Source organism: Ranitomeya imitator, chromosome 2, assembly GCF_032444005.1.
Source record: "Ranitomeya imitator isolate aRanImi1 chromosome 2, aRanImi1.pri, whole genome shotgun sequence".
NCBI classification, from domain to species: Eukaryota; Metazoa; Chordata; class Amphibia; order Anura; family Dendrobatidae; genus Ranitomeya; species Ranitomeya imitator.
This window is the reverse complement of record NC_091283.1, coordinates 330,989,582-331,107,781: the sequence shown is the minus strand read 5'-3', so window position 1 is coordinate 331,107,781 and position 118,200 is coordinate 330,989,582. Positions and strand designations below refer to the sequence as shown.

The 118,200-nt window shown below is 50.3% G+C and overlaps 1 protein-coding gene across 1 annotated transcript; it reads left to right on the top strand.

The window, feature by feature from the left end:
* The first annotated feature begins 1,079 nt into the window (after positions 1-1,079).
* LOC138663580 (oocyte zinc finger protein XlCOF22-like) lies at positions 1,080-114,129 on the top strand. The gene is made up of 8 exons (XM_069749829.1): positions 1,080-1,197; positions 10,555-10,642; positions 99,550-99,696; positions 99,826-100,005; positions 100,088-100,211; positions 100,291-100,388; positions 100,572-100,662; positions 112,154-114,129. Exons 3-8 carry the CDS (start codon positions 99,619-99,621, stop codon positions 113,341-113,343), a joined length of 1,761 nt encoding a protein of 586 aa, XP_069605930.1. The 5' UTR covers positions 1,080-1,197; positions 10,555-10,642; positions 99,550-99,618; the 3' UTR covers positions 113,344-114,129.
* Positions 114,130-118,200: the final 4,071 nt, after the last annotated feature.

The window sequence follows — 118,200 nt, the reverse complement described above, 5'->3', positions numbered from 1 at the left end:
AAATACTGACCAAATACTGCTAGTGTGACGGCAGCCTTACAGATGCGCCTTTTCTGGGGTGGCTGGGGGCAGATATTTTTAGTCGGGGGGGGCAGATGTTTTTAGTCGGGAGGGGGCAGATGTTTTTAGCCGGGGTGGGGGGGGCAATAACCATGGTCCCTCTCTAGGTTATTAATATCTGCCCTCAGTCACTGGCTTTCACACTCTGGCAGAGAAAATTGCGCGGGAGCCCACGCCAGTTTGTTCTGTGATCTAACCCTTTATTTTAACAGCTAGAGCCCCCAAATTTTGCACACACACTCTACTAACATTATTTGTGAGGAATATTCAAAGAAATGGATATGAAATGGTTTACTGTATGTAACCCATGTCTCATATCCTGTCAGGTTTGATAAGGAGATAGCAAAAGCCGGCAAGTGAATTACCGGCTTTTCCGCTTCCGCTATCTAGCTCTGTATTAAATATATATATATATATATATATATATATATATATATATATATATATATATATATATATGTCTCACTGACATATATATATATATATATATAGACAGTATATATGTTCTCATGAATATTTGAGCCCACGGATCCATTCTATATCCATTTTGCAAGTCGGCGAGAAAATCTCGCCATACGGATGCCATGCAGATGACGAACAGATAATTTTTTGAGAAAAAATTGCATCCTCGTGTTGAATACGGATCACTGTTCAGGAACTTTTCTGCATATTACGCCTGTAAAAAACGGACTGTACTTCCCTACGCTAAGTGTGACGCCAGCCCTACACAGATCCGCACAGTACACCAATGACACACACGGCTCCACTCTGCACACCTCATACACACGTGGCTCCGCTCCATACACATGCAGCTCTGCTCCGTACACCTTGTACACACGGCTCTGCTCCATACACCTCGTACACACATGGCTCTGCTACATCCACACTGTAAACCCCTCTGGACCCCACACATAAACTTCCCCTCATCCAGCACCATGACAACCAGCACAGCAGAGTCCTGCATACACTGAGGCGCCTGATCATGTGACCCCTGACTCCTCCCCTCCTGTGACCTCATCACAGGTCCTGTGCGCACAGAGCAGCGAGAGCGCCATATGTGGACAGCGGCTCTGCTGGTGGAGGTCGGTGCTGGAGGCTCCATTATTCTCTATGTGGAGTGCGGCTCTGCGGGTGGAGGTAAGTGCTGGAGGCTCCATTATTCTCTATGTGGAGTGTGGGTGGAGGTCGGTGCTGGAAGCTCCATTATTCTCTATGTGGAGTGCGGCTCTGCGGGTGGAGGTCGGTGCTGGAGGCTCCATTATTCTCTATGTGGAGTGCGGCTCTGCGGGTGGAGGTTGGTGCTGAAGGCTCCATTATTCTCTATGTGGAGTGCGGCTCTGCGGGTGGAGGTCGGTGCTGGAGGCCCCATTATTCTCTATGTGGAGTGCCGCTCTGCGGGTGGAGGTCGGTGCTGGAGGCTCCATTATTCTCTATGTGGAGTGCGGCTCTGCGGGTGGAGGTCGGTGCTGGAGGCTCCATTATTCTCTATGTGGAGTGCGGCTCTGCGGGTGGAGGTCGGTGCTGGAGGCTCCATTATTCTCTATGTGGAGTGCGGCTCTGCGGGTGGAGGTCGGTGCTGGAGGCTCCATTATTCTCTATGTGGAGTGCGGCTCTGCGGGTGGAGGTCGGTGCTGGAGGCTCCATTATTCTCTATGTGGAGTGCGGCTCTGCGGGTGGAGGTCGGTGCTGGAGGCTCCATTATTCTCTATGTGGAGTGCGGCTCTGTGGGTGGAGGTAGGTGCTGGAGGCTCCATTATTCTCTATGTGGAGTGCGGCTCTGCGGGTGGAGGTCGGTGCTGGAGGCTCCATTATTCTCTATGTGGAGTGCGGCTCTGCGGGTGGAGGTCGGTGCTGGAGGCTCCATTATTCTCTATGTGGAGTGCGGCTCTGCGGGTGGAGGTTGGTGCTGAAGGCTCCATTATTCTCTATGTGGAGTGCGGCTCTGCGGGTGGAGGTCGGTGCTGGAGGCCCCATTATTCTCTATGTGGAGTGCCGCTCTGCGGGTGGAGGTCGGTGCTGGAGGCCCCATTATTCTCTATGTGGAGTGCGGCTCTGCGGGTGGAGGTCGGTGCTGGAGGCCCCATTATTCCCTATGTGGAGTGCGGCTCTGTGGGTGGAGGTCAGTGCTGGAGGCTCCATTATTCTCTATGTGGAGTGCGGCTCTGCGGGTGGAGGTCGGTGCTGGAGGCTCCATTATTCTCTATGTGGAGTGTGGCTCTGCGGGTGGAGGTCGGTGCTGGAGGCCCCATTATTCCCTATGTGGAGTGCGGCTCTGCGGGTGGAGGTCAGTGCTGGAGGCTCCATTATTCTCTATGTGGAGTGCGGCTCTGCGGGTGGAGGTCGGTGCTGGAGGCTCCATTATTCTCTATGTGGAGTGCGGCTCTGTGGGTAGAGGTCGGTGCTGGAGGCTCCATTATTCTCTATGTGGAGTGCGGCTCTGCGGGTGGAGGTCGGTGCTGGAGGCTCCATTATTCTCTATGTGGAGTGCGGCTCTGCGGGTGGAGGTCGGTGCTGGAGGCTCCATTATTCTCTATGTGGAGTACGGCTCTGTGGGTGGAGGTCGGTGCTGGAGGCTCCATTATTCTCTATGTTGAGTGCAGCCAATAAACATGCAGGGATTGCCCGCCATACACGGTGATGCTGTAGCCATGTTGGGTGCTGGTATTACTGTGACTGTCCGGCCGCGTCACGTTATCGGGTTTATAGAAGACCCAGTGACACGACGCTCGGCACACCGTCCTCAGGAAGCAGCTCAGGGAGAGTTGTTATAGGAGGGAGCGCTTAGATTATTGTCAGCCCCCTAAGGATTATAAAGTTGTATCCTTTAGTGTCTTTCATGTGGCGCTATAGGGTGTATGTAACCTCTTCATCCCGAATATTGTTTTCACATTCCTGACCAGGCCAATTTTCACAATTCTGACCACAGTCACTTTGAGGTAATAACTCTGGACACTTCAGTTGATCCCACTGATTTTGTTTTCCTGATTTGTTTTGTTTTTTTGTGACATGTTGCACTTCATGATAGTGGTAACATTTCTTTGATATGACTTGTTTACTTGTGAAAAAAAATTGGAAGTTAGGAGAAAATTTTTAAATTTTCAAACTTTTAATTTTTATGCCCTTAAATCAGTCATGTCACCCAAAATACTTAATAAATAGCATTTCCCACATGTCTACTTTACATCAGCACAATTTTTGAAACAAATTTTTCCAGGACGTCGCTCCTGACAGCACTACCAGGAGGTGTCCTTTGTATCCTTGATACACACACTTAGATAGGAGAAAAAAGGATCATCCCCGCGCTGCGGTAAGAAAAACTTCAAAAATTGTAGAGGTTTCAACGTGATTTATTCTACGCGTTTCAGGGTTCAGGTGACCCCTTCATCAGGACATAAATAAATAAATAATCTTTATTTTTATATAGCGCTAACATATTCCGCAGCGCTTTACAGTTTGCACACATTATCATCACTGTCCCCGATTGGGCTCACAATCTAGAATTCCTATCAGTATGTCTTTGGAATGTGGGAGGAAACCGGAGTGCCCGGAGGAAACCCACGCAAACACGGAGAGAACATACAAACTCTTTGCAGATGTTGTCCTGGGTGGGATTAGAACCCAGGACCCCAGCGCTGCAAGGCTGTAGTGCTAACCACTGCGCCACCGTGCTGCCCGACATACCACAATATTTGTGGTCTAGGACAAAATGTTTGGCGGGCTTAGAGCTCGCAAGAACAGAGTGTTTCCAGTAAATCACCATATAGCAGAAATGATTCTGGAAGAATGGGAGGACGTCTGAAAGAAGCTCATAGTCCCAAGGGATTTTAAACACCGACTCCCAATTGATCCAGATGAAACCAAAGTTTGGGAATCTGTGCCAAAAGTAGATATACCAGTGGCTAAGGTCTCAAAGAAGACCGCTATACCGTTTGAAGATTCGTCTGGTCTCAAAGACCCTATGGACAAAAAATCGGAAGATCTCCTCAAAAAGGCCTGGGAGGCATCATCAGCTATCATGAAGCCTAATATTGCTGCTACCTCAGTGGCCAGATCAGTGTCTCTATGGGTAGAAAAACTAGAAGACCAGATTAAGAATAAAACTTATAAAGAAGGAATCCTAAAATCATTACCATTGTTGAAGATGGCGACAGATTTTACGGCTGACACTTCGGCAGAATCAGTCTGTTTCACGGCAAGAAACAATGCCTTATCCAACGCAGCAAGACGGGCTCTGTGGCAGCCCTTTCATAGGACTCGTTGCCATCCCAGACAGGACTATAGAGGGAAAGGTGGAGCTACCCGAAAGGTGGTAGAGGTACCTTCCAGGATCAGAAACCAGGATCCAACAGACAATGATGCCAAAACAGTGGGAGGAAGACTCCAGTACTTTTTACAGGGCTGGCGAGAAATCACTCAGAATTCATGGATCTTAAGTACGATAGAACAGGGGTACAGAATAGAATTCAGCCAGTTAACGCCAAGAGATTTTTTCTGACTCAGACCCAGTCTCCGACAGTTCACCAGAGACTTCTAAAGGATATACAGGACATTCTCCAGTTAAGAGCCATTATCCCGGTACCCCACTCTCAAACATTCAGGGGACACTATTCAAGCCTGTTCTCTATAAAGAAACCAAGTGGGGAATACCGTAAAATCATAAACCACTAAATCATTGGGTAACATACAAACAGTTCAAGAGTCACTCAAATCTGTAATACCTCTAATCTAAAAAGGCTCAGTAATGAGCACACTAGACCTAAAAAGTGCTTACTACCAGGTCCTCATCTACGCCTCCCATCAGCAATATATCAGATTTGCTATAAGAAACCGAGATCACATACAACATTTCCAGTTCAGGTGCTTGCCATTTGGCCTCTCGTCTGCTCTGAGAATCTTCACCAAACTTATGGCAGAAGTGATGGCCTTCCTGAGAAAAAGAAATCCTGATCGTTCCTTATCTGGATGACATCCTGCTTATAGCAGACTCCCCTCATCAATTGGAGGAATATTTAACGACAACCAGGTCGATTCTAGAGAAACTAGGATGGCTAATAAATCTAAAAAAATCAAATTTCAAACCAGAAACAAAAAAGCTGTTTCTCGGAGTGATCCTAGACTCAACTCAGGAACATTTGTACCTCCCACAACACAAACAAGAATCAATAAAAAAAAGATTCAGATATTACCGAGGCAAAAGCACACCTCCATAAGGAAAGCCATGAGGGTGCTGGGTTTGATGACATGCATAACCAGCGTTCAATGGAGTCAGTATCATTCAAGACCCTTGCAGCAAGAAGTCCTTTCACTATGGGACGGCAGAGAAACCTCTCTGGACAACAGGGTGCACTTATCCAAAGAGGCAAAAATATCACTGTCATGGTGGACCATGGAAGCAAACCTTGGGAGAGGAAAACCCTGGAGAACATTTCCATGTGTGAGCATCACTACGGATGCAAGCCTCAAGAGGCTGAGGAGCCCATATGGAGGGAAGCTACTCCCAAGGAACTTGGTCGGCATCAATAAGCAACAGATCTTCAAATTACAGGGAGCTCAGAGCAGTCTGGGAAGCCCTAAAGAAATATCAGGAAGACCTAAAAGACCAACACGTCCGTATCTTCTCAGACAATTCAACAACGGTAGCCTTCCTACTTCATCAGGGAGGTCCAAGACATCGTCACTTGCAGGACCTGTCAGACACCATTTTCCCCTGGGCAGAGCTCACAGTGAAGTCAATAACAGCCGTTCACCTGAAAGGTACTGAAAATCAGGTAGCCAACTTTCTGAGCAGACAAAAGTTATGTCCCACAGAATGGTCCTTAAACCACGAGATCTTTGTTCAGTTAACCCAACGCTGGGGTATCCCGGAACTAGATCTATTTGATTCAAGACAAAATACAAAAAACAGAAACGTTCTTCTCTCTAAATCCAGGAGACAGGCCGTCAGGGATAGACGCCCTGGCCCAGAATTGGGATAGACGCCCTGGCCCAGAATTGGGACATGAATCTGGCTTATGCTTTTCCACCATTGGCTCTAATACCGAGAGTCTTGAGGAAGATCCAGGAGAGCCAAGCGGCAGTAATCTTAATTGTACCATGCTGGCCCAAAAGGAACTGGTTCCCCCTACTGAAATGGATGTCCCTAGAAGAGCCAGTCCATCTACCAGCAAGATCGGACCTTTTATTTCGGGGCCCTCTAGTTCATCAAAACCCGGGTCTGCTACAATTAGCAGCTTGGACCCTGAAAAAGAGATCCTGAGGTCAAAGGGTCTTTCAGAACCAGTCATTTCTACCATCCAAAACAGCAGAAAGCTGGTGACTTCCGCAATATACAGGAAGATACGGAAGAAGTTCTGTTTGCAAAGCACAACTCCTTTATCAGTTTCTGAGGGCCCAGATATTCCTAGAATCCTAGACTTTCTTCAGTCAGGCTTTGATAAAGGGTTAAAACCTAGTACGTTAAAAGTGCAAATTTCAGCTCTGTTCTTTTTATGACTTCCAGTTAGCCAGTCATCCCTGGGTAATGAGATTTATTAAAGCCACCCAACGGCTTAGGCCAACAATACGCAGTTCAGTACCTCCCTGGGATCTCAGCCTAGTTTTGAATGAACTTCGTAAAGAACCATACGAAACACTAAATCAAGCCGACTTAAGAGCAGTAACCCTTAAAGACCTTCTTAGTGGCAATCACATCAGCAAGACGTATCGGTGAGATTCAATCCTTCTCCATAAAAGACCCATATCTGAAGATTCAAGATGACTGCATCATCCTAAGACTGGATCCCACCTTTCTTCCTAAAGTAGTTTCTGACTTCCATAGAAGTCAAGAGATTGTTCTACCTACCTTTTGCCAAAACTACAGTAATGAGAAGTAGGGTTCTCTTCACACATTGGATGTTAAAAGAACAATACTCCACTACCTAGAAATCACAAATAGTTGGAGAATATAGAGTAACCTCTTCATCCAGATGGCCAGTAGAAACAGAGGGAAGAAGGCGTCCAAAGCTCCACTAGCTAAATGGATTAAGTCAACTATTAGTGCAGCCTATATTTCAGCGGAGAGAACCCCACTAGAAAGCCTCAAAGCGCACTCGCTGATAGCAGTCTCGGCTTCATGGGCAGAACGTGCTGGGGCTTCTATGGACCAGATCTGCAGAGCTGCAACTTGGGCTATATCCAATACCTTTTGTAGGCATTATAAGTTGGACGTTATAGCAAACCAACAAACTACGTTCTGGAGGAAAGTCTTCCAAGCTGTTATCCCACCCTAAAATAGGAGCTATTTGGTTTTTCTCCTGGTGGTGCTGTCAGGAGGGACGCCCTGGAAAGTAGGAATTGGTCCTACCGGTAATAGTGTTTCCAGGAGTCCATCATGACAGCACCCCCTTATATACCCTCCCTTGAGTTTCTTGCCTGATATGTGATGTAAACATGTGTAGAGAGGAAGTTCAATTAAATAGTGTTACATCCATCCTGGTGTGGTACTTGGGAAAATCACCTGAAGGGTGGAGGTGGGGAGGGGCTATTTAACCTCTTCTGTGTTCCTGTCCCTATCAAGGATATGAAGGACAACCTCCTGGTGGTGCTGTCATGATGGACTCCTGGAAACACTATTAGGCTAGGTTCACATTGCGTTAATGGTGTCTGTTAGACGGACTACGTTACACCACGGCATAACGCAGTGGTAGTGTAGTCCCTAACGCCGCCATTAACTCCTATGGCCGTCATTGAGTAACGGACCCAGAGACGCGGGCTGTAGCGTTTCCGGGTCCATTACCGCTAGCGCTGATAGAGCATCTGCTAGCTCTATCTGTGCTAGCATGGTGCCAATACCTGCACTTGCGTTAATAGCAGCCTGTTCACGCATGTGTTGAACGGGCTGCTATTAACGCAATGTGAACCCAGCCTTACCGGTAGAACTAATTCCTACTTTTTTTTTTCATTTAGGAAGCTATAAGGGTTAAAATTTGTCCAGCTGTTTCTCATTTTAACAAAATTTGCAAAACCATTTTTTTAGGGACCACCTCACATTTGAGGTCACTCTGAAGGGCCAATATGATATAAAGTGCCCAAAAGTTGTTGTGCAATTTTTCCTCAGTATGCCGATACCCCATATGTGGGGAAAACCACTATTTAGGCACACGGCAGGTCTTGAAAAGGAAGGAGCGCCGTTTTACTTTTTGAACGCAAAACTGTCTGGAATTGAGGACGCCATGTTGCATTTGACGAGCCCCTGATGTGCCTATACAGTGGAAACCCCCCACAAGTAACCACATTTTGGGAACTAAATCCCTCAAGGAACTTATCTAGATGTGTGGTGAGCACTTTGAACCTCCCAAGTGCTTCACAGAAGTTTATAACGTAGAGTCGTGAAAACAAAAAATCTAATTTTTTCCACAAATTATCTTTTAGCCCTGATTTTTGTTTTTACAAGGGTATCAGGAGAAAACGTACTGCAATAGTTGTGAAATTTCTCCTGAGTATGTCAATTCCCCATATGTAGAGGAAAACCTCCAGGCGCACTTCAGGGCTCAGAAGGAAACTAGTGATGTTGTGAAATTCAGACTTTGATGGAATGGTCTGCAGGTGTCATGTTGTGTTTGCAGAGCTACTGATGTGCTTAAACAGTGGAACCCCCCCCCACAAGTGACCCCATTTTGGAAACTAGACCCGTCAAGGAATTTATTTAGACATGTGGTGTGCATCATGAACTTCCAAGTGCCTCACAGAAAATTATAACGTTGAATCGTGAAAATAAAAAAACAAATTTTTTTTTCCCACAAAGATCATCTTTTAGCCCCAATTTTTTATTTTCACAAGTGTAACAGGAGAAAATGAAACTCAAAAGTTGTGCAATTTCTACAGAGTACGCTGATACATGTGGAGCTCGGAAGGGAAGGTGTAATGTCTTGGAATTCAGACTTTAACCCCTTAATGACAACATGTCTTTTAACTGACTTGAAATATAAGAGAATAGCATCCGCATACAGGTAACAATCCAGCAGCTGTCAGTTGTGCACTATAGCTGACAACTTATTGTATCAGCCACGATCAGTGTTTGCACCGTCCAAATCTGTTTAACCCCTTAGATGCTGCTCTCAATGGTGCCTACATCATATAAATGGTTAACAGAATGTGGGGGCTTCCTCTTTATCCCAATTGGTGCACTCAGATCATGATTGTGTGGTGCTGATGTTTGCCATGGCAATTCATGACCAAATAGCGGCCTTACAGTCTGACGGCTGTTGTAACCTGTTCAGAAGTTAGCAAAGTTTAGGTGATAAAAGTACACATTTTCATTTGTCATGTCACTTGCATTAATTTCTGAAAATCACTTGAAGGGTTAATAAACTACTTGACTGCCATTTTCAGTATGTCAGGGGGTGCTGTTCTTAAAATGGTGTAACTTTTGGGGGTTTCCCAATATATGGGATCCCTAAAGTCACTTCAAACATGGATAGGTCCCAAAAAAAAAAAAAAATTCCTTGAAAAATGAAAAATTACTGCTACACTTTTAAACCTCCTAAAATGCTAAAAAAATAACATTTTACAAATTATGCTGATGGAAAGAAGACATGAGGGAAATGTTGTTTATTAAGGTTTTGCTGTGGTATGGCTATCTGGATTAAAGGGATAATCATTTTAAAGTTTAAAAATTGCAAATTTTGTAACATTTTTATCAAATTTCTGTTATTTTTTTTTTTTATAACAAAACACAAAACATATAACTCTAAATTTACCATTATCCTAAAGTATGTGTCACGAAAAAACTGTCTCAAAATCACTGGGATTTGTTGAAGTGTTCCAGAGTTATTACAGCATAAAAGTGACACTGGTCAGATTAAAAAAAAATAAATAATAAAAAATTGGCTGTTACTTAGGGGTTAATGGAATGGTCTGAGGGCGTCATTTCGTGTTGGCAGAGCCCCTAATGTTACTAAACAGTGGAAATCTCCTAAAAGCAAACTCAATTTTGAATCTTCACCCCTCAAGGAATTTATCTAGAGTCAGTTTTATAGTAATGACTATAATGCTTTTGGTTTTCCAAGTGTATGAACTTATGTGGTGTTATGTGTAATGTGTGTGGAGTACATCAGATTATAAAAGTGTGTTGTGTCAACAGGGAAAAAACTAATTTTATTAATTTGTGGACATGCAGTATGCTTGAAGCAATCCTTAATTCATAGGCCAGGTTTCTCAGGGCAGGTTTCACAAAGGTAAATGGTGTCCTTTCGCACAGGGCTGTGGAGACGGAGCCCATTTTGGTGGAGTCGGTATAAAATGGACCGACTCAGACTCCTAAAATATATAATAAATTGTGTACAGTAGTTCAATGCACTTTGTGGGGAATATATTTTTTTTCATAAGAATTTTGGATAGGATGAAATGTCCTATAAATGTCTGTCCCATTCCTGATCTAAGGTCTAGACTTTTAGCTGAGTTGAATTTGTGCTGCAGTTTATGTTCATGATAAATAGTGACGCTCCTCTTCTACAGATAAGGGGGAAAAAATAAACACACAGGAAGGAATGCCTGCATTCATCTCAGAACTTCTGGAGTGAATAGGAAAGCAAGATTAAAGAAGGTAAGTACTTCCTAAAGCATATCTAAACATTCAATAAACGGTGCATAAATCAATAGTCCAGTGTCACGGATCCCTCTCCGTCCTGCCACTAAGGCTACGTTCACATTAGCGTCGCCTCGCTGTTGCGTCGGCGACGCAGCGGCGACGCGCCCCTATGTTTAACATAGGGGACGCGTGCGTCTTTTTGCACGCGTTTTCCGACACGTGCGTCGTTTTAGACGCTAGCGTCGGACGCAAGAAAACGCTACAAGTTGCATTTTTCTTGCGTCCGATTTCGGCAAAAAACGACGCACGCGTCGCAAAACGCGCGCGTTTTTCCGTGCGTCGCCGCTGCGTCGCCGACGCAACAGCGACGCGACGCTAATGTGAACGTAGCCTAATTCGTCACGTGTCCGCTCTCAAGCTCATGACTTGGGGGTTGTTCCTGAAAGGGTTAATCTATCTCCCCACTCTCAGTCCAGCATTCATCCTATGTCCTATACTGTAATGGGAGCATAAATCTCACACTGACCCAGACCACACACCCACTCATACACGCTGCCACCACTCACCGAATACACGGGTGAGGAGTCCCTGAAATATTATTAATACTGTCTACCACTCATAAAGCTCACACACCTTAAGCTATGGATCCTTTAGAACATATAAGGTTCAACTGTTAAAGTTTTATGCTTTAATACAAAATAGATTCAATTGCTTACAAAACAGTATAAAATAAACAGGAGAAAACTTGCAGAATTAGCTAATTTGTAGTTTGCTTCTGCTCCCTGAGGGGTGAATGGACTGGAACACATCAGCTTCCCAGGCTGCCCTCACATGTGAACACGATTCTATGTATACAGGCCTAATTTATAGATTTACTCTGAAGGTCAGATTTCTAGACCAGCCCCTCAGGTTAACATCATAATTGCTTGTTTTTGATTGGACCGTGGCCGCACCTGCAATGAATATATTATTTGCTCTGAGATTCCCTGTGTAAAAGTTTCCCACAGATAGATAGTATCAGGCTGTAACTGACATCTCTCTTCAAATAGCTAGGAGGTGTCAAATGTTCCCTTTCTTCTTGGTTCCCAGCACGACCCCCTGGTGAGATTGGAGACAGAAGTCTGCTGTCTCAGGAAAATACATATTAACACCTGGTTGAGACCTGCAGCCTTCAGGACAGATGTTACATTATTACTAGTCACACAATAAACTTATACATAGTTCACTGCACACATATATATTTATACATATTTCACTATACCTCCCTCCTTATGAATGTGCATGAGGTTGACTTACAGGTCAGCTCCTGAGCACGTAGCTGGGTCCGCCTCACCTTGGCGAGATAGGCCTTCAGTACTGCCATTATCGATACTTTTCTTATGCTGAATTGTGAAATCATATTGCTGTAATATCAGACTCCATCTAAGCAATTTCCCGTTATCCCCAACTACTCTGAGCCAACTTAATAGGTTATGATCTGTGATCACGGTAAAGTCGCGCACATATGGTTGCAGCTTCTGCAGAGCCCACACAATTGCCAAACATTCCCTTTCAATGGTGGCATAAGCCACTTCCCCTGCCAATATCCCCTACTTAGGTCCATGATGGTGAGGTTTGATGCTTTAGGTAGCTGCTCTAACAGCTCGTCTATCCTCGGCATGGGGTAGCCCTCACATGTAGTCAGTACATTTAATTTCCTGTAGTCTACACAGAACCGGGTAGTACGGTCCTTTTTTGGGACAAGAACCACAGGCTAGGCCCAGGCACTCTGATTCTTGTTTCACCTTGAGGTTCAGCATCTCCTCTACCTGTTCCCTCATGTGTGCCTTCACCTCTGCTGACATCCGGTATGCAGACTGCCATACTGGGGGATTAGTACCAGTGTCCACATGGTGAGCTGCTAAGTGTGTCCTCCCAGGCTCCCCTGTTAATACTTTGGTGAACTTGCTGAGCGCCCCCATCAGCTGAGACCTCTGACTGTGGGATAGCTCAGGGTTAAACTCTGCTGACTCCAGGGACTCCATGTACTGAGTCCCAGTCTCCACATCTAGTAACAGATCAGCCTCCCCCTCTTCAGGCAGGCTACAGACAGGTAAGACACAGGTCTCCCTGTCATGATGAGCCTTCAGCTTATTCACATGAAATGCTCTCTCTCTGTCTCTCTCTGTCTCTCTCTCCCCTGTAGTTTTGGGGTCGTCCTCCCAACAGTCCTTAATCAAATCAAGTGGCCCCCTGACCCTCCTCCCATAAACCAGTTCAAAGCGAGAGAATCTTGTAGACGCCTGGGGTACCTCTCTGTAGGCAGATGGGGGAGGTATCACTCCCAGACTCTCCCTTCAGTCTCCACCAGCATTTTGAGCATTTGCTTTAATGTTCCGTTAAAACGCTCGCAGAGTCTGTTGGTTTGGGGATAATAGGCCCTGGCCAGAATATGCTGTACTTGTATTTTCTCGCAGAGGCTTTCCATCAGATTGGACATGAACTGAGTTCCCTGATCAGTTAACATTTCCCTGGGGAAACCCACACGAGAGAGAACAGTCAGTAAAGCATCCGCCACTTTGTCTGCTCGGATGGAGGACAGTGCCACAGCTTCTGGGTATCGTGTAGCATAGTCCACCACTATGAGGATATACTTTTTGCCAGAGCTGCTAGGGATTGCAAGTGGCCCTATGATATCCACAGCCACTCGCTGGAAAGGCTCATCGATCACAGGCAGTGTTATCAATGGAGCTTTCTGTATATTCCCGGACTTTCCAACTCTCTGACAAACTACATATGATCGACAGTAATTGGCAATGTCCCCATCTTGGGCCAATAGAAGTTGTCAGGCGAGCTTTAGTCTTTTGCATTCCAAGGTGTCCGTCCAGAGGAATTTCATGTGCAATTCTCAATAATTGTTCCCTAAATGGATAAGGGACAATCAGCCGCCTTTCAAAGTCCAAAGGTTCTGTAGTATCCGTGGGGAGTGTCTCTTTATACAGTTTGCCCTGGTCCCAGTATACTCTTTTTGTCAGAGGTAGCAGGGGGTTGGTCTGCAAGACATCTGAGCTTCTCCAAACTGACATCTGTCCACAGGGCCTCCTGGAAGCTCTGACTGTCAGTCTGCAGGCCCTGGTCTAGTGGGACTGCCAGGCCCTGGTCTGAAGCTGAGTCTTCAGTCTATTATCAGGGACCTTGGTGGGTCTGCCATGTGAGGAGGCTTCGGGGCCACAGTATAGGCCTCCTGTTCTGGCAGTTCTGTCTGAGACTCATCCTCTAATCTCTGGGGCTGAGTCTGAGCTGAAGCCTGACTCCGGGTCACAGCTGCCACATACGTACAGTCCTGTGCATTGGGACATTTTCCCTATTCGCACGGGATCTCAAGTGGGTCACTTACTTCCATCTTCTCTGTATCATTTACTTGCATTGGAGAAATATAATGGGACACCATCCTCCCCCGGTCAGTACCTAGCAACACATTGGTGGGAATAGCCTCTGATACTCCCACTTCCCTCAGTCCCTTCCCTGCTCCCCAGTCCAGGTACACAGGCCATGGGCTCGGCAGGGCTGACCCCTCCAATCCCGGTTATAGACAGTCTTTCCTGGTATGATATCGGCAGGGGTTATCATGGCTGGATGCACCAGGGTTACCTCTGCCCCAGTGTCTGAGTCCAATGGTGACTTTATTGCCAACAGTGACAGATTGACAGTTCTCATTAGCCTTCGCAACAGAGCCGGCCACAAAGAGGACAAATGGTGGGGACACAGACTGCTTTGTGGTTGTAGTTGGGCGTTTCTCCCTATCAGGGCAGACAGCGCTAACATGTCCCACTTTGTTCCAGGAGAAAAACCGGCGTGCATCACCTAGAAATGTCTATTCCCTGGGATCCCATAGGAGGTGGGCTTGGACAGCACTGGTGATCGACCGACAGAGGGAGAAGGGTCCCCGTTTGGCTTACCTCCCTTCCAGCTGAATCCCGATGGCTTCCGCACCTCAGGCATCCTGTTAGTCACATAGCAGTTCCGCAATCTTTGCAGCCTTATCCGCAGTTTGTGGCTCCCGATCACACACAAATTGTCCGCAGTTTGTGGATCCATATTCATGTAAAAAATAAAGAATAAAAAGAAAAAATATGGATATACTCACCCTCTGACGACCCCTGGCTCTCAGCGTTGCAAGTGGCAGCCTCCGTTCCTAAGAATGCATTGAGCGTAGGACCTGCGATGACGTTGCGGTCTTAGGAACGGAGGCCGCCGCTTGCAACGCTGAGAGCCAGGGGCCGTCAGAGGGTGAGTATATCCATATTTTTTCTTTTTATTTTTTACATGAATATGGATCCCAGGGCCTGAAGGAGAGTCTCCTCTCCTCCTGACCCTGGGAACCATACGCACTGCACACGCCGTATAAGATGACTGGGCGTATAAGATGACCCCCATCTTATATGGTGGGTATATCCCAAATTCCATATTTTATATGGAAAAGTTGGGGGTCGTCTTATACGCCCAGTCGTCTTATACACCAGAAAATACGGTACCTCCCTACCTATACAGCTACTTTGTACATTTTTTTTTTTTTTTCTCTAAAACAAAAATCGAACGTTAGCAAACACTGATGTCTAACCTATAAAACTACTCTGTACGTTTTTTTTTTTTTTTTTTGTCTCGCAGACAAAATAAGATGTCACCAAACACTGTGTGATGCCCGCTACACTAACATGCTACCTGTAAAACTGCTCAGTACATATTTTTTTTTTTTTTTTTTTTTAATTCTCTGAAACAAGATCGGATGACAGGTGTCATGATGCAGAGCGATGACCGGAAATAGCGGTGCCGTATATATATTTTGCTTTGCGGGAATGCAGCTCCCGCAGAGCAGTATATATACAGCGCATTTTGGGAAGGCATTAACATTTTTTTTTTTACACCTATTAAATAATTAAATAAAACTGACATGGGGTACGCGCTATTTTTGATAACCAGCCAAGTTTAAACACAGCCGGGGCTGATATTATCAGGCCGGGAAGGTCGATGGATATTGGCCCCTTCCCAGCCTTAAATTACCAGCCCGTAGCAGCCTCAAAATTGACTCATCACGTTAGATGCACCAATCCTTGCATTTTGCCTGACTTTCTTGGTACATGGGCAATCGGTGTAATATTTTTGATGGTTGATGTCGGCTGTGTAGTGTAGTTATCAAAAATGTAAAACACTTCATACTAGAATCCATGTAATTTTTTTCAATTTATTTATTTTAGTACCCAGGAGTGACCTTGGAGTCTGATGTGTGTCCAGGCGTCTTCACCATGCTTTTCCCATTCCATATGAGCACTGATTCCATCCATTTCTGTGATTTTGTTTTTTTTTTTTGTTTGTTTGTTTTTCCTGCCCACCAGCCCTCCTGCTGGGGTCTTCTGGTATAATTCTTTACCATTGACTTCCATTATACTTGGAACTCGAGTCTGAGCGTCCGACCTGCTTGATTGAAATAACGAGCGTTTTGGTGCTCGCTCATCACTAGTGGATACATTTGATAACTGTGGGGAATTTTCAGGAATATGTGGCGAATAGTTGATGGATCTTCTGCTTTCTGTACTTTCTGAATGGGCCCCTAACCAGGTAATCGTGACTACAGCTTGACTACAGCTACCTGGTGCACCCTAATTGTGAGTATAGGGGAACATCAGCAGATGACTGCGCTGTGATTGAAACTAAATCTACTGTATATAAAAAAAAAAATAAAAAAAAAATACTGATATTACTATATGAGGACCATATATTGGTAGATACAAGTCCTTCAGACAATATAAGAGATAACAGCACAGTTAACAGGTGGTGCTATAGAGTTTAAGTCCTTTTTCTCAGAAGAGGCAATTTGCATATTTAATTTCCCAGAGGAGCATTGCACGGCGAATAAGGCTCCTTACCTTGACAAGCCAGAGCTGGTATGTCACTCTCCATAAGGAGAAACGTTACCCCTTAGACCCCAGTCCAGAGCCTCTCACCTAGCCAAATTAGTTCTCATGCTTCGCACTGACGAGGGCCAACAGCCCGAAACACCGTGTCTGCGAATTGAGATACTGATTTGGCTTTTATCCTAAGTCATATTGCACGACTCGTTAATGGGTTGATTGTGACTTGTAGGATCGCTACTTCCAACAGGTGGCGCAATAGAGTTTAACCCCTTAATGACAGCCAATACGTCTTTTAACTGACCTGAGATATAAGAGAATAGCCTCCCCATACAGATGACAATCCAGCAGCTGTCGGCTGTCCACTATAGCTGACAACTTGCTGCATTAGCCACGATCAGTGTTTGCACTGTCCAACTCTGTTTAACCCCTTAGATGCTGCTGTCAATAGTGACTACATCATTATAAATGGTTAACAGAGTGTGGGGGCTTCCTATTTAACCAAATTGGTGCCCTCAGATCTTGATTTTGTGGTCCTGATGTTTGCCATGGCAATTCATGACCAAATAGCGGCCTCAGAGTTTGACGGCTGTAGTAATCTGTTCAGAAGTTAGAGGCATTTAGGTGGTAAAATACACATTTTCATTCCTATCATGCCACTTTGCATTAATTCCTGTAAAGCACCTGAAGAGTTAATAAACTACCTAACGGCAGTTTTCAATGTCAGGGGGTGCTGTTTTTAAAATGGTATCACATTTGGGGGTTTCCCAATATGAGACCCCTAAAGTCACTTCAAACATGGATAAGTCCCTAAAAAAATAAAGTTTGTAAATTTCCTTGAAAAAATGAAAAATTGCTGCTACAATTTTAATCCTCCTAAAATGCTAACAAAACAAAATAACATTTTACAAATGATGCTGATGTAAAGCCGACATGTGGGAAATGTTATTTATTAATGGTTTGCTGTGGTATGGCTATCTGGATTAAAGGGGTAATCATTCAAAGTTTGAAAATTGCTAATTTTTTAACATTTTTCTCAAATTTTTGATATTTTTTTATAAATAAACACAAAACATATTGACCTAAATTTACCATTATCATAAAGTATAATGTGTCACGAAAAAAGAATCTCAAAATCACTGGGATTTGTTAAAACGTTGCAGAGGTCTTACCACATAAAGTGACACTGGTTAGATTTCAAAAATTTGGCTCCGTCACTAAGGGGTTAAGTCCTCTTTTTCTCAGAAGAGACAATTTGCATACAGTTATAGATAGTAACTTACAGCTGACGTTCCTTCTTATGTAGTCATTCACTTTTCCCATCTTTTCCATCTGGCCCAGACCGACATGACAACTTCTTCCAGCCACGACTCGTCTGCAGAGATTACAACAACAATACGGATACACCTAAATAAAATAGGAATGGTTGGTGATATCAACTTCCTGTTTGTGGCACATGAGTATATGGGAGGGGGAAAACTTTTCAAGATGGGTGGTGACCATGGCGGCCATTTTGAAGTCAGCTATTTTGGATCCAACTTTATTTTTTCCAGTGGGAAGAGGGTCATGTGACACATCAAACTTATTGAGAATTTCAAAAGAGAAAAAACAATGGTGTGCTTGCTTTTAACGTAACTTTATTCTTTCAAGAGTTATTTACGAGTTTCTCTTTGTTTACAGCCATTGACAAGTCGCAGAGGTTAACACGTGAGGAGTGCATAGAAATTGTTGATGTCTGGTGAAAGCAGTACAGGGTCATTGCAGCAGATTTCAATGCAAGACACCCTATGCAATAAAACTGTCACCATTCCCATTTTATTTAGGTGTTTCCATATAATGGCCCATCCAAAAAAGTTTGCTTCATCACTGAACATAATGTTCTGTGTAAACTGAGGGTCCTGTTCCAATTTTTGTTTTGCCCATTCTGCAAATTCAACTGCCGATCTGGGTCATCCTCGTTGAGATGCTGCAGCAGCTGGATTTTGTAAGGGTGCCATTTGTGAATAGCTAATATCCACCAAAGGGATGTTCGACTGATGCCAGATCGGCACGTACAGTAACAATGGCCCCAGTATCACAGACTTGAGCAGACGTTCATGTGACGACTCTTTAGGCTTTTCTCAATTCTCTTCTATTGTGAGAAACCAAACCTTTCTAGTCGACACATACAAATGGCAAACATGGGGTCCATAACCACCTGATACCTCCAGTGATATTGGGATCATGCAGAAGGCACTCCCTGTCATATATAATGTCTCCCTGTCAGGATATAATGGAACTAGAGAGAGTACAAAGGAGGGCAACAAAATTAATAAAGGGGATGGGAGAACTACAATACCCAGATAGATTAGCGAAATTAGGATTATTTAGTCTAGAAAAAAGACGACTGAGGGGCGATCTAATAACCATGTATAAGTATATAAGGGGACAATACAAATATCTCGCTGAGGATCTGTTTATACCAAGGAAGGTGACGGGCATAAGGGGGCATTCTTTGCGTCTGGAGGAGAGAAGGTTTTTCCACCAACATAGAAGAGGATTCTTTACTGTTAGGGCAGTGAGAATCTGGAATTGCTTGCCTGAGGAGGTGGTGATGGCGAACTCAGTTGAGGGGTTCAAGAGAGGCCTGGATGTCTTCCTGGAGCAGAACAATATTGTATCATACAATTAGGTTCTGTAGAAGGACGTAGATCTGGGGATTTATTATGATGGAATATAGGCTGAACTGGATGGACAAATGTCTTTTTTCGGCCTTACTAACTATGTTACTATGTTACTATGATTTGTCAGTCTGGAGTCACATAAAGTGACTGACTGCAGACATTTATTCCAAGCCATTATTAACTTTATAATAAATTGCTTATTATTAAAGCAGCACTCCAGCAGGGTTGTTTTCTCTAGCAGCCTTCCACGACAGCCATAGGAGGTTGTCTCCATACCCTAATGGGGGACAGGAAGCACAAGAGGTTAAAAACCCCTCCCACCTCCCATTAACCAGTGTCTTTCCTGTCCCCCATGGGGCATGGAGAGGTTTCTGGTGCGCTGCGCGGCCGGCTTTGCAGTTGTACCTGTGTTTTTTATTTTCTGCCGGGCATTGGTGGTCGGGCCCTCGGGGCTTCCTCCTCCGTTTCTTGCTCCCGTCTTTTCGGATTCGGGACCTCGTTCCCGGTCCTCCTGCGTCCTCTTGGGGGATAAAGTGGACCGGTGAGCCCATCCCGGAGGCCTCCCTGAGCTCTCCGGCATCTCCCCCTCCTGTGCGCGCTGTTCGGCGACCCGGAAGTCACATGGTGCCTTCTACTTCCGGGTCGGCGCTCCTGCATAGGAGCGATACTGTCCAGCGAAATGGACTACTGAACGGCGTGTGAGGCACGCTGCACCCTCGCACGCCTGCCTAGGACCACGGAGGGGGAGGGGTGGCTAATTGCCACGCGCTGGTGCAGCCTTATTTTCTATATAAGCTGCGAAGATGTCTCAGGTAAGCCTGCTGTAAGCATGGATTCGTCTTGCCCTGCAGCTGCAGAGCCCAGCGCTCCTCAAGCCCCTGTAAGTGTGGCCGAGATGGGTCCCATTCAACGGTAGTTTTATGTATACCTTCTTACGCCGCTTCCTCTCTCATTGCAGGGAGTCAAGCCTGGCCCTAGAACTACTACTAAACGCAAATGCGCTACCTGTAGTGTGAAAATGCCCTTAAATTGGGAGAAAAAGCTGTGCCAACCTTGTACGGATAAAATAGTCCGGGCGGAACACCCTTCATTAATTGAAGAAATTCGCTCCCTGGTTAGACAAGAGGTTCAAACCTCTTTGGCCACGCTCGCCCCCCCTTCACCACCACCACCACCATCCTCACCTGGTCCATCACTTCCCAAAAAGAGGAAAATCCAGGAATATTCCGGGTCAGAGTCTGAAGAGTCTTATACATCATCATCAGTCAAATGGGAAGATATGTTACCCCATAAATCTGCGGAAGTCAGGAAATATCTGTTTTCCTCTGAATACATTGAGGAATTGGTGTCTGCAGTGAGGAATACTATGGGGCTAAAGGAGGAACCAGTTCCTCAGTCTATACAAGACGAGTTATTCGGTATACATTCCGAAAAGCAACCAGGTTTCCCCGTACATAGAAGTATCATAGACATGATTAACAATGAGTGGGAACTACCTGAGAAACTGCTATCCACTCCTTCGGACTTTAAAAAACGGTTTCCTCTAGATGAGGATTCAATCAAATGGAACATCCCCAAAATAGATGTTCAGGTGGCTAAGAAGACGGCTCTGCCGTTCGAAGATTCTTCCCAATTAAAGGACCCCTTGGATAGGAAGATTGAGAGCCTTCTCAAAAAGTCCTGGGAAACGTCTACCTCGGCCCTCAGATTCAATATTGCATCCACTTGCGTGACCCGCTCTCTCTTCCGTTGGATAGAAGAGCTAGAAAACCACATCTCTCATCCTTGCAGACGCCTCACTAGAGTCTATCCGTGTGGCCGCCAGATCTCTAGTCCAAACAAATTCAGCCAGAAGGGCTCTCTGGCTAAAAATGTGGAGTGGAGATGTCACCTCAAAAATAAAACTATGTTCTATCCCCTTTAAGGGTGATTGTGTTTTGGCCCTCACTGGATGACATCCTAGAGAAAGCCACGGACCGAAAGAAAACCCTTCCTGAACAAAGACCTCCCAGGAAGCGTTTTTTTCGACCCTCCCAGCCCCAGCCCTCCCAGGGTAAAGGGAAAGGGAAAACCGGGAGGTGGCGTTATGCTAAGGGGAAACCAAAGAATATCCTTACTCCCCAACAAACTCAGCAGGAAAAACAATGACTCCGATCCTGTGGGGGGGAGGCTTTCGAACTTTGTTCTCAGTTGGCAGAATATCTCCAACAGTCCTTGGGTAGTAAGTGTGATCCAGCAGGGTCTTCTCATAGAGTTCGATGCGCCTCCTCCCAGGATCTTAAGAGTCACCTCCCCGTCATCTCGGGAGACTCAAAAACTGATGATGGCAGGAATACAGGACTTACTAGACTCGAGAGCTATTTCCGTGGTCCCGGTAAACGAGCAGGGGGAAGGTCACTATTCCCGTATCTTCATGGTAAAAAAGCCTTCCGGGCAGGCTCGGATTATAATAAATCTAAAAGCTCTCAACAAATACATAACTTACCGCAAATTCAAAATGGAGTCAGTAAAAACAGCCATCCCTCTGATAGCTCCTCATTCCTATATGGCGACAATAGATCTCAAAGATGCCTATTTCCATATTCCAATGCATCCTCGCCACAGGAAATACCTAAGATTTGCGGTCCAAATCAATCAAAAGGTCCTACACTTCCAATACAATGTTCTTCCCTTCGGGATCTCCTCGGCCCCAAGGGTTTTCTCCAGAGTCATGGCAGAAGCTGTAGCTCACATCAGGAACCAAGACGTCGCTATAGTGCCATACTTGGACGACCTTTTAGTAATTGGTCCTTCAGCCGAAATTCTCAGAGGATCTCCAAAACTTTGGATATCTTACAGCTTTTGGGTTGGATACCCAATCTAAGCAAGTCCCAACTATTACCATCAAAGGTGATAAAATTTCTGAGTCCTTTTTGGACTCGGAAAATCAAAAATCTTTCCTACCAGAGGAACCTGATATCCAAGGTCTTAGACTTCAAGAAACAACGGTCTCCGACTCTGCGGACTGCAATGTCTCTTCTGGGGTCGATGACGGCCTGTATACAATCAGTCCAGTGGGCTCAAAGCCACTCCAGAGTTCTGCAGACACACATCCTAGGAAATTGGAACGGAAACCCAAATTCCTTGAACAGAAGAGTGTACACTCCAGGGAAGGTAAAAGCCTCGTTAACCTGGTGGGCGATCCAAAAAAACCTGCTACGGGGAGTAGACTGGATACAAGATCCACTGGTGACAGTGACAACAGATGCCAGTCAAAGAGGTTGGGGAGCAGTTGTCTCGCAGATCCCATTCCAGGGTCTCTGGAATCAGAAGGAAAGCTCCAGGTCCTCCAACTTCAGAGAATTAATGGCAGTGGAGAGGGCCCTTCTGGCCTCCAGCAGTCTTATTTTAGGTCAACATGTCAGAGTTTACTCAGACAATATGACGACTGTGGCACATCTAAAGCACCAAGGGAGCTCTAAGTTCAATCATTTGAAGACAATATCAAACAGAATTTTTTGCTGGGCAGAAAAACATCTCCTCTCTCTATCAGCAATACACCTCAAGGGATCAATAAATACTCATGCAGATCTCCTGAGTCATCGCGACTTGCATCCAGGAGAATGGAGCCTGAAGGCGGATGTTTTCAGAATGTTGACGGACAGATGGGGACTTCCCGACATAATCTCCTAGCATCAGGTCAGAATGCACAGGTCGAGAACTACTTCTCTTTAGACCCCAGGGACAGGTCTCGGGGAGTAGACGCCTTCGCTCATTCATGGAGATTCCGTCTAGCGTACGTGTTTCCTCCAATACCGTTGCTTGCAAAGACCCTCCGGAAGATCCGAGACGATCAGGTCCAGACTATTCTAGTAGCTCCGGCATGGCCAAAGAGAAGTTGGTATCACCTCATCAGAGAACTGAAGGTGGATGGTCTGGTCTTTCTCCAAACATCAGAGGATCTACTCTGCCAGGGCCCCTTTTATCATCCGGAGCCGCAAAAGTTCAAGCTGGCAGCCTGGCTATTGAAGCCCAGGTACTAAGAGCTAAAGGTCTTTCGGAGTCAGTAATCTCTACTTTACAGAAATCTAGAAAACCTGTCACCAATGCTATATATAGCAAAATTTGGAAGAGATTCTCCTCGTGGTGTCATCCTCATAATCCTGACCCTTTCCATCCTAATATCTCACAAATATTAGACTTTCTACAAAAAGGATTGGAGTTGGGGCTGAAGCCAAGTACCTTTAAAGGTCCAAGTGTCAGCTTTGAGTTCTGTCTTCGACCAAGACCTTGCAGGACATCGTTGGATAAAAAGGTTTATGGTCGCAGCATCAAGGCATTGTCCAAGAAAACAAATCTTTGTGCCATCATGGGACTTAAACGTAGTTCTAAAGGGCCTTACGGCTCCTTCATTTGAGCCATTATGATCTTTTTCCTCACAGCTTCTGTCCTGCAAGACTGCCTGCTTAGTTGCAATTTCTACTGCAAGACGAGTGGGGGAAATACAAGACCTCTCAATTAGAGAACCTTATCTTACTATAAGAGACGATTCCATTGTGTTCCGACCAGATCCATGTTTCCTTCCGAAGGTAGTGTCAGAATTTCATCGATCACATGTTATAGTCCTTCCATCGTTCTGTCACAATTCTTCAAACCCGGAGGAACACAGATTTCATACATTGGATGTACGACGTATAGTGTTATACTACCTGGAACAAACCAAATCCTTCAGAATTGACAAAAATCTTTGTTCATCTATCTGGCCGAAACAAGGGCAAGAAGGTAGCGAAGAGTACCATTGTCAACTGGATAAAGAAGGCCATTACTGAAGCATACTTAGCTCAGAATATTGCAATTCCTGCGGGCCTAAAGGCTCAATCCACTAGATCTACTTCCGTCTTTTGGGCTGAAAGGGCTGGTGCTTCAACAGAGCAGATTTGCAGGGCTGCAACATGGTCTTCTCTACACACATTTACTAAGCATTATAGATTGGACTTCTGGTCCAATCGGGATCTTGCTTTTGGCCGAAAAGTTCTTCAGGCTGTGGTCCCTCCCTAAATTCAGAATTGGTTGGCATTCCTCCTGTGGCTTGTCGTGGAAGGCTGCTAGAGAAAATTGGATTATTCTTACCGTTAATTCGGTTTCTAGGAGCCTTCCACGACAGCATTAATTCCCTCCCGATGTTCTTGGATATTTAGTCTGAGAACCTAAAGGTAACCGGTGCTATGGGTTCAGTTTTAAGTCACTGGTTAATGGGACGTGGGAGGGGTTTTTAACCTCTTGTGCTTCCTGTCCCCCATTAGGGTATGGAGACAACCTCCTGTGGCTGTCGTGGAAGGCTCCTAGAAACCGAATTTACTGTAAGAATAATTCTATTTTTCTCACCGCTGGAGTGGTGCTTTAATAGCAAGTCTCCTTGCCCGGTCATGTACTCATCCTCCAGCATATTTATCATTTTTTTTGGCACCGCTCCAGTCCCGCGGCTCAACTTGTGAGTACAGCTTCTGACTGGCCAGAAGTTAGAAGCTACGTCACAAGCACTCAATGTAAGTCTATAAAGACAGAAAGATGCGATAACGAGGCCAGAAAGAGGCTCTCATAGGCTTACACTGATTAGAGACCTCTGCTCCGCTCCATGAAACACTGGGGCAGTGGATGGGTCACAAACTGCAGAAGATAGAGCGGAGTCGAAAACTGCTGAAAACAAGGGTGACATCAACTTCCCCCCCCCAACTATTACCCCACTTGCTACCACTACAGGGCAAGTGGGAAGTGCAAAGCTAAGTGTCGGAATTGGCGCATCTTAGAGATGCGCCTTTTCTGGGGCGGCTGAGTTGATAGTTTTAGCCAGGAATGACAGTATCTGTGGCCCCTTCCTAGGCTATTAATATTAGCCCGCAGCTGTCTGCATAGCCTTTGCAGGTTATTATAGGGGGACCCCACGTCATTTTTTTTGGGGGGGTCTCCCTTTTTAATAGCCAGTAAAGCCTAAGTATACAGCTGAGAGCTGATATTTAATAGCCTGGGAAGCTCCTTGGGTATTGCCCCCTTCCGAGGCTATAAACATCTGCCCCAGTCACTGGCTTTCTCTCTGCTGGATTTGAAAATTGTGTGGGAGCCCAAGCCATTGGAGACACACCACACACACACACACACACACACACACACACACACACACACACACACACACACACACACACACACACACACACACACTCTACTAATTGCATTATTGCTTATTTGATAATCAGAAAATTGGAACAGCACAATGCTCACCAGTGGGTGCTAGGCCTCCCAGGCAACTCTTGCCCAAAATCGGACAAAAAAGGAAAAATGAAGGCAGCATTCCATAGTTATCCAACGTGAAAAAAGTGGTGATGTTTATTCAGACCCACGTGCCTGGGCGACGTTTTGGCTCACACTGAGCCTTTCTAAAGCAGTGGGTGTTACAACTAAGTGTGTTTTTATAGACCTAATTAACAATCATTTAAATATTCATAAGCAAACATTAAAGTGTATTAACATAATATTTCCTCAAATATATAAAAGATCCAATGTAATTCACATAACACCATTTCATATACCAAATCATCAGAAAGTGCTTCCGTGCTAAAGTGCTGTTTAATTCAATTCTATATCAACTTCCCATAATTAATGTGATCATATATCTAAAACGGGGACTTAATCATATCATGGTCTCTAGTGCAGCTGTGTCTTAAAACAGATTGGTCTTACACCCGTGGGATCATGCTGTTCCACATGGAGGACGCCATTCACGCTGACTGCAGCGTTGTCCTAAGTTTGTGCATGTCCTAGCGCATCACTACCCTATCATAGGCTGCCGGCCAAGCCTAAAAAGGGTGTGCCAATTTCATCTCGCGCATGCGCACTTCCACAACACCGACATCTCAGCGCTACCTTAAGTGAGGCATATTAATATGAAACCAAACGTATATTGCAGAATAAACCATCAGAATCTCTAAGGGCAGCGCACATAAGCAGCCTCATCCCCAGTTCTAATGGCACAATTATAATTATCATTTTGCGTATACATATCTTAATTCCTCTGGTTAGCAATCACCGTTTTTTCTCAAAAGCAGAGGGCAATCATGCTCCTTCATTTATATTTCAAGCTGCTATTTACCAGTGATGTACTGTATAAAATAGGAATCCGAACGCTTTAAAGGTTCTTAAAGATATTTTAACCCACCCTGGTGTATTGGACTGTACCCTATCCAGGTTACCTCCAGTCACCACATAGCACCCTAGAGAGAAATGATCCTTCCAGACCATAGTGTCTCAACCACAGTATCTATTTGGGTAAGTATACCCACTCCCTAGTGTCCAGTTTTATTCCATAGGCTAATTTCATGTACGTGAGAGCTAAAAAAAAGTACAAACGTCCTTTGTGGTCAAATAAGTATTATTATTGGCCGACAGTCCTACCCATTGTAATGAGATGCAAAAAATAAATAAAATATACAACGAAATATACAGAAAAAAATTATAATGAAAAATCTTCCGTCCTCCATATGGCAATACTTCATCCCAGGTGAGTATACAGTGTCAAGTGACTTGTGACAATAAATATATTATCTAGAAGAATAAACAAAAAAATATATCTTAAAATTAGGACATATTAACAGATATTTCTAAAACCAATACATCTTAAAGCATTCCAGGGCCCATACAATGCTAATCATGAGAAAATAACAAGGACAACCGTATTCAAATAATGGAATGAATCTTAAAATCCACATTAAGCCCCTTCGGTTTAAGGGTGTCTAGCTCGTATATCCGTTGTATGGGCCGCTTTGGAGAGTAAACGGTATCCATCTGTAGTAAGAATTAGCGGGCTTAGGACTACCACACTATCCATACATGTATCTACATCCAGAAACTATTTCTCCTTTTTCGTGTTGAGAATCTCTGATGTGTTGGATTTTCTTTGGTGACTTTTTTTCCTCCTCCTCCTGTAGCGTTTTTTGAAACCGAGCTGTGGCTGGAATGGTCAGTTGCATTGTCATGGTCGGAATTATTATTACATACATATAGACATACAGTACATACAACATAGAGTACATACTCACCGATCACCTGTATTTAATATTATAATAACGCAATAGTATACTCCCTGATCTGCAGTAATCCAATTAATAGAAGTGTCCCACGATGGATTCCTGTGGAGAACTGCCACATCAGCTGCTGCGACCGCACTCCAGGGGCTCCGGGATACAATGACGGAAGGTATCCCTCCGCCACTGTGAGTATAGTTCATACTCTCACTTGCGGCACTGCTGCGTGGGAAAATTCCATTGTCTCCTGTCAGTGTTTCCTTGGAGGCCCTATAGAGCGATGACATCACCTCATGTCACTGTTCTATAGGGGAGATCGTCATGGGACACTCGTTATTAATTGGACTACGTCGGACAGGGAGTATACTGTTGGTTTATTTTTTTGCAGGCGATCGTGGGCGTTGCAGGATTTAGGCATTGTTGTAAGTATGGTGAAATTAAGAACATTAAAATACTTTATTCTTTTGTGTGTTTTTTTTTAACTCTTTCACTAGTATAGGATTAGTAATGGATAGGTGTCTTATCGACGCCTCACCATTACTAACTGGGCTTAATGTCCTTACAATGCAAAGGTGACATTAACCCCTTATTACCCAATATCCCACCACTACAGGGGAGTTGGAAGAGAGGGGCTAAGTGCCGGAATTGGCACATCTTACAGATGCGCCATTTCTGGGGTGACTGGGTGCTGGTATTTGCAGCCGGGGTGGACAATATCCATGGCCCCTCTCTAGGCTATGAATATCAGCCCGCAGCTTTCTCAGTAGCGTTTCTGGCTATAAAATATAGGGGGACCCCACGTCATTTAGCTAGTAAAGGCTATTCAGACAGCTGCGGGCTGATATTCATAGCCTGGGAAGGGGCCATGGGTATTACCCCATTCCCAGGCTACAAACATAAGGTCCCCGGCCGTTGGCTTTCCCCCCTGGTGCAGAAACTTTTTTTTTTTTTTCCTGTTTAATTTAAAAAACAAAACATACTGTTCATTAATAAACATCGGCCTTGCTATTATATATCTACAAATAGATGTAGATAGATATATGGATAGTTAGATAGTTATATGGATAGATATATCTCTCATTCCATCTATCTATCTATCCCATATCTATCTATCGTTCTCACCCACAAAGCTCTTCACAGTGTGGCACCCCCTTACATCTCCTCCCTCATTTCTGTCTATCGGCCTAACCGACCTCTGCACTCTGCAAAATGACTTTCGACTAACCTCTGCATTAATCCGTACCTCCCACTCCCGACTCCAAGCCTTCTCCCGCGCTGCGCCAATCCTCTGGAATGCTCTACCCCAAGATATTAGGACCATCCACAATTTGCATAGTTTTAGGCGCTCCCTCAAAACACATTTGTTCAGAGCGGCCTATCACGTTCCCTAATCAGTTATTTTGTTTGTGTAGCCCATTCACTATCTCCATCTATCCCCCACTCCCTGAAGATGGCTGGACCATCATTGTAAATACGTCATTGTAAATACACACCTGTATTTCGTATCTCCCCCACCTCATTGTAGATTGTAAGCTCTCACGAGCAGGGTCGTCTTCTTATTTTGCTTTAATTATTGTATTGTTAATGTTCTTACTTATGACTTTTGTGTTTGAAACTGTTAAACTGTAAAGCGCTGCAGAATATGTTGGCGCTATATAAATAAAGATTATTATTTATGATCTATCCCATGTCTGTCTGTCTGTCCATCTGTGTGTAATAGAGTGTGGGTTTGACAAATGTAAAAGAGGAGGTTGGACATGAAATTACCGTATATACTCGAGTATAAGCCGAGATTTTCAGCCCAAAATTTTGGGCTGAAAGTGCCCCTCTCGGCTTATACTCGAGTCGCGGTGGGGTCGGCGGGTGAGGGGAAGAGGGCACTGAGGCATACTTACCTAGTCCCAGCGATCCTGGCGCTCCCCCTGCCTGTCCCACAGTCTTCGGTGCTGCAGCTCTTCCTGTCAGCGGTCATGTGGGACCGCTCATTAGAGAAATGAATACGCAGCTCCACCTCCCACAGGGGTGGAGCCACATATTCATTTCTCTAATCAGCGGTGCCGGTGACCGCTGATAGAGGAAGAAGCTGCGGCACCGAAGACCGTGTGACAGAGGGAGCCGGGAGCAGGTAAGTATGTAATATTCACCTGTCCGCGTTCCACCCGCCGGGCGCCGCTCTGTCTTCGCGTCCTCTTGCTCTGACTGTGCAGGTCAGAGGGCGCGATGACGCATATAGTGTGCGCGGCGCCCTCTGCCTGATCAGTCAGTGCGGAGAGACGCCGGGACCGGACGCTGGGAGCTGCAAGCAGCGAGGTGAGTATGTCATTTTTTTTTTTTTTATTGCAGCAGCAATGGCACAGCTTTCTATGGCACAGCTATGGGGCAATACTGAACGGCGCAGAGCACTATATGGCAGCTATGGGGCAATACTGAACGGCGCAGAGCACTATATGGCAGCTATGGGGCAATACTGAACGGCGCAGAGCACTATATGGCAGCTATGGGGCAATACTGAACGGCGCAGAGCACTATATGGCAGCTATGGGGCAATAATGAACGGCGCAGAGCACTATATGGCAGCTATGGGGCAATAATGAACGGTGCAGAGCACTATATGGCAGCTATGGGGCAATAATGAACGGTGCAGAGCACTATATGGCACAGCTTTATATGGCACATCTATGGGGCAATAATGAACGGTATGGAGCATCTATTTTTATTTTTGAAATTCACCGGTAGCTGCTGCATTTCCTACCCTAGGCTTATACTCGAGTCAATAAGTTTTCCCAGTTTTTTTGTGGCAAAATTAGGGGGGTTGGCTTATACTCGGGTATAAAAACGAAGAAGAACCGAGACAAAAGTCCAAAATAAAGTGTAGATAACAATATTTATTAAAATATAATCTACACTTTATTTTGGACTTTTGTCTCGGTTCTTCTTCGTTTTTTTACATAATTTCCGGATCTGTCCATAATTTTTTCCATTGGTGCACATTGGTGGATTTATGTTTCCCCCTCTTATATATTTATTTGGTGCACCGTGCCTTGAGGTTTATTTAACGGCTTATACTCGAGTATATACGGTACATCACAAATCATTTTTTTTTTTTTTTTTTGTGTTCATTATTAGATCTTTATTTACCTTTCAAAACGCATCAAATCCGCACAAACAACGCATCAAACACACCTGCGTTTTCTGCTAAGAGATGCGGATTCAGTGTTGAAGAATCCGCAAGAAAATCTGCAACGTGTGCTCATAGCCTTAACTTGGTCATGTTTATAATCCATGCTGTCTCTTGCAAATTTCTTTTTTTATTGCCATGATATTATCTTCCATTTTGGCATTATTTTTTTAAAGCATTATTTAATGTCCCAAAATTGTGAGCAGTAGACAATTCAGAAATGGAAATGTTGAGATCATCCATTACTTTTTTTTTTTTTTTTTTTAAGATTTTCTCATCTAATTTCTTCCTCTTTGATAATTAGTCTCATAAGGGCTAAGGAACATTTGGATAAAATATTGTTCCATTCAGTAAGAAATTGTTCTGAGAAAATGTACGCATGTACATCCCTCTCGGGATTATTTGTTTTTCAACGTGGGTATTAAAGAGTATTTCTATCTCACCATGTGTGAAGTTCATGTTAACTGATTTTCTCCAGCTGTGCCGTTAATTCACTCAGTTCTAGAGGTGTAGTTGGATCGTGATTTGTATCACCAAACACCTCTGCAAGTTTAGATTGTCTTATTTCCATTTTGTAACTAATATAGTTAGATGTACAAAGAAATGACGTGTCACCTAAAAAAAAAATGATGGTATTTCCAAAATTTTAGATAATGTTGTTAATAGTTCATGATGTCCATGAGAAAAACTTATGAAATCTTTTATCCTTTGAGGCTAATTAACATGTTGATATAGTCCAAAAGTATGAAACAACAATTGAATAAATACTGTACACTGCTCAAAAAAGTAAAGGGAATACTAAAATCCCACATTCTAGAAATCACTGAATGAAATATTCCAGTTGTAAAAATTTATTCATTACATAGTGGAATGCGTTGAGAACAGTAAAACCTAAACATGATAAATGTAAATCACAACTAATATCCCATGGAGGTATGGAGTTGGAATGATGCTCAAAATGGAAAATGAAGTTACAGGTTGATCCAACTTCAGTGGAAATGCCTCAAGACAAGGAAATGATGCTCAGTAGTGTGTGTGTGGCCTCCACGTGCCTGTATGATCTTCCTACAATGCTTGGGCATGCTCCTGATGAGGTGGCAGATGGTCTCCTCCCTGACCTGGACTAAAGCATTAGCCAACTCCTGGACCGTCTGTAGTGCAACGTGACATTGGTGGATGGAGCAGGACATGATGTTCCAGATGTGTTCAATCGGATTCAGGTCTGGGGAACGGGCGGACAAGTCCATAGCGCTCAATACCTTCGTCTTGCAGGAACTGCTGACACACTCCAGCCACATGAGGTCTGGCAGTGTCCTGCATTAGGAGGAACCCAGGGCCAACTGCACCAGCATGTGGTCTCACAATGGGTCTGAGGATCTCCTCTCTGTACCTAATGGCAGTCAGGCTACCTCTGGTGAGCACATGGAGGGCTGTGCGGCCCTCCAAAGAAATGCCACCCCACACCATTACTGACCCACTGCCAAACCGGTCATGCTGAAGGATGTTGCAGGCAGCAGATCGCTCTCCACAGCGTCTCCAGACTCTGTCATGTCTGTCACGTGCTCAGTGTGAACCTGCTTTCATCTGTGAAGAGCACCGGGTGCGAGTGGTGAATTTGCCAATCCTGGTGTTCTGTGGCAAATGCCAAGCGTCCTGCACGGTGTTGGGCTGTGAGCACAACCCCTATCTGTGGACGTCGGGCACTCAGACCATCCTCATTGAGTTGGTTTCTAACCGTTTTTGCAGACACATGCACATTTGTGGCCTGCTGGAGGTAATTTTGCAGGGCTAGAAGAGAGAAAAAGGAGGTAGCGGGCACCGCACAAATCTATAAAACCAGGGATCAACCATATACATATAGAAAGATTCAAACAAAACAAGAAAAAAGATATGCATAACAATGGGATCAACAATAAATAATTTTTATTACATGTATCAATACATAAAGGCAAGAAGAAACACATAATTTAAAAACATTTAAAAGCCCACATGGCAAAAGAACATTGAGCTCAGTCCTCCCCAAGTATTAGGAATTCATTGACAATGATTCAAAAATTGCACATGCACTGGATTATGGGTACAGGTATAAGACATATTTAATATACCTGATCAGATGTTAAACAACACTCACAGACCCTAATAGTATGCAGTTCCAATATGCTGCCAGCTAGACCTGTGGATACCAAACAATAATAAATACTAGATGATGCAAGAAATGTACTACACACATTGACCACAGTATCTATTCAAAGTTAAAGCATGTCCGTGATGCCCCAACCATCCTAAAGGTCTATGCCTGCTACCCATTAAGAGGTCTCTGAGAAGAGAGGGGGATTAACCCAGAGGGTCCAGATGGTCATGGAGGAGTCAATGAACAAATGTTAAGTGCAGCCCATAGGGAGGCTGGATCCCCACACATATCGACACTATAAAGGTGTCTTCATTTTGCAGGGCTCGCAGCGCTCCTCCTGTTCCTCCTTGCACAAAGGTTGAGGTAGCGGTCCTGCTGATGGGTTGTTGCCCTCCTATGGCTCCCTCCACGTCTCCTGGTGTACTGGCCTGTCTCCTGGTAGCGCCTTCAGCCTCTGGACACTACGCTGACAGACACAGCAAACCTTGCCACAGCTCGCATTGATGTGCCATCCTGGATGAGCTGCACTACCTGAGCCCCTTGTGGTAGCATGAGACGAACTCTACAACCCACACGAGTGTGAAAGCGCAACCAACATTCAAAAGTGAACAAAACATCAGCCAGAAAGCATTGGTGCTGAGATGTGGTTTGATTGTCAAACAGTGTTGCTTCCTAAGTGGACAGTTTGATTTCACAGAAGTTTGATTTACTTGTGGTTAGTTATATTCTGTCGTTTAAGTGTTCCATTTATTTTTTTGAGCAGTGTATATTCACGGGATATTCCCAAGTCAAAACATTCAAATGAGAAAAAGCAAACAATAGAAAGGGAATGGTGCCTCACTGTGTATTATGTGGTAGATAGCCTCTGATACCGCAGTTAGGATCCAGATTCCGTTTGACCATCGGATAAGTTGGGGGAAAAAAAAAATTGGATCAGCAAACTGAATTTCAATAAAAAAAATTATTCTTTGTTTCATTCTTTTAAGAAAATTATTCCAGACAGATGATAAAATCATGTAGCGTTTTTACGCGTTTCTGGCCGTAGTCTTTAGTCGTAGAGTATAGCGGTATTACAACAACAGAAGTTATATAGAGAGAGGCACAGCCTCCTAAGACATCTTGATAGAATTACTGTAACATAAACACCATACACCTGTTTTCATCTATCAGAATAACCTTGAAGCTATACAATAGCTCAAAATGTAATATTCATATCAAACTAAGCTCCAGAGTGCAACTTCATGAATATATATATATATATATATATATATATATATATATATATACATACATTATACTGTTGATAATCGGCAGTTCGATGAATTGTCCATAATGACTCCAAACCACCTGTGTAATGATACTGCCATAATGAAATCTTATTTCTAGAAATGGATAATCTTCTGAAAACCAAACAATAAATAAATACTTGGTTATAGGTTCACAAAAATATTTCGCATTAATGATGTATATCACATAGTAAGATTATAGAGCTAGATGAACAAATACCCCAATGTGAAGAAATACATACGAAATGAAGCGCATTCACACCACAGAACGCAAAGTGGACAAATCGCCTCAGGTGCGAACAGATACCTATAGAACAAAGCACATTCGCAATACAAAATTAGAAGTGAACACCGCAACCTACAATCCGAATGAATATATACAAAATGGAGCATGTTCACACCAAAGAGCACAGGATGGATAAATTGCTTGTGGTGTAATTGGATACCTACAGAAATAAAGCAGAATTTTATTACAGAACTAGATGGGTATTTCCTGAAGGAACTACAGAAAGTGCTTTGGAATGGTGCCCGGGCTGCCCCTGCGAGACTTTCACACTTGGGTGCCCCTCAGGTGCTGATTTGGTGGGCGGGGCCACTCTGGGTCCGATTTGGTGGGCGGGGCCACTCTGGGTCCGATTTGGTGGGCGGGGCCCCTCAGGGTCCGATTTGGTGGGCGGGGTCACTCTGGGTCCGATTTGGTAGGCGGGGTCACTCTGGGTCCGATTTGGTGAGCGGGGTCACTCTGGGTCACATTTGGTGGGCGGGGTCACTCTGGGTCACATTTGGTGGGCGGGGTCACTTTGGGTCACATTTGGTGGGCGGGGTCACTCTGGGTCACATTTGGTGGGCGGGGTCACTCTGGGTCACATTTGGTGGGCGGGGTCACTCTGGGTCCCATTTGGTGGGCGGGGTCACTCTGGGTCCCATTTGGTGGGCGGGGTCACTCTGGGTCCCATTTGGTGGGCGGGGTCACTCTGGGTCCCATTTGGTGGGCGGGGTCACTCTGGGTCCCATTTGGTGGGCGGGGTCACTCTGGGTCCCATTTGGTGGGCGGGGTCACTCTGGGTCCCATTTGGTGGGCGGGGTCACTCTGGGTCCCATTTGGTGGGCGGGGTCACTCTGGGTCCCATTTGGTGGGCGGGGTCACTCTGGGTCCCATTTGGTGGGCGGGGTCACTCTGGGTCCCATTTGGTGGGCGGGGTCACTCTGGGTCCCATTTGGTGGGCGGGGTCACTCTGGGTCCCATTTGGTGGGCGGGGCCACTCTGGGTCCCATTTGGTGGGCGGGGCCACTCTGGGTCCGATTTGGTGGGCGGGGCCACTCTGGGTCCGATTTGGTGGGCGGGGCACCTCTGGGTCCGATTTGGTGGGCGGGGCACCTCTGGGTCCGATTTGGTGGGCATGGCACCTCTGGGTCCGATTTGGTGGGCGGGGTCACTCTGGGTCCGATTTGGTGGGCGGAGTCACTGTGGGTCCGATTTGGTGGGCGGGGTCACTCTGGGTCACATTTGGTGGGCGGGGTCACTCTGGGTCACATTTGGTGGGCGGGGTCACTAGGGGTCACATTTGGTGGGCGCGGTCACTCTGGGTCACATTTGGTGGGCGAGGTCACTCTGGGTCACATTTGGTGGGCGGGGTCACTCTGGGTCACATTTGGTGGGCGAGGTCACTCTGGGTCACATTTGGTGGGCGGGGTCACTCTGGGTCACATTTGGTGGGCGGGGTCACTCTGGGTCACATTTGGTGGGCGGGGTCACTCTGGGTCACATTTGGTGGGCGGGGTCACTCTGGGTCACATTTGGTGGGCGGGGTCACTCGGTCACATTTGGTGGGCGGGGTCACTCTGGGTCACATTTGGTGGGCGGGGTCACTCTGGGTCACATTTGGTGGGCGGGGTCACTCTGGGTCACATTTGGTGGGCGGGGTCACTCTGGGTCACATTTGGTGGGCGGGGTCACTCTGGGTCCGATTTGGTGGGCGGGGTCACTCTGGGTCCGATTTGGTGGGCGGGGTCACTCTGGGTCCGATTTGGTGGGCGGGGTCACTCGGTCACATTTGGTGGGCGGGGTCACTCTGGGTCACATTTGGTGGGCGGGGTCACTCTGGGTCACATTTGGTGGGCGGGGCACCTCTCGGACCGATTTGGTGGGCGGGGCACCTCTGGGTCCGATTTGGTGGGCGGGGCACCACTGGGTCCGATTTGGTGGGCATGGCACCTCTGGGTCCGATTTGGTGGGCGAGGCCCCTCGGCCTCCGATTTGGAGGTCGGGGCCCCTCGGCTTCCGATTTGGAGGTCGGGGCCCCTCGGCTTCCGATTTGGAGGTCGGGGCCCCTCGGCTTCCGATTTGGAGGTCGGGGCCCCTCGGCCTCCGATTTGGAGGTCGGGGCCCCTCGGCCTCCGATTTGGAGGTCGGGGCCCCTCGGCCTCCGATTTGGAGGTCGGGGCCCCTCGGCCTCCGATTTGGAGGTCGGGGCCCCTCGGCCTCCGATTTGGAGGTCGGGGCCCCTCGGCCTCCGATTTGGAGGTCGGGGCCCCTCGGCCTCCGATTTGGAGGTCGGGGCCCCTCGGCCTCCGATTTGGAGGTCGGCGCCCCACGGCCTTTGATTTGGTGGGCGGGGCCCCTCGGCCTTTGATTTGGTGGGCGGGGCCACTCGGGGTCTGATTTGGTGGGCGGGGCCACTCGGCCTCCGATTTGGTGGGCTGGACACCTCAGGTAACAATTTGGTGTGCAGGTCACTTTAAGAGCTGATATTATCTGGCAAAACTGTGTCCTGGTGGGGTCATGTAGAGTTCGTAGGCGTTGGCATAGTAACTGGGTCTTACTTCGCATATCAATGAGCTGATCAGCCAGGTGGCAGTTGGGCTGATTTCTGAGGCAATTTCAAAATAACTGCCATTATAAGCTTGTGGCAAGATTTCCCCATTGAAATGCATTGAGACAAAATTTTCAAACGCCAATTGCGCCAAAACTACAAATCGGATCGACACGAAAAATACTTAGCACACCTCTTGGGGACGCTGGCTTCGAAATGACACCTCACTGGAGTCTGTGCGTGCAGCGGTTCGGGCCGCATTAATCGCGGACTGAATAATAATAAGAATAAGAACTAGATGGGTATTTCCTGAAGGAACTACAGATAGTGCTTTGGAATGGTGCCCGGGCTACCCCTGCAAGACTTTCACACTTGGGTGCCCTTCAGGTGCTGATTTGGTGGGCGGGGCCCCTCAGGGTCCAATTTGGTGGGCGGGACCCCTCAGGGTCCGATTTGGTGGACGGTGCCCCTCAGGGTCCGATTTGGTGGACGGGGTCCCTCAGGGTCCAATTTGGTGGACGGGGTCCCTCAGGGTCCGATTTGGTAGAAGGGGTCCCTCAGGGTCCGATTTGGTGGACGGGGCCCCACAGGGTCCGATTTGGTGGGCGGGGTCACTCTGGGTCCGATTTGGTGGGCGGGGTCACTCTGGGTCCGATTTGGTGGGCGGGGTCACTCTGGGTCCGATTTGGTGGGCGGGGTCACTCTGGGTCTGATTTGGTGGGCGGGGTCACTCTGGGTCTGATTTGGTGGGCGGGGTCACTCTGGGTCAGATTTGGTGGACGGGGGGTCCCTCAGGGTCCGATTTGGTGGACGGGGTCCCTCAGGGTCCGATTTGGTAGAAGGGGTCCCTCAGGGTCCGATTTGGTGGACGGGGCCCCACAGGGTCCGATTTGGTGGGCGGGGTCACTCTGGGTCCGATTTGGTGGGCGGGGTCACTCTGGGTCCGATTTGGTGGGCGGGGTCACTCTGGGTCCGATTTGGTGGGCGGGGTCACTCTGGGTCCGTTTTGGTGGGCGGGGTCACTCTGGGTCCGATTTGGTGGGCGGGGGCACACTTACTTTTTCACACACGGGACCTGGGTGCACTTACTTTTCACCCACGGGACCAGGGGTGCACTTACTTTTCACAAACGGGATCGGGGTGCACTTACTTTTCACACACATGGGACCGGGGTGCACTTACTTTTCACACAAGGGACCGGGGGTGCACTTACTTTTCACACCAGGAACGGGGGTGCACTTACTTTTCACACACGGGACCAGGGGTGCACTTACTTTTCACTCACGGGACCGGGGGTGCACTTACTTTTCACCCACGGGACCGGGGGTGCACTTACTTTTCAACCACGGGACCGGGGGTGCACTTACTTTTCACACCCGGGACCAGGGATGCACTTACTTTTCACCCACGGGACCGAGGGTGCACTTACTTTTCACTTACGGGACCTGGGGTGCGCTTACTTTTCACACTCAGGACCGGGGGTGCACTTACTTTTCACACACGGGACTGGGGTGCACTTAATTTTCACCCACGGGACTGGGGGTGCACTTACTTTTCACAAACGGGATCGGGGTGCACTTACTTTTCACACAAGGGACTGGGGGTGCACTTACTTTTCACACACATGGGACCGGGGTGCACTTACTTTTCACACCAGGAACGGGGGTGCACTTACTTTTCACACACGGGACCGGGGGTGCACTGGGCACCTCAGGGTCAGATTTGGTGTGCGGGTCACTTTAAGAGCTGATATTATCTGGCAAAACTGTGTCCTGGTGGGGTCATGTAGAGTTCGTAGGCGTTGTCATAGTAACTGCATCTGACTGCACATAGCAGTGAGCTAATCAGCCAGGTGGCAGTTGGCAGTTAGTTTGAAATTGCCTCAGAAATCAGCCCATTATAAGCTTATAGGAAAATTTACCCATAGAGAAATTGCATTCCAAACAGGGGAAAAACGCAAATTGCGCCAAAACTACAAATCCGATCGACACGAAAAATACTTAGCACACCTCTTGGGAACGCTGGCTTCGAAATGACACCTCACTGGAGTCTGTGCGTGCAGCGGTTCGGGCCGCATTAATCGCGGACTGAATAATAATAATAACTAGATGGGTATTTCCTGAAGGAACTACAGATAGTGCTTTGGAATGGTGCCCGGGCTGCCCCTGCAAGACTCACACTTGGGTGTCCCTCAGGCGCTGGTTTTGTGGGTGGAGCCCCTCAGGGTCCGGTTTTGTGGGCGGGGCCACTCTGGGTCCGATTTGGTGGGCGGGGCCACTCTGGGTCCGATTTGGTGGGCGGGGCCACTCTGGGTCCGATTTGGTGGGCGGGGCCACTCTGGGTCCGATTTGGTGGGCGGGGCCACTCTGGGTCCGATTTGGTGGGCGGGGCCACTCTGGGTCCGATTTGGTGGGCGGGGCCACTCTGGGTCCGATTTGGTGGGCGGGGCCACTCTGGGTCCGATTTGGTGGGCGGGGCCACTCTGGGTCCGATTTGGTGGGCGGGGCCACTCTGGGTCCGATTTGGTGGGCGGGGCCCCTCAGGGTCCGATTTGGTGGTCGGGGCCCCTCAGGGTCCGATTTGGGGGTCGGGGACCCTCAGGGTCCGATTTGGGGGTCGGGGACCCTCAGGGTCCGATTTGGGGGTCGGGGACCCTCAGGGTCCGATTTGGGGGTCGGGGCCCCTCAGGGTCCGATTTGGTGGTCGGGGCCCCTCAGGGTCCGATTTGGTGGTCGGGGCCCCTCAGGGTCCGATTTGGTGGACGGGGCCCCTCAGGGTCCGATTTGGTGGTCGGGGCCCCTCAGGGTCCGATTTGGTGGTCGGGGCCCCTCAGGGTCCGATTTGGTGGTCGGGGCCCCTCAGGGTCCGATTTGGTGGTCGGGGCCCCTCAGGGTCCGATTTGGTGATCGGGGCCCCTCAGGGTCCGATTTGGTGGTCGGGGCCCCTCAGGGTCCGATTTGGTGGTCGGGGCCCCTCAGGGTCCGATTTGGTGGTCGGGGCCCCTCAGGGTCCGATTTGGTGGTCGGGGCCCCTCAGGGTCCGATTTGGAGGTCGGGGCCCCTCAGGGTCCGATTTGGTGGTCGGGGCCCCTCAGGGTCCGATTTGGTGGTCGGGGCCCCTCAGGGTCCGATTTGGTGGTCGGGGCCCCTCAGGGTCCGATTTGGTGGTCGGGGCCCCTCAGGGTCCGATTTGGTGGTCGGGGCCCCTCAGGGTCCGATTTGGTGGTCGGGGCCCCTCAGGGTCCGATTTGGTGGTCGGGGCCCCTCAGGGTCCGTTTTGGAGGTCGGGGCCCCTCAGGGTCCGATTTGGTGGTCGGGGCCCCTCAGGGTCCGATTTGGTGGTCGGGGCCCCTCAGGGTCCGATTTGGTGGTCGGGGCCCCTCAGGGTCCGATTTGGTGGTCGGGGCCCCTCAGGGTCCGATTTGGTGGTCGGGGCCCCTCAGGGTCCGATTTGGTGGTCGGGGCCCCTCAGGGTCCGATTTGGTGGTCGGGGCCCATCAGGGTCCGATTTGGTGGTCGGGGCCCCTCAGGGTCCGATTTGGTGGTCGGGGCCCCTCAGGGTCCGATTTGGTGGTCGGGGCCCCTCAGGGTCCGATTTGGTGGTCGGGGCCCATCAGGGTCCGATTTGGTGGTCGGGGCCCCTCAGGGTCCGATTTGGTGGTCGGGGCCCCTCAGGGTCCGATTTGGTGGTCGGGGCCCCTCAGGGTCCGATTTGGTGGTCGGGGCCCCTCAGGGTCCGATTTGGTGGTCGGGGCCCCTCGGCCTCCGATTTGGTGGTCGGGGCCCCTCAGGGTCCGATTTGGTGGTCGGGGCCCCTCGGCCTCCGATTTGGTGGTCGGGGCCCCTCGGCCTCCGATTTGGTGGGCTGGACACCTCAGGTAACAATTTAACAATTTGGTGGGTTGGTCACTTTAAGAGCTGATATTATCTGGCAAAACTGTGTCCTGGTGGGGTCATGTAGAGTTCGTAGGCGTTGCCATAGTAACTGGGTGTGACTGCACACAGCACTGAGCTAATCAGCCAGGTGGCAGTTGGCAGTTAGTTTGAAATTGCCTCAGAAAACAGCCATTTTACCTTATGGGAAAATTTACCCATTGAGAAATTGCATTCCAATCAGGGGAAAAACGCAAATTGCGCCAAAGCTACAAATCCGATCGACACGAAAAATACTTAGCACACCTCTTGGGGACGCTGGCTTCGAAATGACACCTCACTGGAGTCTGTGCGTGCAGCGGTTCGGGCCGCATTAATCGCGGACTGAATAATAATAATAATAATAATAATAAGTTGTCTACGGGGGAATAACAATATAGTGCTTTTTACAAAAGCACTATAACTAGATAGGTATTTCCTGAAGGAACTACAGATAGTGCTTTGTAATGGTGCCCGGGCTGCCCCTGCAAGACTTTCACACTTGGGTGCCCCTCAGGCGCTGGTTTGGTGGGCGGGGCCCCTCAGGGGATGATTTGGTGGGCGGGGCCACTCTGTGTCTGATTTGGTGGACGGGACCACTCTGGGTCCGATTTGGTGGGCGGGGCCACTCTGGGTCAGATTTGGTGGGCAGGGCACCTCGGTCAGATTTGGTGGGTGGGGCACCTCTGGGTCAGATTTGGTGGGCGGGGCACCTCTGGGTCAGATTTAGTGGGCGGGGCACCTCTGGGTCAGATTTTATGGGCGGGGCACCTCTGGGTCAGATTTGGTGGGCGGGGCACCTCTGGGTCAGATTTGGTGGGCGGGGCACCTCTGGGTCAGATTTGGTGGGCGGGGCACCTCTGGGTCAGATTTGGTGGGCGGGGTCACTCTGGGTCAGATTTGGTGGGCGGGGTCACTCTGGGTCAGATTTGGTGGGCGCGGTCGCTCTGGGTCAGATTTGGTGGGCGGAGTCACTCTGGGTCAGATTTGGTGGGCGGGGTCACTCTGGGTCAGATTTGGTGGGCGGGGTCACTCTGGGTCAGATTTGGTGGGCGGGGTCACTCTGGGTCCAATTTGGTGGGCGGGGTCTCTCTAGGTCCAATTTGGTGGGTGGGGTCACTCGGGTCAGGTTTGGGGGCGGGGTCACTCGGGGTCCGATTTGGGGGGTGGGGTCACTCGGGATCCAATTTGGGGGGCGGGGTCACTCGGGTCCGATTTGGGGGACGGAGTCACTTGGGGTCCAATTTGGTGGGCAGGGCCACTCGGGATCCGATAAGGGGGCGGGGCCACTCGGTGCACTTTTCACACACGGGATTGGGGTGCACTTACTTTTCACACACGGGATAAGAGAGTGTCATAGTCACTTTATTCTGATGTTTGACTTTGATAAATTATCATGTCCTAAAATGGACACCGCACATTTGCATAGCTGCCATGTTTGGAATGTCAAGTTGTGGGTAATGGAAAGTTCGCCATTATTTCCTATGGGAATTTTTTTTTTTAAATGCAATTTTTTTAAAAAACTACAAATCGGATCAACACGAAAAATACTTAGCACACCTCTCGTGGACGCTGGCTTCGAAATGACGCCTCACTGGAGTGTGTGCGTGCAGCGGTTCGGGCCGCATTAATTGCGGAAAAAACTGAATAAGTTTACCACGTTCGGATTACAATAATAATACTAGATGGGTATTTCCTGAAGGAACTACAGATAGTGCTTTGGAATGGTGCCCGGGCTGCCCTGCAAGACTTTCACACTTGGGTGTCCTTCAGGTGCTGATTTGGTAAGTGGGGCCCCTCAGGGTCCGATTTGGTAAGTGGGGCCCCTCAGGGTCCGATTTGGTAAGTGGGGCCCCTCAGGGTCCGATTTGGTAAGTGGGGCCCCTCAGGGTCCGATTTGGTAAGTGGGGCCCCTCAGGGTCCGATTTGGTAAGTGGGGCCCCTCAGGGTCCGATTTGGTAAGTGGGGCCCCTCAGGGTCCGATTTGGTGGTCGGGGCCCCTCAGGGTCCGATTTGGTGGTCGGGGCCCCTCATGGTCCGATTTGGTGGTCGGGGCCCCTCAGGGTCCGATTTGGTGGTCGGGGCCCCTCAGGGTCCGATTTGGTGGTCGGGGCCCCTCAGGGTCCGATTTGGTGGTCGGGGTCCCTCAGGGTCCGATTTGGTGGTCGGGGCCCCTCAGGGTCCGATTTGGTGGTCGGGGCCCCTCAGGGTCCGATTTGGTGGTCGGGGCCCCTCAGGGTCCGATTTGGTGGTCGGGGCCCCTCAGGGTCCGATTTGGTGGTCGGGACCCCTCAGGGTCCGATTTTGTGGTCGGGGCCCCTCAGGGTCCGATTTTGTGGTCGGGGCCCCTCAGGGTCCGATTTTGTGGTCGGGGCCCCTCAGGGTCCGATTTTGTGGTCGGGGCCCCTCAGGGTCCGATTTTGTGGTCGGGGCCCCTCAGGGTCCGATTTGGTGGTCGGGGCCCCTCAGGGTCCGATTTGGTGGTCGGGGCCCCTCAGGGTCCGATTTGGAGGTCGGGGCCCCTCAGGGTCCGATTTGGTGGTCGGGGCCCCTCAGGGTCCGATTTGGTGGTCGGGGCCCCTCAGGGTCCGATTTGGGGGTCGGGGCCCCTCAGGGTCCGATTTGGGGGTCGGGGCCCCTCAGGGTCCGATTTGGGGGTCGGGGCCCCTCAGGGTCCGATTTGGGGGTCGGGGCCCTTCAGGGTCCGATTTGGGGGTCGGGGCCCCTCAGGGTCCGATTTGGGGTCGGGGCCCCTCAGGGTCCGATTTGGGGGTCGGGGCCCCTCAGGGTCCGATTTGGAGGTCGGGGCCCGTCGGGGCCCCTCAGGGTCCGATTTGGAGGTCGGGGCCCCTCAGGGTCCGATTTGGTGGTCGGGGCCCCTCAGGGTCCGATTTGGTGGTCGGGGCCCCTCAGGGTCCGATTTGGTGGTCGGGGCCCCTCAGGGTCCGATTTGGTGGTCGGGGCCCCTCAGGGTCCGATTTGGTGGTCGGGGCCCCTCAGGGTCCGATTTGGAGGTCGGGGCCCCTCAGGGCCCGATTTGGTGGTCGGGGCCCCTTAGGGCCCGATTTGGTGGTCGGGGCCCCTCAGGGTCCGATTTGGGGGTCGGGGCCCCTCAGGGTCCGATTTGGGGGTCGGGGCCCCTCAGGGTCCGATTTGGGGGTCGGGGCCCCTCAGGGTCCGATTTGGGGGTCGGGGCCCCTCAGGGTCCGATTTGGGGGTCGGGGCCCCTCAGGGTCCGATTTGGGGTCGGGGCCCCTCAGGGTCCGATTTGGGGGTCGGGGCCCCTCAGGGTCCGATTTGGTGGTCGGGGCCCCTCAGGGTCCGATTTGGTGGTCGGGGCCCCTCAGGGTCCGATTTGGAGGTCGGGGCCCCTCAGGGTCCGATTTGGTGGTCGGGGCCCCTCAGGGTCCGATTTGGAGGTCGGGGCCCCTCAGGGTCCGATTTGGTGGTCGGGGCCCCTCAGGGTCCGATTTGGTGGTCGGGGCCCCTCAGGGTCCGATTTGGTGGTCGGGGCCCCTCAGGGTCCGATTTGGTGGTCGGGGCCCCTCAGGGTCCGATTTGGTGGTCGGGGCCCCTCAGGGTCCGATTTGGTGGTCGGGGCCCCTCAGGATCCGATTTGGTGGTCGGGGCCCCTCAGGGTCCGATTTGGTGGTCGGGGCCCCTCAGGGTCCGATTTGGTGGTCGGGGCCCCTCAGGGTCCGATTTGGTGGTCGGGGCCCCTCAGGGTCCGATTTGGTGGGCTGGGCACCTCAGTCCAATTTGGTGTGCGGGTCACTTTAAGAGTTGATATTATCTGGCAAAACTGTGTCCTGGTGGGGTCATGTAGAGTTCGTAGGCGTTGGCATGGTAACTGGGTGTGACTGCACATAGCACTGAGCTAATCAGCCAGGTGGCAGTTGGCAGTTATTTTTAAATTGCCTCAGAAATCAGAAATACCTTATTGGAACAATTTACCCATTGAAATGCATTGAGACAAAATTTTCAAACGCCAATTGCGCCAAAACTACAAATCCGATCGACACGAAAAATACTTAGCACACCTGCCAGGAACGCTGGCTTCGAAATGACACCTCACTGGAGTCTGTGCGTGCAGCGGTTCGGGCCGCATTAATTGCGGACTGAATAATAATAAGAAGAAGAATAAGTTGACGACGGTGGAATAACAATACAGTGCTTTTTCAAAGCACTATAACTAGATGGGTATTTCCTGAAGGAACTACAGATAGTGCTTTGGAATGGTGCCCGGGCTGCCCCTGCAAGAGTTTTACACTTGGATGCACCTCAGGATCGATTTGGTGGTCGGGGAACCTCAGGTGCCAATTTGGTGGGCGGGGAACCTCAGATGCCAATTTGGTGGGCGGGGCCACTCTGGGTCTGATTTGGTGGGCGGGGCCAATCTGGGTCTGATTTGGTGGGCGGGGTCACTCTGGGTCACATTTGGTGGGCGGGGTCACTCTGGGTCACATTTGGTGGGCGGGGTCACTCTGGGTCACATTTGGTGGGCGGAGTCACTCTGGGTCCGATTTGGTGGGCGGGGTCACTCTGGGTCCGATTTGGTGGGCGGGGTCACTCTGGGTCACATTTGGTGGGCGGGGTCACTCTGGGTCACATTTGGTGGGCGGGGTCACTCTGGGTCACATTTGGTGGGCGGGGTCACTCTGGGTCACATTTGGTGGGCGGGGTCACTCTGGGTCACATTTGGTGGGCGGGGTCACTCTGGGTCACATTTGGTGGGCGGGGTCACTCTGGGTCACATTTGGTGGGCGGGGCACCTCTGGGTCCGATTTGGTGGGCGGGGCCACTCGCGGTCCGATTTGGTGGGCGGGGCCACTCGCGGTCCGATTTGGTGGGCGGGGCCACTTGGGGTCACATTTGGTGGGCGGGGTCACATTTGGTGGGCGGGGTCACTCTGGGTCACATATGGTGGGCGGGGTCACTCTGGGTCTGATTTGATGGGCGGGGTCAATCTGGGTCACATTTGGTGGGCGGGGTCACTCTGGGTCACATTTGGTGGGCGGGGTCACTCTGAGTCACATTTGGTGGGCGGGGTCACTCTGGGTCACATTTGGTGGGCGGGGTCACTCTGGGTCCGATTTGGTGGGCGGGGTCACTCTGGGTCCGATTTGGTGGGCGGGGTCACTCTGGGTCCGATTTGGTGGGCGGGGCACCTCTGGGTCCGATTTGGTGGGCGGGGCCACTCGCGGTCCGATTTGGTGGGCGGGGCCACTCGGGGTCACATTTGGTGGGCGGGGTCACATTTGGTGGGCGGGGTCACTCTGGGTCCGATTTGGTGGGCGGGGCACCTCTGGGTCCGATTTGGTGGGCGGGGCCACTCGCGGTCCGATTTGGTGGGCGGGGCCACTCGGGGTCACATTTGGTGGGCGGGGTCACATTTGGTGGGCGGGGTCACTCTGGGTCACATTTGGTGGGCGGGGTCACTCTGGGTCACATTTGGTGGGCGGGGTCATTTTGGGTCACATTTGGTGGGCGGGGTCACTCTGGGTCACATTTGGTGGGCGGGGTCACTCTGGGTCACATTTGGTGGGCGGGGTCACTCTGGGTCACATTTGGTGGGCGGGGTCACTCTGGGTCACATTTGGTGGGCGGGGTCACTCTGGGTCACATTTGGTGGGCGGGGTCACTCTGGGTCACATTTGGTGGGCGGGGCACCTCTGGGTCAGATTTGGTGGGCGGGGCACCTCTGGGTCAGATTAGGTGGGCGGGGCACCTCTGGGTCAGATTAGGTGGGCGGGGCACCTCTGGGTCAGATTAGGTGGGCGGGGCACCTCAGGGTCAGATTTGGTGGGCGGGGCACCTCAGGGTCCGATTTGGTGGGCGGGGCCACTCTGGGTCACATTTGGTGGGTGGGGTCACTCTGGGTCCGATTTGGTGGGCGGGGCCCCTCAGGGTCCGATTTGGTGGGCGGGGCCCCTCAGGGGCCAATTTGGTGGGCGGGGCCCCTCAGGGGCCGATTTGGTGGGCGGGGCCCCTCTGGGTCCGATTTGGGGGACGGAGTCACTCGGGGTCCGATTTGGGGGGCGGGGTCACTCGGGTCTGATTTGGGGGCGAGGTCACTCAGGTTCCGATTTGTGGGGCGGGGTCACTTGGGGTCCGTTTGGGGGCCGGGGGCGCACTTACTTTTCACACACGGGAGGGTGTCATAGTCACTTTATTCTGATGTTTGACTTTGATAAATGATCATGTCCTAAAATGGACACCGTACATTTGCATAGCTGCCATCTTTGGAAGGTCAAGTTGGGGGTAATGGAAAGTTCGCCATTATTTCCTATGGGAAATTTTTTTTTTTAAATGCGATTTTTAAAAAAAAACTACAAATCGGATAGACATGAAAAATACTTAGCACACCTCTCGTGGGCGCTGGCTTCGAAATGATGCCTCACTGGAGTCTGTGCGTGCAGCGGTTCGAGCCGCATTAATTGCGGAAAAAAACTGAATAAGTTTCCCACGATCGGATTACAATATTAATACTAGATGGGTATTTCCTGAAGGAACTACAGATAGTGCTTTGGAATGGTGCCCGGGCTGCCCCTGCAAGACTTTCACACATGGGTGCCCCTCAGGGTTGAGGATTTGGTGGGCTGGGCACCTCGGGGTCCAATTTGGTGGGCTGGGCACCTCAGGGTCCGATTTGGTGGTCGGGGCCCCTCAGGGTCCGATTTGGTGGTCGGGGCCCCTCAGGGTCCGATTTGGTGGTCGGGGCCCCTCAGGATCCGATTTGGTGGTCGGGGCCCCTCAGGGTCCGATTTGGAGGTCGGGGCCCCTCAGGGTCCGATTTGGAGGTCGGGGCCCCTCAGGGTCCGATTTGGTAAGTGGGGCCCCTCAGGGACCGATTTGGTGGTCGGGGCCCCTCAGGGTCCGATTTGGTGGTCGGGGCCCCTCAGGGTCCGATTTGGGGACCGATTTGGTGGTCGGGGCCCCTCAGGGTCCGATTTGGTGGTCGGGGCCCCTCAGGGTCCGATTTGGTGGTCGGGGCCCCTCAGGGTCCGATTTGGTGGTCGGGGCCCCTCAGGGTCCGATTTGGAGGTCGGGGCCCCTCAGGGTCCGATTTGGTGGTCGGGGCCCCTCAGGGTCCGATTTGGAGGTCGGGGCCCCTCAGGATCCGATTTGGTGGTCGGGGCCCCTCAGGGTCCGATTTGGTGGTCGGGGCCCCTCAGGGTCCGATTTGGTGGTCGGGGCCCATCAAGGTCCGATTTGGTGGTCGGGGCCCCTCAGGGTCCGATTTGGTGGTCGGGGCCCCTCAGGGTCCGATTTGGTGGTCGGGGCCCCTCAGGGTCCGATTTGGTGGTCGGGGCCCCTCAGGGTCCGATTTGGTGGTCGGGGCCCCTCAGGGTCCGATTTGGTGGTCGGGGCCCCTCAGGGTCCGATTTGGTGGTCGGGGCCCCTCAGGGTCCGATTTGGTGGTCGGGGCCCCTCAGGGTCCGATTTGGTGGTCGGGGCCCCTCAGGGTCCGATTTGGTGGTCGGGGCCCCTCAGGGTCCGATTTGGTGGTCGGGGCCCCTCAGGGTCCGATTTGGTGGTCGGGGCCCCTCAGGGTCCGATTTGGTAAGTGGGGCCCCTCAGGGTCCGATTTGGTAAGTGGGGCCCCTCAGGGTCCGATTTGGTGGTCGGGGCCCCTCAGGGTCCGATTTGGTAAGTGGGGCCCCTCAGGGTCCGATTTGGTGGTCGGGGCCCCTCAGGGTCCGATTTGGTGGTCGGGGCCCCTCAGGGTCCGATTTGGTGGTCGGGGCCCCTCAGGGTCCGATTTGGTGGTCGGGGCCCCTCAGGGTCCGATTTGGAGGTCGGGGCCCCTCAGGGTCCGAATTGGAGGTCGGGGCCCCTCAGGGTCCGATTTGGTGGTCGGGGCCCCTCAGGGTCCGATTTGGTGGTCGGGGCCCCTCAGGGTCCGATTTGGTGGTCGGGGCCCCTCAGGGTCCGATTTGGTGGTCGGGGCCCCTCAGGGTCCGATTTGGAGGTCGGGGCCCCTCAGGGTCCGATTTGGTGGTCGGGGCCCCTCAGGGTCCGATTTGGAGGTCGGGGCCCCTCAGGGTCCGATTTGGTGGTCGGGGCCCCTCAGGGTCCGATTTGGTGGTCGGGGCCCCTCAGGGTCCGATTTGGTGGTCGGGGCCCATCAGGGTCCGATTTGGTGGTCGGGGCCCCTCAGGGTCCGATTTGGTGGTCGGGGCCCCTCAGGGTCCGATTTGGTGGTCGGGGCCCCTCAGGGTCCGATTTGGTGGTCGGGGCCCCTCAGGGTCCGATTTGGTGGTCGGGGCCCCTCAGGGTCCGATTTGGTGGTCGGGGCCCCTCAGGGTCCGATTTGGTGGTCGGGGCCCCTCAGGGTCCGATTTGGTAAGTGGGGCCCCTCAGGGTCCGATTTGGTAAGTGGGGCCCCTCAGGGTCCGATTTGGTGGTCGGGGCCCCTCAGGGTCCGATTTGGAGGTCGGGGCCCCTCAGGGTCCGAATTGGAGGTCGGGGCCCCTCAGGGTCCGATTTGGTGGTCGGGGCCCCTCAGGGTCCGATTTGGTGGTCGGGGCCCCTCAGGGTCCGATTTGGTGGTCGGGGCCCCTCAGGGTCCGATTTGGTGGTCGGGGCCCCTCAGGGTCCGATTTGGTGGTCGGGGCCCCTCAGGGTCCGATTTGGTGGTCGGGGCCCCTCAGGGTCCGATTTGGAGGTCGGGGCCCCTCAGGGTCCGATTTGGTGGTCGGGGCCCCTCAGGGTCCGATTTGGTGGTCGGGGCCCCTCAGGGTCCGATTTGGTGGTCGGGGCCCCTCAGGGTCCGATTTGGTGGTCGGGGCCCCTCAGGGTCCGATTTGGTGGGCTGGCACCTCAGGGTCCGATTTGGTGTGCGGGTCACTTTAAGAGCTGATATTATCTGGCAAACCTGTGTCCTAGTGGGGTCATGTAGAGTTCGTAGGCGTTGTCATAGTAACTGGGTCTGACTGCACATAGCACTGAGCTAATCAGCCAGGTGGCAGTTGGGCTGATTTCTGAGGCAATTTCAAAATAACTGCCATTATAAGCTTATGGCAAGATTTCCCTATTGAAATGCATTGAGACCAAATTTTCAAACGCAAATTGCGCCAAAACTACAAATCCGATCGACACGAAAAATACTTAGCACACCTCCCAGGAACGCTGGCTTCGAAATGACACCTCACTGGAGTCTTTGAGTGCAGCGGTTCGGGCCGCATTAATTGCGGACTGAATAATAATAAGAAGAAGAATAAGTTGACTACGGTGGAATAACAATACAGTGCTTTTTCAAAGCACTATAACTAGATGGGTATTTCCTGAAGGAACTACAGATAGTGCTTTGGAATGGTGCCCGGGCTGCCCCTGCAAGACTTTCACACTTGGGTGTCCCTCAGGCGCTGATTTGGTGGGTAGGGCCCCTCAGGGTCCGATTTGGTGGGCGGGGCCCCTCAGGGTCCGATTTGGTGGGTGGGGTCCCTCAGGGTCCGATTTGGTGGGCGGGGTCCCTCAGGGTCCGATTTGGTGGGCGGGGCCCCTTAGGGTCCGATTTGGTGGGCGGGGTCACTCTGGGTCCGATTTGGTGGGCGGGGCCCCTCAGGATCCGATTTGGTGGGTGGGGCCCCTCAGGGTCTGATTTGGTGGGCGGGGCCACTCGGTCAGATTTGGTGCGCGGGGTCAATCTGGGTCAGATTTGGTGGGCGAAGTCACTTGGGGTCCGATTTGGGGGGCGGGGTCACTTGGGGTCCAATTTGGGGGACTGGGTCACTCGGGGTCCGATTTGGGGGGCGGGGTCACTCGGGGTCCAATTTGGGGGGCGGGGTCACTCGGGGTCCGATTTGGGGTACGGAGTCACTCAAGGTCCGATTTGGGGTCGGGGTCACTCGGGGTCTGATTTGTGGGGCGGGGTCACTCGGGGTCCGATTTGGTGGCCGGGGGCACACTTACTTTTCACACACGGGACCAGGGGTGCACTTACTTTTCATACACGGGACGAGAGGGTGTCATAGTCACTTTATTCTGATGTTTGACTTTGATAAATGATCATGTCCTAAAATGGACACTGTACATTTGCATAGCTGCCATCTTTGGAAAGTCAAGTTGGGGGTAAAGGAAAGTTCGCCATTATTTCCTATGGGAAATTTTTTTTTTTAAATGCGATTTTTAAAAAAAAACTACAAATCGGATCGACATGAAAAATACTTAGCACACCTCTCGTGGGCACTGGCTTCGAAATGACGCCTCACTGGAGTCTCTGCGTGCAGCGGTTCGGGCCGCATTAATTGCAGAAAAAAGCCTAATAATAATAAGTTTACCACGTTCGGATTACAATAATAATACTAGATGTGTATTTCCTGAAGGAACTACAGATAGTGCTTTGGAATGGTGCCCGGGCTACCCCTGCAAGACTTTCACACTTGGGTGCCCTTCAGGTGCTGATTTGGTGGGCGGGGCCCCTCAGGGTCCAATTTGGTGGGCGGGGCCCCTCAGGGTCCGATTTGGTGGACGGTGCCCCTCAGGGTCCGATTTGGTGGAGGGGGTCCCTCAGGGTCCGATTTGGTGGACGGGGTCCCTCAGGGTCCGATTTGGTAGAAGGGGTCCCTCAGGGTCCGATTTGGTGGACGGGGCCCCACAGGGTCCGATTTGGTGGGCGGGGTCACTCAGGGTCCGATTTGGTGGGCGGGGTCACTCTGGGTCCGATTTGGTGGGCGGGGTCACTCTGGGTCCGATTTGGTGGGCGGGGTCACTCTGGGTCCGATTTGGTGGGCGGGGTCACTCTGGGTCCGATTTGGTAGAAGGGGTCCCTCAGGGTCCGATTTGGTGGACGGGGCCCCACAGGGTCTGATTTGGTGGGCGGGGTCACTCTGGGTCCGATTTGATGGGCGGGGTCACTCTGGGTCCGATTTGGTGGGCGGGGTCACTCTGGGTCCGATTTGGTAGAAGGGGTCCCTCTGAGTCCGATTTGGTGGACGGGGCCCCACAGGGTCCGATTTGGTGGGCGGGGTCACTCAGGGTCCGATTTGGTGGGCGGGGTCACTCTGGGTCCGATTTGGTGGGCGGGGTCACTCTGGGTCCGACTTGGTGGGCGGGGTCCCTCAGGGTCCGATTTGGTGGATGGGGCCCCACAGGGTCCGATTTGGTGGGCGGGGTCACTCAGGGTCCGATTTGGTGGGCGGGGTCACTCTGGGTCCGATTTGGTGGGCGGGGTCACACTGGGTCCGATTTGGTGGGCGGGGTCACTCTGGGTCGGATTTGGTGGGCGGGGTCACTCTGGGTCCGATTTGGTGGGCGGGGTCACTCTGGGTCCGATTTGGTGGGCGGGGTCACTCTGGGTCCGATTTGGTGGGCGGGGTCACTCTGGGTCCGATTTGGTGGGCGGGTTCACTCTGGGTCCGATTTGGTGGGCGGGGCACTCTGGGTCCGATTTGGTGGGCGGGGTCACTCTGGGTCCGATTTGGTGGGCGGGGCCCCTCCGGGTCCGATTTGGTGGGCGGGGCCCCTCCGGGTCCGATTTGGTGGGCGGGGCCCCTCCGGGTCCGATTTGGTGGGCGGGGCCCCTCAGGGTCCGATTTGGTGGGCGGGGCACCTCTGGGTCCGATTTGGTGGGCGGGGCACATCTGGGTCCGATTTGGTGGGCGGGGCACCTCTGGGTCCGATTCGGTGGGCGGGGCACCTCTGGGTCCGATTCGGTGGGCGGGGCACCTCTGGGTCCGATTCGGTGGGCGGGGCACCTCTGGGTCCGATTCGGTGGGCGGGGTCACTCTGGGTCCGATTCGGTGGGCGGGGTCACTCTGGGTCCGATTTGGTGGGCGGGGTCACTCTGGGTCCGATTTGGTGGGCGGGGTCACTCTGGGTGCGATTTGGTGGGCGGGGTCACTCTGGGTCCGATTTGGTGGGCGGGGTCACTCTGGGTCCGATTTGGTGGGCGGGGTCACTCTGGGTCCGATTTGGTGGGCGGGGACACTCTGGGTCCGATTTGGTGGGCGGGGTCACTCTGGGTCCGATTTGGTGGGCGGGGCACCTCTGGGTCCGATTTGGTGGGCGGGGCACCTCTGGGTCCGATTTGGTGGGCGGGGCACCTCTGGGTCCGATTTGGTGGGCGGGGCACCTCTGGGTCCGATTTGGTGGGCGGGGTCACTCTGGGTCCGATTTGGTGGGCGGGGTCACTCTGGGTCCGATTTGGTGGGCGGGGTCACTCTGGGTCCGATTTGGTGGGCGGGGTCACTCTGGGTCCGATTTGGTGGGCGGGGTCACTCTGGGTCAGATTTGGTGGGCGGGGTCACTCTGGGTCCAATTTGGGGGGCGGGGCCACTCGGGGTCCGATTCGGGGGTCCGGGTCACTCGGGGTCCGATTTGGGGGCGGGGTCACTCAGGGTCCGATTTGGGGGGCGGGGGCACACTTACTTTTTCACACACGGGACCTGGGTGCACTTACTTTTCACCCACGGGACCAGGGGTGCACTTACTTTTCACACTTGGGACCGGGGTGCACTTACTTTTCACCCACGGGACCGAGGGTGCACTTACTTTTCACTTACGGGACCTGGGGTGCGCTTACTTTTCACACTCAGGACCGGGGGTGCACTTACTTTTCACACACGGGACTGGGGTGCACTTAATTTTCACCCACGGGACTGGGGGTGCACTTAATTTTCACCCACGGGACCGGGGGTGCACTTACTTTTCACAAACGGGATCGGGGTGCACTTACTTTTCACACACATGGGACCGGGGTGCACTTACTTTTCACACAAGGGACCGGGGGTGCACTTACTTTTCACACCAGGAACGGGGGTGCACTTACTTTTCACACACGGGACCAGGGTGCACTTACTTTTCACTCACGGGACCGGGGGTGCACTTACTTTTCACCCACGGGACCGGGGGTGCACTTACTTTTCAACCACGGGACCGGGGGTGCACTTACTTTTCACACCCGGGACCAGGGATGCACTTACTTGTCACACACGGGACCGGGGTGCACTTACTTTTCACCCACGGGACCGAGGGTGCACTTATTTTTCACACACGGGACCAGGGATGCACTTACTTTTCACACACGGGACCGGGGTGCACTTACTTTTCACCCACAGGACCGAGGGTGCACTTACTTTTCACTTACGGGACCTGGGGTGCGCTTACTTTTCACACTCAGGACCGGGGGTGCACTTACTTTTCACACCCGGGACCAGGGATGCACTTACTTGTCACACACGGGACCGGGGTGCACTTACTTTTCACCCACGGGACCGAGGGTGCACTTATTTTTCACACACGGGACCAGGGATGCACTTACTTTTCACACACGGGACCGGGGTGCACTTACTTTTCACCCACAGGACCGAGGGTGCACTTACTTTTCACTTACGGGACCTGGGGTGCGCTTACTTTTCACACTCAGGACCGGGGGTGCACTTACTTTTCACACACGGGACCGGGGTGCACTTAATTTTCACCCACGGGACTGGGGGTGCACTTACTTTTCACAAACGGGATCGGGGTGCACTTACTTTTCACACACATGGGACCGGGGTGCACTTACTTTTCACACAAGGGACCTGGGGTGCACTTACTTTTCACACACATGGGACCGGGGTGCACTTACTTTTCACACCAGGAACGGGGGTGCACTTACTTTTCACACACGGGACCGGGGGTGCACTGGGCACCTCAGGGTCAGATTTGGTGTGCGGGTCACTTTAAGAGCTGATATTATCTGGCAAAACTGTGTCCTAGTGAGGTCATGTAGAGTTCGTACTCGTTGGCATAGTAACTGGGTCTGACTGCACATAGCAGTGAGCTAATCAGCCAGGTGGCAGTTGGCAGTTAGTTTGAAATTGCCTCAGAAATCAGCCCATTATAAGCTTATAGGAAAATTTACCCATAGAGAAATTGCATTCCAATCAGGGGAAAAACGCAAATTGCGCCAAAACTACAAATCCGATCGACACGAAAAATACTTAGCACACCTCTTGGGAACGCTGGCTTCGAAATGACACCTCACTGGAGTCTGTGCGTGCAGCGGTTCGGGCCGCATTAATCGCGGACTGAATAATAATAATAATAATAATAACTAGATGGGTATTTCCTGAAGGAACTACAGATAGTGCTTTGGAATGGTGCCCGGGCTGCCCCTGCAAGACTTTCACACTTGGGTGCCCTTCAGGCGCTGGTTTGGTGGGCGGGGCCCCTCAGGGTCCGGTTTTGTGGGCGGGGCCACTCTGGGTCCGATTTGGTGGGCGGGGCCACTCTGGGTCCGATTTGGTGGGCGGGGCCACTCTGGGTCCGATTTGGTGGGCGGGGCCACTCTGGGTCCGATTTGGTGGGCGGGGCCACTCTGGGTCCGATTTGGTGGGCGGGGCCACTCTGGGTCCGATTTGGTGGGCGGGGCCACTCTGGGTCCGATTTGGTGGGCGGGGCCACTCTGGGTCCGATTTGGTGGGCGGGGCCACTCTGGGTCCGATTTGGTGGGCGGGGCCACTCTGGGTCCGATTTGGTGGGCGGGGCCACTCTGGGTCCGATTTGGTGGGCGGGGCCCCTCAGGGTCCGATTTGGTGGTCGGGGCCCCTCAGGGTCCGATTTGGGGGTCGGGGCCCCTCAGGGTCCGATTTGGGGGTCGGGGACCCTCAGGGTCCGATTTGGGGGTCGGGGCCCCTCAGGGTCCGATTTGGTGGTCGGGGCCCCTCAGGGTCCGATTTGGTGGTCGGGGCCCCTCAGGGTCCGATTTGGTGGACGGGGCCCCTCAGGGTCCGATTTGGTGGTCGGGGCCCCTCAGGGTCCGATTTGGTGGTCGGGGCCCCTCAGGGTCCGATTTGGTGGTCGGGGCCCCTCAGGGTCCGATTTGGTGGTCGGGGCCCCTCAGGGTCCGATTTGGTGATCGGGGCCCCTCAGGGTCCGATTTGGTGGTCGGGGCCCCTCAGGGTCCGATTTGGTGGTCGGGGCCCCTCAGGGTCCGATTTGGTGGTCGGGGCCCCTCAGGGTCCGATTTGGAGGTCGGGGCCCCTCAGGGTCCGATTTGGAGGTCGGGGCCCCTCAGGGTCCGATTTGGTGGTCGGGGCCCCTCAGGGTCCGATTTGGTGGTCGGGGCCCCTCAGGGTCCGATTTGGTGGTCGGGGCCCCTCAGGGTCCGATTTGGTGGTCGGGGCCCCTCAGGGTCCGATTTGGTGGTCGGGGCCCCTCAGGGTCCGATTTGGTGGTCGGGGCCCCTCAGGGTCCGATTTGGTGGTCGGGGCCCCTCAGGGTCCGATTTGGTGGTCGGGGCCCCTCAGGGTCCGATTTGGTGGTCGGGGCCCCTCAGGGTCCGATTTGGTGGTCGGGGCCCCTCAGGGTCCGTTTTGGAGGTCGGGGCCCCTCAGGGTCCGATTTGGTGGTCGGGGCCCCTCAGGGTCCGATTTGGTGGTCGGGGCCCCTCAGGGTCCGATTTGGTGGTCGGGGCCCCTCAGGGTCCGATTTGGTGGTCGGGGCCCCTCAGGGTCCGATTTGGTGGTCGGGGCCCCTCAGGGTCCGATTTGGTGGTCGGGGCCCCTCAGGGTCCGATTTGGTGGTCGGGGCCCATCAGGGTCCGATTTGGTGGTCGGGGCCCCTCAGGGTCCGATTTGGTGGTCGGGGCCCCTCAGGGTCCGATTTGGTGGTCGTGGCCCCTCAGGGTCCGATTTGGTGGTCGGGGCCCCTCAGGGTCCGATTTGGTGGTCGGGGCCCCTCAGGGTCCGATTTGGTGGTCGGGGCCCCTCAGGGTCCGATTTGGTGGTCGGGGCCCCTCAGGGTCCGATTTGGTGGTCGGGGCCCCTCAGGGTCCGATTTGGTGGTCGGGGCCCCTCGGCCTCCGATTTGGTGGTCGGGGCCCCTCTGCCTCCTATTTGGTGGGCTGGACACCTCAGGTAACAATTTAACAATTTGGTGGGTTGGTCACTTTAAGAGCTGATATTATCTGGCAAAACTGTGTCCTGGTGGGGTCATGTAGAGTTCGTAGGCGTTGCCATAGTAACTGGGTGTGACTGCACACAGCACTGAGCTAATCAGCCAGGTGGCAGTTGGCAGTTAGTTTGAAATTGCCTCAGAAAACAGCCATTTTACCTTATGGGAAAATTTACCCATTGAGAAATTGCATTCCAATCAGGGGAAAAACGCAAATTGCGCCAAAGCTACAAATCCGATCGACACGAAAAATACTTAGCACACCTCTTGGGGACGCTGGCTTCGAAATGACACCTCACTGGAGTCTGTGCGTGCAGCGGTTTGGGCCGCATTAATCGCGGACTGAATAATAATAATAATAATAATAATAAGTTGTCTACGGGGGAATAACAATATAGTGCTTTTTACAAAAGCACTATAATAAGTTGTCTACGGGGGAATAACAATATAGTGCTTTTTACAAAAGCACTATAACTAGATGGGTATTTCCTGAAGGAACTACAGATAGTGCTTTGGAATGGTGCCCGGGCTGCCCCTGCAAGACTTTCACACTTGGGTGCCCCTCAGGTGCTGGTTTGGTGGGCGGGGCCCCTCAGAGGCCGAATTGGTGGGCGGGGCCCCTCAGGGGACTATTTGGTGGGTGGGGTCACTCTGGGTCCGATTTGGTGGGCGGGGCCACTCGGGGTCCGAATTGGTGGGCGGGGCCCCTGGGGGTCCGATTTGGCGGGCGGGGACCCTCGGGGTCCGATTTGTGGGCGGAGCCCCTGGGGGTCCGATTTGGTGGGCGGGGTCACTCTGAGTCCGATTTGGTGGGTGGAGCCACTCTGGGTCCGATTTGGTGGGCAGGGTCACTCTGGGTCTGATTTGGTAAGCGGGGTCACTCTGGGTCTGATTTGGTGGGCGGGGTGACTCTGGGTCCGATTTGGTGGGCGGGGTCACTCTTGGTCCAATTTGGTGGGCGGGGTCACTCTGGGTCCGATTTGGTGGGCGGGGCACCATAGGGACCGATTTGGTGGGCGGGGCCCCTCAGGGTCCTAGTTGGTGGGCGGGGCCCCTCAGGGTCCGATTTGGTGGGCGGGGCCCCTCAGGGTCCGATTTGGTGGGCGGGGCCACTCTGGGTCACATTTGGTGGGTGGGGTCACTCTGGGTCACATTTGGTGGGCGGGGCCCCTCAGGGTCCGATTTGGTGGGCGTGGCCCCTCAGGGGCCAATTTGGTGGGCGGGGCCCCTCAGGGGCCGATTTGGTGGGCGGGGCCCCTCTGGGTCCGATTTGGAGGACGGAGTCACTCGGGGTCCGATTTGGGGGGCGGGGTCACTCGGGTCTGATTTGGGGGCGAGGTCACTCAGGTTCCGATTTGTGGGGCGGGGTCACTTGGGGTCCGATTTGGGGGCCGGGGGCGCACTTACTTTTCACACACGGGAGGGTGTCATAGTCACTTTATTCTGATGTTTGACTTTGATAAATGATCATGTCCTAAAATGGACACTGTACATTTGCATAGCTGCCATCTTTGGAAGGTCAAGTTGGGGGTAATGGAAAGTTCGCCATTATTTCCTATGGGAAATTTTTTTTTTTAAATGCGATTTTTAAAAAAAAACTACAAATCGGATAGACATGAAAAATACTTAGCACACCTCTCGTGGGTGCTGTCTTCGAAATGATGCCTCACTGGAGTCTGTGCGTGCAGCGGTTCGAGCCGCATTAATTGCGGAAAAAAACTGAATAAGTTTCCCACGATCGGATTACAATATTAATACTAGATGTGTATTTCCTGAAGGAACTACAGATAGTGCTTTGGAATGGTGCCCGCGCTACCCCTGCAAGACTTTCACACTTGGGTGCCCTTCAGGCGCTGGTTTGGTGGGCGGGGCCCCTCAGGGGATGATTTGGTGGGCGGGGCCACTCTGTGTCCGATTTGGTAGACGGGACCACTCTGGGTCCGATTTGGTGGGCGGGGCCACTCTGGGTCAGATTTGATGGGCGGGGCCACTCTGGGTCAGATTTGGTGGGCAGAGCACCTCTGGGTCAGATTTGGTGGGCAGGGCACCTCGGTCAGATTTGGTGGGCGGGGCACCTCTGGGTCAGATTTGGTGGGCGCGGCACCTCTGGGTCACATTTGGTGGGCGGGGCACCTCTGGGTCACATTTGGTGGGCGGGGTCACTCTGGGTCACATTTGGTGGGCGGGGTCACTCTGGGTCACATTTGGTGGGCGGGGTCACTCTGGGTCCAATTTGGTGGGCGGGGTCACTCTGGGTCACATTTGGTGGGCGGGGTCACTCTGGGTCACATTTGGTGGGCGGGGTCACTCTGGGTCACATTTGGTGGGCGGGGTCACTCTGGGTCACATTTGGTGGGCGGGGTCACTCTGGGTCACATTTGGTGGGCGGGGTCACTCTGAGTCACATTTGGTGGGCGGAGTCACTCTGGGTCCGATTTGGTGGGCGGGGTCACTCTGGGTCACATTTGGTGGGCGGGGTCACTCTGGGTCACATTTGGTGGGCGGGGTCACTCTGGGTCACATTTGGTGGGCGGCGTCACTCTGGGTCACATTTGGTGGGCGGGGTCACTCTGGGTCACATTTGGTGGGCGGGGTCACTCTGAGTCACATTTGGTGGGCGGGGTCACTCTGGGTCACATTTGGTGGGCGGGGTCACTCTGGGTCCTATTTGGTGGGCGGGGTCACTCTGGGTTCGATTTGGTGGGCGGGGCACCTCTGGGTCTGATTTGGTGGGCGGGGCCACTCGCGGTCCGATTTAGTGGGCGGGGCCACTCGGGGTCACATTTGGTGGGCGGGGTCACATTTGGTGGGCGGGGTCACATTTGGTGGGCGGGGTCACTCTGGGTCACATTTGGTGGGCGGGGTCACTCTGGGTCACATTTGGTGGGCGGGGTCATTTTGGGTCACATTTGGTGGGCGGGGTCACTCTGGGTCACATTTGGTGGGCGGGGTCACTCTGGGTCACATTTGGTGGGCGGGGTCACTCTGGGTCACATTTGGTGAGCGGGGTCACTCTGGGTCACATTTGGTGGGCGGGGTCACTCTGGGTCACATTTGGTGGGCGGGGTCACTCTGGGTCACATTTGGTGGGCGGGGTCACTCTGGGTCACATTTGGTGGGCGGGGTCACTCTGGGTCACATTTTGTGGGCGGGGTTACTCTGGGTCACATTTGGTGGGCGGGGTCACTCTGGGTCACATTTGGTGGGCGGGGTCACTCTGGGTCACATTTGGTGGGCGGGGTCACTCTGGGTCACATTTGGTGGGCGGGGTCACTCTGGGTCACATTTGGTGGGCGGGGTCACTCTGGGTCACATTTGGTGGGCGGGTTCACTCTGGGTCACATTTGGTGGGCGGGGTCACTCTGGGTCACATTTGGTGGGCGGGGTCACATTTGGTGGGCGGGGTCACTCTGGGTCACATTTGGTGGGCGGGGTCACTCTGGGTCACATTTGGTGGGCGGGGTCACTCTGGGTCACATTTGGTGGGCGGGGTCACTCTGGGTCACATTTGGTGGGCGGGGTCACTCTGGGTCACATTTGGTGGGCGGGGTCACTCTGGGTCACATTTGGTGGGCGGGGTCACTCTGGGTCACATTTGGTGGGCGGGGTCACTCTGGGTCACATTTGGTGGGCGGGGTCACTCTGGGTCACATTTGGTGGGCGAGATCACTCTGGGTCACATTTGGTGGGCGGGGTCACTCTGGGTCACATTTGGTGGGCGGGGTCACTCTGGGTCACATTTGGTGGGCGGGGTCACATTTGGTGGGCGGGGTCACATTTGGTGGGCGAGATCACTCTGGGTCACATTTGGTGGGTGGGGTCACTCTGGGTCACATTTGGTGGGCGAGATCACTCTGGGTCACATTTGGTGGGTGGGGTCACTCTGGGTCACATTTGGTGGGCGGGGTCACTCTGGGTCACATTTGGTGGGCGGGGTCACATTTGGTGGGCGGGGTCACATTTGGTGGGCGGGGTCACTCTGGGTCACATTTGGTGGGCGGGGTCACTCTGGGTCACATTTGGTGGGCGGGGTCACTCTGGGTCACATTTGGTGGGCGGGGTCACTCTGGGTCACATTTGGTGGGCGGGGTCACTCTGGGTCACATTTGGTGGGCGGGGTCACTCTGGGTCACATTTGGTGGGCGGGGTCACTCTGGGTCACATTTGGTGGGCGGGGTCACTCTGGGTCACATTTGGTGGGCGGGGTCACTCTGGGTCACATTTGGTGGGCGGGGTCACTCTGGGTCACATTTGGTGGGCGGGGTCACTCTGGGTCACATTTGGCGGGCGGGGTCACTCTGGGTCAGATTTGGCGGGCGGGGCCACTCGGGGTCCGATTTGGTGGGCGGGGCCACTCGGGTCCGATTTGGTGGGCTGCGCACCTCAGGTGCCAATTTGGTGCGCGGGTCACTTTAAGAGCTGATATTATCTGGCAAAACTGTGTCCTGGTGGGGTCATGTAGAGTTCGTAGGCGTTGGCATAGTAACTGGGTCTGACTGCACATCGCAATGAGCTAATCAGCCAGGTGGCAGTTGGCAGTTATTTTGAAATTGCCTCAGAAATCAGCCATTATCCCTTATTGTTGGAACAATTTCCCATTGAAATGCATTGAGACGAAATTTTCAAACGCCAATTGCGCCAAAACTACAAATCCGATCGACACGAAAAATACTTAGCACACCTGCCAGGAACGCTGGCTTCGAAATGACACCTCACTGGAGTCTGTGCGTGCAGCGGTTCGGGCCGCATTAATTGCGGACTGAATAATAATAAGAAGAAGAATAAGTTGACTACGGTGGAATAACAATATAGTGCTTTGTCCCAAAGCACTATAACTAGATGGGTATTTCCTGAAGGAACTACAGATAGTGCTTTGGAATGGTGTCCGGGCTGCCCCTGCAAGACTCACACTTGGGTGTCCCTCAGGCGCTGGTTTTGTGGGTGGAGCCCCTCAGGGTCCGGTTTTGTGGGCGGGGCCACTCTGGGTCCGATTTGGTGGGCGGGGCCACTCTGGGTCCGATTTGGTGGGCGGGGCCACTCTGGGTCCGATTTGGTGGGCGGGGCCACTCTGGGTCCGATTTGGTGGGCGGGGCCACTCTGGGTCCGATTTGGTGGGCGGGGCCACTCTGGGTCCGATTTGGTGGGCGGGGCCACTCTGGGTCCGATTTGGTGGGCGGGGCCACTCTGGGTCCGATTTGGTGGGCGGGGCCACTCTGGGTCCGATTTGGTGGGCGGGGCCACTCTGGGTCCGATTTGGTGGGCGGGGCCACTCTGGGTCCGATTTGGTGGGCGGGGCCACTCTGGGTCCGATTTGGTGGGCGGGGCCACTCTGGGTCCGATTTGGTGGGCGGGGCCCCTCAGGGTCCGATTTGGGGGTCGGGGCCCCTCAGGGTCCGATTTGGGGGTCGGGGCCCCTCAGGGTCCGATTTGGGGGTCGGGGCCCCTCAGGGTCCGATTTGGGGGTCGGGGCCCCTCAGGGTCCGATTTGGGGGTCGGGGCCCCTCAGGGTCCGATTTGGTGGTCGGGGCCCCTCAGGGTCCGATTTGGTGGTCGGGGCCCCTCAGGGTCCGATTTGGTGGACGGGGCCCCTCAGGGTCCGATTTGGTGGTCGGGGCCCCTCAGGGTCCGATTTGGTGGTCGGGGCCCCTCAGGGTCCGATTTGGTGGTCGGGGCCCCTCAGGGTCCGATTTGGTGGTCGGGGCCCCTCAGGGTCTGATTTGGTGGTCGGGGCCCCTCAGGGTCCGATTTGGTGGTCGGGGCCCCTCAGGGTCCGATTTGGTGGTCGGGGCCCCTCAGGGTCCGATTTGGTGGTCGGGGCCCCTCAGGGTCCGATTTGGTGATCGGGGCCCCTCAGGGTCCGATTTGGTGGTCGGGGCCCCTCAGGGTCCGATTTGGTGGTCGGGGCCCCTCAGGGTCCGATTTGGTGGTCGGGGCCCCTCAGGGTCCGATTTGGAGGTCGGGGCCCCTCAGGGTCCGATTTGGAGGTCGGGGCCCCTCAGGGTCCGATTTGGTGGTCGGGGCCCCTCAGGGTCCGATTTGGAGGTCGGGGCCCCTCAGGGTCCGATTTGGTGGTCGGGGCCCCTCAGGGTCCGATTTGGTGGTCGGGGCCCCTCAGGGTCCGATTTGGTGGTCGGGGCCCCTCAGGGTCCGATTTGGTGGTCGGGGCCCCTCAGGGTCCGATTTGGTGGTCGGGGCCCCTCAGGGTCCGATTTGGTGGTCGGGGCCCCTCAGGGTCCGATTTGGTGGTCGGGGCCCCTCAGGGTCCGTTTTGGAGGTCGGGGCCCCTCAGGGTCCGATTTGGTGGTCGGGGGCCCTCAGGGTCCGATTTGGTGGTCGGGGCCCCTCAGGGTCCGATTTGGTGGTCGGGGCCCCTCAGGGTCCGATTTGGTGGTCGGGGCCCCTCAGGGTCCGATTTGGTGGTCGGGGCCCCTCAGGGTCCGATTTGGTGGTCGGGGCCCATCAGGGTCCGATTTGGTGGTCGGGGCCCCTCAGGGTCCGATTTGGTGGTCGGGGCCCCTCAGGGTCCGATTTGGTGGTCGGGGCCCCTCAGGGTCCGATTTGGTGGTCGGGGCCCCTCAGGGTCCGATTTGGTGGTCGGGGCCCCTCAGGGTCCGATTTGGTGGTCGGGGCCCCTCAGGGTCCGATTTGGTGGTCGGGGCCCCTCAGGGTCCGATTTGGTGGTCGGGGCCCCTCAGGGTCCGATTTGGTGGTCGGGGCCCCTCAGGGTCCGATTTGGTGGTCGGGGCCCCTCAGGGTCCGATTTGGTGGTCGGGGCCCCTCGGCCTCCGATTTGGTGGTCGGGGCCCCTCGGCCTCCGATTTGGTGGGCTGGACACCTCAGGTAACAATTTAACAATTTGGTGGGTTGGTCACTTTAAGAGCTGATATTATCTGGCAAAACTGTGTCCTGGTGGGGTCATGTAGAGTTCGTAGGCGTTGCCATAGTAACTGGGTGTGACTGCACACAGCACTGAGCTAATCAGCCAGGTGGCAGTTGGCAGTTAGTTTGAAATTGCCTCAGAAAACAGCCATTTTACCTTATGGGAAAATTTACCCATTGAGAAATTGCATTCCAATCAGGGGAAAAACGCAAATTGCGCCAAAGCTACAAATCCGATCGACACGAAAAATACTTAGCACACCTCTTGGGGACGCTGGCTTCGAAATGACACCTCACTGGAGTCTGTGCGTGCAGCGGTTCGGGCCGCATTAATCGCGGACTGAATAATAATAATAATAATAATAATAAGTTGTCTACGGGGGAATAACAATATAGTGCTTTTTACAAAAGCACTATAACTAGATGGGTATTTCCTGAAGGAACTACAGATAGTGCTTTGGGATGGTGCCCGGGCTGCCCCTGCAAGACTTTCACACTTGGGTGCCCTTCAGGTGCTGATTTGGTGGGCGGGGCCCCTCAGAGTCCGATTTGGTGGGCGGGGCCCCTCAGGGTCCGATTTGGTGGTCGGGGCCCCTCAGGGTCCGATTTGGTGGTCGGGGCCCCTCAGGGTCCGATTTGGTGGTCGGGGCCCCTCAGGGTCCGATTTGGTGGTCGGGGCCCCTCAGGGTCCGATTTGGAGGTCGGGGCCCCTCAGGGTCCGATTTGGAGGTCGGGGCCCCTCAGGGTCCGATTTGGAGGTCGGGGCCCCTCAGGGTCCGATTTGGTGGTCGGGGCCCCTCAGGGTCCGATTTGGTGGTCGGGGCCCCTCAGGGTCCGATTTGGTGGTCGGGGCCCCTCAGGGCCCGATTTGGAGGTCGGGGCCCCTCAGGGTCCGATTTGGAGGTCGGGGCCCCTCATGGTCCGATTTGGAGGTCGGGGCCCCTCAGGGTCCGATTTGGTGGTCGGGGCCCCTCAGGGTCCGATTTGGTGGTCGGGGCCCCTCAGGGTCCGATTTGGTGGTCGGGGCCCCTCAGGGTCCGATTTGGTGGTCGGGGCCCCTCAGGGTCCGATTTGGTGGTCGGGGCCCCTCAGGGTCCGATTTGGTGGTCGGGGCCCCTCAGGGTCCGATTTGGTGGTCGGGGCCCCTCAGGGTCCGATTTGGTGGTCGGGGCCCCTCAGGGTCCGATTTGGTGGTCGGGGCCCCTCAGGGTCCGATTTGGTGGTCGGGGCCCCTCAGGGTCCGTTTTGGAGGTCGGGGCCCCTCAGGGTCCGATTTGGTGGTCGGGGCCCCTCAGGGTCCGATTTGGTGGTCGGGGCCCCTCAGGGTCCGATTTGGTGGTCGGGGCCCCTCAGGGTCCGATTTGGTGGTCGGGGCCCCTCAGGGTCCGATTTGGTGGTCGGGGCCCCTCAGGGTCCGATTTGGTGGTCGGGGCCCCTCAGGGTCCGATTTGGTGGTCGGGGCCCATCAGGGTCCGATTTGGTGGTCGGGGCCCCTCAGGGTCCGATTTGGTGGTCGGGGCCCCTCAGGGTCCGATTTGGTGGTCGGGGCCCCTCAGGGTCCGATTTGGTGGTCGGGGCCCATCAGGGTCCGATTTGGTGGTCGGGGCCCCTCAGGGTCCGATTTGGTGGTCGGGGCCCCTCAGGGTCCGATTTGGTGGTCGGGGCCCCTCAGGGTCCGATTTGGTGGTCGGGGCCCCTCAGGGTCCGATTTGGTGGTCGGGGCCCCTCAGGGTCCGATTTGGTGGTCGGGGCCCCTCAGGGTCCGATTTGGTGGTCGGGGCCCCTCGGCCTCCGATTTGGTGGTCGGGGCCCCTCAGGGTCCGATTTGGTGGTCGGGGCCCCTCGGCCTCCGATTTGGTGGTCGGGGCCCCTCGGCCTCCGATTTGGTGGGCTGGACACCTCAGGTAACAATTTAACAATTTGGTGGGTTGGTCACTTTAAGAGCTGATATTATCTGGCAAAACTGTGTCCTGGTGGGGTCATGTAGAGTTCGTAGGCGTTGCCATAGTAACTGGGTGTGACTGCACACAGCACTGAGCTAATCAGCCAGGTGGCAGTTAGTTTGAAATTGCCTCAGAAAACAGCCATTTTACCTTATGGGAAAATTTACCCATTGAGAAATTGCATTCCAATCAGGGGAAAAACGCAAATTGCGCCAAAGCTACAAATCCGATCGACACGAAAAATACTTAGCACACCTCTTGGGGACGCTGGCTTCGAAATGACACCTCACTGGAGTCTGTGCGTGCAGCGGTTCGGGCCGCATTAATCGCGGACTGAATAATAATAATAATAATAATAATAAGTTGTCTACGGGGGAATAACAATATAGTGCTTTTTACAAAAGCACTATAATAACTAGATGGGTATTTCCTGAAGGAACTACAGATAGTGCTTTGGAATGGTGCCCAGGCTGCCCCTGCAAGACTTTCACACTTGGGTGCCCCTCAGGCACTGGATTGGTGGGTGGGGTCTCTCAGGGGCCGATTTATTGGGCAGGGTCACTCTGGGTCACATTTGGTGGGCGGGGTCACTCTGGGTCCGATTTGGTGGGCGGGGTCACTCTGGGTCCGATTTGGTGGGCGGGGTCACTCTGGGTCCGATTTGGTGGGCGGGGTCACTCTGGGTCCGATTTGGTGGGCGGGGTCACTCCGGGTCCGATTTGGTGGGCGGGGCCACTCCGGGTCCGATTTGGTGGGCGGGGCCACTCCGGGTCCGATTTGGTGGGCGGGGTCACTCCGGGTCCGATTTGGTGGGCGGGGCCACTCCGGGTCCGATTTGGTGGGCGGGGTCACTCCGGGTCCGATTTGGTGGGCGGGGTCACTCCGGGTCACATTTGGTGGGCGGGGTCACTCTGGGTACGATTTGGTGGCCGGGGTCACTCTGGGTCACATTTGGTGGGCGGGGTCACTCTGGGTCACATTTGGTGGGCGGGGTCACTCTGGGTCACATTTGGTGGGCGGGGTCACTCTGGGTCACATTTGGTGGGCGGGGTCACTCTGGGTCACATTTGGTGGGCGGGGTCACTCTGGGTCACATTTGGTGGGCGGGGTCACTCTGGGTCACATTTGGTGGGCGGGGTCACTCTGGGTCACATTTGGTGGGCGGGGTCACTCTGGGTCACATTTGGTGGGCGGGGTCACTCTGGGTCACATTTGGTGGGCGGGGTCACTCTGGGTCACATTTGGTGGGCGGGGTCACTCTGGGTCACATTTGGTGGGCGGGGTCACTCTGGGTCACATTTGGTGGGCGGGGTCACTCTGGGTCACATTTGGTGGGCGGGGTCACTCTGGGTCACATTTGGTGGGCGGGGTCACTCTGGGTCACATTTGGTGGGCGGGGTCACTCTGGGTCACATTTGGTGGGCGGGGTCACTCTGGGTCACATTTGGTGGGCGGGGTCACTCTGGGTCACATTTGGTGGGCGGGGTCACTCTGGGTCACATTTGGTGGGCGGGGTCACTCTGGGTCACATTTGGTGGGCGGGGTCACTCTGGGTCACATTTGGTGGGCGGGGTCACTCTGGGTCACATTTGGTGGGCGGGGTCACTCTGGGTCACATTTGGTGGGCGAGGTCACTCTGGGTCACATTTGGTGGGCGAGGTCACTCTGGGTCACATTTGGTGGGCGGGGTCACTCTGGGTCACATTTGGTGGGCGGGGTCTCTCTGGGTCACATTTGGAGGGCGGAACACTCTGGGTCCGATTTGGTGGCCGGGGTCACTCTGGGTACGATTTGGTGGCCGGGGTCACTCTGGGTCTGATTTGGTGGCCGGGGTCACTCTGGGTCACATTTGGTGGGCGGGGTCACTCTGGGTCACATTTGGTGGGCGGGGTCACTCTGGGTCACATTTGGTGGGCGGGGTCACTCTGGGTCACATTTGGTGGGCGGGGTCACTCTGGGTCACATTTGGTGGGCGAGGTCACTCTGGGTCACATTTGGTGGGCGAGGTCACTCTGGGTCACATTTGGTGGGCGGGGTCACTCTGGGTCACATTTGGTGGGCGGGGTCTCTCTGGGTCACATTTGGAGGGCGGGAACACTCTGGGTCCGATTTGGTGGCCGGGGTCACTCTGGGTACGATTTGGTGGCCGGGGTCACTCTGGGTCTGATTTGGTGGCCGGGGTCACTCTGGGTCACATTTGGTGGGCGGGGTCACTCTGGGTCACATTTGGTGGGCGGGGTCACTCTGGGTCACATTTGGTGGGCGGGGTCACTCTGGGTCACATTTGGTGGGCGGGGTCACTCTGGGTCACATTTGGTGGGCGGGGTCACTCTGGGTCACATTTGGTGGGCGGGGTCACTCTGGGTCACATTTGGTGGGCGGGGTCACTCTGGGTCACATTTGGTGGGCGGGGTCACTCTGGGTACGATTTGGTGGCCGGGGTCACTCTGGGTACGATTTGGTGGCCGGGGTCACTCTGGGTACGATTTGGTGGCCGGGGTCACTCTGGGTCTGATTTGGTGGCCGGGGTCACTCTGGGTCACATTTGGTGGGCGGGGTCAGTCTGGGTCACATTTGGTGGGCGGGGTCACTCTGGGTCACATTTGGTGGGCGGGGTCACTCTGGGTCACATTTGGTGGGCGGGGTCACTCTGGGTCACATTTGGTGGGCGGGGTCACTCGGTCACATTTGGTGGGCGGGGTCACTCGGTCACATTTGGTGGGCGGGGTCACTCTGGGTCACATTTGGTGGGCGGGGTCACTCTGGGTCACATTTGGTGGGCGGGGTCACTCTGGGTCACATTTGGTGGGCGGGGTCACTCTGGGTCACATTTGGTGGGCGGGGTCACTCTGGGTCACATTTGGTGGGCGGGGTCACTCTGAGTCACATTTGGTGGGCGGGGTCACTCTGGGTCACATTTGGTGGGCGGGGTCACTCTGAGTCACATTTGGTGGGCGGGGTCACTCTGGGTCACATTTGGTGGGCGGGGTCACTCTGGGTCACATTTGGTGGGCGGGGTCACTCTGGGTCACATTTGGTGGGCGGGGTCACTCTGGGTCACATTTGGTGGGCGGGGTCACTCTGGGTCCCATTTGGTGGGCGGGGTCACTCTGGGTCCGATTTGGTAGGCGGGGTCACTCTGGGTCCGATTTGGTGGGCGGGGTCACTCTGGGTCCGATTTGGTGGGCGGGGCCACTCGGGGTCCGATTTGGTGGGCGGGGCCACTCGAGTCCGATTTGGTGGGCTGCGCACCTCAGGTGCCAATTTGGTGTGCGGGTCACTTTAAGAGCTGATATTATCTGGCAAAACTGTGTCCTGGTGGGGTCATGTAGAGTTCGTACGCGTTGGCATAGTAACTGGATCTGACTTCGCATATCAATGAGCTGATCAGCCAGGTGGCAGTTGGCAGTTATTTTTTAAATTGCCTCAGCTATCAGCCATTATACCTTATGTCAAAATTTCTCTATTGAAATGCATAGCGGCAATGCTTTCCAATGAGGGGGAATCAATTTTTAAACGCACATTGCGCCAAAACTACAAATTTGATCGACACGAAAAATACTTAGCACACCTCTCATGGACGCTGGCTTCGAAATGACACCTCACTGGAGTCTGTGCGTGCAGCGGTTCGGGCCGCATTAATTGCGGAAAAAAGCCTAATAATAATAAGAATAAGAAGAAGAACTAGATGGGTATTTCCTGAAGGAACTACAGATAGTGCTTTGTAATGGTGCCCGGGCTGCCCCTGCAAGACTTTCACACTTGGGTGCCCTTCAGGTGCTGGTTTGGTGGGCGGGGCCCCTCAGGGGATGATTTGGTGGGCAGGGCCACTCTGGGTCCGCTTTGGTGGGCGGGGCCACTCTGGGTCAGATTTGGTGGGCGGAGCACCTCTGGGTCAGATTTGGTGGGCGGGGCACCTCTGGGTTACATTTGGTGGGCGGGGTCACTCTGGGTCACATTTGGTGGGCGGGGTCACTCTGGGTCACATTTGGTGGGCGGGGTCACTCTGGGTCACATTTGGTGGGCGGGGTCACTCTGGGTCACATTTGGTGGGCGGGGTCACTCTGGGTCACATTTGGTGGGCGGGGTCACTCTGGGTCACATTTGGTGGGCGGGGTCACTCTGGGTCACATTTGGTGGGCGGGGTCACTCTGGGTCACATTTGGTGGGCGGGGTCACTCTGGGTCACATTTGGTGGGCGGGGTCACTCTGGGTCACATTTAGTGGGCGGGGTCACTCTGGGTCACATTTGGTGGGCGGGGTCACTCTGGGTCACATTTGGTGGGCGGGGTCACTCTGGGTCACATTTGGTGGGCGGGGTCACTCTGGGTCACATTTGGTGGGCGGGGTCACTCTGGGTCACATTTGGTGGGCGGGGTCACTCTGGGTCACATTTGGTGGGCGGGGTCACATTTGGTGGGCGGGGTCACTCGGTCACATTTGGTGGGCGGGGTCACTCTGGGTCACATTTGGTGGGCGGGGTCACTCTGGGTCACATTTGGTGGGCGGGGTCACTCTGGGTCACATTTGCTGGGCGGGATCACTCGGTCACATTTGGTGGGCGGGGTCACTCTGGGTCCGATTTGGTGGGCGGGGCCACTCTGGGTCAGATTTGGTGGGCGGGGCCACTCTGGGTCAGATTTGGTGGGCAGAGCACCTCTGGGTCAGATTTGGTGGGCGGGGCACCTCGGTCAGATTTGGTGGGTGGGGCACCTCTGGGTCAGATTTGGTGGGCGGGGCACCTCTGGGTCAGATTTGGTGGGCGGGGCACCTCTGGGTCAGATTTGGTGGGCGGGGTCACTCTGGTCACATTTGGTGGGCGGGGTCACTCTGGGTCACATTTGGTGGGCGGGGTCACTCTGGGTCACATTTGGTGGGCGGGGTCACTCTGAGTCACATTTGGTGGGCGGGGTCACTCTGGGTCACATTTGGTGGGCGGGGTCACTCTGGGTCACATTTGGTGGGCGGGGTCACTGGGTCACATTTGGTGGGCGGGGTCACTCTGGGTCACATTTGGTGGGCGTGGTCACTCTGGGTCACATTTGGTGGGCGGGGTCACTCTGGGTCAGATTTGGTGGGCAGAGCACCTCTGGGTCAGATTTGGTGGGCGGGGCACCTCGGTCAGATTTGGTGGGTGGGGCACCTCTGGGTCAGATTTGGTGGGCGGGGCACCTCTGGGTCAGATTTGGTGGGCGGGGCACCTCTTTGTCAGATTTGGTGGGCGGGGTCACTCTGGTCACATTTGGTGGGCGGGGTCACTCTGGGTCACATTTGGTGGGCGGGGTCACTCTGGGTCACATTTGGTGGGCGGGGTCACTCTGAGTCACATTTGGTGGGCGGGGTCACTCTGGGTCACATTTGGTGGGCGGGGTCACTCTGGGTCACATTTAGTGGGCGGGGTCACTCTGGGTCACATTTGGTGGGCGGGGTCACTCTGGGTCACATTTGGTGGGCGGGGTCACTCTGGGTCACATTTGGTGGGCGGGGTCACTATGGGTCACATTTGGTGGGCGGGGTCACTCTGAGTCACATTTGGTGGGCGGGGTCACTCTAGGTCCGATTTGGTGGGCGGGGTCACTCTGGGTCCGATTTGGTGGGCGGGGTCACTCTGGGTCCGATTTGGTGGGCGGGGTCACTCTGGGTCCGATTTGGTGGGCGGGGTCACTCTGGGTCCGATTTGGTGGGCGGGGCACCTCTGGGTCCGATTTGGTGGGCGGGGCCACTCGCGGTCCGATTTGGTGGGCGGGGCCTCTCTGGGTCACATTTGGTGGGCGGGGTCACATTTGGTGGGCGGGGTCACTCTGGGTCACATTTGGTGGGCGGGGTCACTCTGGGTCACATTTGGTGGGCGGGGTCATTCTGGGTCACATTTGGTGGGCGGGGTCACTCTGGGTCACCTTTGGTGGGCGGGGTCACTCTGGGTCACATTTGGTGGGCGGGGTCACTCTGGGTCACATTTGGTGGGCGGGGTCACTCTGGGTCACATTTGGTGGGCGGGGTCACTCTGGGTCACATTTGGTGAGCGGGGTCACTCTGGGTCACATTTGGTGGGCGGGGTCACTCTGGGTCACATTTGGTGGGCGGGGTCACTCTGGGTCACATTTGGTGGGCGGGGTCACTCTGGGTCACATTTGGTGGGCGGGGTCACTCTGGGTCCGATTTGGTGGGCGGGGTCACTCTGGGTCCGATTTGGTGGGCGGGGTCACTCTGGGTCACATTTGGTGGGCGGGGTCACTCTGGGTCCGATTTGGTGGGCGGGGTCACTCTGGGTCACATTTGGTGGGCGGGGTCACTCTGGGTCACTTGGTGGGCGGGGTCCCTCTGGGTCCGATTTGGTGGGCGGGGTCACTCTGGGTCACATTTGGTGGGCGGGGTCACTCTGGGTCCAATTTGGTGGGCGGGGTCACTCTGGGTCACATTTGGTGGGCGGGGTCACTCTGGGTCACATTTGGTGGGCGGGGTCACTCTGGGTCACATTTGGCGGGCGGGGTCACTCTGTGTCCAATTTGGTGGGCGGGGCACCTCAGGGTCACATTTGGTGTGCGGGTCACTTTAAGAGCTGATATTATCTGGCAAAACTGTGTCCTGGTGGGGTCATGTAGAGTTCGTAGGCGTCGGCATAGTAACTGGGTCTGACTTCGCATATCAATGAGCTGATCAGCCAGGTGGCAGTTGGCAGTTATTTTGAAATTGCCTCAGAAATCAGCCATTTCCCCATTGAAATGCATTGAGACAAAATTTTCAAACGCCAATTGCGCCAAAACTACAAATCCGATCGACATGAAAAATACTTAGCACACCTGCCAGGAACGCAAGCTTCGAAATGACACCTCACTGGAGTCTGTGCGTGCAGCGGTTCGGGCCGCATTAATTGCGGACTGAATAATAATAATAATAATAATAAGTTGTCTACGGTGGAATAACAATATAGTGCTTTTTACAAAAGCACTATAATAAGAAGTTGTCTACGGTGGAATAACAATATAGTGCTTTTTACAAAAGCACTATAATAATAATAAGTTGTCTACGGGGGAATAACAATATAGTGCTTTTTACAAAAGCACTATAACTAGATGGGTATTTCCTGAAGGAACTACAGATAGTGCTTTGGAATGGTGCCCGGGCTACCCCTGCAAGACTTTCACACTTGGGTGCCCCTCAGGTGCAGGTTTGGTGGACGGGGCCTCTCAGAGGCCGAATTGGTGGGCAGGGCCCCTCAGGGGCCAATTTTGTGTGCGGGATCACTCTGGATCTGAATGGTGGGCGGGGCACCTCAGGGTCCAATTTGGTGGGCGGGGCATCTCTGGGTCCGATTTGGTGGGCGGGGCCCCTCAGGGTTCGATTTGGTGGGCGGGGCCCCTCAGGGGCCAATTTGGTGGGCGGGGCCCCTCAGGGGCCAATTTGGTGGGCGGGGCCGCTCTGGGTCCGATTTTGTGGGCGGGGTCGCTCTGGGTCAGATTTGGTGGGCGGGGCCACTCTGGGTCCGATTTGGTGGGCGGGGCCACTCTAGGTCCGATTTGGTGGGCGGGGCCACTCTGGGTCCGATTTGGTGGGCGGGGCCACTCTGGGTCCGGTTTGGTGGGCGGGGTCACTCTGGGTCCGGTTTGGTGGGCGGGGTCACTCGGGGTCCGATTTGGGGGGTGGGGTCACTCGGGGTCCGATTTGGGGGTTGGCGTCACTCGGGGTCCGATTTGGGGGGCGGGGTCACTCGGGGTCCGATTTGTGGGGCGGGGTTTCTCGGGGTCCGATTTGGGGGCCGGGGGCGCACTTACATTTTACACATGGGACCGGGGGTGCACTTACTTTTCACCCACGGGACCGGGGGTGCACTTACTTTTCACACATGGGATGAGAGGGTGTCATAGTCACTTTATTCTGATGTTTGACTTTGATAAATGATCATTTCCTAAAATGGACACTGTACATTTGCATAGCTGCCATCTTTGGAAGGTCAAGTTGGGGGTAATGGAAAGTTTCCAATTATTTCCTATGGGAATTTTTAATTTTTAAATGCGATTTTTAAAAAAACTACAAATCGGATCGACACGAAAAATACTTAGCACACCTCTCGTGGACGCTGGCTTCGAAATGACACCTCACTGGAGTCTGTGCGTGCAGCGGTTCGGGCCGCATTAATTGCGGAAAAAAGCCTAATAATTATAACTAAAGATTGCAAAGTTAATACTAGATGGGTATTTCCTGAAGGAACTACAGATAGTGCTTTGGAATGGTGCCCGGGCTGCCCTGCAAGACTTTCACACTTGAGTGCCCCTCAGGCGCAGGTTTGGTGGGCGGGGTCACTCAGGGTCTGATTTGGTGGGCAGGGTCACTCAGGGTCCGATTTGGTGGGCAAGGTCACTCAGGGTCCGATTTGGTGGGTGGGACACCTCTGGGTCCGATTTGGTGGTCGGGGCCCCTCAGGGTCCGATTTGGCGGGCGGGGCACCTCAGGGTCCGATTTGGCGGTCGGGGCCCCTCAGGGTCCGATTTGGAGGTCGGGGCCCCTCAGGGTCCGATTTGGAGGTCGGGGCCCCTCAGGGTCCGATTTGGAGGTCGGGGCCCCTCAGGGTCCGATTTGGTGGTCGGGGCCCCTCAGGGTCCGATTTGGTGGTCGGGGCCCCTCAGGGTCCGATTTGGTGGTCGGGGCCCCTCAGGGTCCGATTTGGTGGTCGGGGCCCCTCAGGGTCCGATTTGGTGGTCGGGGCCCCTCAGGGTCCGATTTGGTGGTCGGGGCCCCTCAGGGTCCGATTTGGTGGTCGGGGCCCCTCAGGGTCCGATTTGGTGGTCGGGGCCCCTCAGGGTCCGATTTGGTGGTCGGGGCCCCTCAGGGTCCGATTTGGTGGTCGGGGCCCCTCAGGGTCCGATTTGGTGGTCGGGGCCCCTCAGGGTCCGATTTGGTGGTCGGGGCCCCTCAGGGTCCGATTTGGTGGTCGGGGCCCCTCAGGGTCCGATTTGGTGGTCGGGGCCCCTCAGGGTCCGATTTGGTGGTCGGGGCCCCTCAGGGTCCGATTTGGTGGTCGGGGCCCCTCAGGGTCCGATTTGGTGGTCGGGGCCCCTCAGGGTCCGATTTGGTGGTCGGGGCCCCTCAGGGTCCGATTTGGCGGGCGGGGCCCCTCAGGGTCCGATTTGGCGGGCGGGGCACCTCAGGGTCCGATTTGGCGGTCGGGGCCCCTCAGGGTCCGATTTGGCGGTCGGGGCCCCTCAGGGTCCGATTTGGCGGTCGGGGCCCCTCAGGGTCCGATTTGGCGGTCGGGGCCCCTCAGGGTCCGATTTGGCGGTCGGGGCCCCTCAGGGTCCGATTTGGTGGTCGGGGCCCCTCAGGGTCCGATTTGGCGGTCGGGGCCCCTCAGGGTCTGATTTGGTGGTCGGGGCCCCTCAGGGTCCGATTTGGTGGTCGGGGCCCCTCAGGGTCCGATTTGGTGGTCGGGGCCCCTCAGGGTCCGATTTGGTGGTCGGGGCCCCTCAGGGTCCGATTTGGTGGTCGGGGCCCCTCAGGGTCCGATTTGGTGGTCGGGGCCCCTCAGGGTCCGATTTGGTGGTCGGGGCCCCTCAGGGTCCGATTTGGTGGTCGGGGCCCCTCAGGGTCCGATTTGGTGGTCGGGGCCCCTCAGGGTCCGATTTGGTGGTCGGGGCCCCTCAGGGTCCGATTTGGTGGTCGGGGCCCCTCAGGGTCCGATTTGGTAGGCGGGGTCACTCTGGGTCCGATTAGGTGAGCGGGGTCACTCTGGGTCACATTTGGTGGGCGGGGTCACTCTGGGTCGATTTGGTGGGCGGGGTCACTCTGGGTCCGATTTGGTGGGCGGGGCCCCTCAGGGTCCGATTTGGTGGGCGGGGTCACTCTGGGTCCGATTTGGTGGGCGGGGTCACTCTGGGTCACATTTGGTGGGCGGGGTCACTCTGGGTCACATTTGGTGGGCGGGGTCACTCTGGGTCACATTTGGTGGGCGGGGTCACTCTGGGTCACATTTGGTGGGCGAGGTCACTCTGGGTCACATTTGGTGGGCGGGGTCACTCTGGGTCACATTTGGTGGGCGGGGTCACTCTGGGTCACATTTGGTGGGCGGGGTCACTCTGGGTCACATTTGGTGGGCGGGGTCACTCTGGGTCACATTTGGTGGGCGGGGTCACTCTGGGTCACATTTGGTGGGCGGGGTCACTCTGGGTCACATTTGGTGGGCGGGGTCACTCTGGGTCACATTTGGTGGGCGGGGTCACTCTGGGTCACATTTGGTGGGCGGGGTCACTCTGGGTCACATTTGGTGGGCGGGGTCACTCTGGGTCACATTTGGTGGGCGGGGTCACTCTGGGTCACATTTGGTGGGCGGGGTCACTCTGGGTCACATTTGGTGGGCGGGGTCACTCTGGGTCACATTTGGTGGGCTGGGTCACATTTGGTGGGCGGGGTCACTCTGGGTCACATTTGGTGGGCGAGGTCACTCTGGGTCACATTTGGTGGGCGAGGTCACTCTGGGTCACATTTGGTGGGCGGGGTCTCTCTGGGTCACATTTGGAGGGCGGGAACACTCTGGGTCCGATTTGGTGGCCGGGGTCACTCTGGGTACGATTTGGTGGCCGGGGTCACTCTGGGTCTGATTTGGTGGCCGGGGTCACTCTGGGTCACATTTGGTGGGCGGGGTCACTCTGGGTCACATTTGGTGGGCGGGGTCACTCTGGGTCACATTTGGTGGGCGGGGTCACTCTGGGTCACATTTGGTGGGCGGGGTCACTCTGGGTCACATTTGGTGGGCGGGGTCACTCTGGGTCACATTTGGTGGGCGGGGTCACTCTGGGTACGATTTGGTGGCCGGGGTCACTCTGGGTACGATTTGGTGGCCGGGGTCACTCTGGGTACGATTTGGTGGCCGGGGTCACTCTGGGTCTGATTTGGTGGCCGGGGTCACTCTGGGTCACATTTGGTGGGCGGGGTCAGTCTGGGTCACATTTGGTGGGCGGGGTCACTCTGGGTCACATTTGGTGGGCGGGGTCACTCTGGGTCACATTTGGTGGGCGGGGTCACTCTGGGTCACATTTGGTGGGCGGGGTCACTCTGGGTCACATTTGGTGGGCGGGGTCACTCTGGGTCACATTTGGTGGGCGGGGTCACTCTGGGTCACATTTGGTGGGCGGGGTCACTCTGAGTCACATTTGGTGGGCGGGGTCACTCTGGGTCACATTTGGTGGGCGGGGTCACTCTGAGTCACATTTGGTGGGCGGGGTCACTCTGGGTCACATTTGGTGGGCGGGGTCACTCTGGGTCACATTTGGTGGGCGGGGTCACTGGGTCACATTTGGTGGGCGGGGTCACTCTGGGTCACATTTGGTGGGCGGGGTCACTCTGGGTCACATTTGGTGGGCGGGGTCACTCTGGGTCCGATTTGGTGGGCGGGGTCACTCTGGGTCCGATTTGGTAGGCGGGGTCACTCTGGGTCCGATTTGGTGGGCGGGGTCACTCTGGGTCCGATTTGGTGGGCGGGGCCACTCGGGGTCCGATTTGGTGGGCGGGGCCACTCGAGTCCGATTTGGTGGGCTGCGCACCTCAGGTGCCAATTTGGTGTGCGGGTCACTTTAAGAGCTGATATTATCTGGCAAAACTGTGTCCTGGTGGGGTCATGTAGAGTTCGTACGCGTTGGCATAGTAACTGGATCTGACTTCGCATATCAATGAGCTGATCAGCCAGGTGGCAGTTGGCAGTTATTTTTTAAATTGCCTCAGCTATCAGCCATTATACCTTATGTCAAAATTTCTCTATTGAAATGCATAGCGGCAATGCTTTCCAATGAGGGGGAATCAATTTTTAAACGCACATTGCGCCAAAACTACAAATTTGATCGACACGAAAAATACTTAGCACACCTCTCATGGACGCTGGCTTCGAAATGACACCTCACTGGAGTCTGTGCGTGCAGCGGTTCGGGCCGCATTAATTGCGGAAAAAAGCCTAATAATAATAAGAATAAGAAGAAGAATAAGAAGTTGTCTACGGTGGAATAACAATATAGTGCTTTTTACAAAAGCACTATAATAATAATAAGTTGTCTACGGGGGAATAACAATATAGTGCTTTTTACAAAAGCACTATAATAAGAAGTTGTCTACGGTGGAATAACAATATAGTGCTTTTTACAAAAGCACTATAATTAGACTTAGGATAAATTGTCCATAATGTCACACTCAAAAAAAAAAAATTAACCATGGATAAATTATCGATAATCTGAATGGGTACATAAGAAATGGACTATGGTCTCAATATGAAAAAGTTGGAAAGCTATCAATAGCAGAGAAATAATTTTAGTACTAAAAATATATATATATATATTTTTTCTCCTCCATAATTAGTAAATGAACATGGTGTCCTCATGAAAATGAAGACCCTTGGGTTGTTTGGTGTCTAATTGTATGATCCAGAAGGCTTCCCGAAGGAATAATTTTTTTGGAGATTACCTCCTCTAATAGGTGAAAACTTTCTCCATCCCCCAAAAACGAAAACCATGTACCATATATACTCGAGTATAAGCCGAGATTTTCAGCCCATTTTTTTGGGCCGAACGTCCCCCTCTCGGCTTATACTCGAGTCATACCCAGGGGTCGAAAGGGGAAGGGGAGCGGGGGCTGTCTAATTATACTCACCTACTGCTGGCGCGGTCCCTGCACGTCCCTGCTTCTTCCAGCGCTGCTGATTCTTCCTGTACTGAGCGGTTACATGGTACCGCTCATTACAGTAATGAATATGCGGCTCCACCTCCCATAGAGGTGGAGCCGCATATTCTTTACTGTAATGAGCGGTAACTGTGACCGCTCAATACAGGAAGAAGATGCAGGGGTGCAAGAAGCAGGGACCGTGCCAGCAGTAGGTGAGTATATGGGGAGCGCTGCGCTGTGCGATATTTAACGCTCCTCGTTCCGGTGTGGCTCCGTCTTCAGCGTCCTCTGGCTGTGATGCTCAGGTCAGAGGGCGCGGTGACGTAGTCAGTGCGTGCCCTCTGCTGAACGTCAGTGCTGAAGACGGAGCTGCACGAGGAGCAGGTAAATATTGAAAGTGCCGGGGGTCCTGAGCGAAGAGAGGTGAGTATGTGTTTTTTGTTTTTTTTTTATCGCAGCAAAAGCATATGGGGCGAGTGACTGTACGGAGCATCTTATGGGGCAAGTGACTGTATGGAGCATCTTATGGGGCCATAACGCTTGTGCAGCACTATATGGGGCAAGTGACTGTACGGAGCATTTTATGGGGCCATAACGCTTGTGCAGCACTATATAGGGTAAATATCTCTATGGAGCATCTTATGGGGCCCTTATTACCCTTTTATGCAGGATTATATGGGGCATATTTTAATATGGAGCATCTAATGGGGCCCATCAAACTTTATGGAGCATTATATGGGGCTCCTGATTCAAAATGGATATTCAAAAACACTTAACCTACTGATGTCTCAATTAATTTTACTCTTATTGGTATCTATTTTTACTTTTGAAATTTACCGGTAGCTGCTGCATTTTCCACCCTAGGCTTATACTCGGGTCATTAAGTTTTCCCAGTTTTTTGTGGCAAAATTAGGGGGGTCGGCTTATACTCGGGTCGGCTTATACTCGAGTATATACGGTAAATTGCCACCATTTCCACAAAGTGCTTAGTAGCTCCTGAATGAGATGAATTTTTACTGTTGATATTTTGAATGTGCTCTGAAATCCTCCCCACATAATTATGATCGCAAATGTCACAATGAATGCAATAAACCACCTGTTGTGAATTACAATTAATAAAAGTTTGAATGGGTAATATTTTCATCAATTAGGTGTGTTTTCATTGCATATTTGCACATTTGAAAAATCTTTTTGAAGATAACTACGAGGTACCACCAGTAGTTGAATTAGTCTGAAACAAACTGGGTGATAAGTGATCTCCCCAGTGATTTTCCTTTCTTTGGAATACACCTATATCCTTTTGACAGGATCTGCTTAAAGATATCATCTTGATGAAGAATAGGAATGTATTTATTAATTTATTAATAATGCGTTTAATGCAATTGTACTGAAGACTAAAAGGAGTACTGAATGTGACGACATTATTTTTTTTTCATTGATCTCTTGTTTTTTAGGAGTTAAAGTTTGCTGTCTTTAGCCACTTTAGCAAATGAACCATCAATAGACTTTCTGTTATAGCCCCTTGCATGAAGTCTCTTTGTGATATTGCAAATTTCACGTGTAGGGCTCTGTTGTGAATTCTGTGGCTGAATTCACTCCTGTGGTCACAAGTGGTATTGCAGCCTCTGGGCTTCCTCCCTCAGGTGTTTTGGTGAGCTCGTTGGCTGCCTTGCTATTTAACTCCACCTGAGTCTCTCTTCCTTGCTCCTTGTCAACGTTCCAGTGTTGGATCTGAGCTACTGCATCTTTCCTGTGGCCTGCTGCTCTGCTAGATAAGTGTTACTTTGTTTTTGTTTCCGTTTTTTCTGTCCAGCTGTGCTTCTCTTTTGCTGGAAGCTCTGAGACGCAAAGGGTGCACCGCCGTGCCGTTAGTTCGGCACGGTGGGTCTTTTTGCCCCCCTTTGCGTGGTTCTGCTTTAGGGTTTTTTGTAGACTGCATAGTTCTCTTTGCTATCCTCGCTCTGTCTAGAATATCGGGCCTCACTTTGCTGAATCTATTTCATCCCTACGTTTTGTCTTTTCATCTTGCTAACAGTCATTATATGTGGGGGGCTGCCTATTCCTTTGGGGTATTTCTCTGAGGCAAGTCAGGCTTGTATTTCTATCTTCAGGCTAGTCAGCTCCTCAGGCAGTGCCGAGTTGCATAGGTAGTGTTAGGCGCAATCCACTGCTGCTTTTAGTTGTGTGAGGATAGGTTCAGGTATTGCAGTCTGCAGAGATTCCACGTCTCAGAGCTTGTTCTATTGTTTTTGGGTTATTGCCATATCACTGTATGTGCGCTGATTACTGCACACTGTGTTGCCTGATAGCACAGCATAACAGGGCTCCTACTCATATGCGCGAGACTCGGATGAGTCTCGCATGTTAATACCTGGCGCTGCTGTCGGCACTCAGATCGGAGCGTGCGGCCGCATAGGAATACATGCAGCCGCACTCTCTACTCCTGAGTGCGGGGTGCAGCTCCGGGTATTGCCTTGCGAGACTCATCCGAGTCTCGAACAAGTGAGTAGGAGCCTGTAAAGGAGTCATCATCAAAGCATTTCCTCCTAGCTCTGATGTTCCATAGGTATCTGTTCACACCTGACGCGATTTGTCCACTTCGCAATCTGTGGTTTGAATACGCTTCATTTCGTATGTATTTGTTCACATTGGGCTATTTGTTCATCTTGCTCTAAAATGTTGCTATGCGATATACATCATTAATGTGAAATATTTTTGTGAACCTATAGCCAAGTATTTGTTTGGTTTTCAGAACATTATCTGTTTCTAGAAATAAGATTTCATTAACAGCCCCACATCCACTACTGCATCCCAGCTTCTATCACTAACCACTTCTCTCGGCCTCTCACAGCTCTCAACCTCTGAGACACACAAGGACGGTAACACCCTTGACCTGGTCTTTGTCCGGCTTTGTTCAATCTTCTACCTAAACAACTCACCGCTTCCCGTCTCTGACCACAACATTTTCTCCTTCATGCTCCTAAATCCTCGCTCACCCCAGCACACTCCTACCTATCATTCAGTCAGAAATCTACAAGCTATTAACCCTCATACACTTTCAGACTCCTTACACTCCTCACTGTCCCCAATCTCCTCTTTTTCCTGTCCTGATCTGTCTGTACATCACTACAATGACACTCTCAGAAGCACCCTTGACCAAGTAGCTCCCCCCACCTTCAGAACCTCCAAACACAGAGTAAAACAGCCCTGGCTCACATCGCAAACTCAGTTTATCCAGCAATGCTCTAGAAGTGCTGAACGCTTATGGAGGAAAACTCACTCACGAGAAGATTTCATCCACTTCAGATTTATGTTAAAAACCTATAACTCTGCCCTTCACCTCGCCAAACAGACATACTAGAGCACGCTGATCTCCTCACTATCCAACAACCCCAAGAAACTTTTTGACACCTTTCACTCCTTCCTTAAGCCCAAACCACAAGCCCCTATCACAGACATTTGTGCTGATGACCTGGCCTCCCAGTTTATAGAGAAAATAGACCATATCCGTCAGGAAATCTGCTCCCAGCCACCAAGTGTAGTGACTCCCATCCCTCCCTGCATTTCCGCTAGCTCACCCTACACATTCGATCCCATCACAGAAGTCTCCAAGCTCCTCTCTTTTTCTCGTTCGACTACATACACTACTGACCCCATTCTCTCTCATCTCTTCCAGTCTCTCTCTCCAGTCATCACAACTCGCCTAACTACAATCTTTAATTTCATCCTCTCCTCAGGCGTTTTCCCATCCTCTTTCAAACACTCTATCATTACTCCACTAAAGAAACCCTCCCTCGACCCATCCTGCACAAATAACTACAGACTGGTCTCCAGCCTCCCATTCATCTCTAAACTCTTGGGAGAGCCTAGTCTACTCCCACCTTACCTGTTACCTCTCCACTCCCTCCCTCCTACACCCTTCACAGTCCGGCTTCCGCCCCTACATTCAACAAAAACTGCACTCATCAAAGTGACCAATGACCTTCTGACAGCAAAACGTAACGGTGACCATTCTTCTCGACCTTTCTGCAGCTTTTGACACTGTTGACCACTCTCTAGGCTCCAGTCACTAGTCATTAAGGACACTGCTCTCTCCTTGATCTCTTCCTATCTTTCTGACTGCACCTTCAGTGTTCAGTTTGCTGGCTCCACTTCATCTCCTCTTCCTCTCACTGTCGGGGTACGTCAGGGCTCAGTCCTTGGCCCCTTCTCTTCTCTCTACGCGGCCCCAATTGGACAGACCATCAGCAGATTTGGCTTTCAGTACCATCTTTATGCCGATGACACAAACTATACATGTTATCCCCTGATATTACCCCCCGCTGTACTACAGAAAGCCAGTGACTTTCTGTCCGCAGTCTCCAACATCATGTCCACTCTCTATTTGAAACTTAACCTCTCCAGAACTGAACTTCTTCTGCTCCCGCCATCTACCATCCTCCCTAAATCTGACATCTCCCTTTCCGTGGGTGGCACCATAATAACACCCCAGCAGCAGGCACACTGTCTGGGTGTTATGTTTGACTCCGATCTCTCCTTCACATCCCATATACAATCTCTTGCCACTTACACCTAAAGAACATCTCTAGAATCAGCCCTTTTCTCACTATGGAAACCACAAAAACCCTCACTGTCGCCCTGAACCACTCCTGCCTGGATTACTGCAATGATCTATTAATTGGCATCCCCCTTACTCGACTTTCCTCTCTCTAGTCTATCCTTAATGCAGCAGCCAGGGTCGTCCATCTAGCCAATCTGTACTCGGATGCGTCCGCTCTTCACCAGTCATTATGTGATAGAAATATGTATATCATGTAGATCTCACTTGCATGTATACTCCTCTATAATCATATATACTCCTATAAACGCAAATATATCTATATACATTATAATCAATGGCTTAAAATGGCTGACATAAGCTGATATAAGCCAGACAGACCGTATGGGGGTTTTCCTGGCAAAAAGCGGAAGAACTCCAGATGTATTAAATGCTGATCAGATGTCTCAACTTTGTCCTAGATGCAGACAGCTAAAATGTAGTTGCTTAATCGGCATTCATATGTGCATTAATCACAATATTCCATATATATTTAGATAACCAATAACAGAGGAGCTAGACAATATGGTAATTAACTAACCACTCCTTTCTATATGCAATTCTAAAACTATGTATGTACAATAAATGATCAGTATTGATGGAATGTTATTGACACAATGGTGTGCAGTCTCATTCTTGAGCGCTCAAAATACTCATTGGGAACGGCCACAGCACACACAGGGATAGATTTATCCAAACCAAATTTCCATAATAATTACACTGGCTGTCAATTCATTACAGGATACAATTCAAAATAATTGTTCTCACCCACAAAGCTCTCCACAGTGCAGCACCCCCTTACATCACCTCCCTTATTTCTGTCTATCGGCCTAATCGACCACTGTGCTCTGCAAACGACTTTCGACTAACCTCTGCACTAATCCGTACCTCCCACTCCCGACTCCAAGACTTCTCCCGTGCTGCACCAATCCTCTGGAATGCTCTACCCCAAGATATTAAGACCATCCACAATTTGCATAGTTTTAGGCATTCCCTAAAAACACATTTGTTAAGAGCAGCCTATCATGTTCCCTAATCAGTCATTTTAAGTTTGTGTGTGTGTAGCCCATTCACCACTTTCATCTATACCCCATCCCCTGAAGATGGCTGGACCATCATTGTAAATGCACACCTGTACTTTGTATCTCCCCAACCTCGTTGTAGATTGTAAGCTCTCACGAGCAGGGTCGTCTTATTTTGCTTTAATTATTGTATTGTTAACCCCTTCACCCCAAAGCCTGTTTTCACCTAAGTGACAGGGCCAATTTTTACAATTCTGACCACTGTCACTTTATGAGGTCATAACTCTGAAACGCTTCAACGGATCCTGGTGATTCTGACACTGTTTTCTCGTGACATAATCTTTATTTTATATAGCGCTAACATATTCCGCAGCGCTTTACAGGTTGCACACATCATCATCATCGCTGTCCCCAATGGGGCTCACAATCTAAATTCCCTATAATATTGTACTTCATGATAGTGGTAAAACTTCTTCGATATGACTTGCATTTATTTGTGACAAAAACAAAAATTTGTCGGAAATTATGAAAATTTAGCAATTTTCAAACTCTTAGTTTTTATGCCCTTAAATTAGAGAGTTATATCACATAATATAGTTAATAAACAACATTTCCCACATGTCTGCTTTACATCAGCACAATTTTGGAAACATAATTTTTTTTTGTTAGGGAGTTATAAGGGTTAAAAGTTGACCAGCGATTTCTCATTTTTGCAACAAAATTTGCAAAACCATTTTTTTACGGACCACCTCACACTTGAAGTGACTTTGAGGGGTCTATATGACAGAAAATGCCCAAAAGTGACACCATTCTAAAAACTGCACCCCTCAAGGTACTCAAAACCACATTCAAAAAGTTTATTAACCCTTCAGGTGCTTCACAGGAATTTTTTGAATGTTTAAAAAAATTGAACATTTAACTTTTTTTTTCACAAAATTTTTAATTCAGGTCCAATTTGTTTCATTTTACCAAGGGTAACAGGAGAAATTGGACCACAAAAGTCGTTGTACAATTTGTCCTGAGTACGCCGATACCCCATATGTGGGGGTAAACCACTGTTTGGGCACATGGCAGAGCTCGGAAGGGAAGGAGTGCCATTTGACTTTTCAATGCAAGATTTGCTGGAATTGAGATTGGAGCCCATGTCACGATTGGAGAGCCCCTGACGTGCCTAAACAGTGGAAACCCCCACAAGTGACACCATTTTGGAAAGTAGACCCCCTAAGGAACTAATCTAGATGTGTGGTGAGCACTTTGAACCTCCAAGTGCTTCACAGAAGTTTATAATGTAGAGCCGTAAAAAAAATTTCATATTAATTTTCACAAAAAATTATCTTTTTGCCCCAAATTTTTTATTTTCCCAAGGGTAACAGGATAAATTGGACACCAAAAGTTGTTGTGCAATTTGTCCTGAGTACGCTGATACTTCATATATAGGGATAAACCACTGTTTGAGCGCATGGCAGAGCTCGGAAGGGAAGGAGTGCCATTTGACTTTTCAATGCAAAATTTGCTGGAATTGAGATCGGACGTCATGTCGCATTTGGAGAGCCCCTGACGTGCCTTAACAGTGGAAACCCCCCACAAGTGACCCGATTTTGGAAAGAAGACCCCCTAAGGAACTTATCTAGATGTGTGGTGAGCACTTTTAACCCCCAATTGTTTCACTAAAGTTTAGAATGTAGCATTGTGAAAATTTAAAAAATCATTTTTTCTTTCCACAAAATGATGTTTTAGCCCGCAATTTTTTTTTCCCAAGGGTAACAGGAGAAATTGGACCATAAATGTTGTTGTCCAATTTGTCCTGAGTACGCTGATACCCCATATGTGGGGGGGAACCACCATTTGAGTGCATGGCAGAGCTCGGAAGGGAAGGAGCACGGTTTGAAATGCAGACTTAGATGGAATGGTCTGCAGGTGTCCTGTTGCATTTGCAGAGCCCCTGATGTACCTAAACAGTAGAAACCCACCACAAGTGACCCCATATTGGAAACTAGACCCCCCAAGGAACTTATCTAGATGTGTTGTGAGAGCTTTGAACCAACAAGTGTTTCACTACAGTTTATAACGCAGAGCCGTGAAAATAAAAAATATTTTTTTTTCCACGAAAATGATATTTTATCCCCTATGTTTTTATTTTCCCAAGGGTAACAGGACAAATTGGACCCCAAAAGTTGTTGTCCAACTTGTCCTGAGAACGCTGATAACCCATATGTTGGGGGGAACCACTGTTTGGGCGCACAGGAGAACTCGGAATGGAAGGAGCACTGTTTTACTTTTTCAAAGCAGAATTGGCTGGAATTGAGATCGGACGCCATGTCGCGTTTGGAGAGCCCCTGATGTGCCTAAACAGTGGAAACCCCCAATTCTAACTGAAACCCCAACCCTAACCCTAGCCCTAACCCTAGCCCTAACCCTAACCCTAATGGGAAAATGGAAATAACTAAGGGGGTGATGAAGGGGGGTTTGATTTACTTTTATAGCGTTTTTTTGGCTGATTTTTAGGGTTGGCAGCTGTCACACACTAAAAGATGCTTTTTATTGCAAAAAATAGTTTTTGCATCACCACATTTTGAGAGCTATAATTTATCCATATTTTGGCCCACAGAGTCATGTGAGATCTTGTTTTTTGCGGGACGAGTTGACGTTTTTATTGGTAACATTTTCGGGCAGATGACATTTTTTCATCGCTTTTTATTCCGATTTTTGGGAGGCGGAATGAACAAAAACCAGCAATTCCTGAATTTCTTTTAGGGGGGGCGTTTATACCGTTCCACGTGTGGTAAAATGGATAAAGCAGTTTTATTCTTCAGGTCAGTACGATTACAGCGATACCTCATTTATGTAATTTTTTTTTATGTTTTGGCGCTTTTACACAATAAAAACTATTTTATAAAAAAAAAAATAATTGTTTTTGTATCGCTTTATTCTGAGAGCTATAACTTTTTTTATTTTTCTGCTGATGATGCTGTATGGCGGCTTTTTTTTTTGCGGGACAAGATGACGTTTTCAGCGGTACCATGGTTATTTATATCCGTCGTTTTGATCGCGTGTTATTCCACTTTTTGTTCGCCTGTATGATAATAAAGCAATGTTTTTTGCCTTGTGTTTTTTTTTTTTTTTTTTTGCGGTGTTCACTGAAGGGGTTAACTAGTGGGATAGTTTTATAGAGCGGGTCGTTACGGACGCGGCGATACCAAATATGTGTACTTTTATTGTTTAGATCAGATCGTTGATCTGACACTGTGCATAGCACTCTGTCAGATCAACGATCTGACAGGCAGTTTAGCTGGCTTTCCGGCGCCTGCTCTCAGCAACTCTCAGCAGGCGCCGGCTAGCTTGGTCATTTCATGACCCGGAAGGAGTCCGGCAGCCATCTTGGATCCGGGGACTCCTTCCGGGTCACCGGAGCAACGCGATCTCATTGCGTTGCTCCGGTGGGAGAGCGCAGGGAGCCCCCGTCCCTGCGCGATCCCCCTCTATGCCGCTGTCACTACTGACAGCGGCATCAGAGGGGTTAAATGCCCGCGATCAGCGATAGCGCCGATCGTGGGCATTGCTGCGGGGTGTCAGCTGTCATATACAGCTGACACCCGCACCCGATCACCGCGGCGCTCAGCGCGAGACCGCGGTGATCGGTGCGCCGTACTAGTACTGCTGCTGGCACAAATGCAGTGACGGCAGCGCAGTACTAGTACGGCGCATGGCGCGAAGGGGTTAATGTTGTTACTTGACTGTTGTGTTTGAAACTGTTAAACTGTAAAGCGCTGCGGAATATGTTGGCGCTATATAAATAAAGATTATTATTATTATTATAGCAGTATCTCTACACAGACAATTTGGAGTCATTATGGACAATTCATCAAACTGCCGTTTATCAACAGTATAATGTTTTTGTATATTTTATATAATATATATATTCATGAAGTTGCACTCTGGAGCTTAGTTTGATTTCAATATTACATTTGAGCTATCGTATAACTGCAAAGATATTCTTAAAGATCAAAACAGGTGTATGGTGTTTTATGTTAATTCTGTCATGATGTCATAGGAGGCTGTGCAACTCTCTATATAACTTCTGTTGCGTATATTCTACGACTAAGGCTGGGTTCACACTGCGTTAGTGTGACCCGTTTAACGGACTACGTTACACCGCGGCATAACGCCGACATTACTTTCAATGGCGGACGCATCGCTAGCGCACGCACACAATGGGCGCTAGCGATGTGCCGTCATTGAGTGACGGACACGAGACACGGGCTGCAGCATTTCCGGGTCCGTCACTGCTAGCGCACTGCTAGCGCAGTGCCAAAGTCGGCATTTGCGTTAGTGCAGTCCATTTAAGAGATTTGTTGAATGGACTGCACAACGCATGTGTGAACCTAGCCTAAGGGCTACGGCTAGAAATTCGTAAGAATGATACATGATTTTATCATCTGTCTGGACTAATTATTTTAAAAGAATTAAGTAAAGTAGATTTTTTTTTTTTTTTTTTTTAAATTCTGTTTGATGATCCAATTTTTTTTCCTAAAGGACGTTTGTACTTTTCTAGTGCTCACCGTACATGAAATTAGCCTATGGAATAAAACTGGTCGCTAGGGACAGGGCTGCCACTAGGAATTTCAGGGCCCCATACTGGCAAAATTTTCAGGGCCCCCTTAAGACTCCGCCGAAGCTCCACCTCAGCCCCGCCTCCACCCCTCAAACTGTCCACAGCCCCACCACTGTCTCTTGGCAAAACTCCACTTCTAATAAAACACACATTAACAGTTCCCATCACCAGATTAAACACATAGCCAACAGCTTTTGTTTTGGCCGAAAGGTTTTTTTTTAATCTGAGACAACAAGGTAGACTCTTTTGGCCGGGCCCTACTCTACTCTAACCTATTAAACATTTGTTAAAATATGCAATACAATTTAGGTGTATTTTTATTTATTTTTTAATTTTTCAAATGACCAATAATACCACATACAAGGGACAAATACCACCACACCATGACCAGACACCATATTATCACCAAATAGTGGCCTATAATACTATCTACAAGGAACAAATACCACCACACCATGTGCAGACCACATATTACCACCACAGTGACTGAACAATATCACATACAAGGGACAAATACCACCGCAGCATGTCCAGACCACATATTACCATCACATGGTGACCAACTACATACAAGGAACAAATAGCAACACAACATGAACAGACCACATATTACCACCACACAGTGACCGAATAATAGCACATACAAGGAACAAATACCGCTACACCATGGCCGGACAACATATTACCACCACATTGGGACTGAATAGTACAATACTGATCATTAATTTAAAAAAAATACTATCACCATAAGTGCCATTATACACAGATCTGTACAAAGTATGCAGTGTGTGTACAGGTAATAGAGTGGTCACCGATGCCATTATACACAGGAGCTCTGTATATAGTGTATAGTGTACAGATAATATAGTGATCACCAGGGACATTATACACAGGAGCTCTGTATACAGTATATGGTGTCAGTGTACAGGTAACATACTCACCAGTGACGTCTCTAGCTAAAGTCCTTCATCTTTGCGTTTCTTTTTAATCCAGCACAGACCGCTATTACTTCTTTCTGCCAGGACTCGTCTCTGCATAAAATAACAGTTATCTTTCTAGAGCACCGCTTCCAGAGCACATTCCCCATTTTTTCCCTTTCTTCTACACTACACATCTGACTACAGACGTTCACCCACCATTAATATATACGGTAATTGGTTATTATGCAACCCACCATTCCAAATATAAATTATAATCAGCCACTGTGCCCCCACTATCTGTATACAGCCACTTTCCCCATTTAATATATAAATTAATTAGCACCTGTACTTTCTCCCAATTTATTACCAGTCAGTTTATCCTCAACGACCCCACTATGTACCTCCCGCTCTAACCCTTACCCCGATTCATTATAGTTACATGCCCCTTCTGCCTCAATTTATTGCCATGTCTTCTCTCTCCCACCCTCTATTCATTATCAATTGCTCTTCCCCACCCTCAAAATTCATTATTTGCTCTTCCCACCCCCACCTTCAATTCAATTGCTGTCCGTCCCTCACACTCACTTCATATGCAGTCCCCATCACCCCCACTTCATCATTTAGTCCCCTATCATTTAGTCCCCTATCCCGTCACTTCATCTGCAGTCCCCCTTACTTCATCATTTGCAGCCCCCTATCATTTCATCATGTGCAGAACCCCCTCAAACACACTTCATCATCTGTAGTCCCTATCACTCCCACATCATTTCCTGTCCCCATCACCCCCACATCATCATTTGCAGTCCCCATCACCCCCACATCATCATTTGCAGTCCCCATCACCCACACATCATTTGCAGTTCCCACCACCCCCACATCATCATTTGCAGTCCCCCCACATCATTTGCAGTCACCATCACCCCCACATTATCATTTGCAGTCCCCATCACCCCCATATCATCATTTGCAGTCCCCCCATATCATTTGCAGTCCCCATCACCCCCACATCATCATTTGCAGTCCCCCCACATCATTTGCAGTCCCCATCACCCCCACATCATTTGCAGTCCCCCCACATCATTTGCAGTTCCCATCACCCCCACATCATCATTTGCAGTTCCCATCACCCCCACATCATCATTTGCAGTCCCCATCACCCCCACATCATCATTTGCAGTCCCCATCACCCCCACATCATTTGCAGTTCCCATCACCCCCACATCATCATTTGCAGTTCCCATCACCCCCACATCATCATTTGCAGTCCCCCCACATCATTTGCAGTCCCCATCACCCCCACATCATCATTTGCAGTCCCCCCACATCATTTGCAGTTCCCATCACCCCCACATCATCATTTGCAGTCCCCATCACCCCCACATCATCATTTGCAGTCCCCATCACCCCCACATCATTTGCAGTCCCCATCACCCCCACATCATTTGCAGTCCCCATCACCCCCACATCATCATTTGCAGTCCCCATCACCCCCACATCATCATTTGCAGTCCCCATCACCCCCACATCATCATTTGCAGTCCCCATCACCCCCACATCATCATTTGCAGTCCCCCCACATCATTTGCAGTCCCCATCACCCCCACATCATCATTTGCAGTCCCCCCACATCATTTGCAGTCCCCATCACCCCCACATCATCATCTGCAGTCCCCCCACATCATTTGCAGTCCCCATCACCCCCACATCATTTGCAGTCCCCCCACATCATTTGCAGTTCCCATCACCCCCACATCATCATTTGCAGTTCCCATCACCCCCACATCATCATTTGCAGTCCCCATCACCCCCACATCATTTGCAGTCCCCCCACATCATTTGCAGTCCCCATCACCCCCACATCATTTGCAGTCCCCATCACCCCCACATCATCATTTGCAGTCCCCCCACATCATTTGCAGGCCCCATCACCCCCACATCATCATTTGCAGTCCCCATCACCCCCATATCATCATTTGCAGTCCCCCCACATCATTTGCAGTCCCCATCACCCCCACATCATTATTTGCAGTCCCCCCACATCATTTGCAGTTCCCATCACCCCCACATCATCATTTGCAGTCCCCCCACATCATTTGCAGTTCCCATCACCCCCACATCATCATTTGCAGTCCCCATCACCCCCACATCATCATTTGCAGTCCCCATCACCCCCACATCATTTGCAGTCCCCATCACCCCCACAACATTTGCAGTTCCCATCACCCCCACATCATTTGCAGTCCCCATCACCCCCACATCATCATTTGCAGTCCCCATCACCCCCACATCATCATTTGCAGTCCCCATCACCCCCACATCATTTGCAGTTCCCACCACCCCCACATAATCATTTGCAGTCCCCATCACCCCCACATCATCATTTGCAGTCCCCCCACATCATTTGCAGTCCCCATCACCCCCACATCATCATTTGCAGTCCCCATCACCCCCACATCATCATTTGCAGTCCCCCCACATCATTTGCAGTCCCCATCACCCCCACATCATCATCTGCAGTCCCCCCACATCATTTGCAGTCCCCATCACCCCCACATCATTTGCAGTCCCCCACATCATTTGCAGTTCCCATCACCCCCACATCATCATTTGCAGTTCCCATCACCCCCACATCATCATTTGCAGTCCCCATCACCCCCACATCATCATTTGCAGTCCCCATCACCCCCACATCATTTGCAGTCCCCCAACATCATTTGCAGTCCCCATCACCCCCACATCATCATTTGCAGTCCCCATCACCCCCACATCATTTGCAGTCCCCCAACATCATTTGCAGTCCCCATCACCCCCACATCATTTGCAGTCCCCCAACATCATTTGCAGTCCCCATCACCCCCACATCATCATTTGCAGTCCCCATCACCCCCACATCATTTGCAGTTCCCACCACCCCCACATCATCATTTGCAGTCCCCATCACCCCCACATCATCATTTGCAGTCCCCATCACCCCCACATCATCATTTGCAGTCCCCATCACCCCCACATCATCATTTGCAGTCCCCCAACATCATTTCCAGTCCCCATCACCCCCACATCATCATTTGCAGTCCCCATCACCCCCACATCATCATTTGCAGTCCCCATCACCCCCACATCATCATTTGCAGTCCCCATCACCCCCACATCATTTGCAGTCCCCCAACATCATTTGCGGTCCCCATCACCCCCACATCATCATTTGCAGTCCCCATCACCCCCACATCATTTGCAGTTCCCACCACCCCCACATCATCATTTGCAGTCCCCATCACCCCCACATCATTTGCAGTCCCCATCACCCCCACATCATCATTTGCAGTCCCCATCACCCCCACATCATCATTTGCAGTCCCCATCACCCCCACATCATCATTTGCAGTCCCCATCACCCCCACATCATTTGCAGTCCCCCAACATCATTTGCAGTCCCCATCACCCCCACATCATCATTTGCAGTCCCCATCACCCCCACATCATTTGCAGTCCCCCAACATCATTTGCAGTCCCCATCACCCCCACATCATCATTTGCAGTCCCCATCACCCCCACATCATCATTTGCAGTCCCCATCACCCCCACATCATTTGCAGTCCCCATCACCCCCACATCATCATTTGCAGTCCCCATCACCCCCACATCATCATTTGCAGTCCCCATCACCCCCACATCATCATTTGCAGTCCCCATCACCCCCACATCATCATTTGCAGTCCCCATCACCCCCACATCATCATTTGCAGTCCCCATCACCCCCACATCATTTGCAGTCCCCCAACATCATTTGCAGTCCCCATCACCCCCACATCATCATTTGCAGTTCCCATCACCCCCACATCATCATTTGCAGTCCCCATCACCCCCACATCATCATTTGCAGTTCCCATCACCCCCACATCATCATTTGCAGTCCCCTGTCCCCCCTTCACTTCATCTGCAGTCCCCCTTACTTCATCATTTGCAGCCCCCTATCATTTCATGTGCAGAACCGCCTCAAATACACTTCATCATTTGCAGCCCCCTATCATTTCATGTGCAGAACCGCCTCAAATACACTTCATCATTTGCAGCCCCCTATTATTTCATGTGCAGAACCGCCTCAAATACACTTCATCATTTGCAGCCCCCTATCATTTCATGTGCAGAACCGCCTCAAATACACTTCATCATTTGCAGCCCCCTATTATTTCATGTGCAGAACCGCCTCAAATACACTTCATCATTTGCAGCCCCCTATCATTTCATGTGCAGAACCGCCTCAAATACACTTCATCATTTGCAGCCCCCTATTATTTCATCATGTGCAGTACTCCCTAAAACACACTCAATCATCTGCAGTCTCACTCCCCCTCACCTCACCTATTTTAAAAAAAAAAAAAAAAATGTTTTTTATACTTACCTCAGTCGTTCCGGGGCGTCTAGTGTTGTCAGCAGTGAAGCAGCAGCTAGAATGTATGGGCTGCTGAGAGGACCTGACAGGAGCCCCTACATTCTAGCACATTCACCACTGAGACGGCTAGAATGTATGGGCTGTAGTCAGGACCTGCAGGGAGCCCACACATTCTAGCTACAGCCGAGCAGGATCTGCGCAGCCGACTAGGTAAGACGGCCGTGCACAGCTCCAAGAAGGCTCCCGGGCCCCAGTGCCGACATGTGCGCTGCAGTGCACAGTATTTTAGTGCACGATGGGGCCCGATCAGTAGAAGCACAACAGTGGGGCCCCGGATCTGCAGGCCCCTCTGTGTACTGCTGCTGACCGGGCCCCATACAGCAGAAAGGGCAGTAATGCCCTGATGGCGGCCCTGGCTAGGGAGTGGGTATACTTACCCAAATAGATACTGTGGTTGAGACACTATGGTCTGGAAGGATCATTTCTCTCCAGGGTGCTATGTGGTGACTGGAGGTAACCCGGACAGGGTACCGTCCGGTACACCAGGGTGGGTTAAAATATCTTTAAGAACCTTTAAAGTGTTCGGATTCCTATTTTATACAGTATATCGCTGGTAAATAGCAGCTTGACATATAAATGAAGTAGCATGATTGCCCTCTGCTTTTGAGAAAAAACAGTGATTGCTAACCAGAGGAATTAAGATCTGTACACTACCGTTCAAAAGTTTAGGGTCATCCAGACAATTTTGTGTGTTTTCATGAAAACTCATATTTTTAATAATCAAATGAGTTGCCAAATGAATTGAAAATCTAGTCCAGACATTGACAAGGTTCGAAAAAAAGATTTTTATTTGAAATAAGCAGTAAACATAGGCGAACGCTGCAGACAGCGTGAATGGCGTCCTCCATGTGGAACAGCATGATCCCACGGGTGTAAGACCAATCTGTTTTAAGACACAGCTGCACTAGAGACCATGATATGATTAAGTCCCCGTTTTAGATATATGATCACATTAATTATGGGAAGCTGATATAGAATTGAATTAATCAGCACTTTACCACTGAAGCACTTTCTGATGATTTGGTATATGAAATGGTGTTATGTGAATGATATTGGGTCTTTTATATATTTGAGGAAATATTCTGTTAATAAACTTCAATGTTTGCTTATGAATATTTAAATGATTGTTAATTATGTCTATAAACTTGGTTGTAACACCCACTGCTTTAGAAAGGCTCAGTGTGAGCCAAAATGTCGCCCAGGCATGTGGACTGAATAAACTTCACCTCTTTTTTCACTTTGGATAACTATGGAATGCTGCCTTCATATATATATATATTTTTTTTAACCTATTCGATATGTATCTTATTTTCCGGCGTATAAGACAACCCCCAAATTTTCCAGTTAAAATTATAAAATCGACGAGTTGAGGGGACGCCTCAGCGGGAAAGTGTAAGTGAAGCAAACTGCAGGCGTCTAGGACGACAGGGGTATGGAAAAAAGAGAGCGGTGCTGTGCTTAGAAAAACATGCCTCTTTCACCCGTCTGGCCCGCCCTTGTATTCTGTTATTTCCTTCTCAATCTCTCAGATCTCACTCCCGAGGACTGCAGTGAAGCGTCGAATGTGCACGTGTGAGATCTGATAGGCAGGGAAGGAGGTAACAGAATACAAGGACGAAGAAGACTGGTGAATGAGACGTGTCTTTCTGGCACAGCGCCGCTCTCTCTCTTTTTCCATACCCCAGGCGTCCCAGACGCCTGTAGCTTGCTTCACTTACACTTACCAGTGAGTCGCCCTCTCATCTCGTCATCGGGACCGCTCCCCCCAGCATATGCGGCGACCGCAGATTGCTCCACACCCGCCCTATAAGACAACACCCGGCATATAAGACGACACCTGACTTTTGAGAAGATTTTCAGGTGTTATATGCCAGAAAATACAGTATTTACCGTGTGTAATCCATCTCTTCTATCCTGTCTGCTCCGGCTGTGATTTTACACTACCGCGGCTGCTGAACTACTGGCTTTTCTTCGATCTATGGATCCAGGGCCGGCTCCAGGTTTTCGAGGGCCCCGGGCGAAAGAGTCTCAGTGGGCCCCCCCTTTAACACATACCCCGATTTATGATGCACAGATACGGCAGAGAAATGTATAGTACAATGCCAGATTTCACTTCTTACATGAGTGACAGCTATTGTAAATTCTGCAGTGTATATATACAGGAGGAAAGGTGCTGTGCAGTGTATATATACAGGAGAGGTGCTGTGCAAAGTATATATACAGGAGGAAAGGTGCTGTGCAGTGTATATATACAGGAGAGGTGCTTTTCTGTTTTGAGTTTTTCTATGAAACAAAGACTTTTCTACATAAACAACGTTGTTTGGTTTTGCGGCCCCAACAGATCTGTGCTACAAAGTAACAGGCGGCTCGGGCATTAATGAGGGACCTGATGCTGAATCCTTTCCACAAACCCTAATGACCCAATTAGTGCCCTGTCATTAGAAGCTCATTAAACGCCTCCCTGTCCCGGGCAGTCATGTACAGTATGGGGGAATCCTGCAGCCCACCCCCTGACTGCTCCATACCATACACTGCCCTCTGTCGCGCTCACTATTATCCTGTGCATTTCTCCGTCATTGTTACCCCATGTTACACTTGTCACCCCCCACTACAGAGTAGCAGGGCAGCCAATGTCACCCCCTCCCGGACCCTAATGGCAGCCGGAAATGTCTGCTCCTCTATTGGGTTGGAACCTGATTTAATCAAGGAATAATGTGGATTTGTTGCCGGTGGCTGCAGGGGAAGGGTTAAGTGATGCCATGTCCTTGGTGGGTGCAGTGGCAGCTGCTGGGACCTGGACAGAGACAACCAATGTTGCTGTGACTGCACAGTGTGATGTGGAGGAGAGAAGCTGAGACTCCGGAGCAGAAATCACCCACATGCCAGCACTGGGCAGAGTCCCTCCAGTCACCAGCCTGGGGCCACAGGGCCCCAACATACAGCCCACAGCTCAGTTTTATCCATGGCAGCAGCTCCCCTTCCTCCTGGCATTTGGTTAACCCCATTTATGCGGGTCGGATTGTTATCTTTAAGGTTTAGCAATAACCTTCATACAGATGGGAAGGGGTTAAGCTTCTTCCTATCCCACTGGTGCAGGTTTGGTGCAGCATGCATGTATTCTGGGAGAGCTGGGCGGCTACAGGCTGCACCCCACCAGCTGCTCCTCCAGACATCACCCACATTTTTAGGCAGCGGAGACAGACAGCAGCAGACTGAGCCACAACTTCAACCACTGCTGGATACCATAACACTCACTCAGGGGCACTGGTAGGATGGAGCTCCTCTGGAATCTGCCTGATAAGTTCAGCTCAGCACTGCAGCCACCCAGGGGGGAGAGCAGAGAAGGTGCTCTCTCCGCCCACAAACAGTCACACTGGCTGCCTTCTGTTAACCCCTATGTGTGCCTGCCTGGCTGCACTGACTGAGTGAGAAGATGCTTGTGTCAGAGCTGGCACATAGGGGTTAAGAGAACGCAGCCAGCAGTGACATTGTGGGCGGAGAGAGCATGTTATCTCCTGCTCTGCTCTCCCAGCTGTAAGTGGGCCCCCTTCTCTCCCCAGGGCCCCGGCATTTGCCCGGAGTGCCGGGTGCTGACGCCGGCCCTGTATCGATCTATCTAATATAAATACATATAAATGCATATATATGTGTGTTTGTGTCACTGACGTGTGTGTGTGTGTGTGTGTATGTATATATATATATATATATATATATATATATATATATATATATATATAATTTTTTTTTTTTTTTTTTTCTTTTTTATAAATTAATAAAAAAATTTATGTAAAAGCTGATGTTAAAATCGCATTGCAGTCGGATAGGAATCACACTGCATTCGGATGTACGGTAAATCGGATGCTAGGTGTAAAAAATCAGATTGTACTCTCATAAATAATGCATGACACTGGCATGACACTTGCATTACACTCGTCTGACTCACCTGCATCAAAATCAGACCGATTTTAAAATTGTTGATGTGTCTCCAGCCTTACTCTGACATTATAATGTTCCCACAGTTTCGCCATCCTTCACATACAGTATAATGTTTTCTCAGTACCACCAACCTCCAAACACATTATGATAGTTCAAGTTTCCCCACACAATATGCTACCACCCAAACCACTATATAATGATTTCTCAGTATCCCCATTCTTGATGCAGCACGGTGCTGAATCTTGGTTCTCACACACAGTATAATGCTCACACAGTACCACCATCACAAGCTTTTATAAAAGCCTCAAACGTCTGTGTGTGAATCAGACCTGATATCTAACGTGATAGAAGATTACAGTGTGGGGAAGACACGAAACCTTCATATAGACGTCCAGTGGTGATGGAGTCAGTGATGGACTCTGGCCAAATATGTTTCTAGAGTCGTAGTAAAAGATGATGTCGTCCTCATCATGAAGTAGTTATTTCTCCTGTCACGTGTAATGAATATCTCCTGCAGTATTGTGCGGCCCCCCAGGGTTTTGGTCGCCGCAGTAGTGTCGCTTTCCTCCAGGGGAGAGTGATACTATGTTTGGAGGCAAGGAAGGATAACTGTATCCAGGTTCCACAAACATGCAACACTTCACACTCCAGGCCACCAGGGGGAGCTTATGATCCTACTAGGTGACTCCCCATATAGAGATAACTGATGGTCTGTAGGAAAAGTTAGTTCCAGACAGTAGTCTGAGGAGGACAGAGGGTCAACGGAGCTGTGCATGCCCTCAGAGCTGCAGCTCCCAGAAAGAGACATTGAAGGCAGAATTGATTGCAGCGAGTGTGCAGGAGAGGAAGCACATGAGAGGATACCAGAAGGGGACCAGCCCCGAGCAGGCTGCCTCCTTCTGAGATGCAGAAACACCGGTAGCCGGACACCGAGGGTGTGAGGACCTCCACGCTTTACATCAGAGACCGGCAGGACATCTAATTGCATGTTACCTATCCGCATCCACACCCAGGAGGCACGGTGACATCACACAGAGCCGTGTCATCTAAGAGATCTTATAAACAGGCTCAAGTCACCAGTTATACTGGTTTTGTCCTATCCTATCCAGAGGACAGAGAGAGAGAGAGAACCTCTTTGAGGACCTTATGTGAAGCTTAGCAGTAAGGAATTACACCACTACAGTGCAAAGGAAAGCTTTTATTCTCCACCTGGACAAGGGGACTCTGGACTTGCCTCCAAACTGGCTGGACCCTGCCTACCCTGTGGTCTGGTGCTCTGGACTGTGGATGCTGAAGTCTTCAGTAAAGGTAAAGAGACTGCAACCTTGTGTCCTTATTCTTCACTGCGCCACTCACCATTTGCCATATACACACTGGGAAGCCCTGGGGATATACTTCACCTGTGGGAAGGTATACCATCTAGCTGCCATAACATCACCCCAGCGGACCCCATAAAGCAGGGTTGGTCACCCTTACCGAATACCACAGGTGGCGTCATGAACATAAACTTTATCCCTTTAAGGACCTACCCCTTTTACATGGACGTTCTAGGGCCACGGACCGGGTCAGCCACCGTGACATCCCCCTGTGAAGACCAGACCCGGTACCGAGTACCCCCTTGCCCTGGCGGGGCGATCCAATTGCTAACGCCGATTCCAGTGTCGGTAAATGAGAGGAGAATTAGCGTTATGGAAGATGAGTCTATGAGAAACGTATTCAGCTGCTGACTCCGAGGAAGAAACTGCTTGTTGTCTGTGGCCTAAAACATATAGGTTTTACTAGTGGATGTAAAGAAGAAAACTTTATACTGTAAAATAGTAAAAATACGACTGCTGTTTAGGTCCTAACCAGTATCTGTATTTCTTGCTCAATCCCAACGATCTTGTGATTCTTACAGCCAATCACTTGCTGAAGCAATGAGTAACATAGCTAGTAAATGGGAGCATAGAGGAGATGTCTTAGTCAGCAATTCAACTTATGTTCCAGTCCATACAAGACTAGAGAATAGAACATCTACACGTTCTATCTCCTGATTTGTTTCCCCTTATTGTCTCCAGTAATTGTATTATTACACAGAATTTCTATGATGTTACATCGGCTCATCTTCTTCCTATTCAGATCCCTATATCAGATCCTCTCAGTGAAGATCTTCTGTATAAGAGAATTTTCCTGATTTGCCCATCAAAGATGGATATGGACAGAGACAAGATGGCGGAGAGGATATTACACCTCACCCTAGAGATCCTCTTCCGGCTTACTGGAGAGGTGAGAGATTCTGATGACGACACATTACATAATTCTTATCTATGGGAATAACAGATGGACAGAACTGGAGAGGTGAGGACTCTGGAAATGTCTGTAGTAAGATTTATTAGTGTGTCTCTCCATTACCAGGATTACACAGTAGTGAAGAAGACCTCTAGTGAGCGCTGTCAGAACCCTGTGTCTGAGGGATGGGGAAGATCCTTGAGCCCAATCACAGGGCTTCAACCTCACCCATTGATGCATGAGGGCATCAATGACCAGAAGATCCTAGAACTCACCTACAAGATGATTGAGCTGCTGACTGGAGAGGTGACACTGCTGGGAATGCTGTGACATTATACAGTAACACTATGAAGGGATCAGGGGATGACGGTATCATTGTATGTTTCAGGTTCCTTTAAGATGTCAGGATGTCGCCATTTATTTCTCCATGGAGGAGTGGGAGTATTTAGAAGGACACAAAGAACTGTACCAGGATGTCATAATGGAGGTTTACCAGCCCCTCACATCACCAGGTAATAGACAGGACTATACATACGGCCTATAATTATGTGTGTAAAGAATGAATTCAATCCCAATATGTGTTTCTTCCAGATCTATCCAGTAAGAGGACCACACCAGGGAGATGTCCCCGTCCTCTTCTTCCACAGGACTGTAAACCAGAAGATCCCAATGTTCCTCAGGATCATCAGGTAGATGGAGAGAAGGTTTCCTGAGATCTCCCCTATGTGTAGATGGCTGTGAAGGTCTTTGCTCAGTCTTGTTTTATTCACCGGTATTATATGTTTTATACTTGTGATGGAGATGGCAGGATTGGAGCTGATCATAGATGTGACTTCTCCATCTGTCTGTGACTTTTACAATATTTGTTTCAGGATGAAGATGTGACCCATATTAATACTACAGAGACATACGTGAGGGGTGATGAGCAGTGTAAAGAGGAGATTCCTACATATGACTACCCAGGTGAGTAGTAGAAATGCAGAGAAGTCACAGATTCTTCTCAGTCACCGGCTGTGGCTGTATCACAATCGTGTGATCACCATTTTGCCTCTAGACCACAACATTCTCCTCAATCCAAAACTGTTCGAATGACTTTGGACATTAAAAGCCCTTTTCTGTAGAACGTATAGCCTGGAGAATCCACCTACCCCCTGAAATTAGGGGACGTTGACGGTAACCTGTCCAGATCTGTAAACTACAAAAGTAAATAACATCATATGTAGAATGTGCTGACAACTTAGAAAATCACTTGAAGAAAACTATTATGATGGGCCTGTAAGAGAAAGTAGCGGGTAATGATGCTGTTGGCTTCCTAGATCTCTGCTATCCTATTGGATGACTCTACCTTCTTTCCCTTCTGTGCTGCTGAATGTGGTCATATGGTCCATACAAGACCAGGTCCTGTCTTTCTGGCCAAACTTTGCTGTTTTGATCGACAACATTAGGCTATGTGCACACGATGCGTTTTTGCAGAATTTTTACATGGGCGTAAATGGTCCAAAAACGCAATGGCATACTTATGCAAGGTAATGCAATGACAATCCAGAAGTGTTGTGCACGTGATCAGTAAATTTCCATTCGTATTTGCAGCATTTTATTTTCTGCAGCATGTCAATTCTTTTTGTGTTTCTGCAGTGTTTTTGAATCGCTGACTTCAATTGAGTCAGTCAAATCTGTAGCAAAAATGCACATGTAAAAAGGTTTATGTATTTCGTGCAGATTTGCTGCCAAAAACGCTGCAAATTGTCAAAGGAAACGATGTCAGAAGGAGGAAGAGTTTGTGTGGGTGGAGAATGTGTGTGTGGCTGGAGAATGTGTGTTGGAACGGAGAATATGTCTCTGTGTCTGTCTGTGTCTGTCAGCGGGTGTCTGCATCTGTCCGCTTCTGTTTGCGGGTGTCTGCCCATGCGACGAACAGCCCATAGTGATTGTACTTAGGTGTCGTCTGATGGGATTACTTCTCCCATCCGGCTAAGTCTGCTGTCACATATATAACAGAGCATGAGCCGATGATGGGAGAATAGTCTCATCATCCGGTACCTGTGTTCCATTTAAAAAAAAAAAAAATCAAACCATTTACATAATTACATACTGTGCATATTCACATACAAAATACATACTCACCGAACGCCTAATTCCCGATGCCCGTGTCACGGCACCACTGCGTGAGAACTTTCCCATGCAGCAGTAGTGCCTTAGGTGACAGCGCCAGAGCTGATCAGCTGATGAACTCCGGTGGACTCTCACGGCGATTACCTCCTTTCATTGTATCGCCGGTGGCCGGGTATAGCGGTCACATCTCCCGATGTGACTGTTCTACAGGTGATATCGCCGTGGGACACTCTGTATTAAATGGACTACGGCGAAAAGGTGATTTATATGTTGGTTTATAATTTTTTTCTATATCATCCAAGTAGAAATCCAGTTCAAATAGGTCCATTTTAAAAAAAAAATTATTTCATTGAAATTTTTATTGAAGGAAAAATTTTCCATTAGAAATCTTCACCCATTATAAAAAAAAAAAAAAAAAAGTCACAACCCCATGTGTGAATAGTAGTATGGGCAGACATGTTTCAAACAATAGTTCTTAGTCCTGGCTGACACCTGTTCATTACCGAACCTCGGGCTTGTTATTGCATATATAAGATGGCATAGAGTATGCTGACATCAGCAGCGTGGACTCCGGTGCTTGGCGGTGGAGAAGATGTCGGTGACCGCAGGTGCCCGAATATGTCCAGGGTCTGTGAAGGGGAGCGCGCTCCGGAAGTGAGCCCAGCGCCCACCGGAAGTAGAATGCCAGATGCGCGCAGTGTCTGAGGTGACCTAGGTGCGCTCACTGGAAGTGGATGTAGTGCATACGGGGTTGAGGGTGTACGCCTAGGAACGAGCGGGCTGTGTACAGTCAGGTGCACCGGAAAGGTATTTAGCGCACACCTGGAGTAATAGGCCAGGTGCGCATGGGGTCTAATCAAGGGATGGCACCCTTCCTGATTCAGTGATACCTAGGATATTTAAAGGGGCTGCAGCCATTGACACTTTTTCACCAGAACACCTGCAGGCACAGCAGGATCAGGAGCCAGAAATGCAGCGGTTGCTTTCACAGGAATAAAAGCAACCACGCCGTAGCAGCAGGGGGTGCCACTCGGGCAGTGCACGGGCGGATATCTGTGGCTCTAAGAAGGAGGGGTCCATAGTCTCTGGAGGAGACATTGTGGCTCAACCTCCGGATCCGGTACCCGTTTTGAGCCGTCCGAGTGGTGAGTGATCTCCGAGAAAGTACAGTACACTAATGTCTGTTTTTCTTACTTTCTCTCCTATCTCCTACCCTCTCCATTTATTCATGTGGGGGTGGAGTATAAGGGGTCCCTAGGAAGAGTAAAGGTACCGTCACATTTAGTGACACTGCAGCGATATAGACAGCGATATAGATCGCTGCAGCGTCGCTGTTTAGGTCGCTAGGAGACGTCAAACACGGCAACAGCAGAACGATGCAGGAGCGATCCAGTGACGTACTTATCGTTCTCGCTGGTCGTTGCTCCATGAAAAAACATTGCAGGCATCGTTGCTTTTGCTGTCAAACAGGAGGAATCACGCCGACCTAACGACCAAATAAAGTTCTGGACTTTCAGCGATGACCAGCGATGTCACAGCAGGATCCTGATCGCTGCTGCGTGTCAAACACAACGAGATCGCTATCCAGGACGCTGCAACGTCACGGATCGCTGTCGTTCTCGTTGGAAAGTTGTTCAGTGTGAAGGTACCTTAAGGCCAAACCGAAGAACAAGGAGTGTCCCCTATGTAGACAGCATCTAGCGGGCTTCTTGGGAGAAAAAGCTATGACAGGATTGTATTGACACGACCATTGCATAATAAACTCCCACATTTTCTGCAAATTTAAGGTCCCTAATACAATCGGAAGTCTGCACGTCTGTTAGTGCATTGCAGATCCTAACGGAGTCTGACAGTAAGGGGAGAGACCGATCCAGCCCCTCTTTGACATCACAAGAGGACCTGACATGTTCAGAGCCAGATGTCTCTGATCAATCACAGTACTCTGACAGAAGTTCAGAGGAAGATGGTAGTTTCCCAGTGGAGGCTATGGACAAAACTAATAAAGGCTGTCCAATCCATTATGGGATTAGTGGAGGAGAAGGCTAAAAGATCAGCCCAGGAGCTCATGTTTGGCGGCTTGCAGAGGAAAAAGCGTTGAGCCTTCCCTATTAATGAGCAGTTACAAAGTCTCATTAAAAAAGAATGGGAGAAGCCAGACAACAGGGGAGGAAACGCGTTGTGAAAGGAAGACATACTACTCAGGAAGGCTATACTTGTCATGGGCACCGCATAGTAGATCCATACTTGGGTACTGCCCTTGTCAGGGCGGGAGTCTTTTTGCAGAGGGCACGACAGGGAAGTCAGACCCCAAGGCCCCCCCCCCTTATTTTTTCCTCTCGTTACTTCGACTTCACCTATCCTGATCCTATATGAATGGTGGAAAATCAGGAAACAACAATTGGGTGAGATTGTACCATTTTATTACGTGCACTGGTATCTTTGAGCACTTTATAATTTTTTGTCTGTTAATTGTCTTTTTATCATACAAATTAAAGGTTAAGTTTTATCAGATTTAGGAGCTGGCTACGCTAGATAGTGGGAGAAGCCAAACAAAAAGATGCAAATACTTAATTCTTTAAAGTGGAAATATCCATTTGATGAGGAGGCGTCTTCTTCCTAGGATAAGGCACCGAGACTGGTTGGAGCAATCTCGAAGGTCTCAAGAAGGTCTTCTCTCCCGTTCAAGGACTTGGGATTCCTGATGGAACCATTGGATAGAAAGACGGACAGCTTCCTTAAAACAGCTTGGGAGTCCTCAGCGGAGGCATTAAGGCTGGCTATTGTAGCTAGATCTTTAAAGGTTTGGCTGGACAATCTAGAAGATCAGCTTCTCTCGCGACTTGCTGTTCTAGCTAACTTAGATGCAGTTCCTACCATTAAAGCAGTAGTAGTGTTTGTATCGGACGCCTTAGCAGATTCGGCAAGATTGGCAACCAAGTCAGCGGCTCTTACCAATGCGGGGCATCGCACAGTGTGACTTAAATGCTGGCCGGGAGATATACAAGCAAAAGTTAAACTCTGCTCCCTGCCTTGTGAAGGAAAATTCTTATTTGGACTAGCACTAGATGAAGTGCTGGAGAAGCAGGAGATAAGAAGAAAGGTTTTCCGAATCAGCTATTTCCATCCTTTCGGCGCTCCTTGCGGAGGGGTCGCAGATCCAGGGGGCAGCCATATAGAGGCCGGGACCGGACTTGTAAGCAGTCCAGAGGAGGAAAAGGGTTTGATTTTGTCAGACCATCTAGAGACACCAAGAAGCCCGCCCAATTACTTCTTCTCCCGGATAGGATTGAGGCTCTCACTTCCTCCTGGCCTGGGAGGGAATTTCATCCAGTACTTGGCTTTGGCAAATTGTGAGGTCAGGCCTAAAATTAAAATTCCACAGTTTCCCGCCTCATAGATACAGACACCGGTACAGCCTTCTCAAGAGAAACAGCGGGGCCTGGAAGAAGACGTAATATCACTATTAGACAAACACTTCCTGGAGGAGGTTTCTGAGGAGGAAAGAAAAAGGGGATTTTATTCCCCTCTATTTCTGATTTAAAAAAAACAGACGGCTCTTGGAGAACCATTATAAGTCTGAAAGGTCTGAACAGCTATCTTATAGTTCCTTCATTCAAAATGGAAACCGTAAGATTGGCGGTGAAACTCCTCTTCCCACAGTGTTACATGGCGGTCCTCAACCTCAAAAACTCATACTACCACGTCCCTATCTGCGAATGGGATCGCAGGTTCCTCATGGTAGCGGAGCAAATAAGATCGAAGATAAGCCATTTCCAGTACTGAGCTCTACCCTTTGGGTTAGCAATAGCCCCCTCGGGTATTCACCAAATTGATTTCAGAGGTCACTGCCGACCTTCGAGAAAAGGACATTTTAATAATACCGCATCTGGACAATTTTTTGATTGTGGAGAAAAGCTTTCTTCACTGTCACAAACATGTCAGGACGGTCATGGAGACCTTACAAACTCTGGGGTGGCAGATAAATCTACAAAAGTCCAGATTGGAACCAGCGACAGTGCAGATTTTCCTGGGGCTAGTAATAGACTCCGTGGCACAAGAGTGCCGACTTCCAGAGGAAAAAGAGGAAAGAATCAAGCAGTTAGTCTTGTCATCAATAAGAAAGCCATAGATGATTCTCATTTAAAGCAATGTCACTGTTAGGGTCTCTAACTGCATATATACAAGCGGTGCAGTTGGCTCAGTTCCACACAAGGGAACTGCAGTCGTGTGTACTACGGAACAAGCTAATCCTGCAGAGTCATTTAGAAGGGAAGCTTACCCTCCCAGACACAGTAGTCCGATCACTCAGTTGGTGGTTACAGATTTAATCAGCCCCAAGAGGGGTACATGGGGCATGCAGGGCATCCAGAATAGTAACAACGGACCCCAGTTCCTGGGGGTGGGGAGCCCACCTAGATACCCTGTGGCTCCAGAATGCCAAAAGGAAAAGGGCCTATCATCAAATGAATGGGAGCTTCTGGCTATTGAAAGGGCACTGAACGGGCTGCTATCACATCTACAAAAGCAGCATGTAAGAATCCTTTCAGACAATCAAGCGACATTAACATACATAAATCACCAAGGAGGCACTCGTTCTTGGCCACTAATGCAAATAACAGAGAGGATTTTATGCCTGGCAGAGCATCATTTCCGCTCATTATTGGCCCTGCATAGAAGCAACAGGAGACTCCAGAGGTTCTGTTCCTTAAGTCCAGGAGATCGTCTGTATACAGTAGTTGCCTTCAGCATAGAGTGGACACCAGGACTCCTATATGCCTTCCATCCAATATGCCTGATACCTGCGGTCTTGAGAAAAACTAGAGAAGACAGAGCCAGAGTAATTCAAATAGCCCCATTTTGGCCAAAGAGGCCATGGTTTTTCTGGCTGTGGACAATATCCGTGATGAATCGTTGGGTCCTTCCAGAGGACCAGGACCTTCTAACACAGGGACCCTTCCTTCATCCTCAAATGTCCGGGCTGCATTTAATAGCCTGGAATTAGAAAGGTCGCTTCTAGAGGGGTAAGGCTTCTCGACAGGGTTAGTCTCTACACTGCATACTAGCAGAAAGCCAATAACCTCTAGAATTTATGGGAGAATCTGCAATAAATTCTTATCCTTCTCTGGGCCGGGGCAGGAGGGTGAGGTCCCGATAGTGGCCATACTAGAATTTCTGCAGAAGGGGCTAGAGTTGGGATTGGCAGTTAGTACCCTCAAGGTGCAGGTTTCAGCTTTGGCTGCCTTTATACAATTGTGACCAGGCGAATGATAGATGGGTGGCCAGGTTCATCAGGGCCTGTAGTAGAGCAAACTCGGTCCCATCTCCTACTCCTCCTCCTTGAGATCTAATTTTAGTGTTGTCAGCCTTAGTAGTGCGTCCCTTTGAGCCATTAGACACGGCTTCAGAAAGGAGTTTTGTTAAAAACAGCCTTATTAGTGGCACTCACTTGACTTGCAGGCATTATCGGCAGATCCTCCCTACACTCAAGTCATGGACTATAGAATAGTGTTAAGGTTAGACCCAGCTTACCTCCCCAAAGTAGTGTCAAGGTTCCATAAGGCTCAGGAAATAGTCCTAACCCAAGCAACCAGAAGGAAGAGAGGCTTCATTGCTTGGATGTTAGGAGGTGTCTCCTACGTTATTTAGAGATAATAGAGCCCTGCAGGAAGAAGAGGGTCTCTTTTCTGGGGTCGAGGAAGGGCCTTAGGGTGTCTAAGCGAACTATAGCTAGATGGGTGAGAGAGGCCATTAAGCTAGCTTATGTTAGTGCAGGCAGGGTTATTCCTGAAAGTCTGAAGGCCCATTCCATGAGAGCCATGGCGACCTCCTGGGTGGAGAGAGCAGATGCTTCCATCGACCAAATTTGATAGGTGGCCTCTTGGTCCTCTCCTTCTACTTTCTTCAGGCACTATAGGCTGGATCTGTCCGCTTCCTCTGACCTCATGACCTCACATTCGGGAGACGGGTGCTGAATGCTGTGATCCCTCCCTAGAAAATATTACAAGTCTCAGTAATTCTCTCGTGGTGCCATCATGGGTAACTGATAAACACTGGTATTACTTACCTGGTAATGTGTTTTTTTGTAACGGCACCCTTATATTCCCTCCCTATTGAATGATCAGGTCTTTTGTTTGGTGCATTATCATGATTGAGCACTCCCTTAGGTGTTGGTAAGTAGAAACCTAAGGTATAAATGGATGTATTATTTCAGTGTGCACTATTCCGTGGAATTCCTCTTATGCTCTGTAGAACAACTGATACTGAGAGAGGAGATGCCCTTTTATCTTGAAGGTTTCCTGTCCTTGAAGGGCGGCTCTCCTCTCTCGTGGTGTCGTCATGGGTTACAAAAAACACATTACCAGATAAGAAATACCCGTGTTTCGCTCTATGGATTTACAAAAATGCAAGAAAAACGCATCAAAAAAGCGCATATTTTCAGCTGCGGTTTTCTGCCAAAAGATGCAGAAACCTTGGAGAAATTTAAGCAAGCAAATACACAACATGTGCACATAGTCTAAATGTGCAGTGAGGTCAGGTGTGAATTTCTGTACAGTAACAACAGTTTCTTTTTTTGCCCGGCCTCTCCATTATTTTTTTTTTTTTTAAAAACCAACTAACTTCAAACAGGATTATGATAAACTACATAAGAAACATTACAACTGTGCCAGGATATATCTCTAAGCTGTGCTGGGCTGATGGCTGTAATATACATCAATATATATCAATATATATCATCAATATACAACACCTTCTTCTCCACGGTATTCACGGTGGAAAATGAAATGCTAGGTGAAATCCCAAGAAACAATGAAAACCCTATATTAAGGGTCACCAATCTAACCCAAGAAGAGGTGCGAAACCGGCTAAATAAGATTAAAATAGATAAATCTCCGGGTCCGGATGGCATACACCCACGAGTACTAAGAGAACTAAGTAATGTAATAGATAAACCATTATTTCTTATTTTTAGGGACTCTATAGCGACAGGGTCTGTTCCGCAGGATTGGCGCATAGCAAATGTGGTGCCAATATTCAAAAAGGGCTCTAAAAGTGAACCTGGAAATTATAGGCCAGTAAGTCTAACCTCTATTGTTGGTAAAATATTTGAAGGGTTTCTGAGGGATGTTATTCTGGATTATCTCAATGAGAATAACTGTTTAACTCCATATCAGCATGGGTTTATGAGAAATCGCTCCTGTCAAACCAATCTAATCAGTTTTTATGAAGAGGTAAGCTATAGGCTGGACCACGGTGAGTCATTGGACGTGGTATATCTCGATTTTTCCAAAGCGTTTGATACCGTGCCGCACAAGAGGTTGGTACACAAAATGAGAATGCTTGGTCTGGGGGAAAATGTGTGTAAATGGGTTAGTAACTGGCTTAGTGATAGAAAGCAGAGGGTGGTTATAAATGGTATAGTCTCTAACTGGGTCGCTGTGACCAGTGGGGTACCGCAGGGGTCAGTATTGGGACCTGTTCTCTTCAACATATTCATTAATGATCTGGTAGAAGGTTTACACAGTAAAATATCGATATTTGCAGATGATACAAAACTATGTAAAGCAGTTAATACAAGAGAAGATAGTATTCTGCTACAGATGGATCTGGATAAGATGGAAACTTGGGCTGAAAGGTGGCAGATGAGGTTTAACAATGATAAATGTAAGGTTATACACATGGGAAGAAGGAATCAATATCACCATTACACACTGAATAGGAAACCACTGGGTAAATCTGATAGGGAGAAGGACTTGGGGATCCTAGTTAATGATAAACTTACCTGGAGCAGCCAGTGCCAGGCAGCAGCTGCCAAGGCAAACAGGATCATGGGGTGCATTAAAAGAGGTCTGGATACACATGATGAGAGCATTATACTGCCTCTGTACAAATCCCTAGTTAGACCGCACATGGAGTACTGTGTCCAGTTTTGGGCACCGGTGCTCAGGAAGGATATAATGGAACTAGAGAGAGTACAAAGGAGGGCAACAAAATTAATACAGGAGATGGGAGAACTACAATACCCAGATAGATTAGCGAAATTAGGATTATTGAGTTTAGAAAAAAGACAACTGAGGGGCGATCTAATAACCATGTATAAGTATATAAGGGGACAATACAAATATCTCGCTGAGGATCTGTTTATACCAAGGAAGGTGACGGGCACAAGGGGGCATTCTTTGGGTCTGGAAGAGAGAAGGTTTTTCCACCAACATAGAAGAGGATTCTTTACTGTTAGGGCAGAATTGCTTGCCTGAGGAGGTGGTGATGGCGAACTCAGTCGAGGGGTTCAAGAGAGGCATGGATGTCTTCCTGGAGCAGAACAATATTGTATCATACAATTAGGTTCTGTAGAAGGACGTAGATCTGGGGATTTATTATGATGGAATATAGGCTGAACTGGATGGACAAATGTCTTTCTTTTTTCGGCCTTACTAACTATGTTACTATGTATGTTACTATGTTACATTTATTCAAGCCTGCAGGAGATGTGTTGGCATGGCTCAAGCCTTGGTTTCAATAATTCACTCCACGTCATAAATTCCATTAGGTTTTCATTCCTAAGGAATTTAGATTATTGCACAATCTCTCCTGAAATGGGGAGCCCTAATAATTTATCTACTCTTATCTTTGACTGTCTAATATCTCTTCATGAAAAACACACAGAATACGATAGTTTAGAACCACCAAGCCCCATACTGTGATTACTCCAGAGACGACGTGTTCCTAATCGGGACCCTTTATTCAAATTTGATGTGTATCACTTATATTTTGTGAAGAACTCAATTTTTTTTAACTTTCACAAATGGTAATACCAAACAGATGGATCTCTCAACTTATTTTACAACTTCTCTTGAATCCGACAATACCCCATATACGGTTGTGCACTACTGTCTGGGCACATTACAGGGTTGAGAGGTGAAGGAGCGCCATTTAGCTATTTGAATCCAGATCTTACTAGAATACTTTGCAGACACAATACATTGGGAGCACTGTTTGTCACCACCTGGCAGCTCAATGGCCACCACGAACAGGCTTTGCGCTATCTAGTCCATTTTCCTGAGCCGAGGGATTGTCTTGCTCTTCACCCATTAAGGCTAAGTTCACATTAACTTTTGAGTCCACAACGTGGCGCTGCAGACTTTTTTGCCTAAGCTCCGCCTACTTCCGCATGCATCCTGCATGCCTATCTTTAACATTGTGTACGCAGGGACATGTTGCTTTCAGTGGACACGTCAAAACGACACGCGTGGCCGCATCCGCATGTCCCTGTATACAGGGACATACAGGAGCTTAAAGGGACACTGTCACCTGAAGATTGTTCCCTCCAAATTCAGGTGATAGTGTCCCTTTAAGGAAAAGTCCACAGCACCACTCTGCCGACTCAAACGCTAATGTGAACCCGGCCTAACACCTCTACATGGATCTGGACTTACAGTAAGACACCTCAGGCTTGGGCCATAGTGTTGCCTGCTGTTTGGTGTTGTGAAATGGGAAGAACAATAGTTTACACGTCTACTCCATTACCAGCGCAGCCTGTCATATAAATAAGGACACGCCTGGTGACGTCGTAGGAGCAGATCCTAGAAGAGATGTGGCACACTATCTGCAGAAGCCCTAATATGACATTTCAGAAAACCAGAGCAGTAGAAATCCCCATAAAGAGACTCCATTTTAGAAATCATAACCCACAGAGAATTAATCTATTGGAATAGTGACTATTCTTAAATCCACATGCACTTTCCGGAAATTGGCACGCAGTGAATGTGGGAGAAAAAAAAATTGAAAATATGCCATTTTATTACCCAATACATAGTGCTCAGATTGTGCTCCAGGAAATGCACACATTAATTTAAGTGGGTTCTTCTAAATGTGGTTTTGGCTCACTGAAAGGCTCAGAAACAAGGGGGGGAATTTCACTTTGGGAGAGTGGTTATTGGTGGATTGGTTTATGGTAGCCAGGTTGCTTTTCAAGAGCCTTTGAGCCACTAATAATGTGGAAACCTCTGTTTTTCCTTTTCCACTGCCAGATGATGGACCTGAATAGGGACTTGTTTTTTGTGATGTGAATAGAAGTTTTTATTGGTATTATGTTCATCAACATAACGCTTATTTGTAGCTTTTTATTCCAAATTTGGGAGGTAGAATTAACAAACATGTGAACACCACGCTCCACTGATTCATCCAATGAGATTTTCTATTAGAATGTGAACTGTCATCGTCTTAGTAAAAATGGCAAGTTATGTAAAAATATTGAATTTTTTACTGACAAGTTAAGTAGAAAAGTTAACTGACATTCAAATATGTTTTATTCAGAAATAGTAATTGGTTTATATCTTGGCAGATTACTGTACCAGGAGATCAAAGGAACAACAGACATCTTCAATTTTTAAATCAGATGATCTTGAGATCCCACAGGATACAACTGAAGCGAATGTCATTACTACAGATATACCATCATCCATTCACAGCAAAGATCTCTCATCTGAGTCTTTGAAACAGGTCCTGTCTTCTGATTCATTAGCGACAACTAAGGAAAATCGGAGTCACAAAATAAGCATTAAAACCAGAAATACTCTGAAGTCAAAGAAACCATTTTCATGTTCAGAATATGAAAACAGTTTTCCCATTGAAAAGTCTTTTCTTAAACATCCAAAAATTCACACAGTGGAGAAAAGATTTTCTTGTTCTTGGTGTGTCAAATGTTTTAAGTACAAATCACATCTTGTTAGACACCAACGCAGTCACACAGGAGAGAAGCCATATTCATGTTCAGAATGTGAAAAATGTTTTAACCAGAAATGGAATCTTGTTATACACCAAAGAACCCACACAGGGGAGAAGCCTTTTTCATGTTCAGAATGTGACAAATATTTTCATGATAAATCGCATTTGGTTAAGCACCAGAGAACCCACACAGTGAAGAAGTCTTTTTCATGTTCAGAATGTGGAAAATGTTTTACACAGAAATCAGATTTAAATAAGCACCATAAAATTCACACAGGGGAGAAGCCTTTTTCATGTTCAGAATGTGAGAAATGCTTTATCGAGAAATATACTTTAGTTAAGCACCAGAGAACTCACACAGGGGTAAAGCCATTTTCATGTTCAGAATGTGGGAAATGTTTTAACAAGAAATCGAATCTTGTTATACATGAAAGAAATCACACAGGAGAGGGGATGTTTTCATGTTCAGAATGTGGGAAATGTTTTAATGAAAAATCAGGTTTGGTTAAGCACCAGAGAACTCATACAGGGGAGAAGCCTTTTTCATGTTCAGAATGTGAGAAATGTTTTAATGAGAAATCAGATTTGGTTAAGCACCAGAGAACTCACACAGGGGAGAAGCCTTTTCCATGTTCAGAATGTATGAAATGTTTTAATCAGAAATCAGGTTTAAAAAGGCACCAGAGAACCCACTCAGGGAAGAAGCCTTATTCATGTTCGGAGTGCCAGAAATGTTTTGTAAAGAAATCACATCTTCTTAGCCACCAAAGAATTCACGTATTGGAGAAGCCTCGATCTTGTTTATAATGTAGTAAATTTTTTTACGCTAAAATCAACTCTTTAACATCAGAGAAGTCACAAAGGGGTGAAGCCTTTTTCATCTGCTGAATGTTGGAAATGTTTTAACCAAAATTTGTATTTCTTAAAGAGGTTGTCCATTACTAGGACAACCCCTTGTCATTTCTCATGTTTGGCCTATTTCAAACAAAAATACTCATACACACTTTCCATGCCAGTGCCGTTACAGTGGTCTTAGCACTCACGTTTCCGGGGATCATGTGAGGTTGTTACATAACATGAGCCCTGCGACCAATCAGCACTGGCTTCAATGTGAGGGAATGGATTATGTGGGAAAGGGAACAGGAATTTCAAATCTTTCTGTCACAGATTCCACCGTGCTGCCACTAATTTGTCACGTACCCGCTCTCGGCACATGACTTGGGGGTTGCACCTGCAAGGGTTAATCTATCTCCCCTGTCTCAGTCCAGCATTCGACCTCTGTCCTATGCTGTAATGGGAGCATAATTCACACACCTACCCAGGACACACACCCGCTCATACATTCTGCCACCACTCCACGAACACACGGACGATGAGTCCCGGAAACATTACTACTACTGTCTGCCAATCATAGGGATCAAACAGTATAAGGCAATGGATTATTTAGAACATACAAGGTTCAACTTGTTAAAGTTTTATGCTTTAATCCAAAAGGTACAGTGCTTACAATAAAGAAAAAGGTATAAAAATATTGTAATAAAAATACATACAAATATGCAAAACAGTTATAAAAATAAACAGGATAAAACTTACAGAAATAGCTAACTTTGTAGTCTGCTTTCTGCTCCCTGAGGGGAAATGGATGGACTGGATCACATCAGCTTGGCTGCCCTCAATCTGTGATCAACTTTGTATGCGTACAAGCCTAATTTATAGAGTTACTCTGGAGGTCTAATTTATAGACCAGTCTCTCAGGTTTATATTATAATTGCTTGTTTTGATTGGACCACGGCTGCTCCCAGAATGAATATATTATTTTCCTCTGAACACTCTTTGCCCAAAGGTTCTCACAGATAGATGGCATCAGGCTGAAATTGTCATCTCTCTTCAAAAGAGCTAGAAGGTGTGAAATGTTTCCCCATCTTCATGGTTCCCACATGACCCCCTGTTGAGATTGGAGACAGTAGACAGCCTTCTCAAGATACATATGTTCTGACCTTTGTGAGACCTGCAGTTTCAGGGCAGATGTTAAACTACTGCTGGTTACACATATAAACCTATACATATTCACTACACACATACAGTGGGGCAAAAAAGTATTGTCAGTCAGCAATAGTGCAAGTTCCACCACTTAACAAGATGAGAGGCGTCTGTAATTTACATCATAGGTAGACCTCAACTATGGGAGACAAACTGTGAAAAAAAAATCCAGAAAATCACATTGTCTGTTTATTTAACATTTTATTTGCATATTATGGTGGAAAATAAGTATTTGGTCAGAAACAAAATTTCATCTCAATACTTTGTAATATATCCTTTGTTGGCAATGACAGAGGTCAAACGTTTTCTGTAAGTCTTCACAAGGTTGCCACACACTGTTGTTGGTATGTTGGCCCATTCCTCCATGCAGATCTCCTCTAGAGCAGTGATGTTTTTGGCTTTTCGCTTAGCAACACGGACTTTCTACTCCCTCCAAAGGTTTTCTATAGGGTTGAGATCTGGAGACTGGCTAGGCCACTCCAGGACCTTGAAATGCTTCTTACGAAGCCACTCCTTCGTTGCCCTGGCGGTGTGCTTTGGATCATTGTCATGTTGAAAGACCCAGCCACGTTTCATCTTCAATGCCCTTGCTGATGGAAGGAGGTTTGCACTCAAAATCTCACGATACATGGCCCCATTCATTCTTTCATGTACCCGGATCAGTCGTCCTGGCCCCTTTGCAGAGAAACAGCCCCAAAGCATGATGTTTCCACCACCATGCTTTACAGTAGGTATGGTGTTTGATGGATGCAACTCAGTATTCTTTTTCCTCCAAACACGACAAGTTGTGTTTCTACCAAACAGTTCCAGTTTGGTTTCATCAGACCATAAGACATTCTCCCAAAACTCCTCTGGATCATCCAAATGCTCTCTAGCAAACTTCAGACGGGCCCGGACATGTACTGGCTTAAGCAGTGGGACACGTCTGGCACTGCAGGATCTGAGTCCATGGTGGCGTAGTGTGTTACTTATGGTAGGCCTTGTTACATTGGTCCCAGCTCTCTGCAGTTCATTCACTAGGTCCCCCCGCGTGGTTCTGGGATTTTTGCTCACCGTTCTTGTGATCGTTCTGACCCCACGGGGTGGGATTTTGCGTGGAGCCCCAGATCGAGGGAGATTATCAGTGGTCTTGTATGTCTTCCATTTTCTAATTATTGCTCCCACTGTTGATTTCTTCACTCCAAGCTGGTTGGCTATTGCAGATTCAGTCTTCCCAGCCTGGTGCAGGGCTACAATTTTGTTTCTGGTGTCCTTTGACAGCTCTTTGGTCTTCACCATAGTGGAGTTTGGAGTCAGACTGTTTGAGGGTGTGCACAGGTGTATTTTTATACTGATAACAAGTTTAAACAGGTGCCATTACTACAGGTAATGAGTGGAGGAAAGAGGAGACTCTTAAAGAAGAAGTTACAGGTCTGTGAGAGCCAGAAATCTTGATTGTTTGTTTCTGACCAAATACTTATTTTCCACCATAATATGCAAAAAAAATGTTAAAAAAACAGACAATGTGATTTTCTGGATTTTTTTTTTCTCAGTTTGTCTCCCATAGTTGAGGTCTACCTATGATGTAAATTACAGACGCCTCTCATCTTTTTAAGTGGTGGAACTTGCACTATTGCTGACTGACTAAATACTTTTTACTAAATACATATTTCACTACACTCTCCATCGAGCAGGCTCGTACCTCCCAACCAGATGGAGGAAGAGAGAGCGAAGATCTAATTTGATGATTCTGAGTTCTAGAAAGAAAGGACAGGCCGTAAGTATATTGTCCACAGCATAAGCACTGTTAATACAATAGTGAGTGTGAGTTAAGATCCCAACAACCAGAGGTCTAATTCTGGAGAGTCCCTAAGTACGATCCAGGGAGCTCAAGTATTGTATGTTTTATCTCCCATTACTTGGCCCATCATTTGTTCTAAAAATGTCATTAAGTTCTACAACAACAACAAAGGAAATTTATCTAGTTCCCAAAATCTGGGAATCAAATTCCTGGTGGCAGTGAGGAAGTGTCCAGGGCAGTCACTATGATTTTCGGGGCCTCATACTGGCAACATTTTTCAGGTCCTCTTGTGACTCGGCCCAGGCTCCACTCCAGCCCCACCTCCACCCCTCGAACTGTCCACAGTCAAAAGATTTTTTTAAGCAGTCAAAAGATTTTTTTAAGCCTCCACCACGACAAGGAAGACTCTTTTGGCCAGGCCATACTCTACTCTATCCTATTATTCATTTGTTAAAATGTCCAATATAATTTAGGTATATTTGTATTTTTCAATTTTTAAAATGACCAATAATATCACATACAGGGGACAAATACCACCACACCATGACCAGGCACCGTATTACCACCACATAGTGACCTAGAATACCACATACAAGGAACAAATACCGCCGCCACACCACGTCCAGACCACATATTACCACCACAGTGACCGAATAATATCACATACAAGGGACAAATACCACCGCACCATGTCCACACCACATATTACCACTAATGTTTTCTCAGTACCGCCAACCTCTAAACACATTATGATAGTTCAAGTTTCCCCACACAATATGCTACCCCCCAAACCACTATTATGATTTCTCAGTATCCCCATTCTTGATGCAGCACGGTGCTCAATCTTGGTTCTCACACACAGTATAATGCTCACACAGTACCACCATCACAAGCTTTTATAAACGCCTCAAACGTCTGTGTGAATCAGACATGATATCTAACGTGACAGAAGATTACAGTGCGGGGAAGACACGAAATCTTCATATAGACGTCCGGTGGTGATGGAGTCAGTGATGGACTCTGGCCAAATATGTTTCTAGAGCCGTAGTAAAAGATGAAGATGTCCTCCTCATCAAGAAGTAGTTATTTCTCCTGTCACATGTAAAGAATATCTCCTGCAGTATTGTGCAGCACCCCAGGGTCCTGGTCGTCGCAGTAGTGTCGCTTTCCTCCAGGGGTGAGTGATTCTACGTTTGGAGGCAAGGAAGGATAACTGCATCCAGGTACCACAAACATGCAACACTTCACACTCCAGGCCACCAGGGGGAGCTTTTGATCCTATTTACTAGGTGTCTCCCCATATATAGATAACTGGTAGTCTGTAGGGAAAGTTAGTTAGTTCCAGACAGTAGTCTGAGGAGGACAGAGGGTCAACGAAGCTGTGCATGCCCTCAGAGCTGCAGCTCCCAGAAAGAGACATTGAAGGCAGAATTGATTGTAGCGAGTGTGCAGGAGAGGATACCAGAAGGGGACCAGCCCCAAGCAGGCTGCCTCTTTCTGAGGCGCAGAAACACCGGTAGCTGGAACACCGAAGGTGTGAGGACCTCCACACTTTACATCCGAGACCGGCAGGACATCTAATTGCACGTTACCTGTCCGCACCCACACCCAGGAGGCACGGTGATACCCCACAGAGCCGGGTCATCTAAGAGATCTTAGAAACAGGCTCAGGTCATCAGTCATACGGGTTTTGTCCTATCTGGGGAACAGAGAGAGAGATAACATCTGTGAGGACCTTATGTGAAGCTTAGCAGTAAGGGACTACACCACCACAGCGCAAAGGAAAGCTTTTATTCTCCACCTGGACAAGGGGACTCTGGACTTGCCTCCAAACCGGCCGGACC

Bases quoted from the DNA above. Each gene is read 5' to 3' on its own strand.
- LOC138663580 (XM_069749829.1), top strand. From the start codon at position 99,619: ATGGATATGGACAGAGACAAGATGGCGGAGAGGATATTACACCTCACC. The intron at 99,697-99,825 runs GTGAGAGATTCT...CTCCATTACCAG, and splicing joins TCTTCCGGCTTACTGGAGAG to GATTACACAGTAGTGAAGAA. The intron at 100,389-100,571 runs GTAGATGGAGAG...TATTTGTTTCAG, and splicing joins ATGTTCCTCAGGATCATCAG to GATGAAGATGTGACCCATAT.